Source organism: Dunckerocampus dactyliophorus, chromosome 18 (assembly GCF_027744805.1).
Source record: "Dunckerocampus dactyliophorus isolate RoL2022-P2 chromosome 18, RoL_Ddac_1.1, whole genome shotgun sequence".
NCBI classification, from domain to species: domain Eukaryota; kingdom Metazoa; phylum Chordata; class Actinopteri; order Syngnathiformes; family Syngnathidae; genus Dunckerocampus; species Dunckerocampus dactyliophorus.
In genome coordinates, this window is record NC_072836.1 from 10,952,357 (window position 1) to 11,096,535 (window position 144,179).

The 144,179-nt window shown below is 42.2% G+C and overlaps 2 protein-coding genes across 5 annotated transcripts in view; both read right to left on the reverse strand.

The window, feature by feature from the left end:
- LOC129171573 (fascin-2-like) overlaps window positions 1–7,374 on the reverse strand; it is an 18,873-nt gene extending 11,499 nt beyond the window's left edge. The window contains exons 1-2 of one of the 2 annotated variants that reach the window (XM_054760361.1): window positions 6,164–7,374; window positions 1,456–1,612 (exon numbers count right to left, since the gene is read on the reverse strand). In XM_054760361.1, the coding sequence (XP_054616336.1) occupies window positions 1,456–1,612; window positions 6,164–6,986 (980 nt within the window). In that variant the 5' untranslated portion in view covers window positions 6,987–7,374. The remainder of the gene's footprint in view (window positions 1–1,455; window positions 1,613–6,163) is intronic. The other variant, XM_054760362.1, reaches the window with a different exon arrangement.
- A 35,142-nt stretch (window positions 7,375–42,516) lies between these two features.
- LOC129170742 (BAH and coiled-coil domain-containing protein 1) lies at window positions 42,517–116,362 on the reverse strand. 3 transcript variants are annotated; one of them, XM_054758665.1, is made up of 29 exons: window positions 116,116–116,362; window positions 113,920–114,257; window positions 78,361–78,543; window positions 62,593–62,718; window positions 60,110–62,431; window positions 59,546–59,633; window positions 59,253–59,452; window positions 58,995–59,156; window positions 58,608–58,873; window positions 58,190–58,535; window positions 56,503–57,396; window positions 54,605–54,774; window positions 54,371–54,507; window positions 54,175–54,288; window positions 51,606–51,720; window positions 51,180–51,408; window positions 50,940–51,095; window positions 50,239–50,409; window positions 49,852–50,138; window positions 49,270–49,341; window positions 49,033–49,171; window positions 48,835–48,949; window positions 47,198–47,273; window positions 46,581–46,689; window positions 46,393–46,506; window positions 46,161–46,307; window positions 44,838–46,072; window positions 44,530–44,766; window positions 42,517–44,444 (listed from the first exon to the last, which is right to left on the reverse strand). In XM_054758665.1, the coding sequence occupies exons 2-29, from the start codon at window positions 114,089–114,091 to the stop codon at window positions 44,235–44,237; spliced, it is 8,592 nt and encodes a 2,863-aa protein (XP_054614640.1). In that variant the 5' UTR covers window positions 114,092–114,257; window positions 116,116–116,362; the 3' UTR covers window positions 42,517–44,234. The 3 variants fall into 3 exon arrangements, with proteins under 3 accessions (XP_054614640.1, XP_054614639.1, XP_054614641.1); XM_054758664.1 differs by having other exon boundaries at window positions 51,180–51,405; window positions 59,546–59,663; XM_054758666.1 differs by having other exon boundaries at window positions 59,546–59,663.
- Between the last annotated feature and the right edge of the window lie 27,817 nt (window positions 116,363–144,179).

The window sequence follows — 144,179 nt, forward strand, 5'->3', positions numbered from 1 at the left end:
TGTTCCAATGCAGTGCATCGAAAACGTAAAATGTCCAAAGTCCTTTGAAATGGCACCGAATAGCTGAAGTCAAATACTATTTCATTTCCAACTGTTTTTTTTTCCTCCCTAATTTTCTTCCCCAGCTTTGACGTTCCCCAGATTGCTTGACATCAGGACTCTGTCCTCTATACTGGGTATACTGTTCTATCCCAGCTGACTTAGGACAAAAGGTGGACTACACCCCAGACTCGGGCCTCATGAGTGCTTTAAGTACACTGAAAAAATGAAATGAAATAAAAAAAATTGTTATTCTTTTTTATTTTTGTATTTTCTAAAAGGACATCATTTCCACATCATAAAATCAGGATTCAGTGTTTGTTATTTAAGATTCTGTATTAATATGTATTTAAACATATAAAATAAAGGATTGTATAGTAACTGCAACAATGATTATTACAATTCTACTATTAATCTATCTTTTAAAATATGGTCCCCTGTTTTGAAAATGCAAGCAAATTTAAAAAAAAAAAAATCAAAGCTCAGGCTTGAACCTGCAAATGCTGCTTCCCAGAATGCTTTGCTGGACTGCTGTGTCAATAGTTAATAGTATGTGTTTAATGCTATGTAATTTGTTTGTCATTCCATACTAGTATTGCTAGTTACCCTGTGTTTATTTACTTCTTTACTATCTATTCTCTTATTTTTATCCAACACCATGACTATTGTTAGTGTTCTGCGTCGCTGTCCCCCCTTCCATGCTGACTGTTGTGTGTGACAGTGAACAATGGTGTTCTTTAGCTAGACTACTTTTCTTCACTAGGTCTGTGGCTGTGCTGGAGCCTATCCCAGCTGTCCTAGAATGAGAGATGGGGTACACCCTGTGTCATTATTAATCTTAAAGATAGATGGTTGCAATCAGAAATGAATGTTATTCGTTTTATAGTTCAAATAAAAGGGGAAACCAGCACATATAAATTTGATGTGCTAGAGAATACATGCACATAAGAGTTACTCAGTATTTCTAATCACTAAAAATGAAAATTGCAAAAAAAAATCAAATAGACCTTACTTTATTTTGTCATATAAGAAAACATTATATTACAAAATTGTAATATAACATTTATTGATCAATTCTGGTTAGATTTTATGTGATAAAAGCAAAGGGATTTACTTGATTTACACTGGTAAAGTTGAATTAGAATATCATCCTGAAAAAGTTATGAGGATTTTTTTAAGTAAATGTTAATAGTTTTTCATTCAGTGTAGGAACGAATCCAACCCCAGATGAACTCACATCATCTACAGTATATGTGAACCACTGCACCCCCACGGGCACTCTTGTAATCACTTTGGATTTTTGTCTTGGTCGCCCATGTGCGGTCAATTCATCTGTGCTGGCTCAATGTTCTTTCTTCTCATCTACTTAGATTCTAGTATTTATGTCTGAAAAGGACCTCTGGACGTGCTACTCACACTTCTGATGCAGTTGACTGAATCTCTCCGTGGGTCACGAGTGTCCAGTAGGACCCCCCGTTGGTTCTGAACATGGACTTTTTGCTCTTCTTGTCAATCTCCATCTGGAACGTCTCCATGTCCGTCTCCACATCCTGATTGGCTGAAATACTCACGCCTGCAATGGAGACAGACTAAATTGGTCAGTTTGTCTCTGTTTTGTAGGGAATAGGCATTGCGTTGTCGTCGCCTTTCGTCCTTTCTTCCCATTCAGTCCCCCATCTTCGCGCGTATCTCAGTCAATTGTCAACACATTAGGTTGTAATTTGCTGTGCATAAATGACATTGTGTTACCTTTAGATCGAGGACGAATCAAAATAAATGGAACAGGTCTCGTAGGTCATAAGACCGGAAAACGTGGCTGTTTGCTTATTGATTTTGCAGCTGACAAAGTATTGACGAAGGTCTTCACTCTCACCTCTCTTCGAAACCAAGGTGTTAACATTGACACCATATCTTATCAGAGTGTTGAAGCATGCCACTGGTGCTTTTCAGAAGGGCATCTAATTTGGGAACTTGCCCATCTCCATGTGAACCACCTGTGACATGATGGCTGTTATTGAGACATGGAGAAGGGGTAGGACTCAATGAGATCTTCTTCTTCTAATGTAACCTGTTAAGCATGTCTGAAACAAATAAAAGCATTACCATAATAATTACTGTACAACATCAACTTGAACTTTCCTGTCAGTCGGCCAGTACCCTGGGGGGAGCACCTCACTTGCAGCCAATCCAGTGTTATATACTTAATCCGCATGAATTAGTGCTGTCTGGTTGGGTGTGTCAGGTGGTGGGGAATACACTCGCAGACACGTATAACTGAACCGTGTCTGCTGCAGGTCACATTAGATGCCACAGAAATATCCTCCAACCTCTCTCTTAAGCCTGTTACAACCCTAATCTCCCTGCAGTCACCCCTCCACCCTTCCTGTTCATTCGCTTGCTGTAATTCCCTGAGTGGTGAAATGCAAATCTTCACTGCAGGGCCCACTAAGCAGCTTTCGGTGCACTGTTCTTAAAAACATGAAACGGCTACGAGGCTCGACACACTGCACTTTAAAATGCTATTTCCTCGCCCCACGGATCGGTGTTGTCGAAACACGAACGAGATCTACTACAGTTAAGATGCTCCTCAGCGATGCTTGTCGCAATTGACCTCGCGCAAGAGCGCGTCTTTTCATATTACTTGCGTGAGTAATTTTACAGGACCGAATAGATCACGTCTCCCTGGTTGACGCGAGTTTTATTTGAGGCCCAGCTTTAATTATTTGTCATGGTGAGCTGTGCAGATCCAAACAGGAGAACAGGGAACCATCTCTCAATGGATGACAGTAAAGAGCGAATAGCATCAAGGAGTCATGGTGGTTATTGACCTATAGAGGACGACTAGAGTAATTTTCTTGTCATGTAATCTTAAATGGGGATACAGTTGAAATGCCAAAGCCCATTATGACAATTACCTCCACAGTAGGGCTGATGACCACTCAGGCAGAAGTGCACAAGAGAAACTGAGCTATTTCTCACTTCAACCTACAAATGTTGCTTTTGAATTACTTCATTCACCTGTAAAGCTTCCAAAAAAACCTCATATTTGCTTTACCGCCTGGTTTGCTCTGCCGTCAGCTAACAAAAACTCTTATATTCCAATATACTATACTATGAAACAGCTCAGTGGAAGCGGAGTGCAAAAGTGAATGTGGCAGGACCACTACCCTTAATTACAAAGCATTTAACTACCGGCCATAAAAAGGAATCTTTAACAATGAATGTGGGAGAAAAAGAGCAAGAAAGCGAGAGTTAAGCGTAACAGAGCATATACAAATGGGAGAGCGTTCATAGTGACACATTTTCCTCTTGACCTTTGTACTGTAACTATTAAAGGTATTGCATGGGCTTAGCATTATAATTAATGCAGTGGGCTCTCTATGGTCGAGCACAACTTGTTCCGTAAAGATGGCCGCCCCGTAAGTGTTCCCTTAGGAAGTATCTGTAACTGAATCAATCTTTTCCCTTCATAAAACATTTAACCTTTAACTTTTGCAATGTCAACATCCCACTGTCAGACTGTACAAGTGTAAAAAAAAAAACCTGTTCATGCAAAGACCCAGAAACAATAAATCGCTGTCTTCACCTCGGTGGCGAATGACAACGGAGTAACGCCAAAGTGATGACGTCGAAGATATGCGTTTCTTTAAAAGAACCTTGTCACACAAGTGTAAAAAGAAGTGAACCGATTCAAAACGTCATTTTGATAAGTGAAATGTGTCGTGCGCGATGGCGGTTCGATCGCTTACGTTTTGTACGACTTGGAGCTATTTATCCAAAATTCCAAAGTGTGTTGACTTAGCCACTGTAGTATGTTGCGAAAACGTCCAAGGACTTGCAAAACCACTTTAGTGATTGCAGGATTATTGCTCACAATAAAATAAGACACATTCACCACTTCTGCCGAAGAAAACCAGAAGACACAACACTTTGCTGGTGTGTTTTCGCACGCGTTTGCATCCATTAATTCTCCTTTTAGTTAAGCTTACCTTCACACAGGTAACTGCATGTTTTTACACATTTGTATGTGTTGCGTGTGAGCAATAAACTTAATTCTAAAGAAGCTCCTCGATGTCTTAACTTAACATACACAAACTCAACCTAACATGTGCAGTTCTTCATTGTGATGCATTTTCGGTAGACCCGTGGAAGCACAATTATCAAGACCGTATCGGTTTCCCCAGAAGGCTTGTCTTTCAGGGCGCCAATCAAACCTTGTTTATCTTCGTTATGGTCTATGTTGGACCAGTTTTTAATGCTTGCATCTGCAGTGGATGTACAGTATAGTGAGGGCTTGTGCAAGCCACTAGTGATGTCCGCAATAAAATATATATTCAATAAAATTTACATTAAATATTGAAACATCCAATACCAATTCTTCATGCTCTAAAATTGATACTTTTGAAAATATTGATACTTTTGATACTTCAACATTTTAATTACAACCGGGGCCATATGTAACTTATGAAAAAAGGTTTCATGCTTATAGTAGTTCTTAATCATTATTCATTTATTTACATTTTTTTTAAATTATTTTACCTATTTTTCTTTTTTTATTGTTTAAAATACATATTTCATACCATTTACTTTTGTTTTTTTTCTGTTGCTGTATATTAGCTTGGCTATATTGTAAATCACCCTGCTACCTCAATATACCACAGGGATTAAAATAAATAACTAACTTAAATTAATTGATTGGAATTAACAATTTATTTCATGCATGAATTAAATGTCTTGTGTTCTTTACGCCCGAGGTCACCAAAGTGCAAAGTGGGGTACGTGTACCCCCAGGGGCTCACCAATTGTCAGAGGGGGTACGTGAATAAAAATGAAAACCAATTAGCGCCTAACACTCACAGTTACTAATGCCTCACTGTGCAAGGAGAACGGAGCAGAAAGGAGACAGAGCATGAAGTTGTTCATTGCTCTGTGTGCATGATAGGAACAAATAAGTAGGTTTGATGATTATTTTGTGTATTAAGAGTGTTTCATCTTGAAGATTTCTAATGGTGGTCCAATCCCCACATGGTGCAGCAGTGAAAACCCATCACTGTGAGTGGGAATTCCCCCCGAAAATGAGACTTTATCATTGGCTGTATGTTTTTTTTGTACTTTGGATACTGCTTTGTCATGATTGTTAAACTTTCCCCTGCAATTTGGTGTTAAATTAATTATAGAACCCATTCAAACAGAACAATGCCAACATCAAACTGGAATAAAAGACGTGTACGATGATTACTTATCTATTTATCAGTGCTCATATGAAACTTCATCAAAGTGTGAACTTTAACCAATTATGTTCAATGTTGGGCCTACTGGTTAGCATGTTGGCCACACAGTCAGGGGGTCTGGAAGATCTGGGGTCAAATCTCCGTTGGGCATGTCTGTGTGGAGTTTGCATGTTCTCCCCATGTGTGTGTGGGTTTTTGGTTTCCTCCCACATTCCAAAAACATGCATGTTAGGTTAATTGGCGACTCTAAATTGTCCATAGGTATGAATGTGAGTGTGAATGGTTGTTTGTCTATATGTGCCCTGCGATTGGCTGGCGACCAGTCCACGGTGTACTCCGCCTCTCGCCCGAAGTCAGCTGGGATAGGCTCCAGCATGCCTGCGACTCTAGTGAGGATAAGCGGCATAGAAAATGTTTGGATGGTTGTTCAAAATTTCAAGTTAAGATGAAAAGGTTTATGTTTAGGTGTCCAGGAGTAAAGGTACATGGCTTCAAGTAAAATGTCTGAAGGGGTATACGCTATGATATGAATAGACTACTTTTTAACACATGAGGTGAACGTATCATTGTTGGATCGATATTGCAGATATCAGCGTGAATGTTACTGGGTATCAGATCAGAACCAAAACCATTGGTATCACACATCACTATAAGCCACAGGCATGGCGGGACTGTGGGCTTTTGAATATAAGATATAAGAATGGATACTGCTTCATGTTACTCTATACATGGAGGCCGTTTAATAAAATCACGTTGAGTGTGAACTACTGTATAAACGGAAGACGCAGTTTTTTTATGTTTAGAGTCATGCGCCACCTTATTGCTGCCTCACGTAAGTTTCATTTTTAAATATCGTGTTCCATAAAGAGATGTCAGGTTTTGTGTCGCTTTACCTTGCTTGACGGAGACAAATCTTTTATTGGCCGCTTGAAAAACTACTTGTGGATGACTTTCCTCAAGGTCAAAGAGCTCATCTTTTCCCGGCTTGGAGCAGCGTCCCGAGCGCAGCGTACCCGTCGGACCCACCGGGGTCAGATATTTGCCGTCACAGTCCTTGAAGGCCAGCTTGCCCGATTTCAGCTCGAGGGTGAAGCTGGTGGTGTTGGTGTTCTCCTTCACTAGTTTGCCGTCATTGCTGAGGAAGCGGCTGTCGCAGGTTTTCAGGCTGTACTTGCCGTCTTGGTACACCAAGGTGACTAAAGAGTCCACCCCCCAGGGGATGTTGCTGTCCACGGAGATCTCCCCGTCAGAAGCGGACAGATGGGCATAGCGTTTCCGCGCCACACTGAGCAGACTGGCTTGTGGGTGCAGAGCCAAATGGACGGCCCACAGTTCTTGTTCCGCAATCACCTGGGCAAAGCAGGACAGGTAGTCGGCCGAGCCTCCAAAGTAACGCAAGTAAGGCTCCGACTGCAGCGCCCAGCGACCATCAGACTGGGGAACAATCAGGAACCGGCACTCCGGATCAGGGTTTTCGGCCCCGCATGTGATCTTCCCGTCTTTGTCGGAAGCCAGGTATCGCCCCAGGTGGCTGCGAAGGAACACCACCTGGCCATCGTGCTCGTCGTGTTCCAAGGTCCAGATCTGCTTCTTCTTCATGCTGGTGCCTGAGGCGTTCACCTTGAAGCCGAAGGCCTCCGCCGTTAGGTAGCGGTTTTCATAGTTGATGAGGCCAAACTGGAGCTTCAGAGCTCTGTTAATTCCGTTTGTGGGCATGCTTGACCAAGCCACACGATTAAAAAAAAAGTAAAGAGCTTTAGAACCAAGAATGTAATGAAGCTCGCAAGCTTCAAAAAGGAAGAATAAAACACTCCTTCTTGTGTCTTCAAGTCATAAATAAGCTCCACTTATCTCCGTTGATGGATTGTTTTGTGCTCTTTCCGTCTCCTGTCACTTTCTCTTCCCCGGAGCGGCTGTGCAGACACTTGCTCGCAGTTCCTTAATGAGTTGGGATTAAATCAGCAGGACAAAGCACCTCAATCCAACAAGCCGCTGACGTCACATACTGGTGCACCAACTGCAAATCTCCCCTCCTTGTTCTTCCACCCCAGGACAACACACTTCAAGCACCGTACCTTTCACTTACTTGCATCGCATCGCTCTTTTGTCCTCGTCTTTCATCCGCTTCAGCTCTCTCTCTGACACACTTGAGTGCAGTTCTCCACTTGTTTAGGGTCTTGCTGGCGTTGTCGCTTCTCCAACGCCGCAACCCCTCGGATTATCCTTGCTTAGATCTGCCAGTTAGCAACAGCCTAATTGGGAAATGTCCAGTTAGGAGAAGCGCTTCTCTTGCAACTGTGATCGCCACAGATGCTCTTTTTCGATTGCTTGATATTTTTGCTTCACTGATACGTCTTAAAGACCCAAATGCACAGCACAAAGGTTCCTTTATACGAGTTGCCACAAGCTGTTTCAGCAAAAGCTATACAGCAACATGTGAATGCCAAGTCTTCAGTTTGTGAGCTTAGCCAAGAAGAATTTGCACACATTTGAGCTTTGCCTATTTGCCTTCACTTTGCTTCGCTTTCACCTTGGTGGATTGTCAACTTTATTTGACAAATCCTCCCAAATCCCCTCTCTGCTGTTCTGTCAGCCCAAAGTTGATCATGACGGATGTGACTCCGTGCAGGATGACCTTTGTCACAGTGCACACCAAGGACAGCCTTTGTAAGAGCATTATCAGCCTCTTTTTCCTCTATGCCCGTTCTTCACTGTCTTTACGGTATATACTGTATATCTAAAGTACAAGTTAAAAGTCCCCTGTGATGCAAAAGTGGCTTTTAAATGATGTTCTACCAGCAATATGTGTCCCTTGAGCCTGTTTATGAGAGAAATTGTTTGCTCCAATTTTGAGAGAAGAGGTGCTCAATTTGAAGTTGCAGGTTTTCAAGACTTCACAAAGGAAAAATCTCTTCCTAATGAGGATGACAACACTTCTGGATGAGCCTGTCCATGTATACACTCACTGCTTTGTTAAAACCAGGCTTCGCTACACATCTTAAAATAAAGCCTGGCGCTCTGCCAACTGTCCGTCAATGAGCGGTAAGTTTGATCATTTTGTTTTTCTTCAGCGATTAGACTAACCTAGCGTGATGCTGCATGTATGTGACTGTAATGTTAGCAATGCAGCTTTGTGTCGTCCTGTCCCACTCCTTAATGTTACGTTGTCGTATCTGACATACTGTATGGACGCTATTAAGCTGGACATGTGCAGAGTTATAGTGTGCAGTGGTCACGACCCCACAAATTTGCAGATGTTTTAAATCAAAGCATTATTTCCTCAGTTTATGGGAAAACCCACCCTTTTGTGCTTTTAGTATCCATAATTAGGCCGTTTACATGGCAAAAAAACAACTAATTTAACCAAAATTGGTGATGATTTATAAATATGTGGTAATAAATAATTAAACATCAGCAAAGTACATAACTGCATTGACAAGCAGCACACTGTGGTAAGCTTGAAGTACTCAGCAAGTAGCCAGAGGCAAACCGCAGCTTGCTTGACGAGGTGTTCTTTATCTGCAGTGAATCAGGTCAACATTTACACCCTCACGCAACATAAACCAACAGGAGCTCATGGTGCAACAAAAAAAATCACCCAAGTAACATATAGAATACACACTGTAACTGTACCACTGTGTTTTCTATTATTATAGCCACTATATTTGGTAACACGAGTGTGAAGGTGACTATAGCGGTGTTATTTCATGTACAGAGGGCTCTGATCATGTTAAAAAAACATATTTAGAAGGCTGTAAATAGGTTTTCAGTGCTCCAACTACAATAATATTCCATTTATAAATGAAGAATCCTACTTAGCGGAAATTCACTTACCACGGTTGGGTCTGGAACCAATAAACTGCAATAAACAAGGGTTGACTGAACTGTATATGTACAAAGTAGATGAAATGCACTTAAAACATCCATCCATCCATTTACTATACCGCTTCTCCTCTTTAGGCTTGCGGGGGCATGCTAGAGCCTATCCCAGCTGACTTCGGGTGACAGGCGAGGTACACCCTGGACTGGTCGCCAGCCAATGGCAGGGCACATGTAGACAAACAACCATTCACACTCACATTCATACCTATGGACCATTTAGAGTCACCAATTAACCTAACATGCATGTTTTTGGAATGTGGGAGGAAACCGGAGTACCCGGAGAAAACCCACACACGCACGGGGAGAACATGCAAAACACCACACAAAAATGTCCAGGAGAGAATCGAACCCAAGTCTTTCCAATCTCCAAACTGTTCATGTTTTGGTCAACATGCTAACCACTAGACCACCGTACGACCCTGTACACATTATATAATATAACAATAATAATAGTAAAAGTATTATTATTATTATTATTATTGTTATTATTATTAATAATAATAATAATATACTGTATTAATAATATATACATATCTATCTATCTATCTATCTATCTATCTATCTATCTATCTATCTATCTATCTATCTATCTATCTATCTATCTATCGGTAAAGATAAAATCCCTCCTGTTGTCACTTGGGGGCAGCATTGTACAAATTACACATTTTAGGTAGCCTTCCAAAATGTATACTTGCCATAAAACCAGCTGCAAAATATATGTTTGCAGTTTTGACATGCCTTGCAAAGATGATTGAAAGTGAGGTTGTTTTACAAGATGCGGATGGAGATCAAAGACTTTTGGGGGGTGGTAACATGCAAAATTATTCGATTCTTGTGAAAGGTGCATTGAACCATGAATCTCAGATTGCTAGATTTATATCAAATCGGTAGCAATGGATGTTCTATGATACTTTACTGTAATTCATATCTAGTAAGACTGAATTTTAAGTCTTGAATAAAGAGGGAACACATGACGTTCAAAACGCTTTAGTCTGTAAATGATGGAACTATTCATGTCAGCAGGTGGCAGTGTTGACCAACAAATTCAGAAATAGTGTGCGTTCGCTGCGGGTGTGGGTGGGCTGTCCTCTGCTGTCCGCTGTTCTTAGGTAAACTGATGACAAGTGAAAAAAAACATTTCCTAAGATGAATGTGTTTCATTTTCTCATTCGTCTTCGGGGAATTCCTTTGCTTGGTTAAAAACAAAAACTGGGTTGTTTTTTTTTTTTGCATTAAGAAGCACAGTACAATTTTGTACTGACCACAGATGGACAAGAAACATTGAGAAAGTTGTGGTGGTGCCATATTATCTCCAATGAGGATGACGTTAATGTCCCGCTAATGAGGCCAGTCTTTTCCCTTGTCCTTCTGGTGCCCCCACTTCCTTGCACATCTAGGTTGCCTGGCACTCCAGCAACCTTCCCAGCGATTACCGTTCATCATTTTTACAGTAGTGGTCAGCGGCCATTAGATGCCGGGTTGCCAAATGTGACTCTTTAAAGGTGATATCCCTCCTTGGCTTCAAATTACACTTTTTTTTCACCCCAAAAATACAACACCACCACCACTGGCTAGCATACAGTACATTACCATTAGTGGTTGCAGGGAACAGATTGTACAAAAAATGTATTCTTCACAGTTACAAGCTAAACTGGATGAGATTTGTCGTTTGTCCCGAAAAGGGGGAATGGCCTTAATGGTTGTCAGTCAGTCACAGGTCGTTTGTAAGGCGCATACACGCTGTCAGAGGGCCTGTCTAATTTTTAACACAAAACACGTTTTTATAGTTTTCAAATTATAGTTTTATATGCATAAAGCAATTCTAAATGCATATAAATGGCAAATGAAAGGGATAAATGAACATTTAAGGTTATTTCTACCTTCATTGCAGACGTGACTGTTCCCAAAGACACGATGTGGCAGTGAGATCAATCACCGCCTTCCTGTTTTTAGTCACGTCAAGAATCATAAAAGTAACCTTAAATGTTCATTTATATGTGTTTTTATACATTTAGAATTGTTTTCTGCTTGTAAAACTAGAACTGTAAAACTATAAAAACGTGTTTTGTGTGAACATTTTTGGCTTTCTGTAACGGTTAAATTGGATTTACATTATTTCTTTTGAGAAAAATTACGTCGGTTAACGTCCGTCGGTTAGAGTCGGACCTGCTGGAATGAATTAATGACGCTACCTGAGGTTCCACTCGACTTGGTGCGCACATCGGCGCGGTTCGCTTAGCATTCACGCCGGTATTTTCGTCACAGGACCAACGACTGCGCAGTAAATAACGTATGAATAAAGTAAGGACATGATTGGGCAGCTTTCAGGGCGTATTACATGACAAAATGCCGTCTGCTAGCTTGAATACGCAGGCCCTTCTTTTAACTTTGTTATGCTTACCAGCTCAGATTTCACAAAGAGCTTCTGAAATATACTTTTACAGGGCGCAGTTGTCACACAAACAGAGGAAGAGAGCACAGAGACGGCAATTCCAACCGGTTTCTTACATATTTGTCATTTCTGAATGCTTTTTTTGCTGTAATTTTAACACGGGTCCGTGTTTTTGGTCCGTGTAGTGTTCACAGTTCAAATCAAGTGAGCTGAACCACACCAGAGTTCACTTGCAAGCAGACTGAAAGCCATCTCTCAAGTGGTCTCTCTCCATTCGTTTGATGTACACCACGGTCGGGATGATGGCGTTCACACTTGACCAACAAACGCATAGCAGTCCTATTTAACCAAACCAAACATGACAAGTGTGAACACACCTTAAGCGTCTTTTTCCCCTTTCTACCTTTCTGGAAATAAACCCTCAGTGTTTGCTGTCAAACGCAATGATTGAAGGTGAGGCAAACAGGGTGAAAAAGGCATTGGTCACTTGCAAACACTCACACAGACGTATTACGTACACGCTGTGTATACATGCACTCGCACAAAGCCCAGGTCTCCCCGGAGGGCGTGAGCATGGATTAATGTGCCGAGAACGATTTTTTCATTTATAACTGTCCCGCACCTTTCTCTGATAAGACCATTTTTCAGCCTGCCGTCCATTTAGCACCTTTTCTACGACTTCTAGAGCTCCATTTTAAAGGGCCAGATACCACTTTATTGCTGAGCTATTGGCATGTTGAATGTGACGGGATGGCAGGAGACTGAGGTGCAAATTCTTTAAATAATTACAAAAATCAATGATGCATGTTATGGCATGACATCACGCTCATTACAAACTGTGCATTTGCCAACTTTGATGGCCTCGTTTCCAGGCTGAAGCCAATTAAATATAATAGCTGTTTAGAAATTATTGCATCGGAGAACATAAAAGGAAACATGTTTCCCCAAAATGATTTCATGAAGTCACAGCGGGACAATATAATGGGCACCCCATTGTCCCACATTCAAATGTCCTTTCTTTGCTCTCCTGTGGTCTATTTGTGTACCCTCCTGCTGCCCCCCCCTCTAAAGCCAGCCAGTCCATGAGACGTGTAGTAAAAATAAAACATAAAATGGCAACATTGGCTGGGAATCTCCTTCCTCAGCAGCTTGCCGCTCACTGACCCCATTAATCCAGGTGCTCATTCATCTACGGGATGAACCTTCCTCGGACCGTTAACTGTGTTTGCACGCTCCAATCCCAACCCAGACCAGTCCAAGCACAGCAGTGTCGGCTCTCTCACCGCCGCTCTACCCGCCATAATTGGGACTTTACCAATAAGCCATGCATGCTCTGCCATATAAATGAGCCTTGGTAAATGTCAAGCCTTTTAATTCTCACTTGTAATGGCGCATTTGTCATTTGTTTTTCGAAGCAGCCAAACTTGTTAAACTCCCTCTTTTGCGGCCTCCTCTTCCTTTGCCAGCGAAGGCACAGCAATGGCCACCCAGACAGAAAGTGGCACACCACAAAGTTTTATTTCATACAGTAGACAAGTGGAAAGTATACAATACATTGTTCCATTGTGCCAGATTTGAGCTAATATAACCATCATCTACTGCAGTGGTCCCCAACCCTCTGGCCGCGGCCCGGTACCGGGCCGTGGGTTATTTGGTACCAGGCCACATAGAAAGAAAAAATAATTTCCATTATTTCATTTTTTTTAATGTTTTATTTTGAAAAGTGACTGGATTCACTCTGTTACATCCGTTTCACTTGACGCATGTCCATTGTGCGTGTGCTAACTTTATCTCATGCCGCACAGATAGACTACTACTGTATTTTTACTGTTTTTCTTTCACCTCATATTTGGTGTCAAATGCTGATACTATGTGGGAATGCATAAAGGTAAGTTTTGATGACTTATTGAGTGCTAATGTGCACATTTGTCTCAAGTTAATTCATGCTAGCTTTTACCACACACGTCAAACAGCGATATAATAATCTCTCTGGAAAAACTTGTCTTGAAGTTGAACTGGTGGATGGTGGGTCGGCATTCATTTTGTGCTTTTAATTTGATGTTATTCATGTCTTAGTTTTACACAATACATCATAAATAAGATAAATTAGATCGCTATAATGTACAAACCCCCGCCCCCGGTCCACGGGAGATTTGTGGGAACACAAGCCGGCCTGTGGGTCAAAAAAGGATGGGGACCACTGATCTACTGTAGGTTGTTGTTGTTGTCACTGTTGTAAGTCAAAGAACTTCAAACAATGAATTGTGGAGTGCACTTAACTTTGAATAGAACCACACTACTGTAGTTTAGTTTAGTTTATTTCGTACATGCTTGACTGAGTTGAAGTACATCGCAGGTTTACACATGCACAGTTCAACATTCTCTGAAAAGGAGCAGGAAGAAGCAGAGCTTATTTAATATATATATATATACAGGGTCAGGCAAAATGATATGACACATTTGTAGGTTAAATAAAAGGCAAATAAAGTAAAGAAACAAAAAAGTGTATTTATTTTTGAAAAGTACATATAATGCCATTCTGTTTCGTTATGTTTTAAAAATGAAATCAGTCAAATGGGATCCATTATTGTCCACACACTCAATGCAGATCCAGTAGCTGTGAAGTTGGTAACCCATAACAAGATGGTGTTTCCAGCTGGTACGGGATCATGTCTACCAAGACTGAAGTGCAAACGGAACGCTCGTTGTTGTTGCGTGCAGTCAGGTAGAGATCCCAATATGCAGAGCCAGACACAACCCAGGTAAAAATAATATTTTTAATTTAGTTGAACAGGAACAAAGTAACAACCAAATAGCAAAAACTTCTGAGTCCAAACTGAGGTAGAACGGTGCAACTAAGGTAGTAAAACAAAAGGGCACCGTGGAAAAAGGAAACAACTCACTGATGAGCAGACGGCGTCACAGGAGGCAAGGAGCACGTGGAACAGATTTTGAAAGAACACAGCAATCTTACGGCAAAGAGCACAGGAGCAAACAAACTGGTGTTTCACAGGCAGCATGCAAACCAGTAGTAACAATCCCACGTCCTCCTCCTGCAGCCATGTGGCTTAAGAGCCCTTGATGACCAAGTGGCTACAGGTGTGCCTCGTGGCGCCGCCCACTCAGGGAGTGAAGGGATCTACAAAGAAACACAGGTCAAAGGGTGACAACACAAAAATGAAACAAACCTAACAGTACCCCCCCCTCAACGGACGCCTCCTGGCGGCCTACCAGGCTTGTCAGGGAACCGTTTGTGAAAGTCAGAAATTAGAGAGGGGTCAAGAATAAGCTTACCGCCAATCCAGGAACGTTCCTCTGGACCGTATCCTTCCCACTCTACAAGATATTGGAAACCCCTACCCCTTCTCCGAGAGTTAAGGATCTTGTTAACAGCATAAGCGGGATGGCCGTCGACCAACCTAGGAGGAGGAGGTGACCTGACTGGAGGGCTGAGAGGACTAGTAGAGACTGGCTTGAGACGGGAGACATTGAAAACAGGATGGATATTAAGAGATGCAGGGAGCTGGAGCTTGACTGCGTTAGGGTTGATGACTCGTTCCACTGTGAATGGGCCGATGTATCTAGGGGCCAGTTTCTTGGAAGTAGCTGCCAGAGGGATGTCCTTTGATGATAACCAGACCTTCTCACCGGGTCTATAACTTGGAGCTGGGTTGCGGTGGCGATTCGCTAGACGTTGGTTCCGCTCTGAAGTGCGTCTTAGGGCTGCTCTGGTGTTGCGCCAGGCACGGCGGACACGGCGTAGGTGCTGGAGCACAGAGGGAACGGCCACATTAGATTCCAGGGATGGAAAAGCTGGGGGCTGGTAGCCGTACACAGAATAGAATGGGGAAACACCTGTAGCAGAACTGACCAAGGAATTGTGAGCATATTCCACCCAGGGAAGATGTGTAGCCCATGAAGCAGGTTGTTGGTGGCAGATGCAGCGGAGTACTGTCTCCAGGTCTTGATTGGTTCTCTCTGTCTGTCCGTTTGATTGCGGATGATAGCCCGAAGACATGCTAGTGGTTGCACCTAGGGCTTCACAAAAACACTTCCACACGGCAGAGGTAAACTGAGGGCCCCTGTTGGAAACAATGTCCAAAGGTATGCCATGGGGGCGGAAAACATGGAGGATTAGAAGTTTGGCCGTGTCCAATGCAGATGGGAGTTTGGGGAGGGGAACAAAATGGGCCATCTTGGAGAAACGGTCAACTATAGTAAAGATCACAGAGTTGTTGTCAGAGGGGGGCAGTCCACAAACAAAATCCACTGAAATGTGTGACCAAGGGCGGAGGGGTAATGGGAGTGGGCGGAGAAGTCCAGCCGGAGCCTGGTGGGAAGCCTTACTGCGTGCACACACTGAGCAGGCCGCTACAAACTGCTTCGTGTCCACTCGACAGGACGGCCACCAAAAACGTTGACCAAGCAGGAACAGGGTGCGGTGGAAGCCTGGATGGCAAGCAATCCTGGAACTGTGTGCCCAGGTCAGAACCTCAGAGCGCAGTGTAGGGGTGACGTATAGCAGGCCAGGTGGACACTTCGCTGGGGGGGTAATGTCCTTGAGGGCATCTGTCACTCTGCTCTCAACCTCCCATTGGAGAGCGCCCAGGATCCGGGTCTGCGGAAGGATGGGTTCAGCCTCAGGGATCTCTGAAGAAGGGGAAAAGAGTCTGGAGAGGGCATCCGGTTTACTGTTACGAGAGCCAGGGCGGTATGTAATGGTGAAATTGAACCTAGCTAGAAATAGGGACCACCGTGCCTGGCGAGGGTTAAGTCGTCGTGCGGAGCGGAGGTAGGCTAGGTTTTTGTGGTCAGTAAATACAATGAAAGGGTGGGTGGAGCCCTCCAACCAATGTCTCCACTCCTGTAAGGCTAAGACGACGGCCAACAGTTCCCTATTGCCTATGTCATAATTACTTTCGGCAGGTGAGAGACGGCGTGAAAAGAAGGCACAGGGGCGGAGTTTACGGTCAGTGGAAGAACGTTGTGAGAGCACGGCCCCGACCCCGGAATCTGAGGCATCAACTTCCACAATAAACTGGCGAGAGGGGTCAGGATGGGTGAGGACGTTGGAACTTATAAACAAGGATTTAAGCTTTTTAAATGCCGCGTCTGCCTCTGGGGTCCAGACAAATGAGACTTTAACGGATGTAAGCTTAGTGAGAGGTTCTGCGACTCGACTAAAGTTGCGAATAAATCTACGGTAAAAATTGGCGAAGCCCAGGAACCTCTGCAGCTGCTTCCTTGTTATAGGAGTGGGCCAATCGACCACGGCTTGTATCTTAGCCGGATCAGCCTTGAGTCGCCCCTTCTCCACCATGAACCCCAGGAAAGACGTCGACTCGGAGTGAAAATCACACTTCTCCGCCTTCACAAATAACCGGTTTTCCAGGAGTCGCTGAAGTACTAGTCTAACGTGATGTATGTGTTCATGAAGGGAAGGGGAAAAAATCAGGATGTCGTCCAAGTACACGAACACAAAGCGGCCTAGCATGTCACGTAGCACATCATTGATCAGATTCTGAAACACTCCGGGGGCGTTAGTGAGGCCGAACGGCATAACTAGGTACTCAAAATGCCCCATAGGGGTGTTGAATGCCGTTTTCCACTCGTCCCCCTCTCTAATTCTGACTAGGTGGTACGCGTTCCGAAGGTCCAATTTAGAAAAAATTACAGAGGAGTGAAGTGAGGAGAACGCGGAGTCGATAAGAGGAAGTGGGTATTTATTTTTGATGGTTATGTCATTTAGCGCCCGATAATCAATGCATGGTCTTAATGAACCATCCTTTTTGTCCACAAAGAAAAACCCGGCACCTAGAGGTGAGGAGGAAGGGCGAATGTGTCCGGCTGCAAGGGAGGTGGAGATGTAATTTTCAAGGACTGCGCGTTCAGGATTGGAGATGTTAAACAGTCGGGAGGTGGGTAACTTAGCTCCTGGTAGGAGGTCAACGGCACAGTCATAAGGTCGATGGGGTGGGAGCTCCATAGCCCTGTCCTTACTGAATACCTCCTTGAGGTCATGATATTCCTTCGGAACTTGAGAAAGGTCAATCTGTTCAGTGGGTGAAAAGTGAGCAAAGGGTGCATGAACGGACGCAGAACGGAGGCAGTGGGAATGGCAGTACTGGCTCCAATTGGTAATAGCAAGTCTAGACCAATCAATACAAGGATTGTGAATCTTGAGCCAAGTGAGGCCTAGGACTAGAGGTGCCGAACGAGAAGGTACTACAAAGAATCTCAGCTTCTCAAAATGATTACCGGATACTCTTAGGGTAAGTGTCTCGGTTTGGTGAGTAACGTGAGCCAAAACGCGCCCGTCGAGCGAACGAACCACTTTGGCCTCCTTAAGACAGAACACAGGGATGTTATGCAGGTTAACAAAGTTGTAATCCAAAAAACAGTCATCTGCCCCAGAGTCAACAAGTGCACAGATATTAAGGCAGTTCTCCTCCCAGGCGAGTGTACCTTTCAGTTGAAGGCGCCCTGGCGACGCTTCGACGGTAGACTGGCCCACTGTGAATGCTCCTCCAGTGGAGGTCGGGCGTCCTGCAGGTCGAGCAGGACACTTGGTGATGACATGATCAGCACGGCCGCAGTATAGACAGAGATGCAGGCGCAGCCGGCGTGTCCGCTCGGCCGGAGTAAGACGACCACCTCCCAGTTGCATGGGTTCCTCACTGGGTGCTGGACCAAAGACTGCTGCGCTGGGAACCACATCTGGAGTTGCTGGTTGCAGGATGGAGATGGAAGAAGACTGGGTGCAAGTAGGATTTCGTTGCTCTGCATAGTGCTCTGCCTTGCGCTCATTGATGCGGTCATCGAGCTTAATGGCGAGGGAAATGAGCTGCTCCAGTGACTCAGTCTCATCTTTTGTTACGAGCTCATCCTTTATATTAGAGTTCAAGCTGGCTAGAAAAATATCACAGAGGGCTGTAGTGTTCCAGCCACTCTCTGCTGTGAGAATGCGAAAGTTTATTGAGTGGTCTGCCACGGAAGCCTTGTGCTGGCGTAGAGCCATCAGACGGCTGGCTGCCTGGCGCCTTCTTAAGGGGTGGTCAAACACTTTGCGGAACTCAGAAATGAAGCCAGATAAAGTGTCCCGTAGCTCCGGACGATTCTCTAATATAGCCAGTGCCCACTCAGCAGCTCTCTCCGACAGGAGACTGACCATAAAGGCTACTCTTGCTCGGCAGGTGGGGTAGGTGAAGGGTTGCTGGTCAAATACCAGTTGGCATTGGTGTATGAATTGTTTGCACTTTCCACGGTCGCCAGCGTACCTTGACGGGTGAGGAATTACTGGTTCCTTTAAGCCACTGGCAGAGGAATGAGGAACAGATGGCAGCAGCTGGGGAGGAGTGACTATGCCATCAGCTGGAGCCGACAAGGTGGAGCTTGTTCCCTCGCTGACGAGCCGGTCCACGTTGCTGGAGATGGACTGGAGAAGCGTGGACATATCCCTGATAGCCAAATGATGTTCGCTAATCATACTTCCATGTGCCTTGAGTGCAGCATGCACCGGGTCAGACTCTGCGGGATCTGTTTGCATGGTGGGATTGTTCTGTTGCGTGCAGTCAGGTAGAGATCCCAATATGCAGAGCCAGACACAACCCAGGTAAAAATAATATTTTTAATTTAGTTGAACAGGAACAAAGTAACAACCAAATAGCAAAAACTTCTGAGTCCAAACTGAGGTAGAACGGTGCAACTAAGGTAGTAAAACAAAAGGGCACCGTGGAAAAAGGAAACAACTCACTGATGAGCAGACGGCGTCACAGGAGGCAAGGAGCACGTGGAACAGATTTTGAAAGAACACAGCAATCTTACGGCAAAGAGCACAGGAGCAAACAAACTGGTGTTTCACAGGCAGCATGCAAACCAGTAGTAACAATCCCACGTCCTCCTCCTGCAGCCATGTGGCTTAAGAGCCCTTGATGACCAAGTGGCTACAGGTGTGCCTCGTGGCGCCGCCCACTCAGGGAGTGAAGGGATCTACAAAGAAACACAGGTCAAAGGGTGACAACACAAAAATGAAACAAACCTAACAGTTGTGTTGCAGTTACAGATTCGTTTGTTTTGATAAACGTTTCCACAATGAAAGCGCGATGCTCACCAGTCCAATTCATGGCAGCAACTGAAAAAGAAACGAAAAACAATGGCATTATAAAGAAACAAAGCAAAATGGCATTATATGAAAAAAATGGCATTATATGTACTTTTCGAAAATAGAAACACTTTTTTGTTTCTTTACTTTATTTGCCTTTTATTTAACCCACAAATGTGTCAGATCATTTTGCCTGACCCTGTATGCTGCTGCTCACACATCTGCTCACACATCAGATCTAAACTGGGGGAAAAATGATCTTGAATATCTTTCCTGATAATAAGTGGGTGATGTATTAGTAACAAAATGATGCCACATCATTTGATAGAAATGAAAATGATCACCCTATAGAGGGGGGAAATCAAAGACACCCCAAAAATGAAAGTGAAAAAATGATGCAGCACACTGGTCCATTTTGCTAAAATGTCATTGTAGCAACTCAAAATGATTCTCAGTAGTTTGTGTGGCCCCCACGTGCTTGTACGCATGCCTGACAACGTCGGGGAATGCTCCTAATGAGACTACGGATGGTGTCCGTAGTGTCCTGGGGGATCTCCTCCCAGATCTGGACCAGGGCATCACTGCGGTACCTGGACGCATGGAGGAGATTCCAAGAGACAGGTAGTTACTCCAGGAGAGCTGGACAGGGCCGTAGAAGGTCCTTCAACCCTCAGCAGGATTGGTATCTGCTCCTTTGTGCAAGGAGGAACAGGATGAGCACTGCCAGAGCCCTACAAAATGACCTCCAGCAGGCCACTGGTGTGAATGTTTCTGACCAAACAATCAGAAACAGGCTCCATGAGGGTGGCCTGAGGGCCCGACGTCCTGTAGTGGGCCCTGTGCTCACTGCCCAGCACCGTAGAGCTGGATCGGCATTTTCCATAGACCACCAGAATTGGCAACTACACCACTGGGGCCCTGTGCTCTTCACTGATGAGAGCAAGTTCAACCTGAGCACATGCGACAGACGTGAAAGGGTCTGGAGATGCCGTGGAGAACGTTATGGTGCCTGCAACATCATTCAGCATGACCGGTTTGGTGGTGGGTCAGTGACCTGAAACACCAGCAAAAGTTCAAAAAGACTTTGAAACTCATCTCTTATGCAGCGTGAGTGGAAGCTAGCGGGGTTAGCTTTGTTTGGTTTAGTTAGAGCATGCTCGTGTGGTTGTGTGTGTGTGTGTGCACGACTGTGAATGAGTGTGTTTACACCGTGTTGTGTTTCGCTTGTTAATGCAAGCGAGCGTTTTAGGATGCCCGCTTACATCGTCTAAGTTCTGAGTGAAATAAGGACAAAAGCCACGGGAGCAGGACTCACTTTTATATCCGCACGCCCAAGCTTATTTCACTTAAAGGGATAGTTCGGATTTTTTGACATGAGGTTGTATGACATCCCCATCAGCAGCGTAGAGCATCAACAATGTCTTACCCCACACTTAATCCCATGAGCCGAGTTCTGGGCGGATTTCGGTGATGAGGAAGTCACTGTTGATGCGCTACACTGCTGATGGGGATGTCATACAACTTCAAGTCAAAAGATCCGATCTATCCCTTTAACAGTGAAGAGACAATCATGCAACATTTTGTCTAATTGTGCAAACAAAATGTAAAAAAAAAAAGCTTACATTAATAAGGAAGTTTGAATTGCATCGCTGACTACGTCTTTGTCGCAAAAACGACCATTAAAACTGGTTGGATTTTGGACATTCTTGATTTTGTAGCAGGTTTCTGAAATGCTGGGTAAAATTGTCTAATGATGTATTGAATCAACTTACCAACATAACTTTCCGCCTACACACAGCCCCTGGCCAATAGCACTCACCATAAATACACTGGAAAATGTACAATTAAACCACGTGATTGCTACAGGCTGATCTCACTCATGGCAGCATAAAACCCTGATTGGAGCATCTCTCTTTGTGCTTGCAAACCAACAGGAGGCGCCAAATAACTTCTCTACCAAGCGAGTAAGCGCTATTTTTCCTGTCTTGCTCTGTCTCACACACACACACACACACACACACGCACACGCACCCACACACACACACACACACACACACACACACACGCACCAGTGACTTGGAGAGATGCAGCTCTGGAAAACGGTGGCTCAAAGGTTGTTAGCAAGTTAGCAAATAACAGAGAAGTTATGATATGAATTTTAAGACAACCATCAATATAATTGTGTGGGTATTTTTGTCTTAAACACCTAATGACAAGACTTTGAGCGTAGTGCTTAACGATTGATGGTACAATCATGATTTAAATATGAGAAAATATCCAGCATTGGAATATATAGCATTGTGTTAAATTGTTGTAGTTCATGCGCACATGGTTCCATCTTCCATTACACAGATATGAAGTATTGTACGTGTATTTCTCCACAATTTATTGCACAGTCACTGTACCATATTGTTGTTGACACAATATTGCAATATCATATTGTCAACTAGCAAGAATGTAGCTCAACTTCCTCAACATCTCTGCTGGTTACAGCCAAGTACTGCCCTCTAGTTTACATCATCTTCTTTACGTCACAATTGACAATGGACAGGATTCAATGAATCGATTAGCATGAATCACATTTTAGATGGTTGGCGCTACCACGCCGTGTACAGACGTGGCGAAGTTAGGAGGACAAGAGAGCTGATGTTAGCGTCACCCTTTGGAGAGAATGCTTCTGACCGCCGGGCTTAATACGAGTCTTCAGCTTCGGCCTTTCTGACAATCGCCTCTCTGTGTCCAGCAAGGAAAATGATGGAGTAAATCACGTCGACGAGTGTGCATGTAAAAATAAAAAAGTGTTTTGCCTAAGTGTCTGCTCCAAGGCGCAGGCATTATGCATGCATTACAAAGTAATTTATGTGCGAACACACACGGTATACCTCAGCGTCCACAACGTCCACTCAAGCACGCAAGCACTGCCGAACGTACTATTTGCGCTGCATTTTCCCTCCCTCACGTTTTACTGCATTCCCACATGAAAACATTGTAAAAGTGAGTGATTTACACGCGCACAAGTGAATGAATACAGTGGGCTGGTGATTCAGTCTTTGCACTGGAGGCCACCACCCCGCCTGTTGTGATTTGAAAGCTTCAGCTGGTCTCAGGTTCTGTCCGACAGGGTCATAAGGGCACGTTTGTTTAGAATCCCCGCAAAATCGGTTGGAACAATAGCCAGCGGGAAACCTTACACAGTCCTTGATGTGTAGATGTGTGGAAACACTATAAATCCCCTAAAAGTGTGTGTTCATAATAATGACTATGTAACATCATATAACATGCAACTACGCCCTGTAGGGACTGTGACCACTACAAAGACTAACAATCCTAAACGTTTTGGTCGGACTCGTGCGGGCCGAGTAATTGATACACCCATAAAATTGTCTATTTTTAACATACGGCTCACTCCCGCCTCCTGCTAGATTTCAGGTCAACATTTTCAATAAAAGTTACTGTTGTAATTATTAAATTTGATTCAACTCCAGAACGTTCCCCTTCTCTCTTCAGTTGCTATTGTTCACTCACGACACAATCCAGGTGTAAGCCTCTCAGCCCTAAATACGCCTCACAGGCTTATTAAATGCACTTCAAGTATAAAATAAATAGGTACTCACCACTAATGAATGACTGTGGATGCGAGTGCTTTGCTGCGTTCAAGGACTCAACGAAATCTCTACGTTGATGAAAACATTATACTGTAAGTGAAGCCTAAAGACATAAACATGTAAAAATGGTGGGCTTTCTAGCAGTTCAGGTACATTTTATCTGTATTATCACATATTTGTTTGTTGTGAATATGTTGTGAGCTGTGAATATTCCTTGAGTTGATTCTCTGGAAAACACTTGCCATTGCGTTTTGGCGAATCACGTACTCAACCCCAACAAAGAGCTATAAAAGGATCAAGACAGCGTCGGAGGGGACGGCTTTGTGACTTTGCAGAAGCATACTCCAAACTTTAGTATGATTACAATGGAATGTTCCAGGACACTTCTTACCAAAGAAAAATAGAAAAATAGAAATAGTCTGTTCCATAGTGGCCATCATAAGACCTGTATTAACTGTTAAGGCATTTTTTTCAATTTAAATTAGGGCTGTCAGTGGATTATTTAATCGCAATTAATCACATGCTGTCCATAGTAACGTGTAAAATCAACACATTGTACAACAATTAAACATTAGTAGAGTAAACTGTCCATCACTCAAATTTCATTCAAGCAAATAATCTCACGAAATATAATTGTGACTGACATTACAAATAAAGGTTTGCAAAAACAACCCCCAACTAAGTGAAATCAAAACAGGGTGTAAAAAAACAGAAAAGCACTCGGAGAGGGCAGACTTTCGCCAAGCGCCATAGTCCCCCCCATATTGTGATTTACACCCTAGGTATTAGTCCTACATTTATTTTATCTACATATTTTGATTGTTAATTACTAGCAATGCTAACATGCTAATGTTAGCGTGCTAACACCTCGTATGATAGTGCTAAGTCTTTATATAAGTGACCACCTATGAAAATGGCTAAAATGCTACTATGGTAATGTTAACATGCTAGCAATGCTAACACTAGCATGCTAACACCTATCATGATAGTGCTAAGTGTTTCTATATACTGTATGTCAACCGATGAAAATAGCTAAAAATGCTAGTAAGATAACGTTAGCATGCTAGCAGTGCTAACATGCTAACATTAGCATACTAACACCTAGCATGATAGCGGAATGTACCAGGAAGGCTAAATGTCCCGAATGAGTTGAGAATTTTGACTTTGTAACAGTTGAGAAATGTGGAAGTAGTCAGAACTCTTTAGATCAAAGGCATTTTGCATTCCGGAAAAAAAAATGTGGCTAATAGCATGAATGTTCTGACTTTGTTGAATGAATTGATGTTGGAATGAGGTGAATCGGTTGAGAAACATGATAGTAGGTAATAGCAGTTTTACGAAAAAACGTGAATTTTGGGAAAATTTTGAATTTTCACCCCCAAAATTTTATCGGTTCTTCCATATCCTGTTTCCGACAATTCCTGAAAATTTCATCCAAATCCATTAAGAACTTTTCAAGTTATTTCGAACACAAACAGGCAAACAGATAAACACCGGCAAAAACATGACCTTAACTGCTGTGCTTGCGGAGGTACAAAATATAGATAGCTTACAAAAAACTGTTCAAGGACAGTCAGTCGTTTACAGAAGTAGGACTGCACCCATATGCTGTAGTGCAGTCAGGCTTTAGCTTATACTTCACTTCCAAACACTCTTTTACAGAGAAATACATAGACACACACACATTCTACACTCTTTTACACACACTTTATCATACTTTTCTTAGTCTGACGACTTCAACGGTGTGGAAGTATGACACTGCGGGTCTTTCAACATGCAACTTTTATTCTGTCATCTTTGACAAACATATCAGTTCAAGAACAAACGCTAATAGATAATAATAATAACGCTAATAAATTCCCTTTACTGCTGTCTCATTGAGCGCTGTGTGTGTTCTCGCTCACTTCGTCTTTGTCACATTGACACAAGCACCCCAAATAGCTGCCCTCGGCTATGCCTGCCGGTAACTAGCAACTCGTAACCCAAATTTTAGCTTGCAGTTCAAATAAAAAAATCAGGCAAGAGACGGCTCGCATGTAAAAAACACTCCTCAGGTGGGACACTCGTATGCCGAGGCAGCACTGTATAGATGACAATAAAAAATACCCACAGTGCTCCGGTACCTTCTCTCTTCTATCTGGCATTTGAGACTCAACATACTCCAGTCACAACTCAACTCACAGTGACAGTAGATACAAATAACCGGTCTTTTCGAGAGAACCATCTGCCAGGGCTTTAAAGCTAAACTTACCATTTAAATACCCTTTTCTTTGTCCATTTCTGCTCAATATTTGTTCCCGATTGTGCCTCAGCGTTAGCTGCCACACTGCTAGGTTTCCTCAAACTACGGGACAAGCCGAGGGTCAAACAGGACATGGGCACGTTAAATGCGTGTCAAAAAAAACAGTACAGTTAAAGGAACTTTTCCTTAACCTGTTAGTAACGTGGTAACTTTGACAGCCCTAATTTAAATCAATATTTTTGCTAAGCTTTGTGGCATACTTTTCCCGGCAAATTGGCTACGTATTTCAACATTCGAGGTTATTCTTGGTGCTTCATGTCGATAAAAGCATCTAGCATGTGTAATAACGGCAGAAGAAATCAGACAGAATGATCCCAACTCTGCCGAGCTGCCTGTCTCCGTGAACAAATACGCAGTTATTTGCCATTTGGCCCAACACTCAGACATGGTCCCCTCAAGCGTACGGCCGTTGGTTGTCAAACAAATCGGACGCGTTTGTTTCTCCAGGGGAAAATCTTCATCGAGCAGCTGGGGACATGTCTCCGTCCCCCTGTTGTGTCTCATTCCTAACTGTGGGTAGTGTTTACAACAAGAAGTGGGCTGGCATCAATTCACTTGGCATTGGTGACTAGTGACTTGGCTGCCGCTGGAAGCGCAACATCATTCACAGTGTCTGCTTAATTCATGAGCTACTGGGAGACATCCTTATCGTAATAGTGAGCGTTTTTGTTGATTATTTCCATCCGTTTTTGATTACATCCTGGCAGAGCAAAGGCCATCGGACAATTGAGCTGTAATTCCTATATTTGTTAATGGGCCCCCTGGCTGGAAGTTTATTCTGCAGGTTGGCAGAGACTCTCATGAATGCCGCTTCGACATATTGGTGTCATATAACAAATATGGCTGCCTGTGTGTGTGTGTGTGTGTGCACCCTCTTGCATTTGAACCCGTATCACGAAAGCGCTTTGTTTGCCCAGCTGTGTCGTCAGGCACTGTAAAACACTGGATATCGCTATTTGAATGGTGCAATGTGCACCCTTTGGCCCACGAGATGGAGGCTACACGATCCGAATAGTGCTAACTTCTGCATAAGCACTCCGATGGCTCTCTGTGAAAGTGCTAAGCCTGCCGGGCCCCTCCACCCCGTTTGTACCGGATAAGCTTTTATTTCCTTGGGCATGCACCACCTGTCAGCAAGAAACACAAGTGCGTATGGATTTGTGTGTGTTTACACTTGGACGTTACAAGCGTGTCAAAAGCTTTGACCAGCGGTTCAAGTCGAAGCCATGTGTTGTTCAACTGAAAAGCAGTTGCACCGTCTTTTAAGGCACTGTTGGACAAGGTAATTGTATTCCGAAAGCAGTAGCCGCCTGTGTATGACTAGCATTTTTGCTGTAGATCCTGAAAAAACAGCAGGGTGCTCCTGTCAGGAGTGTTTTGGGCATTTTCTGCATTCTTATGAGCGTGAACATGCAATGTTCCCAAGGGGGCTACCTGATCCTATTACATTATCCGATGCACATCAAAAGGGTTAAAAGCTGTCTGCCTCTGTAGTCATTAAGCCCTCTCTTAGCCACGGTAAATCAGCACCGGGTTGGCAGCAGCTGCTCTGATCACCTATTAAAACTTCCATAATGTGCCGTGCGTTGTAGTGGGCCCTGCAAGGTGGCCACTGAACTACAGATAAAGGCCAGCTTGGGCGTCTGATAGGGTTCCTGTGGTCAGGATATTGAAGGAAGTCAAGAGATGATAGAAAAGCCTTGTAAGTAATGATCTTGAACCGGGCAAAATGGATGCTTTACTGTGGAAGTATTTATACCTCGAGGCAGCAGGACTTAAAATGTTAGCAACTCTGTAGGAATACAGTTTAATCTTAAGTTTAGCTTCAGCATTTTTCTATGTATTCATTTAATTAATAAGATCCTTAACAAAAGTACCTTTAGTACCAATGGTCACTGATTTCCACTTATGTATGCTTTACCAAGCTACTTATCTCTGGTCTGAATTAGTTCATTTTCTAAACTTCTGGTTCAGTTGTTTTTCAAACCAAAGTTACTTCACAACAAACCACTGGACGGCTATTTTATTCTGTCAGTGGGCGGGCACAAGAATGTAAACATGTCAGTAAAATACAGTAGAACCCCGTTGTTTGTGGGGGTTGCTTTCTGAGACCACCTGCAAATGGCGATAAACCGTGAGTAATTGAGATGCCCATTAAAATGTCTATTTTTGACACTCTAATCAAGCCTGGGCTGTGCTGCTGTGTCTAGGCCAGGGGTCGGCAACCAGCTGCTCCGGAGCCACGTGCTGCTCGTCAGCCTCCATGTTGCGACTCCCTTCGCAATGCTTGAATGTTTTTTTAACAACCGAGTGGGGAAAATGAAAAAAGTAAGAAGTATATGACTTTTGACCATGGTCATGGCCATTCACGGTCTTACAGAGTTCTCACTGGTGATTTGACGAGGAAGGGACAGGAAGCTGGTGTGTGCCTACCTGCATTCATAGAGACATGACAAAGATGTCTTCCCCCCCCCATGGTAGGCTAACCATTGGTATACAGTATTCCCCCCAAAAGAAACATCTAAGAAGAAAATAGAGTTTTTAATTCTGCACGGACAGATTCCTTTGTGTTCTCTGCCAACGATGCTGGCTTACTCGTGTGTTTGATATGTGGTGTCATAACTAACACCCTTATTCCAAAAAGTATCAATTTATTTCATACTAAACCTATGTGTAACAGTGGTCATCCCTGGAGTACAGCCTTCCAAACGGCTCAAACCAGCGACCACATAGAGTAAGTCCAATGAATGATTAATTGGAGGTTAATTGGAGCAGTGTTAGCCAGCAAGCTAAAAGAAAGAGGTTCACTTTTCTTGAGGTATAACCAACATACTATTACAAACCCACTAGTTGGCATCCGCTACACATGCCCACTGCACTTCTGGTTGTTGTATTCTGTTGTAACAGGTGAGTTTCGGAAAGATTATAACTTTTAAAAGTTTAGAAGCTGTTCTGTTTTGTAGTGCCAATTTTTCTTTACTGGGCAAAATGGCTCTTTTGATAGTAAAGGTTGCCGATCCCTGGCCTAGGCACTGTGTACGTGACATCAATGTGCTAGAGATTGACATTTACACAAATCACTAGGGGGTCATCAGGTGAAATAACTACCTCACTCATGGTGCAACCGAAAATAACACATGTGAAACACACTATGTAACTGCACAACACGGACTATGCGTGTATCTAAATAAACACGTACACAGTAATATACAGTGTATATAGAAAACAATACTAGCACATAAGAGCGGGATTTCCCACAAATAAAACAATTATGTTGTGATTTAAAAAAAAAAAACGCAAATATGCGGGACTTCACTGTAATCAAGCAGATTCTTAAATACACTAGAGTGTTGCTGTTATTGGAGGGTGTTTTGACTAGCGTTTTTGGAAGTACGTCTTAAAACAGGAGAGACAAAGTACTAAAATGATCATAGTCACAGTCTGGAGATTGGGAAGATCTGGGTTTGATTCTCGCTTGGGCATTTCATGCGTGGAGTTTGCATGTTCTTCCCGTGCGTGGGTTTTCTCCGGGGACTCTGGTTTCCTCCCACATTCCAAAAACATGCATGTTAGGTTAATTGGCGACTCTAAATTGTCCATAGGTATGAATGTGAGTGTGAATGGTTGTTTGTCTATATGTGCCCTGCGATTGACTGGCGACCAGTCCAGGGTGTCCCCCAAAGTCAGCTGGGATAGGCTCCAGCATGCCCCCTGTTACCCTAATGAGGAGAAGTGGCTTAGACGATAGAAAATGGATAGATGGATCTTGAAAGACAAGGTAGCAATCCACGGTTTGAACATGAGTAGGTTTCTCATTTCATTCTCTGCAGCCCACATTGGTTTAGTTTACAGCACAGGACTTGACCACAGGCTTCCTTTTTGTACACATTTGGTGAATGGACATCGTGTGGAAGTCAATGGCCAGGCAAGCTCGTTGGTCAACAGTATGCACTCAGGAAGCCCTGTCTCCATGGAGACACAAACAGGGTATGAGACTGCCCTCAGGTGAATTCACTGTGTGGCTCCGCCGACTCAATTGGTCCATTTAGGTTTCATTTTCTTTCTTGTCCGCATCTTTTTTTTAAACTCTTTTTCTTTGCCTTTGACCCCCCTCCCTCCCCACTGTGCAGCCGCAGGCTCTGTAACATGGCTTTTCCTTCTCTGTCTTTCTTCTGTCCCACTGACAGGTTGGCATTGCTTGAATAGGCGAGGATATAAAATGCAGTCGGCTGTGGTAACTGTTATTACTGGGGATGGTTTGGAATCGGCCTCTGGCAAGGTTGCAGAGGTGCGTGTCAGCTGATCTCATAGTGTGTCCCCATGCATGCTGTGTTTATGTTATGCCTTTTTTGTCCTCACTTCTCATTGGCACTTTGTCTTCTCAACTCTCTCTCTATGGAAGACACTATACATTTATATTTGTACACTTCATCCTTGTTTGGATTTTAGCCTCAGTACATTTGTTTGAAGAAACAGAACCATGTCTAAAAATGTCTGATCAAAGCCTGGCTTAGTGGCCTGGGGACTTTGGCTTAATAGGTTGTCCAATTGCCAGTCATGAGGCTTATGAGCACCTCCTAACTCAGTTGATGGTATATTTTTAAAAGTAGTAAAAGGAGCATCTAGTGAGTAACATGAATGATGCTTATTTTGGCAACTGGTGGAATTTAGTTGAAAGTTGTTATTTTTTAACCCACATCATCAAGCGTGCATGTACTAGTATACCTGTTTATGTCTTTAAAGCCTCGTTTACACTTGCATGCATTTTGTCCTCACAGGAATACGTATTTTTGCCTGCCAAAATCAATAATTATGCTTACTTTCTTACGTTCATATGCTTCTTTCGGTCTCTGCTCTGCCGCTCGAGCGTTGTATCCGAGTAGACTCCTTCTACGCCTTCATTTCAAGTCTGGTCCCTAACCAAACTTGGTTTCTAGGGCTGTACACCCCTTGCCCCCCGAGTTAAGAAGAATTGGGACACCACTTGATTCTCCTGAATGTGCAAAACCTAAGGGTATGGGGTAAGATTGGGGTTAAGGGGTAGAATTTGGATGCAGCCTTACCTTTCTTCATGCGGGACACATGCGGGCGTCATGCGGGACACAGCGAGACCAAATAATGCCATGACTGCTTCGCCGATGGCGGAAGTGATGGTGACAATATATACCCATGTGGGAAAAATGCACGTCACGTGTACTATTGTCATGCACCAGATGTAAAAAGTAAATTAGGGCTGGACGATATATCGATATTATTAAGATATCGATATTTACTTTAAGCACAATATCAAAAACAAGCTTATTGTTCATATCGATATAGGCTGGATTTGCACTGTATCTGCCTCATCTCTCTGCACTGTGTGAGCTTCTGCTCCGCTCCCTCCTTGCATGCGTGAGGAGGGAGGAGGAGTGGAGCAGAAGCCCGGCGGCTCAGTCTTTGACGAAAAGGGGGGACCCGATATCGTCTGCGGTGGAAGAATTAGTCTGCAACGAAAAAGCAGTGGCTCAGTAATCTGGGGGTACTTCGAATTCAGAGCATGAAAAAATCTTTTTCACCACCTTAAAACTTGGCACAAACTCCAATACGAGGGATGTGTGAAGCTGCGTGCTGGCTGCACAACTCCTGCCACAACACAAATCTCACTTCTTTTTCCTCCACTTCATGTGTTCCTCATGAAGTGGTATTATGTGCTATTATGATGAGGTGTCCTATCACATTGCTAAGCTATGGTCCCCGTTCCAGCAGTGGAAAAAAACCTGCTGAAAATGATGGACACGCAATGTCCAGCGAGCTTCACACACAAATGTACGAGGACGTTAGACAGACAGTTGCTAAGCCTGATGCAATTGACAGGTTGGTGTTCCCGCCACAAAATAAAGACATGCTTGTGTCTTCTAAAAATGTTTACCTAAAAAATACTACAGTTCAATTTGAAGTATTTTGGAGTTGCTGATATTTAAAAAGTTTCTCTCAAACCGGGCACTCCTTCATATAGCTGAGGATTTGAGCATAGCTAAAGGTTTAAAGATCATATTTGACTTTTTCTATATTTATTTCAAAAGAGAATGGCCTACTTTATTTTAGATACGTTTTTTTCATGTGCATCATGCATGAAGCTTTAAAATTTCAAAAAAACATCCTTATGTTGAGTATTTATTTTAATAAAACAACTTGACACACATTTTGCTTTGATTTTGTCTAAACTCACTTTGCGGAAAAAATATCGGGATATATATCGTATAATTTTTGTGTGATTTTATTGTCAGCACATTCAACTATGTAAAGAACAAAATATTTAATCGGAATATTTCATTCATTCAGATCTAGGCTGTGTAATTTTAGTGTTCACGTTATTTTTTTGAGCAGTGTATATCGGGATATGAGTTTTGGTCCATATTGCCCAGCCCTAGTGTAAATAAGTAAATAAGCTGTGCAGGAGCGTGGTCGTTTTGTGCCAATATGCACCATTTTCGGTCACGAATTGCATGCCAACTGCGTAATTTATGCATAAACAGAATGCAAACTAGTCTTCATGCTTTTCAGGCATGCCATAAATAAATTAACAAATGACATGGATCCCATGAAGACATACATACATACGTACATACATACGTACATACATACGTACATACATACATACATACATACATACATACATCACACTCAATTCGATTGTGTGAGGCTACCCCAAGCTAAGGACGTTCATGTAAGATTCTGGTAGTATATATCAAGAAATTAAGAAAAATGTCAACACATTTGCATGCAACGTTACCGAAAGGGTGGAAAACAATATTTCTTCTAGGTTTGTGTGAAATTTCTGATATTACTAGTTAGGGATTGGCATTTAACCGAATTTATATGATCAATTTGAATAATAACAATCAATCCATCCGTCCATCTATTTTCTATACTGTTTCTCCTCATTAGGGTTGGGGGGGTATCCCAAGCCTATCCCAGCTGACTTGGAGCGACAGGCGGTGTACACCCTGGACCGGTCGACAGCTAATAATCAATTAATCAATGATTATTTTTTTTAAACACAGTATAATATTTAAGTGGATAGGAGAATCTCTCTCGAAATGTTCTGAACTCCTGGGTGCATTTGTTTCACCAATAAATGAAGAAAAATATCAAAACAAGTTTGAGATGAGCATTTACTACATTTTTATGATCAACCATTAGGGAACTCAGTAAGCAATTTATAAATTATTGTTATTTCTTTTTAATAGAATGTGTAATTGGGTGAGAAAACAGTGCCCCGAATGTTGTGAACTCCTGTTTCAATGCCTATTTATGAGCGGAATAACGCAAAGTTGCACCAGATTCTCAAATCCGCTGCAACTCAAACAACAGCACCCTTGCTGGTCGTGCACCACTTTTTGAGTCACAGTCTTTAAGATTTCTGTATTTTTTACCAAGAAATTAAAGAAAATGTTTCTTATCACAGAATGTTACTAAAAGTCTGGGGATAATGTTCCTGGACATGAACCTTTTTCAAGATATGCACCAAAATTAAATTGTTCTTCTGGATCTGAGTGAAATTTCCGATATTAACAGTTAGGGATGAACATTTGATTCATTTTCAAGGGCAATTATGGGGGAAATGTATACATTTTTATTGTTTAATGTTTTATTGGATGAGAGAATCGCTCCCTGACTCCTGTTTTGATGCCAGTGGTTATCTCGACCAGAATGGCGCTAGTCAAAACTAGATGAAGTTGCAGCTGGGCAGCGCATTCCATGTTGACTATTTAGGCTTCAAGATGTGATCAATCAACAATAACCATCAATCCCATGTTCTTCATGATCAGTTAAGCAATTATCATTCCCATACTTCCAGGCATGGCCACGAGGGAGTCTTAAAACCTGTGATGTTAGCGGAGGTTATCATTTCCTTCATGACGAGCAGTAATGCTTATGCAAGCCCATTTTTCTATCTATATGCTGTGCTAAATGTTGTGTTTACCATCAAACTGTACGAGAATGCACGATACCAGTTAGTCACATGCGTTTACATGGAGCAACTTATAGTACTAAGTCTGAAAAGCCCTTATCTTACTGGCTGGGTCAAGTCGGTGGCTATCGTCTAGTGATTTATGAATCATCTCCTGTCCTTGCAGCCACCTCGGCTCGCAGCAGTCCACAGCGGCTGCCTGGGGCTGTGAGGTGGGCTTTTGCCGAGGTCCCCCCAGTCTCCTGAGTCAGTACCAGCTGTGCTCGCCAGCCGGAAAAACAAAACTAAACTGTATACCCAATTTGTTAATGATTTGGCTAAACACCCTAAAGTTACAGTACATGTTTTGTCAGATCTTTGGGTTTAATAACAGCCAACTTTTGGTGTATTTGTCTGAAAAATAATAGCATTGGCAAAACAGCAGGGGTGCATGTTTTGACACATTTTCACCCTTTTGTGTGCAGCAGTTCAGTTCAGGAATTGGAAGGTTTATACAGCTATCCTCTTTATCCAGAAGTCACTCTAGCATTGCAGGACACTATAAGCTTCATGGCAACAATTTTGCATCCACGCCAGCAAAAGGCAGGCAATCATCGTGGCGGGGAGTCGCGATAGCTGTCGACTAGAGGCTTGTGTGTGTGTGTGGGGTGTGTGTGTGTGTGGCAGGGATTTTTTTGTGGGTTGAAGCGTCCTACTCTCGCTATAATGGAACAGCTGTTTGGAGCATGGCGCACCAGAGCGAGTGAGCGCAGAGTAAATAGCAGAGAAGAGCAATGTAAACAGAGATGGGATGGCGAGAGCTGCTTCCCTGCTTTCCTGAAGGGGGTGGGGACTCGTCAGGGTTGGGGGTTGTCAACAGGAGAATGCATAAAAGACTGGATGGTATGGGAAAAAGGTGCAGTAGTAATTGGTCACACCACCAAGGGATGGAACATTTTAGTACACAACATTAGGCTGGATTTACACTGCAGGCCCAATTCCCATTTATTGCCTGTAGTGCTGATTTAGTGCCTATTGTGTTTTTTGTTTGTTTTTGTTTTGCATGTAATTTAGAGTGCCCCATATTTGATGTGTTTACTGAACGTAGCCCTGTTTGTGTCTGTTGTTTTGTTATTGTTGTCACAATTGTTGTTGCTGCTGTTGTCCTTGTCTCTGTCTTTTTTTGTCCCCCTCTTATCCCCGCACCCCTCCCTGTTTTCTTTTGTCTTCTTCTCTATCCCCTCCTGCTCCAGTCTGGCGGCTCCAAATTTGCATAATAACAAAACATCAAAGTCAAATAAATTCTGTATATAACGGGAAGTGTATCTCGCCTGCACGGTGGTCTAGTGGTTAGCATGTTAGCAATCAACCTGGGTTTGATTTCTGTGTGGAGTTTGCATGTTCTCCCCGTGCGTGTGTGGGTTTTCTCCGGGTACTCCGGTTTCCTCCCACATTCCAAAAACATGCATGTTAGGTTAATTGGTGACTCTAAATGGTCCATAGGTATGAATGTGAGTGTGAATGGTTGTTTGTCTATATGTGCCCTGCGATTGGCTGGCGACCAGTCCAGGGTGTACCTCGCCTGTCGCCCCAAGTCAGCTGGGATACCCCCGCGACCCTAATGAGGAGAAGCGGCATAGAAAATGGATGGATGGATGGGAAGTGTATCTCATTGTCAACACGGATCTCTTCCATGCATGAGGCGTGTTATGAAGCAGATGATCGCCATTGCTTGAAAGTTGGCGCTCAGCCAAATGCAAATGAGCGTCAGTAGAACCACTCGGTGATTAATGGTGCAGACAAGCCAGAACATCTACGTACGTGGGTTGATCTGACAAATCTTAAGTCAAATTTATCAAATGTAGAATTACTAGAGCTTCTGCTTGGACATCAAAAAGGAGCAAGCAGCGGTTCAACTCTGATGGAAAAAACAGCCACACGTCACTCGCTGACGCTGTGAACAGCGAGGTAGGTTGGACCGCAAGGTGTGTGTGCCACTTCCATATTAGTGTATAATCATTCACAGTAGCAATGCCATAGCACACAGTCTGATTGGCTTCTGGCTGCCCTGTTCTCACGATACAGCTTTTCTCCAAACGAGAAATCTCTTCACCATTTATTCTTGCAAGATCTCGTGTGCCGGGATCTTGCGACACCCCTAAAATTGACTCCTTTTTACCTGTTTTCTTCACAGTGTTCCTGCCATCCGCTTGTTTTTGTTGTTTCTTGCCAATACTTCCACATGCCAATTACATCACATCAGGGGTAGGGAACCTAAGGCTCGGGAGCCAGATGTGGCTCTTTTGATGACTGCATCTGGCTCTCAGACATTTAACACCATAAAATGTGTTTATTTTAATTTGTTTTCCTGACATTTTAAAGTAAAACATCACAGAAATCACAGTGTTAAAAATAACATTAAAAATATGCCTTCTAATGCATTTTAATTCATCCATTTGATTTTCTAGCGCAATGCCAGCCGTCCTTCCCATGTTTTCCGTGTCAGACACCAAAACTTGATTATTATGGGGGTTGTTCCTCCTTTAATCAAATAGTCGGCGAGCTAATTGAGCAGAGACAACCCTTTTGACGAAAAAGGAAAAGAAAGAAAGATACGGAGTAGGGCGCAAAACCATGCAGTCATTTATTTATTATTGGTTAGCTTCAATATAACAACATTATTAAAAAGAATAAAGGTTCCCGATCCCTGCATCACATCAAGGGAGAGAATTTTGAGCGCACACACACACACACACACACACTAATACACACCAGGCGGTGCGTCCCCTGCTTCACGATTAAACAACCTAAAAAGTCAATTTATATGGAAGTACTTAACTTGCTGAGGCCCTGCAACGCCTGAACACTAGTTTGATGTCAGCAATGTAAATCAATATATCAGTTAACTGATTATTCTTCATATAATACTAAAACCTCACTGCTTTTACCAAACATTTTTCATTATTCATGAGATATATACAGAGCGTTTGCAGCTGCCCGACCCCTTTTTATGGCAATAGCTATAACTTTACTCAGCCATTACTGTCTTATATTAGAGTACCGAGATAAGAACTGTGTGGCTGTTGGCATCGTATAGTTTTTATAACGAGATTGAATTGTACATATTACATCAAACCTAGACTTTAATAGGTAGTAGAGGCCAAGTGGCCCAAGCATAAATTATCTTCTCTTTGAGCATAACAAGAAATAGAGAAATGGACTCTAGTGGAAATTCTGAAGTCAAACTGTACACATTTCAAATCAATTATTGCCGTACAAAGTGGTGGCAGTTCAGTTATTCCCTTCCAGGGTCAAACTATCGCCTTCATTTACTCTTTCATTAACTGCACAGGCTACAATTTCAGTTATACAGCCATACAGGTGTAAAGATCAGTTAACTAAGGTAACAACAATGACATATGGGCCCATAAGTACCCATAAACATGGCAAACACAAATGCAAGTTTATATGCAGTTCATATTATGTTTGTATATTTCTACTATAGTCAAATTATTATTGATTTAGCCATATTTTATATTTTATTTTTATATTTTAGGAGCCAATATACCAATAGCCAAGGTACCAATACTCTCAGCAGCTCTTCCCTCAACCTAATTTAGGCCACAGCTTGTGTAATGAATGAACATGTGATGCTTCGCTTACTGTGATGCCACTGGATGCATTTTAAACATAAACACTGTGCAAAATAAGATAAATACTGCAATATTCAATGGAACTTGTAGAAAAAGTGGCATATTTCAACATTTAGTCTCAACAAAGGTAAAAAAATAATGGCCAATTAAAGGCTCCTTGCTTCCCCTGGAATAACTATTGCGTTCATTATGAATTTAAGCTATTTTTTGGAGACCCTTATTTTGTTAGAGGCTGTCTGACAGGATGTAAGGCACAGCGCTGCGTGCTAATAAAAAGTGCCTCCCGAACTTTATGGCTGGCGTCTTTTTGTCGTGTTGAGCTTGAGCAAGACCCTCGGTTAAACACATATACAGTCCCGATCAAAGTCTTTACATTTTCCACTGTTGGAGGTTCTAAGTAGAGCTTTAAAATGCAAAAAGAAGAATCTTAAATTAGGTAAAAAAATAACATTTGGAGTTAGCAATTTATTGCAAACAACCATTAAACTGAAACAGGCTGTTCATCAGCTGATTCAAAGTTTAAGACCATAGCTAACAAAAAAAAACTCATCTAAAATAGAAATAAAATGTTCAAAAAAGGACTCAGTAATGAGTAGCTGCGCCATTCTGGCTAATCGCCTCAAAAATTGGTTTGGGCATGCTTGATGCCAGTGTTTCCAGGAGGCTAGTGGGAATGTTGCTCCAGGTGGTGAAGACGGCTTCACGGAAGGCATCCACTGTCTGGAAATGATGTCCATTTTTGTAAACTTCCCTCGCCGTCCGTCCCCAAATGTTTTCAGCTGGATTTAGATCAGAGAAACACTCAGGATGGTCCAAACGAGTGAGGTTATTCCGCTGGAAGAAGTCCTTTGCCAGGCGAGCATTGTGAGTCATTACCACACAGACGAGACGGCTTTCGGTTATGAGGGATGCCCCCCGCAACATCGCCACATAGCCAGCTGCCATTTGACGCCCCTGCACAACCTGAAGCGCCATTGTTCCATATATATATATATATATATATATATATACAGTATATATATATATATGGGGAGTTAATACTGTTAATGCTCACTGAGCTGTATGAATGAAAGTTGTTTTCCATTTTGCACCAAATGACCGTTTTGTATGTTCTCAAGTGCTTACAATCTGTTTAGTAGGTTGATTGCATAGTTGCTGTTTAATTAATACGCTTAACAATGAATAAGCTTCCATGCCCTTTCAGAAAGGGCAGTCAGTGCTTGATTGATATGTTTTTCCTGCTGGGAGAGCCAGCACCTTGTTAAGACCCACAGCCTTACCTCAACTTTGCTTCTCCAACCCCCTCTTTTAACCCTTGTACACACACACACACACTAATGCACACCAGGCTGTATGTCCCCTGCTCAACCTCAACCCCCTCACAGTCAGAGGCCAGGCAGGGTCAAGCAGAGGGCGAGACATTTATGAGGTGCAGATATTTCTGCAGGAAAGTATTCCTCTTGTTGACACTGAGCAACGCATGCTGGATGCTGAGCAAGCTGATCCAGGGGGGAGGCAGTAAAAAAACACTGGTATGTTACGATAGGTAACTGTTTAGTGGCCTTATGGCAACCTTAGCGTTCCCATGAACATTAGCCGTGTCTTCTCCAGCCCACATTTTCCACATTAGATCCCAGACTATTCTTATCGTGTCTGTGCATCTCAAAGCACAGGGTGCCTAATGAGGCAAGCCCTTCTCAAAACAGGAATGTTAACCTCATCATCAGCCACTTTTAACCCTGCGCTAATCTCCTGTGATGCGGCGCGTCCCTCCCTGGCCCCGTATGTTGCTGAGACAGCAAAGGGGGCCGTGACTCGGACACGGGGCAGTGGCCACAGTCAACACAGAAGAGGTTGTGGTAGCAAACAGGTCGTGTTTGTGTTCACTGGGCTGTTGTTGGAGATGACTGATGTCCCCATTAACCCCTCTCTGAGCATTAGGAGGATGGGGGATGTTTGGTGGTGGTGGCACTGGTGCTCCATGCAAGACAAAAACACCCGTGGACCCGCAGAGAAAGTCATTGACCCATATTGTTTCTCCTTCAGGCCCTGTCACCCATTCTATTAACAGAGATAAGCATTGACAAAGCTGATGAGGATGTATGCAAATGGACAGATGGCTAACACAGATATATTATGGTGTGCTATTTTAAGTGCTTTTGAGTCTATGCACCTTGATGCCAAATAGAGGCATTTTTGGTGTAGCATTAGTTGTGCTCCACTAGAGAGCACCCTCTGTTTAAAACTGCTTTATGTCTTAGGCTGCATTCACACTTTTGTGGTTCAGTACTCTGGTCTGAACCAAAAATGAAAAAAAGACGCACTTTTTCGTGGTTCGCTGAGTGTTCACGCTGGCGTTTTTGTCATGGGACCAAAGGCTGTACAGCTTTCATGACATATTATGTGACATCATTCAAATATTTCTAACCCAAATGTCCTCGGTTGGGTTGGTAATTTTCATACGCTGCAATATTTACCCGCTTAGGTTTCACAAAAAGCTTCTAAAATGTACTTTTTAATGAGCGCAGTTGTCACACAGGGGATAGCAGGATTACTATTACAACAACACATCATCAGTAAGGTAAAACTACCGGTCACACAATGGCCTCGCATTAATATTTGATCTCAGCCTCACCGCACCAGGGTTCACTTGCAAGCGAGACTCATGTCTCAAACAGTTTCGGTCTGCTTTTGGAGGACACCAGGATTTGGATGATCGTATTCACACTTGACCAAACGCAGACCTGCCAACATGTATGCATTTTTTGTACTTCGCGTGCGTTTTGACCCTTGAATACGTTTGAAGTCTTTGCTGCTGTCCAGGTACGCATTTTGTTGGGTTTCGCCGGTTTCACTTTCAAGTTCTGGCTCTGAAACGTGGATAATGCTCGTAGTGTAACAAGGTAAATAGTCCACGAGAGTTGTGATTGGATCACATCACACGCTCGACCCTGACAAAAAGCTAAAACCAGGGGAGACCACAGTGCGAACATTTGTGGTCCGTGGCTTAATTTTTTACAACAACAACAAAAAAAACCACAGTAAAAATAGGGCAAAAGGCATTATGTCATGAGACAAAGCTGAAATGTTTAAACAGTGGTGTGAAGAAGTTTTTGTCCCTTCCTGATTTCTTTTTTTTTTTGCATTTTGTCACACTTAAATGTTTCAGATCATCAAACTAATTTAATTATCAGTCAACGACAACACAAATGAACACAAAATGCAGTTTTCCAATGAAATTATTAAAGGAGAAAAAATATCCAAACCTACATGGCCCTGTGTCAAAAAGTGATTGCCCCCCCGTTAAAACATATCTTTATTGTGGTTTATCACGCCTGAGTTCAAGTGGAAAAGGTTATAAAGTCATTTCTAAAGCTTTGGGACTCCAGTGAACCACAGTGAGAGCAATTATCCACAAATGGCAAAAACATGGAACAGTGGTCAACCTTCTCATGAGTGGCTGGCCAATCAAAATTAACCCAAGAGCGCAACAACGACTCATCCAAGAGGTCACAAAAGACTATACAACAACATCCAAAGAGCTGCAGGCCTCACTTGCCTCAGTTAGGGTCAGTGTTCATGACTCCACCATCAGAAAGACACTGGCCTGCATGGCAGAGTTCCAAGACGAAAACCACTGCTGAACAAAAAGAGTCTCAATTTTGCCAGGAAACATGATCCCCAAGACCTTTGGGAAAATACTCTGCAGTCTGACGAGACAAAAGTTTAAGTTTTGGCAGGTTTGTGTCCCATTACATCTGCTGTAAAGGTAACGCCGCATTTCAGAAAAAGAACATCATACCAACAGTAAAACATGGTGGTGGTAGTGTGATGGTCTGGGGCTGTTTTGCTGCTTCAGGACCTGGAAGACTTGCTGTGATAAATGGAACCCTAAATTCTGCTGTCTACCAAAAAATCCTGAAGGAGAATGTCCGGCCATCTGTTCATGACCTCAAGCTGAAACCAACTGGGGTTCTGCAGCAGGACAATGATCCAAAACACACCAGCAAGTCCACCTCTGAATGGCTGAAGAAAAACAAAATGAAGACTTTGGAGTGGCCTAGTCAAAGTCCTGACCTAAATCCTACTGAGATTAGGGTTGCAACTAACCATTATTTTAATAACCGATTAATTAGTCGATTATTTTTTGATTAATCGATGAATCGGACAAAAAAAACCCCACATTTTAACTTTCCGCCTCTTTATTCAAAAATAGAAGATTTGAACTGACAGCAATTAAGTGCACAAACACCAGGTTTCCGCTTGAATATTCTGTTAAAATAATGGTAATAAAAAATCAAAATGTTTGTCAAATAGCTTCAGTAAAACAATAAATGTACACAAAAATACACAAAAAATGTTGTTAGTCGATTAATCTGAATCTTGTTCCAATTAATGGAGTTATCGGTTAGGCCATAGATGGACCAAATGAATACGAAGCGAAACACCCACAGTTTATGGTTGGGTCCGCAACATATCAGAAAAGAACCAAAAATGCCCATCACTGTTTTCCACAGTCAAAGCTGAGTGTGAATATCTTGTTTTGGCTAAAACACAAAGATAATAGCTCTGCTTTGATGGATGACTAAGGAAAATAAAAAAATATTCACACCAAGAGGCTGAAATCAGAGGATATTTACATATTTAAATAAAAAAACAATTAATTACCAAAATAATACCACTGTATTAAGAACTAACACACAGCTTTATCTTTAAATATCTTATCACTTTTTACTAAATGTTTTTACAAATATCCCCCCATCCTTTAATTGTCATAATGCAGGTCAATTGGGAGTGCTCATAAAATATCTTTAAGGTTTGCACGTCTCCAAACGAACCCTTACTAATGGAGAAAACACACCAGAGTTCCTTTTAATTGAATCAAACATGACTAGTATGAATGCACACTTAATGCCAAGGCTATTATTTGGACTTACCGTCATACATACAGGAGTTTTTTCCCCCCAAATATAATTACATGGGAAAAAAAATATATTTCCTGAAGCTTGGTGCGTGCTCTCTACCCTGACTCATGAGAATCCCCCTCTACTGTATCTCTGAATCAGGCAGCATCATATTTACAGAGCTTGGCAGTTAAAACCCACAAGGCTTTATCTGATGCTGTGACAGATCTGTCTATTTACCATGGAACTCCAAACTCACATAAATGTAGCTCAGCCAGAGACACTTACATCTAAAGATTTACCGTGACAAATAGAAGAACTTGGCAGGGGAGAAGGAGAGAGGTCTTTTTGCATGCGAGGGTTCTCCAAATGACTCTAAGTAGACTGAAATTAGAAGTTCTCTCAAAGGTGTTGGAATAACAGAGCCAGGACAGAGGTTTATGGACGAGAACAATCCAGTGTTTTTTTTATTTCTTTTCACTGTTTGGTCTCTATAAGACCGCTTTTTTTTTTTATTTAAGAAATGCAAAATGCGACATCACACCAATTAAAAACAATGTCACATTCTCATAAAGCGCTCCTTGCTTTGAACAAACAGCAACGTTGACAGATAAAAATAAATAAGAGTGTATTGGCAAACAAAATAAACCTTTTGTGAACACAAAATAGTCAGGATTGCATATAAAACAAGACTAAAGTAGACAAAAATGTACTTGGCACAAATTAAATAAAATGTAAATCATTTTCAGATTGAACGAACTCCAAAGTCCATTGCTTTGTGAATCTGATTGTCCTTCACAGTTAGTATTGAGTATGTGCATGTACTGTACAAAATAGATGATGCAACTGAAATAGACAACATATTTTTAATGCTCTTACTTTGTCAGTACCTCAATGTTTCATTCTGGTGGGCTTTTTGATGCTTATTTTTGCACTAGACAAAACGTGTGCAAGAAGCAGCCATTGTCACGATGCACAGCCAATACACATAGTGGAGAAGTATTTCCATAAGTTACCAGTGATTTCAGATTCTAATTCAATACAGGTTCTTTTTCATATGTTAAATTCAAATAAAGTTACTCAAGCCACTTTGGTATGTTTTTAGGTTGCGTTAAGTTATGCATTTGCGGGCGCAATGGGTGCAAAATATCCTCAATAAAAGACCCGGTCTTGTTCTCAATTGATTTGCGTGGGCACCATTATCGAGGACTCTCATCACGCACAAATATGTCAATAGGGTATATTCATTTTATCAGCCTTAAATTAGTTTTCATACTGTATGTGATTGCAGTCCACCGGGATCTGCCTTATAAACCAACTGAGAAGTACATAAATAATACAAAAATGATAGGTTAAAATAAAAAAAATCCCAAGTAACAGAACGTATACGAAAAAGCCACTTGACCTTTTTTTTTTTTTTTTAACAGGATGACTCCATATCTCTCAGAGAGCGAGTCTTGCCCTGTTATAGACTAAATCCTTCTCTCTTTGTCTGTGCTCTGTCTGTCTTTCTGTCTCAGCAGGGCATTTGCAGTGCAATGCTAACATCTTCAATCATGATTTCCCAAAGCAAAGGAAAGAAAACCAACAAAAAACAATCTATACACATATAAAAATAAATCAATCGCAAAACATGGAAAGATACATCTCATATATATACAATATACTCCTGTATAAAATAGCTTTTATGTACATATAGACAACAGACAACAATACGATAATCCATCTGTACAATGTACACCTGAACAGTGAAGACAGGTGAGAGGTACTGAAGTGTATGGCTTGGTTTTGGAACAATTTCAAATCTTTACAGACATCAACTTTACACGTTTCCCTGGAATGACGAAGGCCCGGGTCTCGCTTGTCACTTCTTCGTTCAGGTTAGGCTACCTTTTAGAAAATTGGTCCTCAGAGACCATTTAGCCTTGTGGCTTGTGGCCCTCTTCAATGCACTATCAGCTCTGTTTTGATGATAGAAGCAGTGTCGTATGTGTCAATCATGTGATACAACCAATGTAACACGAGTTAGTGAAGGCTGCGATGCACAAGAAGACCCAATGTTCAGCCACGTGTCTTGAAAAAACCAGTATAGGAATCTCCGTCTCTTCCAGCAAGGTTAGACACCAATAGTCTCCAGTGTGTAAGCCAAAAAGTAAGGAGAAATTGTTCAGTAGTTTCCTCATAGTAGAGGTTCAGCACATGATCGAAACCCCTTCAGTACTGACCAGCTGACCAGAAGTGGGGTCATATGTACCAGCCAGGTAGTACAGGTCTGGTGAGGTACTGTTCGGCTTCTGATTGCGAGTCAGACTCTCATACTCCTCCCGGCTCACCACCTGGCACTTATGAGAGATTGTCTGGACATCGTTTTCATCCTCGTGACACGACTGGTACAAGGCATGCTGGACAGGATAAAGGGCAAGACCAAAAAGGATTCTGGTTAGTTGCGTCACAATGGTCACAGGAAAAACCCTCATTTCTGCTTACCTTGCCATCTCGATGCCTCTTCCCCAGCTTTGTCTCTTCAGGGTGGTAGAACCATTTGACTTTGACCACCATGCTCGAGGTCCAGGATTCCCAGAAGTTCTCAATTTTACCAATGTACGGTAGGTTTGGGCGTCCTGCTGAGAGGAACACGGCACAGTCTCCTACTTTCATGGCTTCTTTTCCTCTCACAATGGCCTTGTAGAAAAGCTTCTTGGCCTTCCCCTTTAGGCCTCGCCTCTGCGGAAAACCAGACACCTTCAGAAAAATCTAGGCTCTAGACAGCCTGGATATAGGTTTAATATTCTCACCTGTGTAGGGTTGCCAGACCACCTCCACATCTGGCGTCCTGCAAGGAATGTGGATATCTTGGGTCTCAGAATACATGAGTTGTCCTCTGGGAGAATCCTAGGTTTTTTCAGAAATTCTCTAGATGATTTAGAGATCGAACACTCTTTCCTCTTCAGCGATTTACTGTTGGACATATGACTGTCAGCAGATCCTTTGGTATTGGAAACAGCCAAAGCTTTGGCCACAAACGAATGATGCCTTGAAGAAGTGGAGGATTCACTGGATTGAAGAAGCCCCCGCTGAGACGACAGGCAACTCTGTAGCATCAGTGTAGAACGTTCCTCATCCTCAGAGCTGTAGGAGGAGTCATTGTCAGAGGAAGAAAGGCTGGAGCTAGAGATGGAGCCTGATGAAGAGGAACTAGATGAACCAGAAGAGGAGGATGACACGGGGAGATGGGAGAGGAAATGGCCGGCAGTCCGTAGTCCTCCTGAAGCTAACGCGAGTGCAGCCCTTTTCCTCTCCTCCTCTTCTTCCTCTTCCTCATCCATGTCAGAGTAGGAGCTATGACACTCTCGGTGCGAGCTGAACCCCAAGTCTCCATATTCGCCTAGACGCAACGAAGGCGAAGGCTTTTTTTGGGGTGTGGTTCCTTTCAGGAGAAGTTCTACTTTTGAGTTGCCGCCCTTTTTGTTGTCTTTAACCAAAAGGACCGGATGTGAGTACGCTTCCGTCTTGGGCATTGCAATCACACTGGAAGATCCACCTCGCAGCAACAGAGCTTTGCTGTTCTTGGTCTTTGGGGATGTTACTCCTTCATGATCTAACTTGACCAGAAACTCTTGTCCGGACTTCCTGCCCCTCGGCATTGCCAGCTCATCTGGTCTATGCCTTGGTCCATAAAGCCCACTTTTAGGCGCAACAGATAAATCTGGACCTGTCCCCATGGACTTGGTACAGAAGGAGGAGTAGCCATTTGCAATACTGCGAAAGGAGTCCACCTCAAAGGAGCTACTGCTGAAAAGCCCTTTGGATGGGGCGGACACAAGCGGTTGGACCTGAGTCAAAGCAAATGAGTCATCCTCCTTCAATCTCAAGGCCTTTCTTGGTGTCCCATTAAGCTGAAATAGATTGTGGGACGTCCTCTTCCTGGTGCTGGTCAATGAAGACCAGGCCGCAAAAAGGGAAGAATTTTTATTGCAGCTTTCAGCCAGCTGCTGTTGTTTTTGTTTTTTCCCAGAACCCTTTGGTCTCCCTAGAGAAAGAAATGCATTACTGGATCATGTGTACTAAAACTGCGCAACTTGATGTCATCCAACGTGAGATATAAATGTTGGAAATACCTGGTCTTCTTTTTGGGAGAGTTAAAGGTTGGTTGTTTTTGACGGCACTGAGAGTGTTGAGTTTGTCACTGGAGGTATGATTGAAGCTGGGGCTTTTCTTGACTGTTGTCCCACTGGATACCGGCACAGCAGGAGATGTCTCCTCGCCTTGGAAATGACCAATTGGATTAAATTATTAGCATTTATTTACAGATAAAGTGCCACCGAAAGTGCCTAATTAGGAAACACCCACAGTGAATTTGATATCCTGGCGGCAGGAGGCGGATGTTTGGTACAGAAATCTTCCCTCTGTCTCCATCGTCAAACTCTACCATTACTCCTGGCTTGGCCTCATCAGTGGAAGTCCCTGCAAGAGATATAACAATTAAACTCATCAGCGAGTGAAGATCCACAGGATATTTAGGGAGCTTGATGCCTCACCTCTGTGAACATAGCCTGGGTACAAGCAGCGTGAGCGTTCACTCCAGTAAGCACACACCCTGGTTCCATCGTTTAGCATAGCCTCTGACTCAGGGCGTACATCCAGGACCTGAAATGAAGACATAAAATGTCATTAGGACTGAAGAACAAACACACACATGCTCAAGCCGTGCAAACGCAGCGGAGCCAAGCTGCATGGGCATCCATTGTGCTGCAATGTGCCAGTCGGGCCTGAAAAGAACGGAAGCCTTGATGTCGTAGACCCTGATTTGCTGAGTAGTACCCAAGAAGGCCTCAATAGAGACCTTGTCTGATCGCTGGTTGCCAGATCCTCCTTCCAACAATGGCGGCACCCCTAACATCCGCCACTCACTCGGGGGGCTCATTCAGATTGCTTGCATTTACTGTTGCCATGACACGAGACTCTTTTGACAGGTGAGATGTAAATGTGGGTGTGAGAGCATGGGGAGCGATAAGAAAAAACTGTGGATGATTTCTATTAAAATCTATAACTGAGGTTAACAATCTTGTAGTCAAAACGTGTCTTTTCTCAGAGGCAAATATGCTTCAGCTTAAGGGCACAAACGGACTGGACTTTTTTTTGTAGAAGTACTTACAGCTTCCCGTAGTAGTTGGTCCAATGAATAGATCTTTGCACGGTTTCCTCTTTCTCCGTCAATTGTAACGCTAAAACTAGAAACAGAAGGATATGATCAAACTGTGGACTTTGTTGCTGTAATTGTTTTTAATGCACAAATCTGTACTATATATACTACTATATATACATGTATTTGTAATCAGATTTCCTGGTACAGAACATTGAGTGTTCCCATACGGAGCACATTATATCTCATGCATCGACTCCATAAACAAATACATTATAGCGGTAATGCCAGGGAGAAGCCATAACTTGAAAACCCTCTTGCGTTGTTAAAGTCTCCTGTTTGGGAACACTTCGCCTTCCCGGTGAAATACGTAAACGGACATAGCCATGTGGATGAGACGAAAGCCTTGTGCTGGAGGAACAGGGCTACAAGCTACAATCTACAAAGCATACAGTGCTACACATCCTTATCATTGCTACTCCTTTTTGGACATGTTGAATTACAAATATGTGAAGTACTTCAATGTAACATTGTATACATGTTTGAAATCAATTAAAACCATGATCAATACCTAACTATTAATGCTGCACATCAGGTAATAAAAAAAACCTTTAATTTCCTAAAAATCAAATCATAATTCAGACTGTTCAAACTGTTACTGTTGCACAAGCCTGCATCGTGGCACTAAAAACCGGGATGTCCAAAGTGCAGTCGGGGTGGCATTTGCGAGCCACGGCTTGTTTTTATTGGCCCACGGCACATTGTAATAATGACAAAATATAAATAAAATTATTAAATAACTATAATAAATCAAATTAAAGAGAAAAACAGCAAACAGCACCCCTTTTATCAACTATAATGTAAACAATAACATGTTTTAAAAGGGACTGTATGCGGCAGGTTCCTCCAGCTGCCAAGAGGGCGGAACATTCAAACATACTGCTAGCATTATATCCCGCCTTTTCCTGCTTTATGTACACAAACGTAACACATGCACGCGCATGAGTTATCGTTGTCAGCTAATGATAGCAATTTGGCAAAGTTTGGCAACTGACGTTAGCTTTTATCGTAACAACAAGCAGACTGAAAATTGTTGACCGCCTCTCTTGAGGCTGCGTTTGTGTGTGTGTGTGTGTTTGCGCCACGGACATATACGTACGTAAATACGTATCAAAACGAAAATGTACAAAATTACAATTTCTATGCAGTTTTATTCGTAATTGTGAAAAATGTTAGACATTGTGTTCCCTTCAAACCACTGAGTAACATATACTACTCTACGGTGGAGTTTTTGGCTCTAAAAAATTTAATTTGAAAGGAGTTGCATAGAGTCCCTTTAATATATAATGTACATATTTTAATTATTTTTTTAATTGGAAAATTTTTTGTTTTGGATTACCTGTCAGCATTTGTTAATGTTTTGCTTGAAATCATGAAAGCTGTTTGCACAAAAGGTAAAACGTTTTATGTTTTGCATTTTGTTGCCTTACTGTACTGAGAATGAACCAAACTGTGACTTTAAAACTGAGGTATGTACCAAACCATGAATGAGGTGTACAGTTACACCCCGATCAAATAACGTACATGATAGTATCCTATGATAATTCCCTGGTATAAATCAAAAACCCATTGGTTGTGTATCGGCTTACATATCTGGGAGCTCCATTGTGTGCAGCCTGGCAGCATACAGTAGTTCATCCTCCTTAGAGACCAGTATCTTCAGTCCATCTGTTAACAGCTCTTTGGTCAAGACACAATTTGGAACTGCAAAAAAAATGAAAATAATCGCAATCACTATTTTAGCATTTATAAAAATGTTTCAAACATAAGATCTTGCATCTTTTTACCTTCAGGACTCTTTGTGCATGAATCACCGTTCGCCTCCTCCTCCTCCTCTTCTTCCTCGGAGAAGCTGCTACCATCCATCTGAAAGCCCTCATCAGCCGCAAAACTCTCGAGCAGTCGACTAACCGCTCGACCCTTTGGCTGTGGATCATGAAAGAAAAATCCAAGAATTAATTTAAAACGTAAAAAAAATTAGATGGCTACTCTCTGAATTGAGTGCTTTTTTTAAAATGCCCTACCTGTTGGTCCTTGGCTCTTCTGCCTCTGCTGCCTTCCTCACTCTTTGGAAATGGCGCCCAGCCATTTCGCTGCTAATGGACACGATAAGGGGGTATAAGCATTCAGGCTAAGGCCAAAAAGTGTGATGAATATCATGAACACATTCATTTGTGTTGTGTAATTATCTCAAGGGGAAGGCAACTCAATTTCTGCTCACTGCTAACTCCTAATACTTGATATGGATTAACACCAAAAATCAATGCAGTGTTATTCGCAAAAGTCCAAATGATACTATACTAAGACTTTGGAAAGATTCGTGTTTCTCATCATAACAACAGAAGTTAAAAATATAATTTGGAAATATAATATATAATTATGTAAAATACATAAATATAATTTTTCCCTGAATGTGTTGATGTCACTCCTCCACAAAAATCACCTAATGTCAGGATGACAGCATATCATGACCAAAGAATTGGAGAATAATATGAAACCTAACCTTTGTGGTTGTCACTAAATCTGTGATGGACATTTTTATGTTCCTTTCTGCTCGTAAATGTAATATAATCATAGACATCATTGCACAAATATTTCTTGCTAACCTTAATGGCTCCTCTCAACATGGTGCTTTTGCGTGTCGCCCTCTTTAACCTCTCGCTCGTTGTTGGAAAGATGGGTAGTCCCTTGCTACGCCGGAAACGATTGCCTCTGTTGCCGTGGCTTCCCCATCGAGGCTCCTTGATTTTGGATGTGCACGCTCTCCTAATAGCTTGATCTGCACGGATCTGATCCTCGTGCTGGCTTTTGCCTGCATTGGCCAGAACTGACCTACAGGGGTTCTTCTTCCTTACTTTGACCTCGCCTTCTGCGCCAGGAAGACTATGGGAGCCTGCGCGGGTTCAATTAGAGAGACAGACTTGTTAGCAAGCCAGGAGAAGAAACACAAAACAGATGCTTCTCGTGACTTATAAATCACCAGTCAGCCTTACCATAAAGCTCCTGTCTCTGTTTTTTGTTCCTGGCTTTCTGATTTGCCTCAAGTTTTACAATGGAAGAAGGACTCGGACCTGTCATGGTACAGCTGGGAGTCACATCTCTGCAATGTTGGGCTCTTGGGTCTTGACCTTCATCACTATCATTGCTGCCTTCCTCTTCTTCTCCTGAGGGAAGATGAAATACAGCATGAGATGTTTAATAAACTTACTGGTCTTATCAAATGCATTGCTAACTAGTCTCGCCAGCATTTCACAAACACCTCATTAGCATTCAAATAAATAGTTCATAGAAATGATGTATGAAGTGTTTTGCCTTCACGGTATTTCCTGGTGTGAACCCACATGCTCCAGAGCCGGAATACGGGGGTGGGAAAATAGTGGTGGTTGTGTGTGTGTGTGCGTGTGTGTGCGTGTGTTTGTCACATTGCTCCCCTTGAGCCAGTCTCTGAGACTCCAGGGCTGTCAAAGCCTTTCACAGGCAAGTGTCCACAGCTGCACATGTAGCACACATCAACCAACAAGGCTGATCACCGAGGTGTCAAATAGTCCATGCACACCTTTCCAGACACATCTGGTTGCTTTCAAAGTGATTTTGTATTTGTAGTTTAAGCGGCACTGCATGTCTTACAGGGGTACACGATCCAATGCATTAGAAGTCCTTGTCATGTTATGGGACCCCATTCAGAAAACTTTACCTTGTTCTGAGGAGTCACTCTCAGGATTGGAAGTCTCTCCCAATGACTCCTGTCTCTGACTATGGACAGCCCTTGGCCCCATCTTACTCTCATGAGTGGAATCCTCTCCTCCTTTCTTTGCCCAGCTCTCCTGGGGGCCACTGTCCACACTGGCTGCTGAGAGAATTGGACAATCCTGAGATCTATCATAGCTAAAACCTAGGTCAACATTTAAGGCTCAAGTAACAGCTAAACATGTACCTGTGTCGCTGTGTCCCCCGGAGTCTCGCCTGAACTCCGTTTTCCTGGCGCCCTGGTTTCTGTGTCCGTGCTTTGAGTTGCAGGGTGAGACCTCCTTTTCTCTGTAGCGCGTCCCTGAGAGATTCTTTTTAGCCTGGCTCTTCTGTTTGAGCTGTGCCACGTCAGTGGCCAGCTTGGAACCCAGCGCGCTTTGAGGATCACCTTTTCTGCAACCTTGCGCTTTAATCTGCTACAACACAACAAAAGGGACAGTGAGACCCAGTTAAAGCTAATGCATCAGAGAATAATGTCTATCAGTGGGTCGGAATATTAACTTATGAGGTTTTGACTCATGTGGGTTGTACCTAATTAGAGACAAAGTCACATTTCAAACACACCATCTTTAATGTGTCGTAGTAAAAGGATGGTGGACAAGGGGATCCTGACCTGTGTCCCGCTGGCTTGCTCAAAGACTCGACTGGACAGCCTCTTCTTCCTTTTCTGGTTTTCTCCACCCCCTCCCAGCTCCTCAGGCGCTAGAGAATGCCCGGCCACCATCATCCTGGCAGTCAAAACAAGGGCAATGAATTCATTAGCGAAGAATGGCAATGGTGGTTTGAAAGGAGAGAGGGGGACATCACAAGGAAAACAGTTGAGTCACCTCCCTGTGGGATCTAATAACTCTGATACATAGCATAGCACAAAAGTGGAAGGAAAGAAGCCCAATGTCTGGAAAAAGTGGGGAACTAACTAAGGAATTATTTGAAGGGAGATCAGCACAAGGGAGTGTCATGCAGCATGCAAAATAGCACAGATTTGGTTGGAGTGGTTGGAAGTCGTTGCATTTATATGCAGCTCTATTGTTCTAAAACAAAAATCACAGCTCTCCAGTTGTATTTCCATACACCGAGCAGCATCGCAGGCCTTCTACTTCAAATGCCCTTGACTATCCCCCTGGAAGCCTGCCCATGGACCACACTGACATAAGCCAGGCCATGCTCAAACAAAAGATTAACTTTCCCTCTGCTAGTGTGTGCACAGCCCATGGAATCAGTCACATTTAACAAGCAGACAAGGTGTGAACAGAACAAATGCAGTTTTTTCAAGTCTATACCATTTCCTGGAGCCTACTCCAACTGACTTAGGAAAGGCAGACGACACCCTTGACGGGTTGGAAGTATGGGAATCAATCCCACTACACTCAGCTGCTTGTTTGGAACTTGTAGTGTTGATGGAAAAAAAAATGCAAATGACTGAATGAAGTAGTTCCACTTCATCGTAAGTTTTGATGAGCCGATGTGCATGCGTTCTTTCTTCTTCTATAGTTTGGTGTGTCACGTAATTCCATCTGTGACAATTTTATGCATTTTTTTTCCGTCCATCATCTCCAAAAATAGCTTTGCCTGGTGTATTACATTATTTCCATCCAGTGATCCGTTCCCGTCTGGATGCAACTATTTACTAATCCGGTGCAGTGTGGACGCAAATTTTTGTTCAACTCGCCAAAAAAAAAAGAAATCCCAGGAACCTTTCCGTGTGGACAGGGCCTGACAAGGGAGTCCCAGAGGTAGCAGTAAAGTGTGACTGGTCTGCAAGAAGAATCATAGCTGGCGAACATAACGCTGCTGATTTGAGCCGATGACGAAAGAAAACATTTTTGAAAGCATGCAACAGTTTTGTAGCTCGGTCATACCACAGTGACATAGTTTGTATCATCCCCAAAATATCAATCCAGAATTGTTTGCCTTTGTAAGGACTATGGTAATCTAGCCAATAACAGCATACATGCTATACAATAACAAACAATATCTGCATAAATGCTTACAAGCTCACATCCACATACAAATCTTATGTACAGATCTTATATGGCCAGTGTAACAAGGGTTGTAATACAACCCCTTTATAACCCCTTTAAGTTGCCAAACAGAAACCATTTTCTGTTTTATGATACGCATAGATAGCCAGAAAACAAAAACATACATAATAATACTACTACTACTAATAATAAATATGAAATATCTAACATGCATCATGATGACTGCAACCCCTTCACATGCCCCATGGCAGCTATACAATATGCAGTACACTATGCTGCAGGGCCTCGCACCCCTCTACCCTTTCATTCGGGTTGTCATTGTCACCCAGCATCAGCGTCCCCACTCGGATCAGCCCTGGCCTGGCGATAGGTGGGGGAGCGTAGGGGGTACGTGGTTAAAAGAAGAGTGGAGGTGACATTGCAGAAGGGCAGCTGAGAGCAATGCCCTCAAAACAAAAACAAAGATGAGCGCCACAAGGTGACACGTCCAACCTTCTCTAAAACAAGGCATCTATCTTTTGCATTTGTAGACATTGTATTAAACCACCAGAGCTGAGCACAAAGACTTCATAACCATCATGTTATCCTTTGGGGGCCCATGTTTGATCCCTTAGGGGCTTATATGACAGTGATGTGTCACATTCCTTCTGCGGGGGAACAGATTACTAGGGAATTCACAGTACTCTAATTACATCCTCTGCCTTTCACCACCCCTCTCAAAGTCAGCTTCAGTATTCCTCCACCAACCGAGACCCAACCACTAACACTTTAAGTCCCGGATGTTTATAATTATTAGTTTAGTTTAAAACCAAATTAATTTGTAGGTATGCGTTGTCCTTACATACATAAATATCCTGTAAATATATGCATGTAAGCACAGCTGACACAGTCGTGTTGTTAAGAATTAACTCAGGGATTAGTCTTGAATGGTTGAGGTGCGCTCTGCCTGTTTAACACCAGTCAGTAATGCCATGCTTTGGCACACTGGACACCTAAAATCAGTTTTGTTTGACTACTGTGAGCGCACTGACTTTTTCTAAAATTAACATCATCGTTCTTCTTGCCAGTTATTAATGATGACCACTACCTTGCATAATAGAAATGAACAAAACGTCACAAGGGAAAGTTACCACAAATGCATAATTAAGTGATGGCAGACATAAACAAATGCATGCAGTGCAGTGTGAGTGCAGCCCTTACTTGACTTTTCTTTGGCCCTCGGACGACACCGAGCTCATAGTGAGCATAGTGGGCTTCCTCTTCCTCGGCCGCCCTGGGCCTCTTCGTGCCGGGCTACGAGGCGTTTCCTCTTTTCTGTATGAACATGAACTCGCATGCTGAAAAAGCGGAACTGTTGTGTTATAAAACAATGCCCTTAAAGGCAGATGACACTCACTGATGGTCGTGTTTTCTCTGCAGCTTAGCCAACTCCCTCTGCTTCTCCTTGTAATGACGCTGAAGCTCGGCCAGCTTCACACGCATCTCAAGCTCTGGAGCATCCATTGTTTCCATGCTACCTTTCGCTTGGCACACCTGGTAGGTGATTGTTTGTATTTTTAACAACTTGTTCCAGTATGTTCGTTTTGGGCGGGTATTAACCAGTGCACACCAATGAAAATACCATTTTTACCGGTTCATTTCGAGGTGTCCAGCTGCATTTCCGACGCAAATTGAAGGTCTTACGCGCTGGGAATTGTCGACCTGAACACACACCGCCGCCTTCCCGTGAGCTTGTCTCCAGCGATCGGGCCGCAGCCAGCGTTGCAAGGCTGTGGAGGTCAAACATCAGCGATTCTTCCTCTGTTGTGGAAGAAAAGATTCATGTCTGTGAGGAAACTGATCGTTTGGAACCCAAACTCAGACAAAGAGCGGTCAGTTGTCGTCTATTTTAGCATGTCTGAAGCTGTGATGACTCATGATTGGCCATTTTCATTACTGCCAACACACTTGTTTGCCTTTTTACGTTGACAGTTGAATAACTGTCAATTTCCCCAATAAAATGTGGATTTTGCATCCACTTTCCTTCTCTTGTCACTCATCATGGCCATTGCACCTGTGGTTATGGTTTAGTTCACTTCAAACGTACGTAACAGTGTTGCATTAAAGTCCCGTTTACACTTGCACAATTCAACATGTCCTAAAAAGAGAAGAAAGAAGCAGTCCATGTAATCTCACGTGTTGCATTCACTGACACTATTTACCTCAGCTCGGACTACACTAGCTGTGTGCTATTACAGAAAAAAATACACACGGACTGGAGGTTCTACACCCTTGCAGTAAATTATTTTAACGCTTCTTTAAAATCTGTGCACTTGAAGGGCACCCCTGCATATTTATGGAGGTAATAAATGACAAAAAACATAAAAGGATATTGTACCCGCACTCCTGAGATGCTGGCCATCTGGACCCAGCGTTAAACTGAATATTTGGTATTGTCAAAGAGAGAGGATCAGAGCATCACATCTTGCATGAAATTTTAAAAGACGAGTGAATTGTCTTGTTTCCTCTCGTTTTGATCCAAACTATCGCTGAGACTTTGAAATGACATGTGCCACTTCCCAAAGCTGTCAACGGCATTTGCATCACAAGCAAAGCACATCACTGAATCCGTGGAAATCAGTTGATGAAACCACAGAAGCCCCTTTTGGGAGATGTTAAATGTATTTGGATGCCGTGGTAAACACAACGCATCCTTTTGCATGAATGAAAGAAAAGCACTAGCGCAAAACAAGGAAGCTTTTAAGGGCACTTTAAAAACAATGGGTTCTAATTAGCAAAAGCAATGCTCCACGGTGCTGAAAACATTGACTGCGGTGTTTGGGGAAGTGGCGAGCCAATCGTTGCCTTTGTTTTACTGTAAAGCGTGTTCCCCATGTTGTAACAACAATCTGCTGTTAATTCATATTAGATACCTGCCTTGTGGGTACAAACAAGTCCATGTTATGTAACCCACTACAGTTTTTTTTCCACAAGGCCTTGTTTGAAGGGTAATTTAAGGTAAGGGGCTAAGCCCGGGTTAGCATTCGACCCAAACAAAGCGATGTAATGGTTAGGGGTCAAGTCAGAAAATCGATGTAATGTCATCTGAAGCTTGCCCTGTGTTCGCAATTGTGACTCAAATAACAGCTTGATAGAGAAACAGTTCCCCAGGGAAAACAAAGGGGAATAAGGGAGGTGAACACCCTCCATGCCAGTGTTCAACTCTGTCCTACTACTTTCGTCTCTCTCTCCAGAGGCCTTTGCATCGTGAGCGCATCCTTTTAGGAAATGAAAAAATGCCTTTAGCACAGCAAAGAAAAGGAACAGAAAGCAGACATGCAGAGGATTTCTCTGGGGAGATTTCACCATGAGGCTCTAGAGATGAAGAAGAGAAGACTCTTGGAGGGAGCACAGAGCGATGGAGGCTAGCCCTGAGGGGGAAGTGGGAGTTGGTCTCGGTGGACACACCCAGGAAACGAGGAGTATATGACACAAGAGAACAGCATTCTACTGATTGGTGTGTATATTCTCAGACACATGGTTTCTTACCTTGGCTTTCCCCACAGTTGTGCCTTTTCTGTTGTAACTCCAGGTCAGCCACTTCACTCAGAAGCTCCATACCCTGACAGGGGTTGGGCAGTGATGAGCTAACTGATGGGGTGCTGAAAGGAAACAAAGGAAATGGGGGTACATCCGTGCAGAAAGCTGCAGCGATGAGCAGCTCAAGGCTCCAGTAGCATGGCACAAGAGGTTTCTGCGATTCAGCGACAGTCAATTCACTTTGGACGGACACTGATGCATGTGACACCAAATCCAACGAGGCATCATGAGCGGCCATCTTGCTGTCCACTTCAGGGGACTGCTCCTCATGGACCACAGGAGTGGCAGGGTTAAGCTCACCCAAGGTGGCCTGATCTGCTGACACGGTGACCTTTGGAACATGCTCTACCTGGCTCTCCTCACCAACAGGTTCATCCTCTTCATCTTCCAAAGTGATGACAGCCTCTGCCCTTTCAGGCTCATCTGTAGCGAGGGGAGCTGGACAGGATGCAGCCTCGCACACTGGGCTGTCAGCAGGGGGGCAAACAAGTACCTCTTCCTCCGCAGTCCCCTGCTCCGCCAACTCTTTTTCTTGTGATACATAGCTGGCTGCTGTCCCCAATGATGCCTCCACCTCTTCCCTCTCGTCCAGGACTCGTTTGACAATGCTCCCCTCATCTTCCTGCTCCACTTCCTTGGGTGCAAGTGGCTCAGAGAGAGGCCTAACCACCACTTGGCAGTCTAGCCCCTCCCCTAGGCCAGAGAGGGACTGGGGGGCATGTTCGGAAGGCTCAGCTTGGATGGCTTCCAGGTCGGCTGGCTCTGCAAGCTGAATATCCTGAGGAGACGGTCCACCCCTGTAGCCAAGTGTGATTGCAGAATAGGTGTATCCAGGAGGCAGGTCTTTGGAATAAAAGATATGCAGTTTGTTAGTGAACAGAACGGACCAAGGAAGAATTAAATGTTGGTGTGGATCCACTTTTCTGGTGTCTTTGGGTTTGACAAGATGTTTCAAAGCCAGGTAAGACTAGGTAAGACTACTGCCAGCAGCCATTTTGCTGCACCTTTTAGTCACTGCATTAATCAAATTCTTGCCAGCATAGCCACCCACGTATCTTACCACGCCACCAGAAGGAAAGAAAAATAATATTTTAAAGTAACATTAATTGAATTAGCCATCAAATGTACCATGAAGTTATTCTCTCTCTTAAAATTCTCTGCCTTCTGGTTGTTCTGCCAGGCTCGGCTTAACATTTGCAATTATCTTTTAAACAGATTTTTGACGGGCCATGTCGTGATGTTGCCTGTAAATCCAGGTGCTTAAAATTCTTGAAAGTGTTTGAATTTTGATTGTGTGTTGTGCTTTTGCAAGGTACTTAACGCTTGTTTAGTTGGTTTTTAAAATAAGGCCTTATTTCACTCCCTTTGTTATTTTGAAAATACATTTTTGTTTGTTTGTAGCATCTACTTTAAGGTGATAAAGTAACATCATTTTTTTATTAAGTGTCTGTGTGCCACCCCGGCTGTAATGTGTTGGAAACTCTTCAAAATACATTTAAAAGTACTTCAAAAGTGTTTGAATTCGACCTTGGTAAAGATAACGAGTGTAGCTCAACGACTGCTGTATATATAAATCTATAAATTGTTTTGACGCTAGATAGTAATGCTTCCATTAAAATGATTGCTTAATGCTCACCAGGTTCCAAAGATTCTGGATAATCTTGCAGGGGCTGACCCTCCCCTCTCTTATCCTGGGTGTCAGACCCTTTGGGCACCTGGGTTGGGGCTGGACTCATGTTAGGAGAGTGGGGGCCTGTAACAGCTGGGCTGGGAGCTGGGCAAGGTGTAGATGGAGTGCTTTTGGGATGTGGACGCATTGAAGGTGACTGGCAACAGGGGGACAAGTGAGCCGTGCAGGCACCAGGGGGCGAGGTGTTTCTCTGGGGAGGGTTGTAAGAGTACGGCTTGGCAGGTTTTGACGCCCTTGATTTTGGGATGAGCTCCCCCAGGTCAACAGAAGGTTCCTCTGCCCGCTTCTGCATCTAAAAAAAAAATAATATGTTGTAGTGGGATTCCACCAATTACGGTATTTAATATTTAGGCCTCTCAGTCACCTGTGCATTGTGGGGGGCTTGGTGTTGCATGTCCATGCCATGCACAGCTTTGTGCTGCTGCTGCTGCTGCTGCTGATGTTGTGTTTGCGGTTGCTGTGACGGGTGGCTTTGGTGCTGATGCTGGAGCTGTTGATGCTGCTGGAGAGCATACAGTTCCTGTTGCCGTAGAAACTGGGATCGGGAGTACACAGTGGGATGCTGCATGTGGGATGCTGGGCCCCGGGCTCCATACACGGGTGGCCAAAGCCCTGGCTGTTCCATCACATCTGATGAGCATGAAACAAAACGGTTATTATAAATACTGTATAAAGACGTTTGCAAAGATACTTTTTGTCTTGGATTTAAGCAGATGTTGTTTCTCCGTTGACTGATCCAAATTGGGCATACCAAGGTGATGGGTTGCAGGATGAGCTGGAGGTTCAGTGGGCAGAACCACCAACTGGGCAGACGGATCCTGAGGCAGGGGCAGAACTGGCTGTAGAGGACCTGGCATTGCTGCAGAGAAACCTGGAGGAAGGTTCTGGTGCAGGGCTGTATGACCTATACCGGCTTTAAAGAGAATATTGCCTTTTAGGTTATATGGCAAAGAAATCACTTTAGTTTTTATAGCATATTGTAAAAAGTACACTACAAATGCTATCCTACCATAAGAATGTCCTGTCATCCAAAGGGACGGGCTTCCAGTTCTTGGCATCCAATGGTGGTGAGCAGAATGTGCAGCAGGGTCTGCTAATTGGCCAGATTGGAGGGAAGTCCCGCCTGGGACCATAAGATGTGAAGTGAGGTCCCCGTGACAGCTGTTTGAGGGATGAATCCTTGAAAACTCCACCCTCTCCTTATTATCTCTGCATGGGGACGCCAGGATAAGGCAAACATGAGAGAACGATAAAACAATGCCGATTTTAACTTGAGGAGTACAAAGACTTGAAGCGGCTTACCTGATGTATGCATCCCTCTCTCTGTCCAAACAAGTCAGACCTATTTGCTCCCCGCTCATCATTTTTCTCTCCTGCTCAGTAGTCGCATCTGAGGGATACATGGCATTGTGGGGTGGTCCTGTGAGACAAACATTAGCTTACAATTAACTAGCTCCAATCAGCCTTTTGCGTCAAGGTTAGGACACATTCCCTTGTGGCTCACCTTTTCTCAAAACAAACCCAGGAGATACTGGGGACACTCGTACTTAATAGCTCCCTTTATTAAATGGCACGGCTTTTCCTTATCTTAATGGTTATACATACAGTATATAGCTTTGCCTTTAAAACTGGGACAATCAGATTGAATCATGCAATACTATTCCTGTAAATCAGCAGCAAGTGAGTTGTGCACACCTGCAATGATGCTATACTTTCATAATTTAGATCCTATACCCAGCCACTGGAGTGCTGCAGTACTTGTAGGAAGCCCAACTACAAGTACATAGGATATTTTTATAACAAGATGTACATTGAACATAACAAAAATGGGGGCAAAGTTTTGTGTTTGAGGTGGTGACCATTTACCTTTTACAGTGGGATGCACCCTGCCATGTCGACTGCTGTGATGACCGTCTGATGAACGACACGAAGGTTCCCTTTGTCTGGCCACGGCCACAGCAATCCCAACGGGCGGCTGCCTCACCTCACTTTCTCCGTGGGCTGCTTCCCCGACATCGCGATGTCGCCCGTTGTAATCAGGGCGCTCGTTGTCATTGGCCGGACCCTTTCTTGACGGTAGAGTTTGCTTGTTAATCTGTAGGGCGCAGCTTCCGCCAGCTGGACCTGATTTCAGGTTCCCCAAGCCACCAAAGGGGGTTTTCTGAGAGAGGAGCTGTGGCTGTTGCTGGTTGCTGTACTTAAGTAAGCTTTTCATGGCACTGCTCTCCCCCCGAGTTGGGCCTTGAGGCTCAGGTTGCTGCTGCTGCTGACTGACTGGAGGTGCAGGCTGAGTAGGCTGATTCATTCTCTGCTGCTGTTGTTGCTGCTGTGAATGTTGCATATTACTGCTTCCTAAATCCATGTAAGACTTTCTTGGCTCCTCCTCAGTTTGTGGCATGTGGTGGTGACCCCTCATGGCCCATTGTGGCACAGGGGGCTGCTGGTGTTGCTGCTGCTGCCCACTGTTGTTGTTGTAACCGTAAGCGGACATGTCCATTTTTCTTTTCATATCCTGCACTGCCCCTTGGTTTAGCTCCCCCGGAGAAGCAGCATCTGGGCCAGGTCGCCCATGCTGCTGGTGGCGAATCCTGGCAACTTTTTGTCCATCTCTCTGCAAGGAGCAGCTACCACCAGGACCACTATGCTGACTCATGTTTTTGTTTCCAAGCGGGGAAGAGTTAGGTGGTGGCCCTGAATGGGAACAGTCTCTGTAAGGAGAGGTGTTGACAGAATGTGGGAGAGAGTGTCCAGTCTTGGGTCCCAGGGGCAACGAGGATCTGAACACGTCCATGTCCACAGTACTGTTTACACACTCAGCACTGCGTGATCGTACAACCTGATGTTGCTTCTGCGGTTGTGGAGGCTGTTGTTGTTGTTGTTGTTGTTGTTGTTGTTGTTGTTGTTGTTGGATCGGTGGAGGAAGCTGGGAGGCTTGGAGATGTTGGTGGTGTGACTGCATCCAGTCTGGAGCCTTCTCTGTTTTTCTGTATTGATGCTGTTGCTGTTGTTGTTGCTGCTGCTGTTGTTTTCTATGCCAACTACTATGGTGTCCCCCACCCCCACCATTTTTGTCCATAACTTTGTCCTTGACATTTCCACCTCCACTGCCTAGCACCTGGCAGTCAGGGTTACCAAGCTGGAATGGCCCTCCGTGTTTGTCCCCGGTGTCTGCTACAGATGGCACAAATGTAGGCCCTGTAACTTTAGGTTCACGTCCTGTATTTGCCGGCCCCCTGTCATGTGAGGCAGGGTTACCGAGAGGGGCAGGAGGGGGGGGACAGAAGAAGTCCGGGTGGTGGTGAGCGTGGTGGGAAGGATGTGGATGGTGCGGGTGGCTTGGGTGAAGCTGGAGGCAGTGGAAGCCTCCTGGGTGAGCATGTGTATGAGGGTGAGTGTGCGGGTGTGGATGGGGGTGTGCCCCTGCGGTAGAAGCCAGTTGTAAGGGTGGGGGTACAGAGTACGACAGAGAATGGTGCAGTGGTGCCTGACCCCTTTCTAGACAGTCCGAGGGTTGTTCACTGATCCGCATCTCCCCACTTACCCCCTCTTTGGTGCAGCGGCTATTCCCACTGGAGCCCATATGTCTGCCATGGTTGCTCCCTCCACCTCCAATAGTTCCCAAGGGTGTCCCCTCCCCTCCACAGCTGGACATAGATGTCTTAGGCACCGACACGTTTCCTGTCTCTCCATTTTGCATCTTGCCATTGTGCAAGCAAGCACTTAAAGGCTTGCCCATTATTTGTGAATCCTTGCTGTATTCCATAGGAAGGGATGCCTTGTGCCTTTCCAGAGCCCGGCTGTTGACCTCCTCCAGGGGCAGAGAGTGCTGTGGATAGTGTGGGTGCTGCTGATGGGAGTGGGAGTGGTGGTGGTGGTGGTGATGTGTGGGCAGGGCAGACTGGTGGCTGTGGTGCTGCTGTTGCTGCTGCTGCTGCTGCTGATGCTGCTGCTGTCTTTCCTTTGCCTCATGTTTGCTACTAGACCTCTCCTTTTCTTTGACAGGACCCACTCCTCTCTCCACAGTTCCCTCTTTAAGGCTCTTATGGAGACTTATTCCACCACCTGGATCTCTTTCTCGGCTGCAAGGCCCCTGGGAGAGTCCTGAAACTGCCCTGGACATTGACGGCAGACTGTGATTGGTTGAGATGAGAGGTGGCTGTGATGGTAGACCTCGAATGTAGAAGTTCTCTGAGTAAAAGAGAAAGAAAAGAAATCAAATAAGAAAAGGCTCTCATTATAATGCCCCTGGGCATTCCTTTCATAAATACCCAATAAGATCGTCCCTTGTTTTCTAACTTCAATTTATGTCTTTCTGCTGTCTGATTAATATCCAATCATCTGTGCCTCACCTTTTTGGGTGTCATAGAAACGGTGTTGGCCGTAGAGAACGCCGCTGTTGGCATGGTGATCCAAGTGGCTCATGGGAAGAAAAGTGTGGGCCAAACTCCCTGAGAATCGAGGATACCCTGCAGCAGCTAAAACAAGAAGAGATGGAGATGAACTGACAAGACAGGGCAATAACATGCAGTTTTTCCACTACATAATCCTTTAGGTCTAATGCAGATGGTGGTGTTCATACGCAAATAAGTCAGGGGTCTCGGCTTGTCTTGTTTGCCTTTCTCGCCTGAATTTATAATGCAGACAATACAAGATAAGCTCAGGCTTGAGGATGAGTGTAATGTCTCTCTAACATATGGCTATTTGTCTTTGTTCTCCCAGAAATGTCGTTAGGTTTCAAGTCTCTGTTTACTATTGTGATGAAGCCACTGGCCTGCCCTTTAGTGACCTTAAAAGCCATCGATTGGATCCCTGTATTATATCGACGTGCTCCTTTAGCATTGTTGTGCCTTTAAAGCTATACATTTGCAATCCACAAACGTGACATCAAGGCAACCGGGCTTCTTTTGGTTGTTGGTCGTTTTAACTTTAATCCAAATGGTAAATAACAAGCCTATTGTCTTCAGATAAATGAATGGCCCATTGATACTACCATTACAATAAATTAGGGCATTTTTCATCAGAAATTTGGTGGATTACCATAACCTGGACAACCGGGACTATACACAGACACAGTCATGGCTAGCAATATTGCCAAAGAGAAGGCACAGCTTGAAAAACGTTTAACCATTTAAGATTACCTTTACCTTCATTGAAGACATGATTCATGATGTGACTGAAAACAGGAAGGTCGTGGTGGTTCACTTCAACGAAGGTAAAAGTAACCTTAAATGTTCATTCACCTCTTTCCTTTGTCATTCATATGCATTTACAATTGTTTTATGATTGTAAATGTGTAATTGTTAATCTACAAAAACATGTTTTGTGTTCAAATTTTTGAGAGGCAACCGTTGAAGACATCATAGACTTCCGGTTGTGGTTGCCATTCTGTTTAGCTAGCTAATAGGATGCTAACAAGGATCAAAGTTTGTACATTAAGAACACAGTTGGGCTTACGCAGTGTATTAATAACATGACAAGATGTGTGCCATATTGTAAGATGACCGGAGAATGAACAGAAACGGAGGCAAAATTGTAGTATAAATTCACAAGATGCTAACATGCTAATCGGGACGGATGCTCACCAAGGTTCTACTGTATATTATTTTTATTATTATTTTTAATATTTGTATTCTTCTTTGTGAATTTTATTTATTGGAGTATTACCTGCTCATAATTTGCATTTTTTTTGTTGCATTTTAAAAATCGTGAAAGTGTTTTGCATTTTCCCCCTTATTATACCTCGCCATGATAGAAAAAAATAGCCTTCAGACATTTCAATGACCGTTAAAGCCTTCTCACTGTGTCTTCTTTCCCTTGTCTTTGCACCTGCCTCACCCTCCAGCCTCCTTTTAAGCCACAACTCACAGGTACGCTAGAGGAGGAAAGGCTGGACAGGGAGGGAAACATGGTTGTACAAGCTAAATGAAAGACAGATGTATTTGTGTTGGCAAGTGTGTGGCCTGATCCTGGAAAGCACAGATGCAGTTCACTTGGCTCAATGTGTGTGTATGTGTGTGTGTGTGTGTGCTCCCCCCCCCCCGCCCCAGTAGTGTTAGATGTCTCATTTTTTTGCTTGTGGAACAATGGCGACAGTGCCTGTGCCGGCTCTGAGAGGAGTGTTGTGGTGGGCTAAAATGACCTCCAGTCTCCGTGCAGCCTTGCATCTTTATTAATGAAATGCACAGAGAGGGCAAACAGGCCTACAATAACACAGGAGGAGATGCTTTCTGTGGAGGGTAACACGGTGATAATTGCACACGGCGCCCTCACCAATTTATTTTTTTACCTCTCTCACTCTTTTCCCACATCCCTCATTTGTCTTTTTTTGTATCTTTGCTGTCATGATTAATAAGCAAGCACATTTATGCCAATTCATCTACAAGGGAAGGAGGGGGAATCCTTTTGTTGAAGAGAGAGCTGTTTGGCAAGTCTTTATCCAACCCAGAGAGAGGCTTTTTTTTGGTGTGACGACTGATGGCGTAATCCCTTTTCACAGCGTGGTCTGGCTGTGCCCGATAATGCCAGCCCGCTCAATTTCAGCATGCCCTCCACTGGGGCGGCAAGAAGGGAGGAGGTGGGGGGGACCTGCCGGGCACGGCGTAGCCCATTCAGCCATTAATCCGGTCCAGGACAAGGGAAGATGCTGCTGCTGCTGCTGCTGCTGCTCTTGCTGCAGGCGACGCAAGAACAGTGTTAGCACTGTCTGCTGACTGCACAGTGGCTTCCGCGCTCTTTCTCTCCTTCCACAATAAGCAAGTCAGCAGCGACAGAGGGGATTTCTCTAAGCGTATACGGGCAGAACTAACCTATCCCTGGGAGGGGATCTCAGGATGTTCTATAGGTATTTCTCACAGCTCGGTGGCTTCAGAGGAACCTAACGACAAGAAGGACAAGAAAGGGCACTATATACAGCGCAAAATTTGGGGCTATGCTTGCATAACAGAGGAATCTACTTTGTATTGTTGTTGGGCCTCCAATTTGTTCATATTTTGAAACGTATCCCTTTTAAGAAATAAATGGACTATAAATAATTCCACAATCAATTTCAAAATAGTTTTAATACGTTTAATTCCCATACGAGTGCAACTGTGAGTCAGAGCACTATTTCTACCTCTTGAGCAGCATTACTGACTTTGCTGGGGTATTTTGTTAGATTTTTGTCGACTGATTGCCGGTACAATATGTCGACGCAGCTTTCCCATTTAATGCTAAGTCATATCATATTTTTCCTCTTGAATTGAGTTGCCGAATCAAACTGTCGGTATCGTAAAACCTTACAAGTTTACTGTACAAGTAATGTTTAGCCCGAATTCCTAGCTGTCAGTGTAAAAATAAGTCAACCTCTCTTAATATTAAGACTAATCACAATAAAATAACTGTAATGATAATGGAACAACGGGTGTCACAAGGGGTGTCACAAGTTCTTGCCAGATTAAACCGTGACAGAAAAAAGACTGTCTCACGACAATAAATAAATACAGTGTTCCCTCCCTCTATCGCAGTTCACCTTTGGAGGAGTCGCTGTGTCGCGGAATTTTTGTAGTCCTTTTTTTTTTTTTTTTTTACAGAGTATGAACGCTGTTAACGCCTTTAAGAAGAATTGCATTGTGGGAAGTCGAGTGTCTCCTTCTCCCCTCTCTCGTCTGTCTGCACCGCCCATTGTTTTCTGCGTCCTGATTAGCTGTAGACCATTGTCAATCAATCTCCTTTGAACCGCCCTGCTGTGTCTTCTGTGACATCGCTACCTTGTTTGCTAGCTTGTAAATTAATCTTCGGTTTGAAGGAGGAGGACCGCAACAGGAGTACTGCAGTATATGTTTTAACAAGGATACAAAATTGCTACAGTACAGCGGAACCGGGCACAGTGACAGGAGTGAAATATGCGTCAGTGTTTTAATAATTTTTTGTGTCCGACCTGCAGGTTGATAAAGGCGAACACCTCTTGTCAGTCATACAGTCTCTGACTCTGTGGAGGCAGGCGGGGCCGCTTGCACAGCAAACAGCAAACACACAGCAAACGAGTGGAGCTTCGTGAGGAGCAATTCAAGGTAACGTGAGGGAAAAAGATGCTTGGAAAGGCAAATGTCACAGCGCCAGTGTGGGAATATCAATATTGACCAAGGTGAGCCCATTAACAGGAACGATCCAGAATGCCGAATTTATTCAAATGCAGCAACAAACTTATCCACCTCACACAAATCCAACCGACCCAGTATCCCCATCTGGGGAAAAAAAAACTACATATCGAGATGCAGAGCCTTTGTCCCCATAGTCAACACTCACTGAGACGTTTGGTCGCGAAAGTAAATACAAAAGAACGCCACAAAATTGTGTGCATTCACAAGTCGTCATCACAAAAGAAATGTTGCTCTTTAATACAGTTGAAAAGCCAGCATTTGAAGAAATGTTGCAAAAGTTAGGATAGTACGACTTGCCTGTGAGAAAACACGTCACAAACTCCAATTCCACAACTTTACACAGTGAAAGATGACATATTAAAGGACATATTGCATTATTATGATATATTCATTCCTTTTCTATGCCGCTTGTCCTCCCTGAGGTCCCAGGGGTATGCTGGAGCCTATCCAAGCTGACTTCTGGCAAGAGGCGGGGTACACCCTGGACTGGTCGCCAGCCAATCACAGATTATAATATATTATGATTATTTACTATCATAACATCAGTGGTTTATTTGGTCGCAAAAAAAGCTTGACAATAATATAGTTTAGCATCAATTTGTGGGACAATAAACATTTCAAAATGCTCCCGCATTTGTCCAGTCATATTTTGTCATTGTACTTTCCGTCTTGTTCTCGTGGACCCAATCTCGTGTATCGTCATGTCTCATGAGTCGGGTGTCTCGTGACACCCCTGGTTGTTAGCATATTTTCTTTTCAATATGGTTGATATTGTTCGCTTACTGATACAGTATATTGTACTGAGCAGTCACTACAATACAATGCTATGGGCACCACTTTCCCATTTAATAATATCGTTTTTCAGTTCTATGGTGATCATTATTCGCCCTAGGCCATTAAATACGCCGGCATGCTTAAGACAATTGCTGTTGCATTGCGTAGAGGAGGAATATACAAAGCGGCGGAAGAGCAAGTGGGGAGGAGGAACAGGCTGGATCCGCCTGTCAGGTCGGCTAATTGAGAAAAAGTGACAGAAGCATGAAGACACAGAAAGGGAGGAGAGAAGATGAAACGTGTTTGGAGGAGGAGGGGCAGCATGGCGGCGCATCTCCTCAGGTTTGACTAATTGAAAGGAAAGGATGCAGGACTGCACATGAGAGAGCGAGAGAGAGAGAAGGGGGGGCGGCATTTAAAGAGGCAGGAGATGTGTGCGAGGGGGTTTAAATGCTACAAAAGGGAGAGCTAGCAAGCTGAAAGATGGACAAGTGAAGATAGGCTTGGAAAGGCGTAACAAATGCAAGTGGATTAGGCAGGTGCGTGGAGGCAGTTTGTGTACCGTATATCTGAAGAGGAGTGTGCGGTGCTCTGGTTAGTTCTGGCATAAACAAACAGGTCATATGGACCACATCCAGCTATGTCTTTTGTCTTTGTCCATTTTTTCTTGATTAATTGAAAAGCACATTTATTGATTTGTTTGTTTTTTTTGTCCCACCATCACATTCTGCCACCATACACATTTTACATTTCCACATGAAAGTGTAAGTAAAAACATAAAATAGCACTTCTACACTTGAATTAGGGTGGAAAAATGTGTTGAATAAGTCATTGCATTATGTAAGAATTTCATTGCGTCGTACAACTACTTGTTTTACTGTGCATATGACAATAAAACTCTTGAATCTTGAATCTTGAATCTAGAAACAGTGGCAAACTTGAAAAAGAAATTGAATGTGAAACTCATGCTGTGACTTTAAATGTCATTTTTCTCTGTTCTTTCTCATAATTATTCCGATTTTCTTTCTTTTTTAATCACAGTGGATGTTTTTCATAACAGATTTGAATATAACAACCTCTTTTTATAATGGTGTTTTCAATGATTTCATTCGGAAGCTTCAGTAACATTATATTATTCCGCGACTTTCCTCCCATTTTTGAGGACCTTAACATGCATGAAAACTCACCAAAATTTGGAAGTGTGTCAAAAAAATTTGGTATTTCAGGGGTTACGGACACAAACATCCGAAACTCACTCAGTAGTGAAATTTTGAAAAAATTAGCCACTGCCAAAGGTTTCATGGTTTGTCACAAAATTTGGTGGAGGTTCCAAAACAAACAGGTTGCAGACATTTTGGTTTTCGGCTGCAATTTTGAGTGAAAAAACACTTTGACCAAATGAGCCCAAATGAAAATCTATGGACACTGACAGCTGGGTGATTAGATATTGTAGTGATGTTACGGGAGGTGCCGGGGCTTCAAAGTGTGCGTCGAGTAATGGAGTGGGCGCTTCCACGAAGTGTGTACCGAGGCTTGATTCACTGGGGGGAGGGGCCGGAAATGATGACGTCCGAAGATCGGGAAGTGGTTCAGAATTTGGCGCGATGTTTGACAGCAATATAAACCCCTCAGGCTTAGACATTAAAATGCTGTTTTTTGTGGAGAGTCATTTGAGAGTCAGCCATATGAGCGCTTGGATAGTGTTTGATAGTTTGGAGAGTTTGGTTAACGTTAGTTTGGAGAGTTCAGAGAGAAGATCTAAGATTACATATAGGTATTAAGAGGATGGATCCTCCGTGCCATGTGAAAGGATATTTTCAAAGGCCGGAGAAGTCGTGTCAAAGAAGAGGAATCGCCTGAAACCAAAAATAGTTGAGAAACTATTATTTTTTAATAAAAATCAATAAAATCTCCCCTGTTCTGTACATCATTGTCCAAGTTACACAAGCCTGCATCTTAAGTGCCCTCGTCCTAGTTCCAAAAGCACTTTCACTGTCCTCTGCTTGCATAAGCCCATGCCAGGTGACATAAAACCATGATGAAACAAGCCATATCACATGATACCGGAAGCATTTATGGACAAGAAAACTTTCACAATTTGTATATTACAATTTATATATTTTATCATACACTTTGTCGATTAATTATTTGGTCATACAATTTTTGTAATACATAGTCATTTCGGTTTTCTTTCTTCTCGTGGTTAGCATGTTGGCCACACAGTCAGGAGATCGGGAAGATCTGGGTTCAAATCTCCGTTGGGCATGTCTGTGTGGAGTTTGCATGTTCTCCCCGTGCGTGGGTTTTCTCCGGGTACTCCGGTTTCCTCCCACACTCCAAAAACATGCATGTTAGGTTAATTGGCGACTCTAAATTGTCCATAGGTATGAATGTGAGTGTGAATGATTGTTTGTCGATATGTGCCCTGCCATTGGCTGGCGACCAGTCCAGGGTGTACCCCGCCTCTCACCCGAAGTCAGCCGGGATAGGCTCCAGCATACCCGCAATCCGAGTGAGGATAGGCGGCATAGAAAATGTATGGATGGTCATAGTCATTTCCAAGAGCCAAAACAGATGTCAGAATTCAATGCATCACACATGAAGATACAGCTGCCTGTAATTGTGGGGGTGTCGTGTGCACATGAAGCTTCAAGAAATGCACCTTTTCTTCAACCAATTGACTGAAATGGTTCAAAGCCTGATGAGGCTTCCTCTCATATAATATATTGCATCTCAATATAATATATTGCAGACCATTCTAGCCTAAAATGTTCTGCAATATATTATATTGCAATATATTATATTATATTTATATTGGTCCAAAGATGTGGGTGGGGCATGGCAACAAATTTTGATGCTTTGATTCTAATTTTGCTTTGAACTTGGAATTGTTAATTCGACTCCAAAGGCTCAGATATTTTAGGATTATCATAGTTGGTACATATGATCAAGACAAGACCTTGAAGCTGTGCACTTCCTGAAATTGTACTCATCCAGCGGCAACTGGAAATGTCACTGAAAAAAAATTGTGACATACATTAGCCTTCTCCTCCTAGGGGATTTTTCATACCAACACCAAATTCAGGGCAAGTATGTAAGACATGCTGACTGCAGATGGTCATATCTCATCGAAACTTATACAGCAAATGGGAATCCAAGCCAAACAATATAGTGCACCTCCCAAATGAGACCACCCCAAATTGACTGGCGAGGGCCCCCTTTAAATTTTTTATAAAATTCCACCCATTTCACAGATCTTCATGCAATTTGGTGGAGACGTTGATCATGAAAGGATGCACAATAAAGTCTCAAGAACCCATGTTGGAAAAATTTTTTGGGGGTTTTCAGCGTCAATTTTGGGTGAAAACCAGGGGTTGTATTTTGATGAACTAGTCCTAGGGACATTGACCAAGTGAGCCCAAATGAAAATACAAAGACACTAGACGGGGCGATGATGAATTACAAAGAATTTTAGCCTATGCTATAGAATGTGGGCGGAGCCTTAGAGACTCACCAAGCAACACAAAAGTCAAATAACTTCATTCCACAAGGTCAGACTTCTACAATAACTGGTGTGTATGATGGAAATGACACTCTGAAGAGGTCCATATGTCAATTAGTAAAAGTGCCTCCTTCTGGTGACAGCAAGTGACCCCAAAACACAAGCCTTATAGAAAAGGCCATTCCTTAATTTAGTTAATTTATTGAATCACTTTCTCATTTATACAGGGCACATTAAACAACGTGATGTTAGGAAGCATGATGTTTCATCACACTTTATGGGTGGAGCCCAGCGAAGACTGCTCCTAGCCATTACCTAACAGTCATTACTTCACATCATCAAAAATCATTCAGAACTGACATGAGGCTTAAGGGTCGGGGCCTGATCATGAATGACTACATGTTGATATGGACTCCAATGGTGCAACCAACTGGTGGAAATGTCTAAGCGTTGGAACTACTTTCCACATGGTCCGATCGTCCCGGAATTGTTTTTGTTGGGTTAGGGCATCGGACAAGACAAGACCACATGGCTACCTTGGCACCAGTGTCGCCCCTTCCTGGTGGAAAATTATAACTTTTATAATTATCTTCCACATGGTCTGATTGTTACAACATTTTTTGTGGTAGGTTAGTTCGACCTCCAGTCCGTGATGTGTGTAGGCATCAACTCATATGGTGCCCCCTACTGGATAAATAGTATGCATGTGAAAATTGTGCTTGAGACGCCCCAATTTCTTTCAGACTTGGGATACTGGCGTCGAGTCCTGCATCCCCCGTTCCCGCCGACTCCATGAACCCTGTGTTCGAGGGCTAGGACCCGTTCAGCGCTCCTCACAGCTTTAATTTTCATAGATTTTTTTTTTGTAGGAACTGAAAATATGCAATATTTTCCAAAAATGAGGTGCAAAGTGGTACATTTGGGATGATAATAATAATAATAATAATAATAATAATAACAATAATAATATAAAAGCAAATCCTGCCCAAGTTTCATGAGCTTGGTCTTAAAATGGACTGGTCTTCACTGGTCTTGGATGGGTTCCAGCATACCCCCACGACCCAAATGAGGATAAGCGGCATAGAAAATGGATGGATGAAGATCTCTCCCTGAATACTCTGAAGTTCTGTTTCCATGCCAGTGTTGTTTTGAGCAGAATAATGCTCCCCAAAAAAGCTGTGCCATTGCTGTGGTTGGCGTGGATGTAACTCAACTAGTTGAGACTGAAATGAGATTGAAAAAGAACACTACAGACTTTGTTTGGGGGGGATCAAACGCCTAAGATATGAGAACAAGAAGTGGGAACACTTGCAATGAATCAAGTGGTGCCGAGGTGCCGGTGATATGAATGATTTTCGGCAAACTCACAGAGCTCAAACTGGGCTGCTTTTGCCATTTTCCTTATTTATGTACTTCACAACCACAACAAAGCAGTTGTCACAGTTCGCCAGCATATTTTATCGTCCGCTCAGCCCCGCCAGCCAACTTATGATTGGCACAGACGTCCTGTTGGAGGAACTGCGACCAGAAAAGATAAAGTTTATGTCATGTGTGTGTTCCATCTTGAATCACAAATTGGCCGAAATTCAAGTGAGACTCAACGCCTGTTGGCCATTTTTCTAGCGGGCCTAAGCAACCCACGTGCAGACATGAAAATAATTAATAATTTTATGCACATTGGGTCCATATTTCAAACACACAACTTTTCCACCCTTTATAACTTTTTATTTATTTATACTTTAATCTTCTTGTGGCTCATCGGGGGTGCCATTCTGACTCTTGGCTGTTTAATAAGCAGACAGTCAAAAATATTGGAGTTTAAAACATTTTTCTCAAGCACATCTGCACTTAATGGAATCCTTTCACGTCTCAAAATTTCATGTACCGCATTGGCCTGAATATAAGATGACCTTTTACAATTGCATTTTTTAAAATAATATTTTCACCAACCGGTAGATTGGGGTAAATATGTTATATAATATTTGATTTTGTTTGATGACTCCTTAAAATTAGCATAATAACCCCTCTTTTGTTAACTTGCTAACAATCTTTGAGACCATTTTTTTTTTTACAACTCTGCAGGGGCCTCATCTCTATAAATGTGCGTGGTAATCTGACTTAAAGTCTCCATACGCCAGAAACCCAAAATGTGTGTACGCACAAACATATTCAGACCTATAAAAAGTGGCGTACGCACACATTCATGCAATTTGTAGGTTTATAGATTCCACCTTGAGAAGTGTGCGTACTGGGGGTGCAACAATACGTGTATCTGTATGGAACCGTTCACATGTGTACCGAACCGTGGCCCCGGTATCGAACAAAACGCAGTTTTATATTTATTTTATCAACTTCTGACAGCTTTCTGTGCTGAAAGCAAAGTGTATCCGCGATCGACTACTCTGGCTTAGGTTGCATAATCAAGCACAGAACCACTGAGCTGAAACCATGCTGAAAATGTTGAAATATGACAAAAATGTTGGCAATTTCAATTAATGAAAATTTAAAAAGGTAAGGTAATTTATTTTTTTGTATCGAAAAAGTAACAAAAGTAACACAAACGTGTCACACCGGACCAAACTGTGAATTTTGTGTATTGTTGCACCCCGAGTGCGTACATAACTCCGCCTCAGGTTACGCCCCTTTCCACGCCTCCACTTCACCAAGGAAGGTGAATGCAAAGTAACTCATAAATGTGGCGTCCATATTTAAAGAGCCTCGATTGCATTGGAATCACGACTGGTGAGAAGACGACAGGGATGAAGAAGTGGACTTTCATGAAAATGGAGGTGGAAATACCGCATAAAGTGTCATATATGGAAGATGCACAGTTGGCGTGAGCACGTTACATTTTTCCTAATTGATACCACATTTTAGATGAATATAAGCTTAATCACATTTTAGATGAATATAAGCTTAGCAACATCTGTTCAATTTAAAGGTGAACGCAAAGACTCAAAACGGGTTATGTTGAAAATGAATTGCTGTAATTCCAGACGGATATTGAAAAAATGTTTAACTTGATGACATTACTACCATCAAAATATTAGGTATTTAATGATTTTATGAGGAACTAGTGTTGTGTGTTCAAAGCACAACAAAATAAAACTGCAAGAAAATTGTAAGTTTACGCCCACGGCCCTGACACTGTCCACACAAATAAAGGCCGTGGTAAATGAATGTTGCTATTGATGACATACTTGACATATGCAACGAAAAACTGTCTTATTTTTAAAAAACTTTCCAAAGGACATCTGAGCTCTGTGTCTCGTAAACCTAGAACCTACAGAAGTATTTGACTGACAACTTGATGTTTGTAATTAATATTAATCTAACACGTAATATCCATCCATCCATCCATTTTCTATACCGCTTCTCCTCATTAGGGTCGTGGGGGTATACTGGAGCCTATCTCAGCTGACTTCGGGCGAGAGGCGGGGTACATCCTGGACTGGTCGCCAGCCAATCGCAGGGCACATATAGACAAACAACCAGTCCCCCCCCCCCAATTGTAGATCTAAATGCCGTCAAGTGCTCAACAGATTTACTCTGCCAGGGAGAAGTGTGATATACAATTCCCCTGTTATACAGAATTTATTTGACTTTGATGCTTGTTATTAAGGAAATTTGGAGCGACCGGACCGGAGCAGGAGGGGACAGAGAAGAAGAGAAAAGAAAACGGGGAGGGGGGACAAAAAGGGGGACAAGAGGGGGACAAAAAAAAAAGAGAGACAAGAGACAAGGACAACAGCAGCAACAGCAACAATTGTGACAACAAGAACAGAACAACAGAAACATACAGAATGACAACAGCAAATAAATGTCTGTGACAACTATAAAGACGAACAAGGACATAAGGACAAAGAACAAAATAATATCAACAACCACAATGACAATACTGCATTGAGACAATCACACATATTAGTAGTCATGAAATGATGAACTATGATAGTGATCACAATGACAATACTGCATTGAAACAGTCACACATAATCCAAACAACCATTAACACTCACATTCATACCTATGGACAATCTGCAGTCACCAATTAACCTAACATGCATGTTTTTGGAATGTGGGAGGAAATCGGAGTACCCGGAGAAAACCCACGCACGCACGGGGAGAACATGCAAACTCCACACAGAGATGCCCAAGGGGAGAATCAAACCCAGGTCTTCCCGATCTCCAGACTGTGTGGCCAACGTGCTAACCACACGTAATATCATGATTAAAATAAAACGATGAAATATTCAAGCGCTGCGTTTTTTCATGTACCTTTTAGTCCGGATACTATACACTCGTGTGTAATAGTTTTTATGATAAATGACATACTGTATATCTTATACCGTATATCTGTGTCATATTGTGCAAAATATCAACACTTTCCACAAATGTCTTGAAGTCAATAACGGCGTGATGTTTTCATGCAAGGATGGATAAATGGTCATAGGCTTATGTTATGTATAGGCTTGATGTTTATTTGTAACATATGACCTAAGATAACCACTTAAAATGTGTGTCGCCTTTTTGCCATGTCTCTAAAGCAGGGGTCTCAAACTCAATTTCACTGGGGGCCAGTGGAGGTAGAGTCTGGGTGAGGCTGGGCCGCATCAAGTATTGGGAGTTGGGCTGGGAATATCAGGTTACCTCACGATACGATACAATTCACAGTACATCCACGTGATAACACCACTGTTATATTCAGTCTTGGTGTTTACTTGCCCCTGTAAGTATGGAAGTAACACTGAGCTTGCCCGGATGTTGCGGGCTGCAGTTACACTACTCTTTGATGTCCAGTCGCGGGCCGCAAGATATGATTTGGTGGGCCACAAATGGCCCATGGGCCACGAGTTTGGGACCCCTGCTCTAAAGAGTGCGTACGCCAGCTACAAAGGTGCCGTGCCAGTGCGCACAATAATGATTGCTGTCCGCAACTTTTCGGCCTCGTTTTGTGCATACGCAAGCTTTATAGATGAGGCTCCAGGTCCCTTGCATTGTGAGTGACAGGAAGAAAAGCTCTGACTCGCTTAGGAAGAAGGTGTTTGGCGCCACCTGTTGGTTTGCATAGATACAACTCTAGGATATACAACAACTGGTCTTTTTCAGACTTTTTTCGAGGAAAAAATGTAGAAACGTTGTATATCTGTGTCAATATGATAATTTACGTCTTTCTTTTTTGTTGATATGCTTTGTGCCACAGAACAAGCCCAAACCGGAGAACCTCACCATCATTTTCGACTCCTAATCTGAGCTCTCATTTGCATAGAAAGACAGTGCAATAAAAAGGAAGAGAACGATCAAGAGAACGTCTCTAAAGTGCCTTCCTTTCTGCTGGTAGGGGTTCTGCCCATACCTGGAGAGAGGAGGCGCCATTGCTGGTAATTGTTCCGCTCGTTTTGACAACTTGCTTTTTATGCAAAACAGGCACACAAAAAAGACAATATGCAATTATCTTGAGGAGAGAACAGCTGAATGTGGTTGATGAACAGTCTGGATTCAATCATACCCTTAGTGCGTTATATGCTATTAAACCGCAATACAGATAATGGCCTCCATTGCCTACTGAGTAATAATCCTACTCATAATCACCTCCATTACTTTTATTAGGCTTGGCATTGTTATCATCACTCTTATTAATATTAGTCTGCTTTTCCACAGGAATCAAATGTCTTGGACAATCAAACTCGTGGAAAGCAACATTGGCGTTCGTTTTGAGAGAAAATGTTTTGCATGGCTGACGTTCGCTTGAAGCGTAACTATAGCATCAGCCCTTTGGCTCAAGATGCCGGTGCAATGGTTTTAATACACACGATGGCATCCAATAAGGCATGATGTCACTTCACTACTGAATAAATAAATACAAGCAACTTCAGACTAATTTGATGAAGTACATTAGAAAGTAGTACAGTGGAACTGCATAAATCTCCAAATAAAATCTGGAAAACCACTTCTATTCTGCTGCATTACTGGAAGAGGCATTATTTCCAGTCTTATTTGGACTTGCTCTGGTTATTTATATTGTGCAACATACCGGCTGTCATTACGTACTTGTAAAAGGAGCGATGACCTTAATTCTTACACACAAATGTTGTGGGTTTGACGTTCGGACTATTTTGGGTCTTTCTATTTTATTTCTGTTTTAAATGTGTTGGCTCTTATTAAAAAAAATGTGGGAACAATGTGTCAACTTCAAAGACTAATTTGTAGAATGACATTAGTAACACTGTGGAACCCCCAACATCTCAAAATTTGCAGGAAAATTAAACCTCACCGGTTGCACAAAAACCCAGAGTTCATCATTTCTGACATCGGAAAATCTCATGCGACTTCAGCAAATCTTGTGTGATTTACTTTTTGTTTTGATGCTGCTGCCATAAAAGGGCACCGGTTATGGCAAAGAGGAACGGTGTGATGATAACCAAAGACACATAAATGGAAGTTACTACGACAAAAAGTAGTACATGCCTCCTGTCTCTGTTCAGACTGCTCAGCACGACATCAATAATAAAAAAACAACAAAATGAATATCACAGTTAACAGTGTTCTTATTTGATGTGAAAAGAGTGACCTCCCAGGAACACACAGTAATCCACCCTCTGCACATCCAGGGTACAAATTATAGGATTTAGTTTTATTATTTTTTTTTTACAGTATAGCAGTTAGCTTCTTTTTAGACTTGTATGTAAGAATGCTAAAACTAAAGGTTATGGTTGTGACAGGTTGACTCCGGAACGGATTATTTACATTTTCATTGCTTCCTTTAAGAAAATGTGTTTAAAATTTGAACATATAGTTGAGTGGACATCGGTTATATTGGATTGTTATCTGATTTTCTTTGCAAAAAAAAAAAAAGGCATTCACTGCGCACGTGTCACATGTGTGCGACCATGTTTTTAAGGAGGGAACACCATCTGAACGCTCTACAATCACAGCAACTTTTTACTTGCCAGAATTTACGGGCCGTGTGCCTCCAGTGACGTTCCAGCTGACGCGCGGCAAGCGTACCGCAAAGATTCCTTGGCTGAACTTTTGACTCTTGTGTCCCCAAGCCAGAAAACTGTGGCACAAGCCTTTCCCTCGCAAACATGATAGGCCTATTTTGGTGCTTAAATAAAAGGGCGGGTGCCTGACGATTACACGATGTGCTTTGATGAAAAGCTAGCCAAAAAATAAACAACAATACCACCCAGCAAAGCCAGCCAGGATTAGAACATCAAACGGGTGGGAGGTCGCAGCGGGGCATGGCCATGTCTTTAAGAGCATACTCACACGTGGTCATTTGGACCATGCTGGACTTGGGTGCCCTCTCCTGGTCCACACCGAGCATTAATGCTTCAGCCGGTTTGCATGTTCCATCACTTCCACGCTGCTATATTACAGCAATTTTCTTGACTTTGTGGATTATTTCCAGTCCTATTTGAGTCAGTCTGATTATGTAGTGCAAGGTGGCAGGTGCAGGTGAGCAAGCGTGCCGTGGGTTTTCACTTTTAGATTATTTTGAGTCGTGTATTTTATTTATATTATGAAATGTGTCGGTTATCATTAATAACTTGCAAGGAGTGACGGCTGTATTGTGCAGGCATTTGCAATCATGTCGGGGCCCTGGCCCACCTCTTCCAATCGTGCCAAAGGAGGGGCAGTGTTCCGTGCTCAGAGCCCATACCCTAGCCAAACGTGCCGAGTCTAAGTGTGCTCTAAGATACCTTCATGCGAATGGGAGAACCAGATTTGCGAGGCGCTGGAATGGGGTCCACCCCGGAAGGAGGGTGAGGAAGGTGAGGAGGGCGGCCGGGAATGATGTGACGGGTGGGAAGGGGGAGAGCCCAGACTACTAGCCAGGAAGGTCCCCATGAAGGAGGCGGAGGAATTTCCCATCAATCCACTTCCTGTGAAGTACAGAGAGAAAACATGCTTAGAAAAAAATAAAGATAACAATGACACATTGATTCAGAAGCGTTTCCGGAGTCATTAAGCTCTAGATTTGAATGCCGCCCTAGAGAGCGGGTGAATGAACGCATGTGTGAGGGAGGGATGAGAGCGCAACACTGTGTGCACTGACAGTAGAGTCCTCGTCCTCTCTGTCTCCCCCCTCACACCATTTCTCCCCATGGACACACAGAGGTCTCATCTCACAGCTGAGCACACACTTTTCCAGGCTCTCTCCCTCTTGCTCTCACACACTTTCTGTTCCCCAGCGCCCTCTCCATCCATTATCCTTTGCTTTCCATCCACCCTCAATCTTCCTCATTGCTCTGTTCCAGTTCTCTCCATCTTCCCATTTCACAGCGGGAATCATGTTTTTTTTTTCCTTGAGTTATATTTAGACGTTTTTCTTGCCTCCTTGGATTTTTATCACAGTGTCCCATCTCTCCAAGCCCAAGTTATGTCATTCTAAAATGGCCCATACCTTACGGTTCCAACTGCCAGTGTCGGGCATCTCTTAAAGCAACGACAGTGGAACCTCGGTTCGCATCCGCCCTGGTTAGCATGATTTTCGGTTAACAAAGAAAATCGATGCCAAAATTTTGCCTCGGGTTGTGTGCATTTTCCAATTAGTGTACAGTGTTGTACAGTACACTAGCGTTTAGTCTCGTCATGTTATTAATACACTGAGTGAGTCCAACTGTGTTCTTTATGTCTTTTTATCATAAAATGTCCTTGTTAGCAGCCTAGCTTGGAAATGGAAACTGGAACCAAACATCTATGATGTCATCAGCGGTTGACGCTCTAGTCAAACACAGTTATGCCACAAGCCCCACTAAAAAATGTTAACACAAAACACATTTGTATAGTTTTACAATTATAGTTTTACATGCAGAAAACTATTTGAAATACATATAAATGACAAATAAAAGGGATAAATGAACATTTACGGTTACTTTTACCTTCTTTGAAGACATGATTATTGACAAAGACAGCAATGTGGCAACAAGATCAACATGGACACCACCTTTGTGTTTTTTTTTCTCAAATTCAATAGTGTTTCTCACCTTCTGCATCAAATGCTGGTACTTGCAACTTTCCTTGGCTCTATTGTGGGTTACTTTGTAGCCATAATCACAAAAAAAGCAGAGGCTTGAATTGAATTGAATTGACGAAATGACTCATAGCAAAACACAAAGGTGGTGTTCGCTTGATCTGATTACCTTATTATTTTTTTACGGGAAAAGTGGATTCGGTTAGGGTATGTTTCGGTTTGAGTCGGACCGTCTGGAACGGATTAATGACGCTAACTAAGGTTCTACTTTATTTAGCTTAAGACTGAAATTACAAATGGGGTTTCCTCCCTGGGACTCAAACAATTACATCACATTACATCAACATGTTCAGTTATGCACAACGCCCCCGACCATTTGTTCTCAAAATGCTTTAGAAGACATGCTAGCAAGCATGTAGTACAGATACCCTAAAAGTTTTATAATCATTAGTCAAATGATCAATGACTAATGGGCTTTTCTGGTCGAGGGGCAATTGCATTTTGCTTGATGGCGGCCAAGTTTTCAATCAATCTTGCTTAAATTTTACAGACACGTGCTTGTGAGTACCCAAAGGTGCGTGATGTTTTTTGCGGTGATTCAGCAAAACACCCGAATGTTACAGTTGGTATCTTGTAGAGCGCACTGAGCGCTGTGAGAACATTTTCAAATAAATCCGACTTATAGGGGTCAAACTTTGTTGTCTAATAACAGCTCCCCATATGGTGTATTTGTCAGAAAAATAATAGCAAAGGTAACACAGTAGGATGCATGTCTTGACCAATACTAGCATAGAAGATAACTGCTTTTACCATGACCCATTTAGGGACCCGGCCTTAAGTTTCGGAAACCATGTTTTTTAGTTTCATTTTTTGGTGAGGAAAAAGTAACAATTCTTGGGATTGTTGCTCTGAAAAAACTTCCAGATAAGGCTTGATGCTAATTTTTAATCAGAGGGCGCCACAACAATTGTATTAACACGGGTGCAATCAGGATAATGCTGCATTGCAGTTTGTTTTTATCTCCTCTGCATCTTCTGCTTGTTCTACATTGTTATTTTTTCAGAGGCTTTGATGGGGGTTTTTTGGGGGGGGGAATGATTATGTAAACTTGCAAACTAGCTCAACGTTACCAAAAAAAGACTTATTTGCTATAACATATTGCTATGGGTAAAAAATGTAGGCCACATGGCTATTAACAATGGCCATTGTGTGCCTGTTCCTTCCTGACTTCCCTTGTTCTCCACTATAATGATTGTACCAGCACAGCAGTCTGTCCCTGGCTACTGTGTGCTTAACAAGACTATATGATGAGTAATTGACCGTTTGTAACCACGCTGTACATGGATGAGACTTGGGGCCTGATTGTCGATTATGCATTGCTAGGCAAGCCAGAGAAAACACACACATTAACAGTAGCTTAAATTGCATTGGCATTACCGCACTAGTGCCCTGTATGCACAGCCCCACCTAAGTCACACTTCCACATTGGTCACTCTGTGTCAATAATGTTACTGTAATGTTCTGTGAGACACACAAACACGAGACTTGATCACCGGAAAAATAAGATTCTATTGCAGGTTTGAATTATTTCACAACAGACACACAAAGCTGTAATAAAAATCCAGAATAAAACCACGGGCTATTGTTGCTGCCGTAACCCACTTCAAACTCAATCTCAACTCTGAACCCCCAACATCACTTCCTGTTTGCCCGCCACTCAGCTCCCCTAGGGAACACATTTGTAGCATCACACAAGCACTTATTTATGTCGCAAATGGCTTATTTACTCTACCTACTACACTGGGTAATACAAACATTTCATGTCTAGAGGGTTCTAATAATGTTAAAAATGTATTTAGAAGCTCGTCAACTGGTTTTCTTTGCTCTAAGTAGGAAAATATTTGATTTATAAATAAGGAATCCTACTTCACTGAAATTCATTTATCACAATCAAGCCTGAAGCCAATTAACCGTGATGAACGAGGGATTACTGTACTGTATTGTTTTTTGTTGGTTATTGCTACCATGTTTATTGTTTTTGAAGTACAGTTAGTTCCTAGACTGTGATGTGGCTATTATACGTAAATTGTACCAAAATTAACTCTTTAGACACAGAAAATATGAAATACATATAAAATACTGTCATCAAAATATTAAATACAATAATTAAATCAAACAGTAATATAACCCTCCCCATATTGGGAGGAGGAAGTGTCATGAGATCAATGAGACCTCTACGCTGCTTATGCTATTATTGCTGTCCATTTCATAGGAGCAGATCCTTTCACATGTTCAAGAATACCATCTTTATCCTTCATGATGGTAGCCACGTTTCAGCAGCTTGGACCAGGCATGAAGCCAATATTGACATCTCCACTTTACTTTTACATGCTGCCACCAGACGAGTCTACCTCACTGTCTTAGGAGTCATATTGGAGACTAAATTTAAATATGTAGTTACCAAAAAGAACAAAAGTGACTGTCTGTCCTCTCAGTGTAGCGATGTTCTCTTTTTCTTTTTGTACAGTATTCATCATTTTTGCCCCTGCGTGCATAACCGCAGCAAAACAGCAAAACTCTTAACGCTGTAAACAGAGGAACACCTGGATAGGCAAATAGACCACATTGGTAGTGAAGCAATATTGTTATCTATATCTTTGGAAGCAGCCCCATCTACCAGGGTTTGTTTGCCTTTTCGCTCGCTCAAAGGGCAAAATGCGGTAGTTTCCCAGTGAAAATGGGAGGGTTGACAGGCATGACAATATCCCATATTTGCCTGAGTCTGTGTGAAAGCCAAAAGTAGCTTAATATCAGATTTTGCAGGATGTAAAAGAGTCTATTGTGATTCGGTCTGCTGACACACTGCAGTGTCCTTTGCTTTTCTGGTTTCTACCTTATCGCCTCCATCTCTAGTGCCACCTCAAATCACCCATGTGCCTGCGGTACAATCCTGTCAGACCTCAGAAGAAGACAGGGACGTGTAGGGGAGGGGTTGAGGACAGTGGGGGATGGATTAAGGCTAGCATGGTTGCCAGGCAGGCACGCATCCAGCCCCCATCATTCAGACACCCAGAACTTCCTGGTATGACGCTGCCATCCACCATATATACACTATCCCGCCCTGGTTTCTGCCTTATTTTTTCCCTCCAGGTACCCAAGCCAAGCCTCCTCAGTGCCTGCGGCTCACATAAATCAGCTAATCCTCCTGCATTATTAACAACGTCAGCCCAGTGAGAAAGAAAGGGTTAGAGAGACATTGGGAGTGACAGCAAGGCCTTTTTTGGTGCACAACAAGGGAGCAAGGTGTCTCTGTGAGGAAGACAAGGGAGAAAACATGGAAAGGAGGTGTCTGGATGTCAAGAAAGGAGGAGGAAAAGCAGGACGTGACTCTCTCAAGTAACCCAATCTGGATGGTGACACCCTGTTCTCAAATCTGGACCGCGGTATAGCCCTGACATGTTGAATCCTCATCATGTCACTTAAGTCAGCGTCCTCTGGGATCTGCCCCCTTCTCTGACAGTTTGAAGCTTAATGAATCCGAGGTGTTGGTGAGAAAGTGCAGGTTGTAAAAACTGATCCAAGCTCCCCTTGGTGTGCTGAGGCTGCAGGTTTGTGAGCCAGACAGGAACAGAACAGGTGTAGTAGAGGCCATCAGAACTTCAGTGTGATACTTTCCACATTCGTTTGCTTATTAAGTAGAATTGTGACACCTAGCCACTTCCTCGTAGATGTTCTATTTTTGAGCTCCGATTCTCTTGAGTGGGGCACTTGTATAGGCACTGATTTGGTGCCGATCCCTCACAGCGATGGAGAATAATCCTATTAGAGAATTAAAGCAGAAGGAAACACATGGGCTGTAGAACTCATTCTGAGCCATCCTAAGTCACATGTGCGGTATCTCACAAAAGTGAGTACAGCCCTCACTTTTCAGCAAGTTTTTTATTATATTTTCTCAACTTGGATATACTTTAGAGTACCCAGTGTACAGCTTGTATAGCAGTATAGATTGACTCAACACAGCCATCATTGTCTAAATAGCTGGCAACACAAATGACTACACCTCACAGTGAATAATCAAATTGTGTCCAAAGTGTATTTACTGTAGTGTGAGCACTGCCTTAAACCTGTTGGGCATGGAATTCACTACACATGTTGTTACTGGAATCCTCTTCCAATCCTCCATGATCACTGGCGGATGTGAGGCACCTTCCTCTCCTCCATCTTCCTTCAGCTTGAGGATGGCCCACAGGTGCTCAATTTGGTTCAGGTCTGGAGGAGACATACCAGGCCACTCCATCACCTTCAGCTTCCTCAGCAAGACGCTTAACATCTTGGAAAACTTGTTGGAAAACTTTCACAAGGGAGGGGATGCTCTACTTCAATGAAGTTCCCCAAATCCTGGCAGCACTCCTGCAGCCCCAGACCATGGTGCTACCACCACCATGCTTGACGCCATGCAGGCAAGACACAATCATCTTGGTACTCACTTGTGATGCCATTTAGACAATAATTGCTGTGTGTTGGGTCATTTTCAGTGTATAGTAAGCCTATACTGCTATACAAACTGTACACTGACTACTAATGTATTGTATATCCGGTTTTCATCTGCAGTATTGTCCCTTGTGAAGATATAATTTAAGAAAAATGGTTGCTGAGGGGTGTACAGAATGTCCAAAGCAAACATCTGGAGGAGGCGCTGTTGAATGGATGTACTATGACAATGACAAGGAAGTCCAGTTTGTTCACAACATCACACATATTCATATGGAGCTGGACTGGAGGCCCCCATGGACAGCTCGCAGTGAGCAGCAGGCAGGGAGGATAAAGGCCCAGTTGTCATGGGAACAAAAGAGAACCAGCGCTTCAGGCAAGGAGACTGGATGCTACGCCATTAAACCAGCAGCGGGCTGATGCATTTGGTCACCCTACCTTAAAACCCCACCAAAGACCCTGTGCAGCTCATAGCATGCACACTTTTCTCCTAAAGCCAATCAATCGGAAGGCTGTTTGGGTCACTAATCTTCTCTGATGAGCATTCCTGCCCATTAATGCGACGCCGCATGTTTGCCGTCTTAACAAAGAATTATACAATAATAGGATTTAAAGGGATTCTTGTTAAGTCATGGTAATAAAAAAATATCTGCAACGGTAACAAGCACCCACCTATAAGTTATTATTCTTGTAAATGTTGGAGAAATTTACTTCCTTCACAAACAGGAGCACCTCTAATATGTCTGTATTAAAAACGATCACATCAATTCTTTGTTTCTGAGAAACGATCCAAACCGTTGTCTCCTCTGCAGATGGCCGCCCGAAGGGACCAACTGATGTGTCTTGACAGACGACCAGAGATGTGATGTTGACAAGAGATGATGGGAAAATTGCAGGTGTGACCGCATGGATGATCATCATCGAGCAGCCAAGAGGAGTGATACGAGGTAGAAGAACACACACACACACACACACACACACACACACACACACACACACATGCTACCTTTTCATTGTGAAGACTATGCTCCAATTTACTACAATAGGACCAAAAAAAAAGGACACCCCATGGCTGTCCTAGTGACATTTGTGGCGCTCCTTTTTGGTTGCTTAATTAGTTGCTAAATCCCGCCCGTGCCACTGCAAAGACATTTTGCTTGATGGCGGCCATATTTTTCAACCAATCCTGCTCAGATTTTACACACATGTCCTTGTCAATCCCCTAAAGGTGTGTGCCAAAGTTTGTGGTGATTCGGCTAAAGACTTTTACGTTACAGTGGGTGCTTTGTAGCATGTATTGAGCTGTGTGACAAATTTCAAGTCAATCCAGTTTATGAAGCTTAATAACAGCGCCACTGTGTGGTGTATTTGTCACCAAAATAATAGCACAAGCAATACAGGAGAGGCACATGTTTTGACAAATTTTCACCTTTCGAGTGCAGTGGTTCAGGCTTCAGAAGAGCTTACACAATCAAATACATGCAGTCACATGATTGGCTGTATGTGTGAATTCCAGCAACAACACTTTATTCCCTACCTGCACTCCACAAGGTTTCATAAAAACCCTTATGCATCATACTATCCACTAAGAAAGAAAATGATTAAATCACTGAAAGTCAACAAGAATCTACATTCATGCTTAAACGACAAATCATGCCAGAACAAGTTTCTGTTCGATGTCAGTTTTGTTTTCCCTTTCAAACCATTAAGAATGTACAGACTTGTCATTTCCTAACCGAATGGCTCAACTATTTCAAAACAGATGTTAGTCAAACATTAAGAGTGAAAAATAGCGACTTACCAAGTAAAAACATCACAACGGCTTTGTAAGATTCTCTCAGACCGACAATACTGTGTAATACTCAGCCCCAGACTTGAGACACCTAAGACACAGATTCCTTCATTAACGCTCATGACACTGGATGGAATTAGGCAAACTGCACACATCAGCGCCCCGCACAGACTATGCACACCACCCAAGAGGGCCGCTGACTAACCCAGCATCTACTTCCTCACAATAAAACACAAGGAATTTCAAATGGCTACTACTACTACAGTAGTGGGGGTGGGTTGGAGGATGATTTCCTTCGGAGCAGTCATCTTGAACACATTAACTCAATTGGTGGCCAGATTTATCCTCACAATAGTCACACAAGCTTTACTTTTTGGCATCTTTTCTCAGGGGGGTACCGGTCGTTCAGTGCCTGGAGGTTGGCACTAAACACACTGCTGTCCATTGATTGGTCAACACACAGTCAAACATCTCTTAATTGCAACAACGGGATGTAATAGGACTGTTAGTACACCGTCTCTGTTCATTGGCTCAAGCGTTCCCATGACCCAGATCATAAAAAAATGTTTGGCGGGTTGAAGACAATTAGCAGCCACCCTGTGCCAGATTAGTAAATAGTTGCATCCAAATGGGAACGGATCACTGAGTGAAAACGATGTAATACACAAGGTACACCTATGTGTGGCGCTGTGAACAGACACGCAGACGGAACCACGTGATACACCAGACCATAGAAGAAGAAAGAACGCATGCACATAAGCCCGTCGTCTTCCACTTTCCAAGGCTCGTCTAGACTTACGACAAAGGAATTACATGTGCGTCATTTTGGGGGTATAAGACAAAAAAATACCGGGAGAATGTCAACTGCGCTGAGTTATGACGGTCGAAATAGTCAGATATCATGTTGGCTTGTCGCCAAAGCTCACTTCCGGTCATGTGACGGCGACGGGTCGCTGATGTCATTGCTTTAAGAAAGCAGCGGATTTCTAGTCCATACGGAAACAATGAGCCGGTACTTTCAGTTTTTCCCACTCTGGAAGCTGTTTAAAAAAATACCATTTCAGGTCACCCAGAACGCCGTTTCCGTGTGGATGAGAGGCTGAAACTATAAAATACTTTGCGGTTTTGACCTGAAAACATTTCCGTGTGGATAGCCTCTCAGTCACATGCCAAGAAGACACACTAAATGCCGGATGTTCTCCGTTGTTGTTGTTCTTTGTTTAGTTCATTGCGGAGTTTCGTCCTGTGATGTATGGCTGAAACATCCTGCCTAGACATCTCGTAGTGGAACCGTAAACCAGATCAGCGCAGGACCACTTAGAAACATAAAAACCTCGGGGTTGGATTGAATCAAGAGGACCAAAAATGAATACAGAATGGGAGCAAGACTGGCCAACTTTTTCAGTCGGAGGCTCGTCCTGGAACTGGGCCCAGTGCAGGGGTGGTGGTGTTGTGGGGGAAAAGTGCCAGCAGCACACGCCTCCAACACTCTCCACTCTGCATGCCTGTGGACTGACTTTAGTGGATGTGGTCAGTGTTTGCGGGGGTGGGGAAGGAACAGGAGAAGCAATTGGAAGAAGAATAGATGGGAGAGGAAAGTGGAAAGATCCAGATGGGGATCTTGGACCAAGGGACCAAGGAAAGGTAGTGGCGGTCGGGACTTTCAGGGATGTGTGTGTGTGTCGGCCATTGATAGTGGAGATAAAGGGATGTGGAGATTGTTTTTTCCGCCGAAGCATAATACAAATACAATTACAAGTATGTTTGCAGAGAATGTGAAAAAAGTTAGCACACCCCATGGTAAATGACATTATGTTGCCCCTATGGGTGAAATGCTTTGGAAGACATGCTATTGTTCATGTAATGCAAATATCTTCAAAGTGCTATAATCATTAGACAAATGGTCAATGACTTAAAGCCAATTAGTTGCCAAGTCTCAGCCGTACCCCTGCAAAGACGTTTTGCTTGCTGACTGTCATGTTTTTCAACCAATCTTGCTCAAATTACAAATATGCTCTTGTCGGTCCTCTGAAGGTGCGTACCAAATTTCATGGTGATCCGGCTAAACACCCCTAAGTTTCAGCGGGTGCTTTGTACAGTGCATTGAGCTATGCAACAAATTTCAAGTTAGTCCAATTTATGAAGTTTAATAGGAGCGCCACCATTCATTACAGGCAACACAGTAGGGACGCATGTTTAGCCAAATTTGTAACCTTTTGTGTGCAGCAGTTCAGGAGTAGCTTACACAAGAAAATACACAGTCGTATAAAATTAGGACACAGAATTGTTTATAGAATATGAATGAAAAAAGATAAGATCACGTATGTGCAATAAAATAAATTTAATGAAAATATTCCGCCTCCATTTTACCAGAAAGACCCACACTCACACTGCTCCACTGCATGTGCCATCACTTCATTACACAATGCTGTATTACTGCAACTATGTGGCTGATTTTGAGTCAAATCTGATTATTTCTATTGCGTTAGGTGTAAGGCTGAAATGTAAATCAAAGTTCAGTGAACATGGACAACAGTGGCTGGGGAAAATGGACAAATGGACAAATGGACAAAATATATGGAAATACATTTACAATGTTGTGAAGTGTATTTGCTTTTAAGCCACTGTTGTTAATACAAATAAAAGTTGGTAAAGCATTTGCTAATACCAGATAAGAGGCGATATTATAGGCCGCAAATGCATGTGAACCAGGTGTCAATTCCTTTATTACAAGTCACCGTGCCATTAGAACCTGCTTTTTGAAGGTAAGTGCTATTTCAGCTTGTCTTTGTGTAGAGTGGTGCTCATTCCATGAGAAAATGCATGAAGCAATGCATTGAGTCACTGACCTCAACTGTAGACATTCCATGCTGGGACAGAGGAGGGAGTGGGAGGACAGATTTGAAACAGCAACAGGACGAGACCAGGACAAGGCCCATTACCTCCTTTTTTACACCCACCCGCACTTGTACACTCAACTTCCCACACCCACCACACCGATTTAGTTTAATAGCTCTTGCAAGAAAAGCTGCGCAGGGTAACGGTGCCTTCATGAGAATGTTTATGATGTCACAGGAAGTAGATATTAAAGTAAACCGACGCTCTATACTTTGGTGTGAGCTCATTACACCGTGTTTACTCTCCAAGCACCACCTTATTTCCATTTATTAAACGCCCCTGCACACTAGCTATTAAAGCCAATCTCAGGCGTCTGTCTCTTGGTTAAGATAATATACAAGCCTGACATTTTGCAGGTAGCTTGCTTGGAAGGCTCTCACTTTATTCTTAGCCATTTGTAGAGTGCTGGACTGGTGTGATCCCTCTCCCTTCCTGGCCCCCCGCTGGCCTGAGCGTTTGTGCTTTGCCCCGTTTGCTTGTGCCATCACTTCTATGCTGCTCTATTGCTGAAATTTCAAATTCCCTGACTGTGTGCATTATTTGGAGTTGCTCTGATTCATTCTGTCAGGCAAGGTGGCGGCTTTTGTTAAATACTTGCAAACACAGTCATGGCTGAGCGAGTGGGCCGTGGTTTAAACTTTTGGATTATTTTGAGTCTTTACTAATTTCTATTACGAAATGTAGGGGTTGCCATGAAGAGCTTGCGAGCAGCAATCACATTACAGACATTCTATGACTCGGCTGTGTTGCACGTGCATGGAATCGTGCATGCCCTTGCCCACTTCTTCCAATCGTGCCAAAGGAGGGGAAGTGTGCCGAACATCAGGAAGGATCATAGCAGTCGCATTTGCTAAACATGCTGGATTTTAGGTGTGAAGTGGGCCTATAGGCACGGCACGACCAAGTGTGAGTACGCCCTGAGCATTTGCGTTTTAGCCCCTTTTCTTGTGCCATCACTTCTACACTGCTATATTACTGCAATTTCCTTGACAGTGTGGATTATTTCTAGTCTTATTTTGAGTCATTAGGATTACTTCTATTGTTAAAGGTGGTCGCTGTCACTATTATTATTCTTTCTCTGTCTATTCTTTCTACGTCTTTCTCTGTAGAGTCGTCCCTCGCAATATCACGGTTTGATTATTGTTCCTTCACTCTATTGCGGTTGTTCAAAAATTAATTAATTAATTAATTATTCGTGGTTAACTATGACATATTATTAGTCAAAAAATATTGAAAGACAAAGGTACATATAGCAATCATCAGTAATGTTCCATTATTGAGACATGACATTAGATTGCTGGCACACTGCATGGCGTCAACCACGGCATGTCCGATATGATAGAAGTTAACTAGTTAGCTCGCTAGCTTGCTAATGGTTAAAGCCGTGGCTGTCTCTTGTGTCCCTGCAGTGATCCCGTAGCCTGCGCATTACAGTTATTTCAATAATAATGGTAAAGATTGTATTTAGAAAGTCATAAACAGGTTTTCTATGTTGTAACTATGAAAAATGTTCCATTTATTAATAATGAATCCTACTTCGCACGGTGGCTGAGTGGTTAGCACACAGTCACACAGGCCACACAGTCAGGAGATCGGGAAGATCTGGATTCGAATCTCCGCTGGGCATCTCTGTGTGGAGTTTGCATGTTCTCCCCGTGCGTGTGTGGGTTTTCTCCGGGTACTCCGGTTTCCTCCCACATTCCAAAAACATGCATATTAGGTTAATTGGCGTCTCTAAATTGTCCATAGGTATGAATGTGAGTGCGAATGGCTGTTTGTCTATATGTGCCCTGCGATTGGCTGGCGACCAGTCCAGGGTGTACCCCGCCTGTCGCCCGAAGTCAGCTGGGATAGGCTCCAGCATGCCCCCGCGACCCTAATGAGGAGAAGCGGTATAGAAAATGGATGGATGGAATCGTACTTCAATTCACTTATTGCCGTCGGGTCTGGAGCTAAAACCGCGATAAAAGAGGGATGGCTGTATTTCTATTATGAAATGTTATCATTAAGAAATTGCCAGGGGTGATCACATTACAGTCATTCTGTGAGTCTGCTACGTTGCCTGCATTCATGTGCTACATGTGTGCCAAAGGAGTGGAAGTGTGCTGAACGTGAGCCAAACGTGCCGTGCTTTACCCGTGAAGGACGGTCTTAATATGCAGGGCCTTCTCAAGGAGAGCCATTTGCTGCCTGTCCATACTTTTGTCCAGTGGGCTTGTTAACTGACCTATCATTACACACGATGGTTCCGGGGCCCCGTTCTTCCGTTCCGGGTCGTTATTCCCGAGACATAAAATCGCAGTTATCATAGCAGAGCTCATCCATCGCACTTGCTTCTATGCTAAACATCCGCTTTAACCATTTTTGCTTTCTTTCTTCCCCCACCCCCTGCACACACACCCAAACACAAAGCGACGCCCACAGCTGCACCAGGCCATCTCTCTTTAACAATCCAATCTGTTTTCTTTCCCATGATGTTTCCCATTGGCACAGGGAGGAGAAAATCAGATTTACTCCCCCACAGGGCCCATGCAGTTGCACTGATATGGAAAATGATTTCAGAGCTGCTCAAGCCCATAAACATTATTTTTGGTCTCCCCCTGTTAATGACACATTTCTTCCCAGCATTGTAGTTGCTTGCAGAAGTAGGGGATGAGTGTTTGGAAGAGAGGAAGCGGGGAGGAATGCTCCGGGGATGCACAAACATCAGGGGAGTCCTTCACCCTTCAAACTGCTCACTGACATCCAAGACTTTTCTCACCCTCTTTTTCATCCACAGAAGGCTGTATACACACTCACGCACACACACAAACACACACAGTTAATCAACCATGCAGGAACCTAAATTGTCAAGGCCTTCAAATAAAGCCTCAAAAAAAAGGAATATCCTGAACTCTATGGCGCTGTCAACTGGCGCTGTTTTAAACACACTGCATTTGCCTCCAGGGCTACAATTGTGTCAAACAGACCACGTATATTTTTATTGGTGCGTACAGCAGCGAGTGTGGCAACTCCCCTCTTGAACACAGGGATAAAAATGGGAGCTTGTAGGGTTAAAGTCACAAACACTGTGCCCGAGGCGTATTGTCAACAAGAGAGGCAACAACACATGGAGTCCAAAAACACAAAGACTTTTAATATACTCCAACAGCTCCAATAAAGATACTCCAACGGGCCAATGGCGGGAGCACTAAACCTCCCATTTGGCACCCATTAAATCCCATCTGCAGGGCCGAACAGGAAATGGCCATTTTAGGTCAGAATTAAAACCAAGCGCACACTCCAGACACTGAAATGGTTTTGTCATTGTTCTCTTGTTCCACTGGAAATTTCATTATAAAAGATATATTGAGGACTAATGTCTATACAACTACAAATGCTGTAATCATAGCCGGGGTGTTGATTTACCTGGTTCTGGCATTAATTGGAAGCAGCCAATAATTGGAGAGAGGCTATTATTTCCAAAATTTGAAGACATATTCACATTTTTTACTTTAGTAATGGTTTGGAATGCATGAGAAAGTGGAAATGAAAACAGTTCTCCTTGGCCACATGGTTATTGATTAACAAGCAGCAACAGAACCAACGTCGTAACAGTAAAGAGTAAACTGCTCAGCCAGCAATACCACTGATGACTTCATTGTAAACACCAGTAGATGTGACACAACCAATATTTTAAAGCGCATGCAGAGGCAGAGAAGTATCTGTTGAATGCTGACCATTCATGATACTTCAAATGCAGCCAATGCCATCCTATAATGTTTTTAAAAACGACATCGGGAGGTTGCCTGCAGTCACAGCTCTTAATGTTTTTTGATTCCAGCACTAATTGAAGACCCTGGAGGTTGTGCTTTGGTACACCAGTACAGAAAACGCTGCGGTTAATTGAATAGAGGCGTTAATTGGCACATTTACGGTATGCTTTGGCCTAGTCAGGTGATGCTGACACAAAAAGGCAGTTAAAAACATGTGCTCAGCACTATTTCCCCCAAATGACACCCCTGTTAACTTTTCAACGTAATTGTTTAATTGAGATGTGGTTTGACTGGGCAGATTTTCCCTCCCTGAGGGTGACCATACGGCTCCAGTAATTCATCCTGGCACTGCTTGGCACAGGAGGTGGCTCCCTTTCTCCCTCTCTCGTTTCTCTTTCCGAGCATCCCACCACTGTAGCGATGAGGGGTAATGACGCTGCACAGGAGGCAGTAAAAAAAAAAGTATTTTGTGAGTGTGTTTTAGCAGAGATCGCTCCATACGAGCGCTGCACATATGCTCGTACCACATCAAAGCAGCTCTTTGGGTGGCCTGGCCCCTCTCTGGTAGATGGATCTGCTTTGGGAGCGTGTGGGTGGATGGTACCCTTGCTGCAGTCTAGTAGTGTGTTCTGTCAATCTCGGAAGTCAATTTGCTTGCGTAAGTGTCTTTTCACACAGAAATGCCACAAAATTGTCAGATCAAGACATTCCCATGTGTGTGTGTGTGTGTGTGTTCACGCCACGTCACGGATAATTCAAAAGGCGCTAAAGAGTGACATTGCCTGTAAATGCTGGCATTTTTCTGGCTTCTTTTTCTGGTTGTAGGTGTTCTTTTTAAATTACACAGACTCCAGATCAAAGTATGAAGTCATCCCGGCAATATTTTACCCATGAAGATAGCATCAGAGACTGGAATGCTGTGACATCCGACACTTCTCCTGCTTAGTTATGCTGAACTAAATTGTTGCTGTTTGACAGACAGCACTTTTTTTTCTTCCAACCATGCAATATTCCTCTTTTGGGGGTGGTATCAGAGGCCTGTGTGTAAGGCTATTGCACTATCCCGAGACTGGAGTGGGAAGTTTAACACTTAGGACTCACTTCTTCTGCCCTGTTGTGTTGAAAGCAGTTGTCGCCGTCTGACAAGCATTTCACACCAGACGCTGGCTCTGATGTCATCCTGCAGTCACGCTGTGAAAGTGCACACTGTTGCAGTAACATCACACTTGGATGATTACTGTGTAAAAGGCACAGCCAAATAAACCCCGGCTCTTCTGTGACGTCTCTGGTGCAAGATTCTTGCAAGATCTCGAAGGGAAAAGGCTACAGTCTCCACTAGTGTCATGATGCACAAATAGGCAACCATTTTTATTCATTTGAGTATGCCCACCATCCTCCCTCGTTCACTTTCATTTCTTCTCCCTTTGCTCCATGGAGCCCCATCACTCAATCGCCTTCTCTTCCCTCACCTTTTTCATCATCCCACTATCACTCCCTCTCTTCCCCCTCCTGTTTAACTCCTTTCCTTCCTCAAAACCTTGATGTCTTTTCGTCACTTACTGTAGGTGCTTCAAAGTGTCTTTCTATTCATATTTTTCTCTTGCACTCTTACTTGTGCTGCTCTTGTTTGTCTGTCGGTTCTTTACTAAGGCCTGAGAGGATAATGAACGTCTTGTTTTACGGGGAGTTGCAGGTTCATCCCCCTCTTCCTCCTTCCTTCAGTCAAAACCTGTCATAAATTCAGCATCCAAACTTTATACGTTCAACCAGAGATCAGTGGAATGTCCTGTTTTTTTCTGTCCTCTGCTTTTCCCTTCCTGCCTCCCCTCCATCCTTTGTGACTCCTTCTTGGACATTTGGGAACCCACACTCCTGCACCTCAATTGTCCCCCCTTAATATGATCAAGTCCTGGAGTTACATGTGCAAGAGCAGTTTCCAGCTCTCCATCACAGACAGAACAAAGCAGATAAGAGAGCTGAAAGCCAACAAGCAGCCACCAAGGTCTTGCGGACGCCCTCCATGTAATTTGTTCACATGGTGAACAAAAGAGAAATATTTACCTCTTGTAACATTGGCTTTCTTGTCTTGATAAGCTACAGACAAAAGGAGGAGAGGCGTAGCCAAGGCCATGTGATACACAGAGTTACCCTGAGAAGAGCACTCGTGCACTTCTTTACTCCTGCCTCTGTTGCAAGGCCGTTAGGACAGGATCTGGTAGTTAGTCCCAGTAGCTGATTTCCACTCAAAGCCACATTTGTTCTGCGGTTGACTGACAATCAGTCCAGGTTGTGGTCTGCCTTTAACTGTCATCATTTGAGATAGCCTCCAGCCCCTGCCCCTACCTTGAATAGGGATAGCAATATAAAAATGGACAGTGTTTACCCTTTGTAGCATTGTCTTTTTTTAACTGACAAACTACAGACAAAAGAAGTGAAGGCATAGCCAAGTTATTATAACCATAACCAAATTATATAGTACGTGGAGTTGCCTCGTGACGAGCCCTAGTGCACTTTTCTACACCTTCCATTGTTGCAAAGCCAGTCCTCCAGCAAGCCAATACAGATAACAAGTTCTCTCCCACTGTTGCAGCCTACACTTGAAGTCCATACAAGGTCAGCCAAATCACACAATAAATTCTCTTTTTCTTTTGAAAAAAATGTATCTGTTCAAATTGGATCTGAGTTATGTCGCCGCTTGTGCCAGCACGACATCTGCAGAAACATACTGGAGGAGAGATCGAGTGAAATTATCGGTCTTCTCCATTCCCTTTTTTTTTAAGATAAGAGGTCATCACCGCACGAGGAGCGCGAGTGGACAATTTTAAGCACAGAGAAGGGAGAGGTCTTAAAAAGATGTCCAGCTGGTTAGACTGATTTGGGCTTTAACAGCCAGGAGTTGCAGCATAAAATGGCACAGTCCAAGGTCAACCGAGGAGACAGGAAAAAGAATATCATCGCCTATGTATAGAGTAGTTGCTTGGCTGCACATGTAAGCATTACGATCATCCATCTTTGTAACCAGTAGTCACGCTTACCAGTTTGAAACAGGAGAAAGGAGGGACATCTTGCGGAATCTGCTCTAGCTTCTTGCTTTGATTATCATATGCATTCATTTGTTCCGTATAAACTGGCTGAAAAGATAATACATTGATCTACCACAACAGCAATCTATATTTGGAGCTCTAATTAAATCAACACCACTGTAAACTGTTAACTCTCTTATGACATCCAAGGACTGTAGTGCCTCAAAACCTCAACCTTTTTTTAGTGACAGTATGCTTTATACAGAATGGGAGGAGACAATGTCAACCTGGCGCTTTTCCACTTCCATGGAGGTACTATTAGAATCGTAACATAAGCAGAAGATTTCGCAAGATTTCTGTCATCATGTTGTATTGAAAGCAGTTGTCACAGTGGGATGATGCCATGCATCTTATTATGTCCTTGTCTGATACACTATCATCGTGTGAAAACGCACAAAGTTGCATCAAAATCACATTTCACTGAGGTTCTGTACGAAAGGCACCGTGGAATAAATGCCTCTGATGTGACTATTTTGTTCTCTGTGTGATGGAAGCTTAAAAAGGGTACTATAACTTGCCATGCACCCCTACTGCGTTGCCTGTGCTGTTATTTTAGTGACAAATACACCACACGTTGGTGCTGTGATTAAACCCCAAAGTTTGACCCCATACATCTAATGGACTTGGAATTTCTCACATAGTTCAATGCACTCACTTTTCAGCCAATCCCCAGCAAATCCAGTTCATACCTTTAGGGGACTGGCAAGAAGAAAATGCGTAAAATTTGAGCAAAATTGGTCTTTGCAGTGTTTACGGGGCCGTGGGTGGGACTTTACAACTAATTGTTCATAAGTCATTGACCATTCATCTCATAATTATCAAACTTTGAGGACATCTGTATTACATTTATGCTGGTATTTCCTCTAAAAGATTTTTAACACTACCCATAGTTGCTGCCACAAATGTCATTTACAGCAGTGACTGTATTTAATGGTAATGGTCAAATTTTGAAACAATCTCCCGCATAGGAAATAATGGCAATATAAATAATTTGTTCTGTGGTTACATTTTTGGCATGATAAATCCTGCACTGGCAATTTCTTTACGTTACATCTAAGCATTCTTATCAGTCGTACATTTTGTGTCACAAAAAAATCCAAAGAAAAAGCAAAATTGGCAAATCCTTTGACGCTCAATGAGGTGTTGCGCGGTTCAATTTCGGGTTACTTTGGAAGCATGTTTCTTCCAAAAAACATCAAATTTCCAAATTGTATGGCCTTAGGAGCATTCCACCTTAAAGGACCACTCTACAATATAACTGTGTTTCTACTGCGCATTCAGAGCTTTCAGAAGGTTATCACAATGCCAACATTTCAGGCAGAGGCCATAATGGATGGAAAGGAGGAGAGGGGAATGAAGAATAAAGAGGAGTTTAGGGTGATGAAGAGCATCCACTGACATGTTTTGACACACAAATATATACAATTTGACACATGTACTTGAAGATGGCTTTGAAGCGCGCCACTACTTACTGTGACGCACACTAACATTTGGAACTCTACTTCTACGGAAGCCTCAAAACGATTGGCCCGTCCATCAGCAATGCTGGTTGATTATCCCCAGATTACCGTGAATCTAAACACCTCATTAATATAAAGAACCCACAGTGTGAAAGCGTGAGAAGCCCGTTCTTGGCCTGACTTGCTGATACGACTGTCGCATATTCTTTAAAGCCACCCGGATGCTTTTGTAATGCCATTAGACACATTCCCTTAGTGTGTTGCTTTTTCTTACTGTATTTGTTCTGGCACACTTTTCTATTGAGGGGTCGAGGCTTTGCACTCGGCAGATAAGAGAGCAGTTATGTCAACACTGCGTGCTGTGAAATAGGCCGCCCGGTCGTGTTGACATTCTAGAACAGCGCTTATTTACCCTGACCACAGCCACCATCAAGCCTCTAATCACCACAGGAGCCCCCTCCTGGCTCTCACTGGTACTGCCTTTCTGCTAGGCAAGTGAGACAAATGCCCCCCTCACCCTCCAAATGCTTTAAAGCTGAGCAAATGTTTCTTAACCTCAAGCAGCATGAGTTCCGCGGCCATGTCGGTGGAGAACCAGCATAATGAGGGGACAGGGGGAGCGGGTTAATTGACTTCTTTGGGAAAGATCCTGATTTCTATCAGCAAGCTCCATAATCATCCAAGCCGGGGCTTTCATTAAGCCCCCCTCCCTGATTTATCTCTCTTACCCCCACCTCTTCCTCCCTTCTCCTCTTTCCTCTCTGGCTTTGAAAGAGGTGAAACCTCAACCGCCCCCACCGTGCCCTGAGCAGGCCAGGGGAAGACGAAGGCAGATTTATGGGCAGCACCTGAGTGAGTAAGGTGCACAGAGGCACATAAACACACCATGAGTGCACAATCAGGCACACTAGGCTCCAGACTGCTGCTGACCTCACGCTGACCTCTGTGCGCTAATGTATTGACGAGTAGCTATTAGCGGTACAGCCATATATGGTACACATACAATGTATTGGGACACCAGGCAACGGAGAAAAACATAGTTTGCAGTATGAAGACTTTGGATCATGTCTGTAGGTTTAGTTAGACTACAGACTTTTCTTCTGGCTCTTATCCCAAAGGTGTTTGATGGGGTTGAGGTCAGTGTTATCATCCCAATCGTGCCTTTTGGAGAAGCAGATCCACTCTGCAATTGACTGGTGACAAGTAAAGGTCGTAGTTTCTTTTACTCTCAGTCAGCTGGACAGAAAATTGGTTTCCGAATTGTATGACGATTGTATGCCTCGGTTGCAAAATTGTACAGCTCTCTTTCTTTAACATTCAGATTGGTATGGTACGACTTTTTTCCTGTAAATTTGGATCAGTTTGCAAATGGTACAACTTTTTCCTCACATTTTAGGCCAGTTTCCAAAATGTACAATGTATTTTCTCATAATCTTATTTGGTTGCAAAATTGTTCAACTTTTTTCCAAAAACATTAGGTCACTTTCCAAATTCCAAATTTTCCCCTGAAGATATATATATAGTATATATATATATATATTTTTTTTAATTTACAATGTTTTGACTGGCAACCAGTCCAGGATGTTTGTCTTTTACTGTAATTTACATGAGAGAGGCTCCAGCTATTGCCGCTACCTTGAGCAGGATTAGCACTATGAAAATGGACACAAAACCGAGAGAGGCCTTCTCCAAACTGTTCAAGTCGGAAGCATATAATTGCCCAAAATGGAAATGGAAGTGGTTTAATTTTATTTTGAACATGCATACATCACATGTTACAATTCACAGTTCCACATGTCCAAAACGGAATAGGAAGAAGCAAAGCTTATTTAATCCAACCCCCTTTCCGTTTCACATCAATTGCTAATCTATTTGTTTGTGCACCTGTGTTCAACATGTACAATTGACCAAATTTGAAATAGAAAGCAAATTGAAATACCGTATGAAAATGATAAGGCACAATCACAATGTGTTACAATAGGAGTTAAGGGTTGTGATATATTAATCAATTATGTAAAATGTATAATAAATAATAATAAATATATAATAATTAGTGCAGATAAGTTCATAGCTGACAAAAAATAGTTTGTTGTTGCGTGAGTACTGACAATGCAAGTATTAAAAATGTCGTGGAAAGATGAAAAATTAAGATTCAGGGGGACAAGGGTCTTATCTACAGCCATGACTGTAAATGACATTTGAGGAAAAAGTGTGTGTGGGGCCGTAGGGGTTAGTTGATGAGGGAAAAAACAGATGAGAAGTGACAAATGAGCGATTTCCTACACAAGCCCATAAATCAGTAGACACAGGCAAGGGCAGTATGAGGTCTCCCTCTCAGATTGCTTAATCTCCTCTCACATACCTCAACAACTATATACGTGAGCGCTGGCCGCCATCGTCCAGATGGTGCGCTTGGTATGGTGCTGCTGTTGCTGAATATGGTGGTGGTTGTGGTGTTTGGCCTCGCTGACTGGCACAGAAGCCTGCTAAATCTCTTACATGTCGGTCTTCAAAGCGGCACGTGTGCTCGATTATGTCTTGCTTCTTCTGTCGCGTAAAAAAAAAAGGGGCAGACTGAAAGGCTGCTGGAGGTACGCAAAGCAGAGCGAGACGGGAATGGGTGAAATCAGCTGGTCTCAGCATTCTGGAATCTGGGTTGAGCTTCTGTCGAGGTGACAAAGAGCAATAAGCATTAGCTAAGATAAATTAGGGCTACTTAATTAATTAAATAAGGGTCTGTCTGCAAATTATTTGACTTTTTTCCAAACAATTTGTGTCTGTTTCCGAATTGCATGATATTTTTCCTGAAATTTTGGAAAGACTCCCAAATTGTACAATGTTTGTCCTCAAACTTTAGGTCTGTTGCGAAATTGCATGACTTTTCTCCTGAAGTTTTCAAATTCTATGACTTTTCCTTGAAAATGATGTTGGTTTCCTAATTGTACAACTTTTTTTCCCATGGGTAGTTGTATGGTATTTATTTTCTAAAAATTTGGTTAAGTCTGCAAACTGACTTTTTAAATTTAGGTTTTAGCCGTTTGACCGTGGAGGCTTCAATTGGTCTGTCCGAAACTTGAGCCTCTACACAGGACAGTCTTGAGAGACTAGCGGATTGATTGAGGTCCAAAAGGACTTAGGATCCGCTTTCATCCTGAATGTTCGCCATCTGCTCGGTTGGAAAGAGAACCCACGGTGCCGGAGAAAAGTCTTTCGACTGACAGATGAGACGTAAAAAGTGTGTGCCAGTCGTGTGTGTACTGTAGACTGTAGTGTGTACTTATCGATCCTCAAAGCAGATCTGCTTTCTGAAATGAGATCTGTCGAATGAGGATAACAAAAATGGCCGTAATACGTTAGCCCTCGAAAATAACAGTGGTCTGCTTCACCAGCACTTGACGTTCCATTTGAAAACTGAATATTTGAGACAAGCAGCGCACATAACTGTTCTCTGCGTCCCCCACATGAGCATCTTACCCACCTCCACCCTGTTGTTGTTGTTGGTATTGATCCATTCAGTTTCCATGACTGGCGGTGCTCTTTTACTAAAAACTATGTTCTTCTATCAGCGAGGTAAAAGGCCTTCCTCATCACTAAATAATCTCTGTCATCTAAGTAAATAATCTACAGTAAATCCTCCCTTGTAGAAAGGCTTCGCAAAGGTCTCATATAGTCCCATGGGTAGTCCTTTAAACACTCCCGGCTATCTAAGAGCCATGACTCACCCAGGAAGCAATCAGCTGCAAACAGTGCACAGGATTTTTGCTCCTTCTGACCTCCTGACCTCCAAGAAAAACCCTAAGTCATGCACAAACAGTAGATCGTGCCATCACGTGCAGCTCTCAGTTAAGAAAACCACCTGGGAACAAGTTTAATAAGCAAACAGGGACATGCCAAGCCAAGCAGAAGAACTTTAACACAGATTTTTGATTTTGATTTTTTTCCACAATCTGGGACTGTCTTTTCCCATAGTGCATCGAGGAAATCGAACTCTTACCACCATGATGCAAGATTTATTGGGTAATATTTAACATGCTTAATTATCATACAGGTGTAAAAAGAAGTTAAACCACCATAAAATACAACCTTACGTAGCGTTTAAGGAGGTGGAAACAGAGGACTTTTTGAAAAATTTTGTTCAGTTTCAGTAGTGTACGACTTTCTCGAAACTTTGGGTTGGTTTGCGAATTGTGCAGCTGTCTGGGTCATCTTCCAATACGACCACACCTTACGAAGAAAACTCTCATTCTTCTCAATTTATCGTTGCCTATCTGTCTAGCACAGAGGGTTGCGTTTTGGTGGTGTTCAGATGAATGACTTTGGAAGAGTTCATTCAGATACAACCCCTGAAAATGCCCTTACATCCCATAAAAACGACATCTACAAAGTATAAGATGCCCGTAATGTCAGGAGTGTTGTCTTCTCTGGCATTGTCAGCATCTTACTGCACCATTCCTCTTTGTTGGATTCATTGAGAGGTGTCAAGCGGCTATGATGTCACGTTATTTACTTAGTTGACGCAGCTGTTGTTAGTTAAGCTGCCCACACAGCCCTGTGGTGAAAAGCCAGACCTTTTGTTTTTCATGGTAAATAGACCGGCTTGGTCGCTTTTAAAAGTCCTAAAACTTTCAATTGCATGTGATATTTTGATTAGCATAACGGATACATCTATAGAATCAGCGTTTGGTAGATTTACTACATCCTCCAAACAGCTGCAGCGTTGGTTGGGAGCGAGTACAACATGCCTCGGGGGGCTGAGGTAGAATTAGGCACCTGCATGAGCGCACTGTCCACCCCCACATGCTTTCCTCCTCTCAGCTGCCGCCTCTCTTTACGCCATCTCCCCAGCACATGTGCATTTCTCTGGATCGCTGTGGGTATGCATTAATGCAACACGTGCCAAACCGACACCAAAACACTAACACACTTTCACATAAAGCTGCAGAGACATTTGCTCGAGCTTGCGCTACAAATAATGCAATCGAGGAACATGCGGGTCGCAGTTACCACACACACACGTACGCCGATGAATGTACGCAGGAAAAACGCACAAAAGCATGGAAAACCGCGCTTGAATGGAAGTTTAATCACAGATCCACATGGCAGCCACCCACACGTGCCCCCCGATTATGCGGTATAACCAAAGGCATCCAGCAGCATTTTCAGCAGCCAAGCAAGGGGCCTCCGTCAGCACATGAGCCAGCATGTAATCACTGGCCAACCTCACGGCAATTAGAAGTGGTTCTAATTCTTCACTGGAATAATTGCCTTCCACCGCTGCTAATAGTTTACTTTCCCCCCCAACAGCTGACAGACCGGAGCCCGGCTTCCCCAACACACACACGTAGTCCAATGCAGCTGTAGCTCGTCTGTCAGCATTTGAGATCAAGATGGATCCTGGGAATTGTCCTCGGTCGTGTCCCACTTGTGCCACATCAATCCCACAACTCTTGGCTGTGTATAACCGCCCTCCCCCACTCACCTTCAGGGAGTGGAAGAAATCTTCCGTTTTTACTAAATAACAGAAACAATTGTAGACGTGTGTGTGAAAAGAGGATGGTCGAAATTTTAGCTAATGAAGACTGCTCAAGTCGACGTAGCATTGCCGACTATACTCGCCTGTCACTGACCCCACCCCCACCGCCATTAATCAGAGGCTCTCCTCAGCGTCAACACAATGCCGCTATCATTGTGGCCGTTGTGCTACACCTTGGCTAGACAGGGCGCCTTTATCTCTGTGTAAGCTAATTAATTTACCTGCCACAGCTCAGAATATTGCAAAGTACCGACAGTGGGCGGAATGCAAGCACCCATTTCCATTGTGCGGCGGTTTATGTGCTTAGATGGGGGATGGGACGCCATTCTCAGGTTGCATCCATCAGTTTTCACCAGGATTTGGAACGGTAAAGTCCCATCTGGCTTGTGTTCCTATACCACAGGTTGTGTAGGCGGCTACATAAATGGAACGATATCGCAGCAGAGCGACACAGTGCAATAAATTCAACAAAGACGGGGAGCATTAGACTGTTTCATGTTGATATTACCCATACAAGACAAGAAGACACAAAAACAATGTTGCAATCACAGTGTTTCTATAATTGTAGTGTATTACCACAATGAAGCTGTTATTTCGGTACCCTTTGCAATGTCTGGCAATTGCTCCTATAAAGCAAATGTACAGTCATGTCAAATTTGTGTGGGTTGTGGCCAAAATTATTTGGAAGACATGCTATACAGATATCCTCAAAATGTTACAATCGTTAGATAAATGGTCAATGGCTTATGGCCAATTAGTTGCTACGTTCGCCCCTGCCCCTGCAATGGCATTTGTGCTTGTCAGTCCCCTAAAGGTGTGTACCAAATTTGGTGGTGATTTAGCTAAACACTGTTAAAGTTACAGTGGGTATTTTGTTGAGCGTATTGAACTGTCAGAGAAATTTCAAGTCAATCCAATTTATGAGGGCCAAACTTTCAGATTAACGCAGAGCCACAGTGTGGTGTATTTGTCCGAAAAATAATAGCACAGGCAACACAGTAGGGATACATGTTGAATTTTCCTTCATGTTGTGTTTATTAGAGCTCTTTCACTCAGCATCCATACATACATTATGATCAATAAGATGTCTTCATTGGTTTATTGTGCTGGTTAGCGAGTTGTTGATGTGTTTTACATCAACGACAACTGATTGAGACCAGAGAAAGCGACCTATAAGTGGTCAAAACGTGCAGATGGCAGACTCCTACCACCAGTTATTCATGATATGCGACGTTGTGCTACGTAAATGAACAGAAATTCAAACTCATTCATGCAAGGGCACATGCCCATTTGTCATATAAGATATAATAAATGATAACCACCACCTTGCATAATAGATATAAATAGTACGACAAGAAATAAGCCACAAATTCAGGTTATTTGCAGTAGTAGAGTGTTGTATGATGATGGCACACTTGAATGGACCGAAGCCTGAATGCTGCTGAACAGTTTGAGTGCAGGCCAGCGGGGGAAAAGGCCCGCTATGGGTGCATGGCAGAGTGAAATCCCAGCGTCCCAACCCTACCCCCCAGGTAACCAGAGCCCCTCAGCTGGATATCATCCCGCCAAGGTTGAGGATTAACTCCTGTACTGTCTCTTTAACGCTAGATACGTTTTATACAAGTCTAATCCCTGGCGTCAACTCTCTCCTCCTTTTGTTTTGACTTGGCCTTGATGGACGGAGTCCACGAAGCGAGGCCGCGGGGCACAAGGTGAAGAAATTAGTCTTTTTTTTTTTTTTACAGTGGATAAACGTATTACCCGGGCTAATGGGGAGCAATACATCGCCTCGCTTCTCGTAAATTTGCACATTGATGTTACACGAGGACAAGAGGGCTTACGATGCAGGGCACCCCCCTTTTCCACTCCCACTCTGCGCGCCTGCAGACTGTAGCTGCTGCGCGGAGGCCATGAGATAACCACTTACCATTGTGAGAAAAGACTGTCGGAGCGTTGTTTTTTTCTCTATATCTGTCTAAAAAAAAAAGCTTCAGCAGCGGTTGCCGAAATAGTGCTGGCTCTATAATTAGATGTAAACAGTCAAACCAGACTCTCAAGATCGCACTGTCCCACTGGCCTCAAGGCCTCCTGGGACACAAGATGTGTGACAACTATTTGTGTGTATTTGCTCGCCATGCACCAGTGGGTGGATGACAGCATGTGACAATGCTCATCTCTCTCGTCTGTAGTCTGTCTGTCTCTCTGTCCTCCTTGTGCAAACACACTCACCCCACGTCCACCAGGAGGTAGGTCAGTGGCTGTGCACGGCGAGCTGAAAGAGCTAATGTTATGTATGCAGCAGCCGGGCAGACAAATACACATCTGTTGCTGAGTAGTCAGTCATTTGCCCCACATCCTCAGGACATGCACTGCATCACCACAGAGTAGCCCAGTGGACAACTACAACAAAAAGGCAGCTGTGGGTTCAAGGACTTGTTTGAGGGTGCTGACAAAAATCAACAATGCAGACATGAAAGAATGTGGGGGTACAACAAGACATTGGGCAGAAAAAGCAGAAAAAGTGAAGACCAAGACACAGCAACAAGTCCCCTTTGGATTGTGACAGCTGGTTGGAGGGTCCCAGGAGACTTATTAAAATGGAATTCCTGATTCTAAGCTTTGTTTTCTCACGAATGGCTTGACACATCCTTGAGAGGCATACTGCATGTATATTTAATGGCATAATCTCTGCATATGTTTAGAGGGAGCTGCACACCTCATTGTTTCGGTACAATGTCACTGACGCCCCCTTGTCCTGCAGTTTAGTGAATCATGGCGCATTACAGTCGTGCCTCGCCAGTCTGCGGTTGAGCATCGCTCCCTCTTTTTCAAAAATTAATTAATTTGTAAGTGATCACTGTGTCGTTGTTGAATACAGCTTATTATTAGTGAAAAATATGCATATTTAAGCAAATTTTAGGTATTGTTGGCCTAAAGTAAGCATTTCCAGGCATAAAAATGGCAAAATGAACTAGATACAAATATAGATTATTTTAAATTGTGGTATGTAGTATTCTATACTGGTCACTAGGTGTCAGTAATATTACTGTAATGTTCGGTGAGACGCAATCAGATCATCAGACTTGATCGCTGGTTTGATCAACAGGCTTTTATTGCAGATTTGAATGATCTCACAACAGGCACAATAGTTCCTAATAAAAAATCTCCAATCAAAACACGGGCTACTGTTCGCCCTTGACCCAAACTAAACTAAAACTCAACTCTGTGCCCCACTTCCTGTCCACCACTCACTGCGCTCCCCCTAGCACCGGATCACATTTACACAACACACACCAGTAGTCTCATTTATGTCTTAAATTGACTACATTCTGTTACTATGTCAGTGTAAAGGTGACTATAAGGGTGTTAGTTCATGTATAGAGTGCTCTAATAATGCTAAAAAAAACATTCATGTTAAAAATTATTGTCTTGCGGTGGTCATAAACAGATTTTCTATGCTTTAACTACGAAAATATAAATGATAAATTTGTGGAAATTCACTTATCACAGTTGGATCTGGAACCAATTAACCAAGATACTTGAATGTACTCGAACTGGATAGAGTAATGGGGCATAGTTTAGCTATTAAAATATATACAGCTTGAACTGCCTTCATTAGAGCATGCACAGACCTCCGCCAAGGCCAAAAAATCTTCATTTGGATCACTAACAACATTCGTACTACATTTTCTTACATGCTCTGTTAAAGGTCCGCTATTGTGATGTTTAGAGAACAAGCAACAAATGTGAGAAAAATCTATCATATACCTCACTTGTTTGCTCCGCTTTTGACAGAAGATGCGATCAAGGTTTTCATCATGAAGGAAAAAACATGGACATGATACCATGGACATAATACTTAGGTAGATGAGCCTGTCCCGTATATACGACCACCACTTCGCAGATGTCAGCTCTGTAAAAAAAAAAAAAAAGGCTTCGCTACACATCTTAAAACAATGGTCGACTCCGTCAGTCAGCTACAGACATGGGAGCTGTAAGTTTGATCATTTTTCTTCATCAAATAGGCAAACCTAGTATGATGCTGTGTGACTGTCGACCTGGCAATTTCCCCAACGTTGGAGACAATATCAGAATCCACTTTAAAAATAAATAATCGGCCCATCATAGCTGTAGCATCGCTCCGCCCACTAGTTATTAATGATAACCGCCACTTTGCATGGCTCAAAATAAGCCCCAAATTCAGAAAAAAATACAGCGTTGTATCATGAAGTGATGGTCACAGGTATACTGTGCTGTTCCGAAGCCCAAATCCTGTGGACCATTGTGAATGCAGGCCAGAACCAAACCAGCATCTCCAAAATCACTTGTCCCACGCCCAACCCCGCTACCAAGTTCTGCGGATAACGGCTAAGTCGGTTTGGCTTAATCCTGCAAACAAACAAACAAACACGGCACAAGGAGAAAGCACTGCACAAACGTATGAACAACTGCTGAGATGAATCCTATGTATGCAATAAAAAAAAGGAAGAACATTGCTGGCCTCTAGACAAGCTCCATTAAGAGCAGGAATCCTTACTGGAATCCTTGCAGCACATCCAGCAGAGAAAGACTGAGACGTTAGAGGGTTAACAATGCACCTGTCTGGGCCTCCAAACCAACCACAGGGTGCCTGGCTCTAGTCAGGGTGTCCTGGAGAGCGTATACACACACACATACACACGCGCACATGCGTGCAAACCCTACGTATTGTCACTGGCCACAAATCTGCCGACAACAATGGGGTAACGGCTTTTTTTTTTTTGTTCTTGTCCCTGAGCGATTACAATAATACATTTGAAATTAAAAAACAAGTAATCTGGATTTTCTGCATGAGCCGTTAATAATGTCCAACAGCTGTCACACACTGGACACTAGCACAGGGGGACAAAAACAACAAAAAAAAGAGCAAAAAGATCCAAACCAAAAGAAGCAGTAGTTTAAAATCTGTCTATTCAATCTGCTGCAATATATTTTCAGCTCTTTTCTGGTTTAGTTTTGGTGGTCATGGGAAGTGAACAAATACTTTCAGGGCCTGGCTGGATTCTTCTCACTTCCTTACGCCGAGCACAGAAATAGAGCGGTGCAGGTTATGAAATCCCGCGCCTTGAAAGCTGATACAAGAGGCTACTAGCCTGTCCGCCGTTCTCGTCCGTGGCTCTCCTTTGTGTTTTTGTGTGGCGTGCACGCCCCGTGCTTCAGGCAAGGGCTTTTGTGGCACCGAGCCACGCGGTGTAGTGTAGTGCGGGTGGGTGGCGCACTGTTTGAAGTGCCGTCTCTGAGGCAGCGTGGCCACTCACGGGCCAAAATCCTCTCGCTTTTCACCCGCTCATGCTCCAGCTTTTACTTTGTGGAGGCAGATTTTCCCATGAGTTAATGGACAAGAAACAAAGGAGACGATCTGTATAATTTACGCAAGACCAACATTCTCACTGCAGATTTTTCTGTGTAAATTTAAGATGTTATTTTTTAAGGAGGGGAAGTGTTTGAACCAAAGACCCGATAATTTCAATCTGATTAAAAGGTGCAGATCCAAGATTTGTTTTTTATTTGTTACGCACTCAACTCTTATTCCAGAAAATGATAATAATTTTTATATACAAATATATATGATATATATGATTATATAATTATTTTTTAATGTATTAAAAATAATGGCAGCATAATGATTAGATTTTGGATTCATTCTGGACTGTTCAATACTTATTCAATACTTACAGATTGATAATTGTGTCTCCAGAAAACCATAAATTATTGTATTTATACATACAGTACATTTTGTATTTTGAAATTATAGAATATATTACATATTATAGAATGATATCTCAGTTATATATAGTGCCCTTTTATTTTTACTATATAAGTATTTGATTATTACTATTCACCAATTGGCTGGGAAGTTGCATTTCTCTATAATTCGTGGTGTTGCATCTATTTAATTTTAAGTGAGTAAATGTAGTTCCACACCCTGTAAAGGGATTAATTATTGCCATTTTCCTTAATCTATCAGTGACTAATACATGAATGCTAATGACAGAATCTGTCAGGCATAAGCAGGAATAGTTTAACAATTTGATCCAAATTAGGAATGTTTAGCCTTGGTGGAGGTCTGCGCTCTACAGACGTTCTCGTAGTGCCCATTGTAACTTGTTCAGGTCACCCATTGGGGAGCATCAGGAGATGGTCAAGGTGTTATTTCGGTCTTCACTTTATGGACGTGTGAACTATGTCATCTTGCAGCAATCCCCAAATCAACTTCTCTCCTCGTTGTAGTTGGAATCACTTTGGGATTCTGGAAAGAATTTTTGGCCTGAAACCCACATTCTGTCAGCGTACTTCCCCTGCAGCTGCTTGGGGGATACAAATAGCATATTTAATGTACATTTACAAGGTGTCCCATAGAAGTGAGTGAGTGGCATTGTAGAGAGACTCATCATTCATCTTGAAAAGACTATCACCATCCAACACGCTGAGCTGGGACGTAAATGGTTTTTGGAGGGAGGGGAGGGATGCTGTTGGAGTGTGCAGCACATGCTTGGCGCCGGGATTGCTCACTTTATTATTATCATTACTACCTCTGTAATGCATGAAAAGCCCGAGGTGAGGAGAGTGTTTCGATCATTGTTAGTAGTTTATTCAGCTTGCTGTGTGTGGCTGTGCAATGTGCATTACTGCCATCTACGGGACTGGGGTGCAACGGTATCGCCCGCAACGTCACGATTTGGTGATTTTCTGACCTGATGGACGTCTACTGACTGCTGTTGGTGTTGTTTAAGTTACTGAACTCAAAGTTTTTGTTGTCCCATAGTTTGAATGGAGTTTTAAACGTTGGCAGTTTTACTCGCAGAAACACTGAAACTTTTCCTGCAGCAATATGCATGGCATGCCAGGACATGGCATGGAATGGCATGGCATGGCATGGGCATAATATTTTTTAAACCACCATAATTACAAATAAATTATGGCAGTAACCTACTAATAATGTGATTTTCTAAAATGTGTATTTTTGAGAATGAGTTCATCTCTGGTTTTGTAATGTTTCCCATGGCAACCGCTGTAATATGAATGCCATGCCAGCAGATGGCGATGGCCCTTTTTTCAAGAAATAATATGTAAACACGTGTCCTCACAGGCAAAACGTTGTATATTAGACGGGAACAATAACTCCATCGTTTAATAAAGTCGTCCATCTTTGACTGTTTTCCCTGCAGCAATAACCGCGTACAAAAACATCATCATTTTTGTTTAAAAAAAAAAAGGCTTGTGTAAATCGTTATTCGGGGTATGGAGATATTTTTTAATTGCGTTTTTGAAACGTTTCACCTTTGTTTTGTAAATGTTTGCCAAATCCTGCACTGCTATTTGCATGCCAGGCCAGTAGATGGCGATGGCATGGCTCTCTGTGGAAACACTGCATGCAACTGGACGAAAAGTTTAGACTTTTTGAGTTCAAGATAAACAAAAACTTTTGGCAGGTTTTTCTCATAAGAATGCTGCTGTTTGCACTTAAAAACAGTCGAGTGCAAACTAGTGATGTGCGATACCACTGATTGTGTTTCCAATCCGATACTGAGTCAAATCCAGGCTGGCACCGTTGATACCAATCCAACACCGATACTTTGTGCAAATTCGCCTAATGTGTCTGGTCAGTTTTAAAAAGTAGTGTATTTCATGTCATAGCATAAAGAATACATTGAAATAATTGATTAATAAATGCATTATAAATAGAAATAAATTCTACATTTAAATAAATTAATAACTTTGTAATTAATGTATGTTATTTATTTATTTATTTTAAACCCTGAAATATATTGAGTTAGCAGGGTGATTTACAATAGCCAAGCTAACAAAATCATCTAAAATATGTAACAATTTTATTTTAAACACTAAAAAAGAAAATAAGTAAAATAACAAAACCATTCAAGTAAGTGATTAATTATTAAGAACTACTATGAGAATGACAACTTTATTCACAGTTCACATGGTACAGTTTACGATCGGTCGTCGTTTCAACAGACAAACATTTCAGACAAACGTTACCTTAAATGGCTGAAGTATCAAAAGTAGCGATATTTTAATTTGAGAATCCATTTTTGAGCATGAAGAGCTGGTATCTAGTATTTCCGTATCGATCCACACATCACTAGTGTAAACAATATAGTAACCTCCAGAAAAGGGGAATGTTTTTTGTTGACAAATTTCAGTGTCCCTCACTTTAATATGCATGCCAGACAAATAGCTGGCGATGGTGCCTGGTAAGGAAACATCACTCCTTGGACAAAAAAAGGATTTTTCTCTGCGTATTTACAATATGAAAAGACTTTCTTAGAGAAGCACAAATGCTACTACATTGCTGTGTTCCAATGTTATTCTTTGCATGTGATGGACTGAACATTTAACAAGCTAGCCATTTTCAGCGTTTACATGGAAACTAACGCTTTTGCTTCCAGACACCTCCCCTTTCAGACCTGCTTTCAAGGCCAAATGTGTGTCATCCCATACAAACTACTCCTAAGAAGACTACCTTGTTTCAAACAACCTTCACCCACTGACTTGATTCTTTTTCAAGGCCCTGCTCATAAGCGGCCCTTTGCTAATCCTACCACACACCTGTGTTTGTCTTTGAAGCGTCCTCTTAACATCCACAGACCCACGGGATCTTTCAGCAATGAGACGTTCAATAAAAGTCCCTGTAAAGTTATTTATTCCCCCTGGAGTAAAAAAAGGGAGAGAGAAAGACAGAGACAGAGATGGCAGACAGCCATGCTAACCTTTGAAGGGGGAAGCTGCCCGGACTTCCAGCTATAGGACATAAAAAGTGGGAGAATGACAGGGACATCCTACAAGAGAACAATAAAGGGGGTGGACGGGACTGTTTTTTATCTTTTAACAGCAGCCGTAAAACACACAAAGCTGGGGCGTGCAACAATGGTCTGGGGTATAAGGGAAGGTGGTTGGAGTCCAAAGTAGCAGGAAAACCAGCACTTCCCAGACATCAGGGTATTCCTGCTGCAAGAGGGGACAACTTGTGGAAAGGGAAGCGAGGGTAGATGCAAAGGAAGTGGAACTAAAGCGTGCAAGATGACACACATATGACCTTTGGAGTGTTTAGAGAAGATCCTGAACCCCCCCCGGCCCCCCAACCCCACAGCCTCACCCCTGCTCGTACAGCTGCTTTCACACGAGCACACCTCAGGCCGGAGCGCGGCGATTGGAACAATATGGCTGAAAGATGAGCCCCCCCCACCGTCATAAAGGCCGGCAGTAAAGACCGCTCCAGTGTAAGTCTGCTGCTTTGACACTGTCCCTGCGTCCCCGTGTCGGCATCCCGCCCTCATAGTGAAGCTGTGAACTGTCCCCTCAAGTCAACAGCAGATAGCGTTACTGCTTCGACAACCTTGTCAATGGACTCTCTGTATTAAGGTGCATTAAGTGACTTTACAGCTCGCTGTCTGATTCTATCAGTGAGCACAAACCCCAAATTTATGGCGCCACCTATGGGTTGTGCTCAGAATGCTTTGGAGGACAGATAGCATACAAGTACTGTAATATTGGTCAATTTGTGAACATTTAACATTAATGAATTAGTAGTAAGTTACATTATTCCATATTACACTATTTGCTTTGTCAACTACAACACAAAGCTATGATGTGATGTTTTCTTCGAATACTGTAGCTTAGCACATATCAATCTGCAGGGTACATTGGATTGGTTTAAGTGTAGCGAAGACGATCAAAGTGGCTCCCCGCATCCTTTGATTTTTTTTTTGCATGCTGCCCTCGATGGAAAAAAGTTTGGACACCCCTGCGTTAGACAAATGGTCAATGACTTATGGCTGATTGGTTGCTAATCGGACGTGCCCCTGAAAAGACGTTTTTCAACCAATCCTGCTCAATTTTTTGGTTTTTTTTGCTAAAATTTTTTACATGTGCTTGTCGGTCCCCGAATGGTGTGAGTAGCAAATTTGGTGGTGGTTCAACTAAACACTCAAAGGTATCGTGGTTGCATGGGGCTGTGTGAGAAATTACAAGCCAATCCAACTAATGGGGTTTCGTAACAGTACCACCATGTGGTGTATTTTTCATAAAAACAATAGCGCAAGCAACACGGTAGGGTGGTCATGTCGTGACAGATTTTCACCTTTTTGTGTGCACCGGTTGATGGGCTGCAAGAGTTGCACCTTGGGGTGTCTTAATTTTTTCACTTGGCTTATACATTTTTGCTATCACTAGTTAAAAATATGTGATTGTGTATCAACTTCTGATGTCATTGTATGACACTTGAAACAGTACAAAAGGAGCAAAATACAGTCCGCTTTAGTATTTTTATACAGAATTTTGCATGATTAGCAGAATCTTCACTCTCGGCTTTTTCTCATTTTGCTCCCCAAAATGCAACAATTAGGCAATTGAAATATTTATATAAATAAATGCAACAAAGATAAATGCACAACAACACTTAGCCCCGATAGTTACATTTAATTCTAATGTCTCCTCATATTTTATTTAGCTGATGTGTGTAATAAATAATACAAACTGCCAACTCTGAATACAATAAAGACATATACCAATAAGTATAAAAACCAAGATTATAATAAAAAGCTAAAATTTTGTCGGTACGTGCGTGCATATACAGTATGTCTATACTGTGTGCTGTGTATATACAGAATATGGTATTGTTTCCAGCTGTTGGGTTATAAATCAGCGGTACAGTGCCACAAAATGTCAATACTCCAAGTTACTTGTCAATGCTGGCGCGTGCACCGTCAACACATTTGCACCCCAACGCTTTGAAGGCCAACACAGAAGGAGGGAGACTCCCCTCCCAAGCCCCCACCCATTGGTGCACTGTCACCCATACAAACCTGCACACTCCCGATTGCATCAATGTGACACTAATCAATGCAACACAAAAGTGACAAAAATCCCATTTCACATTCTAGGTGCAGAGCCTATATGAATACCATGACATTTACAGTACATTTGTTTAAGATGCGGGGGTGCTTCAACTGCAGTTTGCCTGGTGAATAAATTAGGTCAAAATTGTGTAACTAGAAGATAAAAGAAGAAAAAAAATGTCTGATTTATCAGCTGCTGTTTAAGCAGTGAAACTGTCAACAGCCACTCCCTGCAAGCATTCATGAAAAATAATCACAAAAATGATCATCACTTTTGTTCTGCACCAAGTATGAAGAGCAGCTATTATTTTTATTATCGTCCATGTTTTTATATGTATGGTGCAGCAGTGATAGTGAGAGGAACATTTGTTGACCAACCTGAGTGTGGAGCCATTGGTATGTGTGAGGGGTAGTATTTCCCCGGCGGGAAGTGACCGGCGTGCTGCACGGAGCTGTGGCCGGAGGGGGCGATCCGAGAGGTGGCTCTGTGCACCAGGGCGCCTCGCTCTGACAGGAGATGGGCCGGAGCTGCGAAATCCCGTCCTTCCATTCCCAAGAATAATCCGAAATCCGGGTGGAGGCGGGGGGGGGGAGGAAATTAAATGCAGCCCATATATGATGATAATAATAATAATCCTTTCCTTTTCGGATCTATGTGTTGCAATCAGTCGTTTGCAGGCTTGTGCAGCCAAGAGCGTCGATCCGGATCATCTTTTCTAGAAATAAGAGAAAAAGATTTATGCATAAATAATAAAAAGGAAGCATCGTCATTAGATCATCGTCTTTTTTTTCTTTTCGTTCTTTTTTTCTGTTGCAGCCTGTGACAAACAAGCCAGTGGTGATCCTATTGATCAGCCCAGCTCCTGCATGTATCCCACGGACAAGCCTCACTCCTCACTCCACTGCACGGTCCGAGCTTGCGGCTTTCCTCTTTAACACCGCAGCTGTCAGTCACTCCATATGGAATGTTGCTCGGCTTTAAAATAATGCATATTTTCGACACGTCTGTTTGATTGCAGCTCCTCCTATTGTCTCTATTGTTTTTTTTCTGCACATTTTTGCACTATGATCACCCTTACACAAACAGCATTCTATTTGGCCTTGTAGCTAGATGAAAAGAGGACGCATGGCATTTAAATTCGTTGACAATGATGCGTCATCGGTGTCAGTGTGTGTGTGTGTGTGTGTGTGTGTAGGTGTGTGTGCATTAATGCACTCTCACCACATGACCTATTTCATGAAATTATATTAGTATTATCGGACACTTTCTCCCTGCCAAAATATTACAATATAGATCTAATGCATGTACTATTATGATTAAAATGGGTGTAATTTTTTGTCTTTACAGAAAAAAACAGCAATAAATCGGAATTTTGGACTTGCACACAGCAGGTAGGCAATATTGCTTTTAACTGAATATAAACGCAAATATTAATTTATGCATTTCTTTGTCATTTACGGCTATTTTCACCAACCCACCCCCTCCACAGAACGCCATGCATGACACACACAGCCACAATGTGTGTGTGTGTTGTACGTGTGCAGCTTTCTTTCATGCACAACAATAAAATCTCCCACCTGGTAGAAAACGTGATCACGTGCAGTTTAGTGTGCTACTGTTCCTTCACATCAGTGTTATATAGGGTAAGAGTAGGAAAAACAAAGCTACTGACAGCTGAGATTGTAAGGACGAGGAGGGAGAAGGAGGAGGGGGGGACTCCTTCGAGGCGAATGGCCGCCCGTCAGCTGCCTTTGTCTCGGCTTTGCAGGCAGCCATTACCCCGCCATTCTGGTGCATTCACCGTGTCGTTTATAATAATAACTATAATTTAATGCATCTAAACAAAGCGAAAAAGACGCCTAGCAAAGAAAATACACAACGTTCGTGATTTGACCCACAGTGGTTTCATTTTGCCTTAAATGTGCACATTCAAAATCGTCGAATGCGTTTAAAATAAACGATTCACGCCCCCTGTCCCGTAATTCTAATTTATTAAATTAATTTCCGTCAAATTCGGTCAAAACGAGAGCAGAAAATAGTCGATAATAAATAAAATTGTGCTTCAAACGCTCGGATCGTGCTGCGGAAACAGGCGAGCCTTCGTGACGAAGACGGCCGGGAGGGAGTGCACCTCGGCCGGGGAGAGTCAGCAGCGTGACTGGGTCTTCTCCTCGGCTCCCCCATCATAGCACAGCCAAATCACAAAACCAATCTGTATTTCTACAAATGTATATTTAAACGCTTCGAAGTTAGAATGAACCGCATAAATTAAATTGTTACAATTTAAAAACAAACAGTAGATAATTAAATACTGCCGCCAAATATCAAAAATGTAAATTTGAACGAATCATGGAATAGATTTCCCCTCTTTGCATGAATTCATATTTTCCATGTGAAGCCCACACATCCTCTTTATTTTTTATAGCAATAATACACATTTCAAATACAACATTTAAACTATTATTGTTATTGTTATTTTTGTTATTTAATATTATAAGGCAACTGGTGTGTTTTTACATTATTATTCAATGCATGTAAGGTACAATAAACAATAATATAAAACGGCTACTTACTGGCATGTTAAATCCTTGCATGAGAATGAATTAAAAGAGGAGAAAACACTGCAAGTGGAGGTGCAAGGAAGAGTGCGACGCCCATTTAAAGAGTGTAAATGCTCAAATGGAGTGACTGGCTGTGTGAGCTCCTACAGTATCTCCATGAGAGCTGCCTCATAGTCGAGATGCAGCCGGACTGACGCTTCCGGCCTGGCTCGATCGCGCCTCCGACCTTCCAGCAGCGGTTTTTCTCTCCCGGTGCAACTGCGAGCATCGCGCCCGCTCGGAGAGTAAACACGTCTTCCCATTGGTGGGATACCCGCATGATAATGAGCTCCTGCTCCCCAACTCGGGAACAAGACGGCTTGTGATTGGCGGGTAATGCAGACCAATGGTGCGTTTACTGGCCTCTAGACAGAAGAGAGACGCGGCAGATTTAAAGCACTGGATGCTTTTGTAATCCCTCACAATGGAGCGTCATGCAGAAGACTCCAGTGCACCACGCCTGATTTTTAAAGCTCAAGTTTCCTTTCTACCGTCTAACACTCCTCGGTTCCAGAATATTGGACTTTTTCTGCAAAACGAGCAGACACAAACAAAAGGACCATTTGCACTAGACTGTTTTTAACTGACAACCATTTGTTTACCCAAGAGCAGCATCTCAGAGCCTGAAAAGGCAGACATTTTACAATATCTGATATACTTTGTAAATTATAGCATCACCTTTTCAACACAAATGTTGAAGACGGTATTGTGCATCCATGCGTAAGTGGTCAGTGTGGGTGTAAACAAAAGTATGACTGCGTTCACACTGCAGGGTATGATGCTCAATGTGGTTGTTCACACCACCAAAAAAAGGGGACCTGTTAATGTGAACGCAAAGCGTCCAGGAAGTGACGTGCATGCGCAAAAACACAACGTCACATGCATTTATGCCCGTGTGTTTATGGCAGTAAAGATACCTGCACCGTGTGTACTGTGCTCTCCTGAACACGTTTGTGGCAATTTCAAAGATTTTGTGCAACCGGAGTCAATATTTTCTTAAACAAATGATTCTGTGTAGGAGATTAAAAAGAAAGAGGGCAAGAATTTGGTCTATGGCAGTTTGTGGAGGACTTGCTGCGACATCTGTTCCGAGGAGCGTGTGGGTGGCAGCAATGGTGGGACATTGCCGTGAGCCGCTACACTGACACTTTTTAAAAATAATTTTTGCCTACATCGGTGAGTTCCATCGCCTAAGTCTCTCATACGGTAAACCACACCTTTCGATGATGTGTAGGTCGGTTATATGTGACCTGGCCATTCAGACTGCGGTAGATCAAATACATACAGTATCAGATTTACAGTATATCTACATACGAACGAGTCCTGAGTTGCATTTGAAAAAATCTGAAAAAAACAGATACAGCGAAAAATCAGAATTGACCTGCAGTTTGAACGTAGCCATGACACAGTCAACACGACAATGGCGGAACACAGTGCTGCTGAAGCCTTCAAACTTATAGTGCTTCTCCAGCTAAGTGTACGTTTATAAACATCGACATACAGTATGCACTAGTAAAAAGGCAAAAGGCATATTTCATCCAGCAGGACAATGTGACATCACCAACTACTGGCCTGGCATGCATATTACAGCATGTATCTTTATCTGTGTCTTTTTTAAAGAACGCAAAAAACTACTACTACTACTTCCTGGTTCAGGACATGTTCCGCAACTTAACCCCAGCTACAAGCAAGGGATTTACTGTTTTTTCATCCCCGTGGGGTCCAAACGTTCTGTAGCGTTAAAAGAACTGTGCGCATAAAAACACATTCACCAGTTTTGGAATAGCAACATCAGAATGACTGTGCCTTCCGATGCCAGCACACCAATACAGCGGCATACTGTATTCAGTGTACATTTACGCCTTATACGTGCCTTTTTTTACAGTATTATGTTTAAAATCAACAGGCTCATGCCTGTTGATGCCAGAAGAGGCTTTAAGTGTCTGTACACACACCTACAGTATATCCTGATCCTTACCAAAATGCGTTATCCTGATTTTTACACCTTCTAAGGTAGTTTCAAAACTATAATAGAGGTGGGACTTTTCCTGCCAGGACCGTGGTGTGGAATTTACACACCTGACACTCAGTTCTCCGGCCCTGTTGTGTTCAAAGCTATTGGTCGACAAGTTTTTTATACAGCACACAGTTCTGTGTAAAACACGCAGGCGTATAACAGTTGTATTTGTGATGTGGCAATTTTTGCGGTATCGCTGTGTGAAACAGACTATCGATTCCTGTAGTCGCACCTTTATTTGGATCTTCACCAAAATGTGTTTTCCTGGAAGCTAAATGACAAAGACAGTGGCGGTGGCGGTAATGTTGCAGACGCCTAACATCCAATCAAATTGCGCTTATGTCACCCTCATCAACTAGTGGGCATGTTTGTATTGCATCTGGCGATAGCTTTGCGTTACGGTGATCCTTCATTTATCGCAGTTAATTGGTTCCAGACCTAGCAGTGATAAGTGAATTTCTGCAAAGCAGGAGTCTTTGTTTGTAAATGAAATATTCTCGGAGTTACAGTAGAGCATAGAAAACCTGTTCACAACCTTCTAAATACAATTTTTAACATTATTAGAGGCCTCTAGACATGAACTAACAGCTATATAGTCACTTTTACACTTGCATTACCCAATATAGTAGATATAACAAGAGTAAATATGCCATTTAATACGTAAATAAGACTCGTGCTCATGTGTGTTGCTATAAAAATGTGTTCCACAGGGAGCTGACTGGTGGGCGGACATGAAGTGACTTTAGGGGTTCAAAGATTAATTTTAGCTTTGCGTGGGTTACTGCAGAAACAGTGTCTGTGTTTTTATTAGGGATTATTGTGCCTGTTCTGAGATAATTCAAACCTGCAATAAAAGCCTGTTGTTCCGGCGATGAAGTCTGGCCATTGTGAGTCTCACCAAACATTACAGTAACATTGCTGACACCCAGTAACTAGTGTAGAATACTACGTCAACGTCTTTGAATGCATCTTCTGAATGCCCTGTATTTGTATTTGAGTTGATGTAGCCATTTGTATGTTTGAAAATGCTTACCATATTTTCCAGACTATAAATTGCACTTTTTTCATGGTTTGGCTGGTCCTGTGACTTATACTCCGGAGTGACTTATATGTTTTTTTTCCACACTGACGCCCACGAGAGGGCGTCCTAGGCTTGTGTTCCAGTATCTGCTACTCCCATCACTCCTGTGCCACTGAAAGTTTACAATGTAAACATCAATTTATAAACACAACTGAGAAAGACGGAACACAAATGCATCCCCCCCACCCCAAAAAAAATCATATTCTGCAGATTACAAGCTGCTAGTAAACTAGTTATGTTATGTTGTTTAGGCTATAGTTGTCTGAGTAACTGTTAATATGTTACGTTAACATACCACCTACTCACGTTATGTTAACAGACGCCAATTTGGCCTGTTGTTCTCCATTCTATTGTTTTTACTATAACTTACCTTTCAAGATGAAATGTCTGTTCTTGGTCTCTGATTTTATAAAATAATTTTCCCCCCAAAATGTGATTTATATTATTTATTTCGAGTACGACTAAAATATGTTTTTTTCTTCTTCACTGTCCATTTTTGGCTGGTGCGACTTATACTCCAGAGTGATTTATAGTCCGTAAAAACCGATAATTAAAACAAAAAATAAGTAACATTTGCTTAAATGTGCATATGTCTTGACAAATAGGCCGTATTCAAGGACGAAACAGCATGATTCATTAATTAATATACAGTATTTTTTTAAAAACCTCATAGAGTGAAGCCACAGAATTGGAAATGCGAAGTGGCGAGGGACGACTGTAGTGTGATGCAACAGTCCACAGTTCATTTCAAGTGACAGCATCTTTCAGCATTAACACTCACACTTTTTTTTAAGGGAATGTAGTCTGCAGCGGGTCTCGAACGTGCGACAAAACAGTCCCTAAGGCCAAGACTGAACTAGTGCTCCAATTAATGACTACTATTACAGCAACATAGCTTTGTGTTGTGTTTACATCCCATTGCACACGACTTTTATAGAGGATGCTGACAATTGCAGTCAGTTTAAAAGCAGCATTTACTGCGGCTGGGTAGCAATCACTGTTACGTAAAGCGAGCAAAACCAGGTGCAGTTCCTTCTATTTAAAACAATCTTTTACTTATCTTGAAAACAACAAGGTGGAAAAAAGTGTTTTGGGCTATGTATGACATACTATACATTGTAGCTTTAAGTCAGCCAACGTAAGCACAGAGGGGAGTCAAAATAAACATCATTTACAAATTTGTGCTATTTAACTAACGATATAAAAATATTAGGTGATACATTTTCAGCCCTCTCTTAAAACATCATTCCCACCCCAAATTTCCTACAATTTAGCACATTAAAAAAGCTAACATTTACCAGGTTGTCTAAAACGTATTTCCTTTTTGTGGGCCATTGGAGACTTTGTAATAACATTTTTCTTACGGCCCCAACACCCCCCCTGCAACTGTACAATGAATCACACACGTTTTATTAGACTGGATGCAGATTATTGCATGCTGCTGAATATTTACAAATGAAGCCCTTGTGTGTGCACGCTCCTGATTGGCTGGAAGGCCGCCAGAGTATTGTCAGTCACTGAGTGTAAACAAGGCTGTGATTGGCTGATGGCCAGTCCGCATTGGACTGCCTGGAAAAAAAGGCAATAACTGTCCATGCGGTTTCAAGGCGTCCCCGGTTTAGATGATGAAAGGGGATAAGAGGAGGCGGTGTCAAGGCGCCCCCCTTAAAGGCGGACCCCCGTTGGCCCTGAAGCCAAATGAGTCAAGCGTGAATCAAAGGGAATACTGCAGAGAGAGGGGGGAATTATAGGTTGGATATTAGGAATAATGGAGGTTTTCTTGCAGACAATTTGGAAAGGAAAGGAAACAATTGTAGAGCGGATTGTCCCATCAATGAAGCTTTTTTTTTTCAAATGAAGACAATGTGCATGGATGCCTTTCTGCATGTTAGCGTGCGGCTGCATGAGGTTTGTCGCAGTGGGCTCTTGCGGTAGAATGACTTCCCCCCATCCCCCCCTTTCCTCCTTCAGTAATTTCCTCCGAGTAAATAATTTGACTTTAGCATATTTGCGGTTTGGGATGAGGCTGTAAAGTGTTTGCACGGCTGCTGATGGATGTTCAAAGACGATGCAGAGGACATATGCTGCAGCCAGAATACTGCGTGTGCGCGTTTGTGTGTGTGCCATTATTTGCTGCATGCATCATCGACCTTGTAGGCATTTAAACCAACCTCCTAATGTTTTTGGATGGGTTCCTATAGCATATGTAGTCAGAACATGTATTTATATAAATTTGACTGACTACCTTATATTGTTGTTGCATTTGCATTTCCCCTCAATAGTGCATTCAAATTTCAGTGTTTATGATCAAAAGCACACATTTTACATGCAATCAAATGCACACATTCAGTCAAATTTTAAATTACATATTTAGATTACTCATATGTACTAGTAAAACATTCCACATTTATTTCATTTTTTTCATATGTATTGCATTTGTTTTAGTCTTTGTGACACTGTCAATGGCCCTTCTAAATATCCTGATACAAATACACACTGTAATTCATTTATTCCGATGCACACATTTCCAATTTTATCCTAACTACAAATACAACACTGCAAAACTCTAAACATTTTACTTTAATTATGGGTGCAACATTACATTGAAAAAAATATTCTTCTATTTGTGTAAATTGATGTAACCTTGACATGTGCAGGAATTGTATTAATCTAATTATAGTTCAGTGTGAAAAAATAAAACTAAATACAGAGATCAGTAGCATAACACACACACACACACACACACACATTCTCAAAAAAAAAAAAAAGACCAGTTTTTCAGGAGGATTGTCCTTGCTCACTGAAGCGCTGGTGATTGACAGCTCCTGCTCCAGGCCACATCTACAGGACAAGGCTTGCTGATATTAAAACTGACAAACTCTTTTACACGTTTTTATGCCGTTGCATCATCTAAATTACTCAATTCCACTGCAAATATACAATAAATACTATTCTAAGATTATCAAGTGGGAAATCTTTCTCACAATATTGTTACCAAATTGTATTTTTCAAGTGTTTTGATTGATTGATTATACATACAATCGTCAAATAAACTGCACGCATCTTGGCTGTGTTGACAATGGACAGCACACCCTACAAGCATGTGGATGCCTTAAAAAATCAATAAGATAATATAATATACATTTGTCCTTTTTTGTTCTTCTCCTGTTGACATTTATCTACAATGCTATAGATCTTATCATTAAAACGAGCTGGCCCACATTCCTTCAACTGTCCTCCCTAACCCCGAGAACCTGACGTCATTTTTCTTTCCATTCAAAGCCCCCATTCTCATTTGTCTCCTCGCGGGCCGAAAGACGGTGATCTTGTCAACAGGTTCTTCCTTTTGACACGAGCTGCATTTTAATTCCTGTAGGGGGCAAAAAGAGGGATTCCCAAAGACAAAACGTATCAGTGTGTGGTGTCCGTTTCAAGGTGACGCAGTCCTGCTAACATCCAAGGTTTTAAAGACAGAGTACAAGCAATACCATGTAAACAGTGTTAGCCATAATTGGCTAACTGTTAGCTCCTCACTGTTTGTCGGGTCATGCTTTTTTGTTTCACACGAGTAAATCCCTCACATTTCAGCATTTTATTACAGTATATCTTGTCAAAGGGAAATACTATTAAATTAAAACTGGATATACTTTAGAGTAGTCAGTGTACAGCAGTACAGATTTTCTGTGCACTGAAAATAAGACACATGTCCATCATGGTCTAAATAGCTGGCAACACAAGTGAGTACATGTAACAGTGAACATGTCCAAATTGTACACCATTGTTTTCCAGCATTGCCTTAATCCTCTTGGGCATTGACTTCACCAGAGCTGTACATGTTGTTACTGGAATCTTCTTCCACTCCTTCATGATGACATGACTGGTGGAGCCGGTGGATGTTAGTTAAACATCTTGCATTCCTCCACCTTCCTTCCTTCTGCTTGACGATGCCCTACAGGTGCTCAATAGGGTGCAGGTCTGGAGGAGACATACTTGGCCAATCCATCACCTTCAGGTTCGTCAGAAAGGCACTTGTCATCTTGGAGGTGCGCTTGAGATCGCAATCATGTTGGAAAACTGTTTACCAAGAGAGGGATCCTGCTCTCCTTCACAATGTCAAATTGCATGATGGAATTTGTTTCCCCTCAGTGAACCGCAGCTCCCTCCAGAGCTGGTAGCACTCATACATGCTAATAAAATTATGCTGTACTGTTTGCAAGACACTGTTATGTAGCTATTTAGACAATAATGGCTGTGTGTGTGTCATTTTCAGTGCACAGTACATCTATACTGCTATGCAAGCTGTACACTGACTACTCTAAAGTATGTCATTTCTATTACATACATACGGTAAGAAAAATAAAGTGGACTCGTGTTTGTGATTTTCACAAATGTTATTCTGCATAACATGTCAGAATATAACCTTTTCTCATGAATTAAAAAAAAAAATTATCCACGGTGTCACTTCATGACAGTGAGATTGATGCCTGTTGCCTCAAACGGCATCACACAGCAAGTCATAATGTTCCCTGATGAAGAAGTCTTATGACCACGAAGTCCACACTCCCGCTGAGGGCATCACAAGCAACAAGCACAACATTGTACCTCCGCCGTTTAACTCACCGTCCAACTTGTTAGCCCACATCTGCAGCGAGGGGGTGCTAGGGGACGCTGTGTGGGGCGGGGTGGGGGATTTAGCAGGATGCGCCTGTGGTCATGTGACCAGGAGGACTCTGGCCATTAAAAAGCCCTTCTTTGATAGAAGAAAAGGCGGTTTGTTCTGGGACGGAATTCTCAAGCCGCCCCAGCTGCAGGTTTAGGAAGCAATGCACAAGCAGCGCTACTCTCCAGACACAGACCTGATATCTCCCCCAATCCTCGCCTGTCGCACTTTGCCCTTCACCCTGCAGTCATTTCACACAACTCTTTGCTTTTATATCTCGCTCCTCTCACCACACCCTAAAATGCATGTTAAGCCTGATTTATTAGTATTTTCTGATTCTCTTGCAGTGCGAGAAATAATAAAGAAAACTAAGAACCGCAGGATTTTCCTTGGCAGTGAGAAGGTTCAAATGAAGGAATTTATTTATTTTATCAGTGTGTACACAGCCATACAGTATATTAAGCATGCTGAGATGCTTAAAAAAGAATGCTCAGCAACAGGCTGTCGTTTTTTCAATGTATCAATATCTGGCATTCATTTTTACAATGTACAGTGCTTCCAGACCCAACCATGATAAGTGAAATTCTGCAAAGTAGGATTCCTTATTTATAAATGTAATATCGTCATAGTTAGACCATAGAAAATCTGTCAACGTCCTTCTAAATACAGTTTTTAACATTATTTAGAGCCCTCTAGACATGTAACAACACCCCTATGGTCACCTTTACACTCCTATTACCTAATATCGGAGCTATAATAACAGAAAATAAGCCATATTAGACATAAAAAAAGCATAACATAGACACACACGTTAGTATTGGGAGAGTTCCTTGTTGTTTTTTCTGGACAGCGTACTTCCTGCGGTGGCTATTGTCTCATCAGTGTAATGTAATGGTGGCTGAATGACACCACTCAGGATGGCTGTTCAACACTTCCTAGTTCTCTTTTTCTATGGACTTATTTCCTAATAGCTAGCTCTAACCCGCGCTCGGAACATCACCGCCCTCTGTAACCCACACTCTCAACAGCAGCTCAGGGCTGTGCAATACGCCCGTCGCTACAGTAATATTTTTGAGTGACCAGTGTAGAATTCTACATATCACGTCTTTCAATGCGTCTTCTGAATGCCTTGTATTTGTATTTTTGTTCATTTAGCCATTGTTAGGCTTGAAAATGCTTAATTGAGAACAAGAATACATACAATTTGCTTAAATATATATTTTTTTTACTCATAATAGGCTATATTCAACCATGAAGCGATATTTTATTAATTTATTTATTTTGAAAAAACGTGATAGAGTGAAGCCGTGACGACTGTTCAGTGTTTCTGGCAGTTTTTTACTCCTATGTTTATTTATTTATGCATTTATTCAAATAAACTTATCAATTCATATTATCTTAATGTGTTTTATTTTCTATTTTTTACTAATTATTTGTATTTAGTCAACACACAGTTCATGGATAATGAACTGCCAAATTTCATAACATAAACAAGTGGAATTGGAGGAGGATATCGATCCGGATACAAGCTTCTTTTCGCATATCAGAAACGACTGCTGTTACTATGCAAAGGGACAATACAATAACAACCTTCATATTGGCAACAAGTCGTCAATCATTCACATGAACAGCAGAAGTACGTATGCAAATTATAACAATATCAGACAATACTTGAGTCAATTTAAGGAACCCTTCAAAATAATCGCAATCTCAGACAGAAACAACATGTCATTTGCTATTGATAACATTTTAGAATGCATAACCATTGAAATTACTAAAGAAAAAAGCAAAACATTTATTAATAAGTTGTATTTATAGAACACCCAAGTCAAGTATTGAAATATCCGAATATTTACAGACATCGGCCAAAAAATAATCTTTGTATGTGGAGATTTCAATATTGATCTTCTGAATTCAAATAAGCAAAACATAATAAATGAATAAATTTATAGATACAATGCACAGTTTAAGTCTATATCCTAAAAGCATCAGACTTAATAGAATTACAGGTCATTGCGCAATGTTCATTGATAATATATTCACCAATGATTTTGATAACAACACAACATGTGGGCTGCTAATTAATGATAGAATTCAGTGATTCCCAATCGGCCGCACAGAAAGAAAAAATAATTTCCATGATGTTTTATTTTGAAAAGTGGACGAATTCTCTCTGTTACATCCGTCTCACTTGACGCATGTCCATTGTGCGTGTGCTAACTACTTCATGCCGCACAAATAGACTACTGCTGTATTTTTACCATTTTTCTTTCACCTCATATTTGTTGTCAAATGCTGATACTATGTGGGAATGTATAAAGGTAAGTTTTGATGACTTATTGAGTGCTAATGTGCACATTTGTCTCAAGTTAATTCATGCTAGCACACTGCCTTTTCCCACACACGTCAAACAGCCATGTAATAATCTCTCCGGAAAAACTCCAGGCTTGAACTGGTGGATGGTGGGTCGGCATTCATTTTGTGCTTTTAATGTGATGATGTTCATGTCTTAGTTTTACACAATACATAATAAATAAGATAAATTAGATTGCTATAATGGACGACACCCCCCAATTATTAGACAAGAACAAAAACAACATTAGAGCAACATGGGGCATCCTAAACAGTATGATCAGGAATCGTAAAGGAAGCAGCCTACCCTCATTATTTCATAGAGACAAAAATAGAGACAAAAATATGAACGGTGTAGTTAAAAGGTTCAATAATTACTTACCAAAATTGGAAGAAAAGATCCCAAATTTTTTGTCAGAAGAAGATAGGAATGAAACTATAGACAGAAATCCCAGTTCTTCACTAACGTGACAAAAAAATCATCAATATTGTTAATCAATGTAAAGCAAACACATCAACTGACTGTAACGGAGTAGGAATAAAAACGCTAAAAAGAGGATGAACTCTTTCACTGCCAAATACGTCTATTGCCGTCTTTTGCTTTTTTTCGCGGAAGCTACAGATTAAAGTCTTGTTCATCTTGTGTGTGAATTTCTGACGTGTAGGCAATGTATTCCTGTCCCAGTAGGGGGCAACAGTTCTCCCTTCCACCAACCGGCAGCGACATATTGTCTATGAAGAAGACGGATTGTGGGTTGAGAGAGGAAAATGGCGAAACGCATGCAGAAATCGAGCGGAGACAACAAATACAGGTAGCTAACACTGTCACAGAGCTTGTCTGGCGGTGGATCTGCCTTTAGTAGTGACGCGATCGCGAAAGATAGAGGTGACGTGGGTGATGTAGGTGACGTAGACACAAATGCAGTTGACAATGGCAGCTGAAGCAACAAGCTAGTGGTTAGCGTTGCTGAGCCATGTGGCACGACACCGGAGCCAGACACCGGAAGCAGTTCAGAGTCAGGTGACTCAGAACCCGACCCTGATTCTTCTGACGAGTGGCTGTCGTCTGGATGGGTCAGCAGCAGGGATTCATCCCCACATCCAGCAGACCCCACCGTCACTCTGCTTGAATTTGCCTCTCTGCAGAACAAGCTCGTTTTCTCAGGTTTTTGGTCACGTTCTACCGCCAATATCTAAAGACCCAAAAGGCTAGAAGCAAACTTTTTTTCTGATGAAAGAAGAGAGTCTAAAGTTTCTTTAGATAGTTTCAATGTTTACGTAGTCCTAAAACTCAATATTCTGTGGGTCTTGAAAGTTCAGCAAAAATTCCTCAAAAACTCTGGCAGTATGGAGCTCTCTGCTCTGAACATGGCTGGCAGTCAATGAGTTAATGAGATCGCAGACCTCCTGACTGGTGAATTCCCAAACAAAATGAAGACAGCTAAAGTAGTTCCAATTTTTAAAAATGGAGGCAAACATCAATTCACAAACTATCGACCAGTTTCCTTACTACCACAATTTTCAAAAATCATTGAAAAGTTATTTAACAACAGGTTGGACAAATGTATTAATAAGAATGAATTACATGCAGACAGCCAATACGGATACAGAACTAAAATTTCAACTTTCATGGCACTAATCAAAATCACTGATGAAATTACAAACGCTATAGACCGTAGAAATTGCGCAGCTGCAGTATTTATGGATTTGACGAAAGCCTTTGATACAATTAATCACAATATCCTAATTACAAAATTAAAAAGATATGGAATCAGAGGATTAGCTTTGAACTGGGTAAAAGACTGTTACCTAGCAGACAGGAGGCAATACGTGAAGCTCAGAGAATATGCAAGCTTAAATACAGTATATCATGCGGCGTACCCCAGGGGTCAATACTTGGACCAAAACTGTTCAATCTATATATAAACAACATCTGTAAAGTCACAAAAGACCTAAAGCTAGTATTTTTTTGCAGATGATAGAACCGCATTCTGATCTGGAGATAGCACACAAGAACTGATCAAAAAAATCACAGAGGAATTAACTATACTAAAGAGATGGTTTGGTAAAAACGGGCTATCCCTGAAAGTAAGCAAAACTAAAATAATGCTATTTGGTAAGTGTTAAAAGGATACACATGCGCAAATACAAATTGACGGCCTGGACATTGACAGGGTAAATGAAAATAGATGATAATATGAAGAGGAAATCTCACATTAAAAATATACAACATAAAGTTCCAAGAAATACCCCAATATTGAATAAAGCAAAATTTGCCCTAGATCAAAAATCGCTCCATACTCTCTATTGCTCTCTAGTATTACCATGTCTAACTTATTGTGTGGCGATATGGGGTAATAACTATAAAAATACACTTCTCTCACTAGCCGTGCTACAAAAAAGGTCAGTTAGGATGATCCATAACGCCGCTTCTAGAGAACATACAAGCACTTTATTCCGAAAATCACAATTATTAAAATTTGCTGATATGGTAAACTTTAAATTCTTCTCAGCAAGCGAGGATAAATATGATCTTAGGGAAAAATTAAACCGAAAACACTTCTGTGCACGGGCAACACTACAAACCGTCAGCATTTCTGTGTGTGGAATCAAGTTGTGGACGGATTGAGTAAGGAACTCAAACAATGCAATAAATAGGGCGATTTCAAGAAACAGTACAAGCAGTTGGTGTTTATAAATAATGTTCATATAATAATCATACAATAGGCAAGCAGTACATTTGGAATAGAGGAGGTAAACAAAGTGATGTGAAACGGATGAGGGGTAGGATTAAATAAGCGTTGCTTCTTCCTTCTCCTTTTTGGACATGCGGAACAGTGAATTGTGTTACGTGATGAGCTCCAGGATAATTTGTGTGCGTGTTGAAGATGAATTAAACCATTACCATTTATGTATCTATCTATTTTTTGTATTTATTTTTATAGCACTTATTTTTTTCTCTCCGTATTAGAAATTGGCAACATGTTGAGTGTTCCATCAGAAAATGATGAGATATTGAGAAGGGGTACGATGACTGTAAATACACTCTGCTTCCCCCTACTCCTTTTCGGACATGTTGAATTGTGCAAGTGTAAACGTGATGTTCCTCAATGTAACTTTATTAAGCATTCTTCAAAAGAAATAAAACCACAAGCATATCTACAGTAAGAAGGATGGTGTTCGGCAGACAAAGCTGCTTCAACTCTGTAAAGGAAAAAAACAAAAACCCAAATGGGATTCTTGGATTCAGATGTTGCGGCACAGCAGGCTAAAGCCTCCGAGGAGAACGCTTGGCTTATAAAGGCCAAGTTAAAAAAGCTCCCTGCGCTGCGGTTTATGTACAGTGACAAGCATGTACACAAGTTACAGCATGCAAACATGCCAAAGCTTCAGAAGACAAAGCAACTTCAGCTAATAAAGGCTAATAAAGCAACAGATGTGTTGATGTGACATGTATGTGCTTTGGTCCAATGAAAAATGGCCTCTGTTAACCCCCTTGAACACTGTTTTCTTGCTCAAGCCCCCATATGGCAAACAGATTCATTAATAATCCCTCATTTATATGACTCAACCAACAATAGGAGCCTTTTAAATGGATCTGTGTTGCCATGAATGTTCAAAGTAGACCCAAGAAAAGAGTTGTGGAGAGATCCACTGCGGTGGTCCATCACAGTGCTGCTTATAATAATTGATTAATAAAGCTGACGACAAAGCAAGAGAGTTTATGTTACGGCACAAGCTCTCAAGTCCAAGCCTGAGGTCATAGGAAGCAAAATTTGACCTACATTTTTGGGAACACATGCCTCACAGGTCGCCATCATGCGAGCAATCAATGATTAGAACAGGTTTTGCTTTTTCTTTGGCTTGTTGCCAAAGATGTCTTATTTTTTTGCATGTTTCTCACACTTAAATTTCAGTTCATCATGTATCAGATCATCCATCAAATTTAAATATTGGTCAATGACCACACAACTGAAGACAAAATGCATTTTTAAATGAAATGTTTTATGATTAAGGGAGAAAGAAAATACAAACCTACATGGCCCTGTGAAAAGTGATTGAAAGATAACTGAGATTAATTGGGATTCCTCAGTCTGGAGAAGGTTCTAAAGTCATTTCTAAAGCTTTGGGACTCCAGCGAACCACAGTGAGAGTCATTATCCACAAATGGGTGAAAACATGGAACAGTGGTGAACCTTCCCAGGAGTGGCCGGCCAACCAAAATTACCCCAAGAGCGCAGTGACGACTCATCCAAGAGGTCACAAAAGACCCCACAACAACATCCAAGGCGAAAACCACTGCTGAGCAAAAAGAACACTAAGCCTTGTCTTAATTTCCCCAGAGAACATCTTGATGGAATGGAACCATGAATTCTGCTGTCTACCAAAAAATCCTGAAGGAGAATGTCCGGCCATCTGTTGGTGACCTCAAGCTGAAACCAACTTGGGTTCTGCAGCAGGACAATGATCCAAAACACCCCAGCAAGTCCACCTCTGAATGGCTGAAGAAAAACAAAATGAAGACTTTGGAGTGTCTTAGTCAAGTCCTGACCTGAATCCTTTTGAGATGCTGTGGCATGACCTTAAAAAGATGCTTCATGCTGGAAAACCCTCCAAGGTGGCTGACTTACAACAATTCTGCAAAATTCCTCCACAGCGCTGTAAGAGACTCATTGCAAGTTATCACAAACGCTTGATTGCAGTTGTTGCTGCTAAGGGTGGCTCAACCAGTTATTAGGTTTTGGGGGGCAATCACTTTTTCACACAGGACCATGTAGGTTTGGATTTTTTTCTCCCTTAATAATAAAAAGTTTCATTTAAAAACTGAATTTTGTGTTCTGTTGTGTTGTCATTGACTAACATTTAAATTTGTTTGATGATCAGAAACATTTAAGTGTGACAAACACGCAAAAAAATAAGAAATCAGGAAGGGGGAAAACACTTTTTCCCACCACCATATAATGACACTGATTGTGTTATGGTTTTTACATTTTACGTTTAACAGTATGTCTATGTACATACTGTATGTGACAGATATGAATGTTAAAATGTTACTTCAAACATTGCCTGTACTGTTAAATAAATAAAATACTTTTGATGTCCACACCTCTGGAACAGGTCACTTTTAGCTGCATTATTTCCAATGGGATAAATGGTTTCAATAGCCAAGAAATGGACAGTCGACAGCTTCTGTTCAACTGTGGTCTTATTGTTTGTGTGAATATACTGTAAGCTCTCTGCACATTCCTGTTACAATGCAGGATTTTTGCGATCTAGAAAGTAAGGCCATATGCTCAATACATTTAGCAACATTTTCAAGGGCTGTGCAGCTTAATAAAAACCAAGAAAAATGAAAAAACAATGCAGCATCGTATGTGCACAGATGATTGCAGAAGACTGAAGGGGATTTTAGAGTTTTAGCAGCCTATGCCAGGAGGACACGACGCACATCCTAGGCCAAAGGACAGAATAATATGTGACAGAGTGAATGGCTGCACATGCTCATTAGTGTCATTAATCACCAGAGACACACCAGCGTAATGATAGAAGGATAAGGGACTTCATAGAGGCTAGGAGAGGGTGGGAAAAGGGGGGGGTAGGAAGTGACAGAGATGAAGGAGTCTTCAAGAATAAGAACATTTGGAAAATATATCTAGCTTTTTGGAATCATCCATTTTGGCCAGTCACTGAAAGAACAGTGTAATTAATAGCAGCTTTAATTGACACAAGTCTATGAAGGGGGGGGGGGAGGAAATAGGAGCTGAATCAGCTCCTGTGTGTGTGTGTGTTGGGGTGGGGGCAAAGAAACCTCTGTGGGCATGTGTGACATTTTCTCACAGACGTCCGATTGTGATTGTGGCTTCCACTATGGCTGGTCGTTGCCCTCCGTAATGTGCCGCTTAATGGGAGCAGCTGAACCTTGAACCAGATCTTTGCTGCCGTTGCCTCCTCTGCAGCTTGTTTGGTGGGAGCCAGAGACAACCCCCCCCACCCCACACTTCCCTGGAGCATGCAGCCAGCACACAGTGGTGCATGCATAGCCAGGGCAAGGCTGTTTGATCAGCACATATTTTTAATTGGCTTTAGGCACCCTGGAGTGTCAGCCATTGCCATGGAGTCGACTGCAAGTGCACCTTTCCTAATTAAAATCATTACAAATTCCATGCGCATCATAAAGGATTAAATGAGACTTCTGTGTGTGTGTGTGTGTGTGTGTGTGACAACTGGCCGTGTTGATAGCTCACACACCTTAATTGTTCTTCTTTAGTCATAAAAGTGAGGCTGGGCCACTAATCAAATTACATGAAACACACACAGATTAAATTAAACATAAGAAAACTTCTACTTAAGGGAGGGTTTACCTGTGGTTTTATGCCCTTTATTGAATACTTGTGTGTGTGTGTGTGTGTGTGCGTGCATATCAAGTTTAACGAGAGCACTTTGTCTTATTGGGTATAATTGTTGTCAGAGAAGCTGTGGAATTCCACAGAGAATTGTTTTTTGTGTGTTTTGTAAAAGGCACGGAAAACAAATGATCTCCAGAAATGACTGAGAAATAGAAGATGTTTATTAATTGCGACTTTGTCTGTTTCCTTGAGGAAGATGTGTGGATATTTCGCTTCATACGTGAAGATTGAGTCCCCAAAATAAAGGATATTTGCAAATATACATTATTTGACCTAAAAAAAAAAGGATGAACAATGGGGTGATTCTTTGCTCTGCTTTTTGAAGTGAGACTTCACACGGGGCGAAACACAAGATTTGAAATGAAAAGCAGTCTGTGTGAAAGTCATAATGGCCGGCATTAAAATCACATGACAGCGGGGAAAAAGCACGAAGGTTCATGAAGTAAACAACCATGGCAAAAGTGTCATGCCTGATGCACCCTTGAGCTCTTCACCATCCGCTCGCAAATAAGGTGTCAGGACCACATAGAAAAAAATGCATCAAATTGATTTTTAAGGCTTTAATTCAACAGGCAGAAAAAAAAAGGGAAAATAACACAGAGCCCAAAGAACACATCATTCTGTAATCAGAGGCCCTATGTGAGTGACACACGACACACGATACACGCAGGACAGATTTGACATCCAATGTAGCGCTTTAACTTTCCCACTTTTCCAGCTTTCCCTTTCACACAAATATTCCATTCCAATTATTCATTTATATTTAAAAATGCACTATGACTGCTGAGAGTTGCACATCTTGTGTCCAACTAGCTTTAACATTTGTCAGTATATCTATCTTGGTGTTAAAAAGTGTTTGCCACCTTTTATTTTATTTTTTTGCATGTTTGTCACACTAAAATGTCAAATGTAAATGTTAGTCAATGACAACACAACTGAACACAAAATGCAGTTTTTAAATGAAACTTTTTATTATGGCGAAAACAGTGGTGAAGGAGGAGTGGCTGGCCAACCAAAATTACCCCAAGAGTGCAGCGACGACTCATCCAAGAGGTCACAAAAGACCCCACAACATCATCCAAAGAACTGCGGGCCTCACTTGTCTCAGTTAAGGTCAGTGTTCATGACTTCACCATAAGAAAGACACTGGGCAAAAACTTTCCACTGCTGAACAAACAGAACAATCTCAATCATCTTGATGATCCCCGAGACCTTTGGGAAAATACTCTGACAAGACAAAAGTTGAAGTTTTTGGAAGGTGTGTTTCAGAAAAAGAACATCATAACACCAGTAAAATATGGTGGTGGTAGTGTGATGGTCTGGGGCTCTTTTGCTGCTTCAGGACCTGGAAGACTTGCTGTGATAAATGGAACCATGAATTCTGCTGTCTACCAAAAAATCCTGAAGGAGAATGTCCGGCTATCTGTTGGTGACCTCAAGCTGAAACTGAAATTGGGTTCTGCGGCAGGACAGTGATCCAAAACACACCAGCACCACCTCTGAATGGCTGAAGAAAAACAAAACGAAGACTTTGGAGTGACCTGATCTGAATCCTATTGAGATGCTGTGGCATGACCTTAAAAAGGCGCTTCATGCTGGAAAACCCTCCAATGTGGCTGAATTACAACAATTCTGCAAAGACGAGTGGGCCAAAATTCCTCCACAGCGCTGTAAAAGATTCATTGCAAGTTATCGCAAACGCTCGATTGCAGTTGTTGCTGCTAAGGGTGGCCCAACCAGGTATTAGGTTTAGAGGCAATCACTTTTTCACACAGGGCCATGTCGGTTTGGATTTTTTTTCTCCCTTATTAATAAAAACTTTCATTTAAAAAATGCATTTTGTGTTCAGTTGTGTTGTCATTGACTAATATTTACATTTGTTTGATGATCTGAAACATTTAAGTGTGATAAACATGAAAAAAAAAAAAGAAATCACTTTTTCACACCACTGTATATGTACAACCTACACCTTACACCTCCCACGTCTGCAGCTGATTGGCGGATAGTTGGTAGAGCTCCATGCTTAAATGTAAGATGTGTAGTGAAGCCTCTTTTTTATTTACATACTTTATTTTTTTTACACAAAGCTGTCCTCCGTGAAGTGGTGGGTGTATAAACGGGGCGGGTCAGAAATGAGGAAGGAGGTTTTTCCTTTATGAACCTCAAATGCAAGCATTTGAACGCCTCTTCTCTCAAAATTGGAGCAAACAAGTGAGGGAAATTACAGATTTTGCTCACATTTAGTCCTCATAAACAGGCCCAAAGGACACATTAGTGTTAGAACAATCAATTTTGCATGATAGGGGACCTTTAATGCTGCTGCATAATGCCACGTAGCACAAGAGGAGGGAATACAGCGCTTTCTAAAGCAAGAAAAAAAACTATTTTTGGACTCGTATATTTGTGGATCTGGATGACTTAGTTCCTATTGACTTGAATGGATAACAGAACAGAAACGTGGCAGAGGCAACAAAGTGAAAAATGAATCGGGAAGATGGGTTTTGGGTGGTGTGTCTCTCCTCAACAGACGTCGCTTCCTGTCCGGGAAAATCCATTCATCATTTTCACGTCTCTGTGTTACGGCTTACTTTGGCAAAAAAAAAAAAAAAAAAGCCAAAAAGTGTGGCAATGATGACACAGAGGATTGATGAGGTGCAGGCGGTGCAGAGTTTGGAGATGGTCAAAGCAGATGTGGCGTGAGTGGGGCATGGGTGGATCGCGGGAGGGGGCGACGGGAGACGATGAAGGTCATGATGTTCTCCATTGCCCCCATTAACAGTATCCAACTACACTTAAACACTCCATGTGGCCATATACAGTACTTGGGGTCTTTACACAGGCCAGAGGGGCATCAAGGACAGTTTGGAGGACATTTTCTGATCAATGTATAATTTTTTTACAATCTAATTGTGTGAAGTCTGGCCAAATAGAACCCAAACAAATAATACATGTGCTGTAAAAGTTGTTTAGTCATGTTAGCTCTCTTTTGACATGAATCTATGAGGGAAAAAATGTTGTAACTTGATCAAAATGAAAGAAACAGATGCCATTTTAGGCCCATGCTGAGATGTACAGTACTGTTACACACACGCAAACTTACATCGACATGCAGTTAGAACTGGTTCCTGTGTTCTGCTCACAAACAGCATCGTAATTAGATCTATTTGTATGTGTTTCATGTATTTATGGCCGCATGAAAAGTGAAAAGACAACAAAACATGAAAAATGTATGCAGTGTTCCCTCGTTTATCGCCGGGGGGTAGGTTCCTAAAATAGCCCGCAATAAGTGAAGCCCGTGAAGTAGCCAACTTCATTTTTTTACAATGATTTTATATGTTTTAAAACCCCTCACCATACACTTTATACACTTTACTCAGACAGGCAATAACATTTTATCACATTTCTCTCAAAAAAGTTCAAACCTTCGTTTGAATTTTAATGATCAACCTAAAGGTCGGACGCGAGAAATTATTAAGTCGCTCACGCATATTTTTTTCCTGTGACCGTGCCTTTTCGTCCTGGTGCTGTTCCGCTGTACTGTAGCATTTTGGTATCCTTGTTAAAACATATTGCTGAAGTCCTTCGCACCGAAGATTCATTTACAAGCTAGCAAGCAAAAGCAGTCTGGCGATGACACAGGAGACATGCAGGGCGGCACAAAGGAGATTGATTGACAATGGTCTGCAGCCAATCACGACGCAGAAAACAATGGGCGGTGCAGATAGACGAGCGAGGGAAGAGAAACACTCAACTTCCCACAATGCACTTCTTCTTAAAGGGCCAGGCTCGGCCTGTAAGAGCGTACATAGGCTGTAATAAAAGAAAACAAAAGCACTAAAAAGAATTCAGCGAAACAGTGAATCCGCAAAAGGTAAATGTGAACCGCGACAGAGCGAGGGAACACTGTACAATGATCCCTCGTTCATCGCGATTAATTGATTCCTATCAGTGAAGTAGGATTGCTTATTTATAAATGGAATAATTTTGTATTTACAGAACCTTCTAAATACGGTTTTTAACATTATTAGAGCCCTCCCGACATGAAATAACACCCCTATGGTCACCTTTACCTTACACACATTACCTAGGGAAATTGAGTGGTGGGATGGACAGGAAGTGTTCTCAGGGGTTCAGAGTTGGGTTTCAGCTTTGCTTGGGTTACGGCCGCAACAGTAGCCTGTGTTTTTATTAGGGATTTTTATTAGGAATTATTGTGCCTGTTGTGAGATAATTCAAACCTACAATAGAAGCCTGTTGTTCCTGTTGGTCAAGCCCGGTGCTTGTGTGTCTCATCGCACATTACAGTAACATTACTGACACCTACTGACCCGCGCAGAGTACTACACATTATCGTGCTTTTGATTGTGTCCCCTTTAGTTCATTTATGCTTGAAAATGATTTAATTTAGGCAAAAATACATGCAATTTGCTTAAATGTACTTTTGTATAAAAATCATATCATTAGAAAATGGAAGAAGACAGAAGCTTCAAAAAAGGAATTTTCTGTAAAAAGTTTAAATACAAGGCCGCACGGTGGCCTAGTGTTTAGCATGTTGGCTACACAGTCAGGAGATCGGGAAGACATGGGTTCGAATCTCTCTTGGGTACTCCGGTTTCCTCCCACATTCAAAAACATGCATGTTAGCTTAATTGGTGACTCTAAATTGTCCATAGGTATGAATGTGAGTGTGAATGGTTGTTTGTCTATATGTGCCCTGTGATTGGCTGGCGACCAGTCCAGGGTGTACCCCGCCTCTCGCCCAAAGTCAGCTGGGATAAGCAGCATAGAAAATGAATGGATGGAAGTTTAAATACAACAATGTCAAATCAAAATGTTTGGACTGATAGTTCACTGTAATTACCCTTGAATACGATACTACGTCAACACAGTAATACACACAAGACAGTTATCAATACCAACAATATATGATGAAAACTGTGTTATGTATTAAATATTATCATACTGACATTATATCAGACAAACAAAAGTCTAAAAAAGGAAGGTTGTGTTACATTTGTGGTGGTCTTTTACGGTATTTATACATGCAAATGCCATGAAAGAGCTTTTCTTCCTGGCACACACGCACCACACAAACACCAGTGACCTGGACAGATGATAATGCAGATTGGTCATCAAACAACTGTCGAGTAGCTATGAAATATGATTTCCAATGATTCATTTTGTCTTTAATTTAGTGAAATATTTTTCCAAACACGAGTCGTGAAAAACTGGGGCCGTCTTATATTAGGTCGACTTGTCGTCTAACTTCATTCCAGTTTAGGACTTTTTGTTGTTGCCTCATTAGGATTCTGCGAGTCCTTTACACATTTTTAAATTAATGTTTACATGCCAAATCTTTGTAGTCAGAAAATGAGTGATGATAAGTCTCGCTTTTGTTCAGATGTAACAACATTGTTGTGTTGCGTTGTGCGTCTCCCCTAGCTGGCAGCGTCACCGGGCGGACTCTGCAAGGACGAGCTTCTTTCCCGAGTCAGTAGCTGATCAGAACCAGGTGGGTACGGCCGTGCACGTGCTTTCCATTTGTGCAGGATGTAAACGGATTCAATTAGATCCAAATGCACAAATGTGTCTGCCAGGGGGAAGTGGCAGACTTTCAAAGGCCATTAGATTACGGGCGGGATTGAGAATAAAAACTTCACTGGGCTGCGATTGTGCCATTAAATTGGTTGATGTGCGGGTATTGATGTGATCTGACTGCACACACACACACACACACACACACGCACACACGCAGATGATCATTAGCAGCCCCCTTCTTTCCCTCCCTGTCACACACATGTACAGTATAAATGCAACCTCACAAAGCTGCTCTCCCTTCACACATACTGTATTGCTGCAAGCCTCGACTGCATCGCAAGAAAAAAAAAATAAATCAAACAGCACCATCAGTCACAGCTGTTAAGAAGTGCGGACATAAAAGTTAAAGACTTCCAGCAAACTGTCTCCTTATTTTGATTGGCTGCAATAACGCGGCACCAAGTCTTAGTTTGGGCCTCTTAACTAGTAAACATGTGAAATATCGACGCATTTAGGGCGTGTTGAAAGCAAAGCGGTGTAATAGCAGTTTCACACGCAATAAAACAAAAACGTACATTAGGCTCGACAGATGTGTTAGCAACAAAGCATTTACAGCGGTTGTGAGAGGGGGAGGGGCGCTCGTGTTGAAAACAAAAGGACTCAGGAGGCTACTGTACACACGTCACGTTATTGAGCAGTTGGAATATCTCCCAAAAGTCCCCTGTCCAAAATGTGAGAAAATTCGAGGCCGTGTCGTTTAGAGTCCAATTAAATATTCAACATTTAGAAATGCGTATTATTGTCAAACACAAATTATGCGACAGGAGAAGTAGCTGCAAATATGTATTGCATGTTTGGGCGTCTAAAGCAACAATACCACTTGCCCAAGTTGCTGGGGAGGACAGAAAAGCAGCAAAGATAGTGAAACAAAATTTGAGTGTTTGCAAAGCCTGAATGAAATGATCATATGAATAACGGAAAAAACTAACATTTATTATTATATCATTATTATATTATTATATTATTGTTTTTTTGAAATAAATTTACGTTGGTGCGCATGCGACATCATTTATGAGACCCCTGTCATCACCCCCCCAATGCTTAATGAGCTCATTAGGTCAGACAACAGCAGATTGATTGGAAAAAATGGGCTGAGCCGACCTAAGATATATGGAGGTGGTAGGTAATGGAGGAGACAGGAAATAGTCCTCATCGAGAGAAGAAGAGGGACATGCCAGAAATTCACTCACTTGAATGCTGACAAATGTTAGCGCCAGGGCTAAAAATAACTGCTTATTGCTGTACATCACAGGGTATCATAGCAGATACCATGCAAATGTGCCCCCTTGTGGCCGTGAGAAGAATATTCTATGACATCAAGGTAACCTGATTGGAAGCTTTGTGGTCTCACAAAATATACAATACTTTCCTCCCTCCCCAAAAAAACTGTAAAAGCGCACACGTCCGATGATAATTGAATGGAGGGGAAAAAAAGACCTCAACATTGTTGAATGCATTTTACAGTTTTGCATTTGTGAAGCATGAATTACTTTTATTAATTACTAAGGTCATTCCATTATAATTTGTTTTTATTGTTTTTAATTATTATTTATTAGATTTTCTTCAGGTTTTGCAGTGACTCAAACGTGTTTCACAAAAACTTTTTATTTTTTTTAAGAATATTTTATATTCTCCACAGGAAATATAATAACCATAATAATCACAAGTGTTGATGACTTGTACTAATAAAAAAAATTCTTGGCACAAAAACATTGTAATTGCGAGGTCTCCTTTAGAATTATATTAATTAAACATACAATAATAATATTAATAATTAATTAAACATTTATATATATATATGTTTAATTATTTTTTTATTTATAATTAATTATATTATTATTTAATTATATTTTCTCTAGCTTTTCCAAATAAAAATGTTGTGTTTCAGTAACTTTGCAGCTTCAGTATTTGAATTTTATTATATTTGAATTTTTTAAAATGTTTATTTCATTACATTTTTATTTATTTAGCTTTACATCATTTCTATTGTATACAAAAAAATCTGATTTTAATTGGGAAAAAAAACTGGGGGTTGAAGTTAGGAACATATTTCCAACTGCTCATTACAACAATTACAAAAAAAAAGCTGCAGGAATCACAAAGATAAAAAATTGAAAGCCCAAAATTGGAATTATTGCCATGATGAACCTTGACTCATATTGCAGCGTATTGTTGTATTACCTTGAAATTGTTCTATGTGTTCTATGTGAATTGGCAAAGAGTACATTTGGAACACTGGAGGTGAACAGATGTATTGAAATTGATGTGAAACGGATGAAGGGTAGGATTAAATAAGCTTTGCTTCTTCCTACTCCTTTTTGGACATGATGTGATGCGCTCCAGTGTGACTTGTATGAATGAAACCACTACAATTACCAATACTGTTACCATTACCATTGCCATGACTGACTGTCAACAAATATGGCTGCCTATGTTAAAAAACAGATCAAATCAAGCCGCTTTCTCCGGGATCTAGTCGACACGAGAAGTAACGAGGAACACTGTATTACAAGTAGAACAAAGGAGGAGAGCAGTGACACAGTGGAAGCCAGAGCACAAAGAGCGCCAGTGTGTACGGGAGTGTAAACGATGTTATTTGGGCAGACATTTGTTCCCCCTGGGCGAGCTTGATAGGTCATTCTGTCTGAATCACACAGTGGAAGAGAACCCCGCCAGTGGTGGATTTGGGCTGCTTGCGATTCCCTACTGCAGATCGAAAGTGAAAATATGGATGAAAAGCGGCGAGCTGACCCTCTCTCTTCCCACCGCTGGACTCAGCAGATGTGCTCGCAACTCCAGCTGTTGCTATTCGGGGGTTATCGCACCATCTGCTCATGTGGGCTTTTGGAGTATGAGTAAAATGGAGTAACTTTGCTACTTCTCATGCTGATTATCCCGTTACTCTGGGCCAGTGGAGCGTCAACGATCATGTTAGCTCCATAACGGAGCAACCATATTGGGTAACTTACTGTAAGCGGTGTTCACAATGGATCATGCACTGCAGAATTTAACAGAATTTATTCTAATCATTAAGAATGAGGAAGAGTGCTTTGTAGAGTGCTTTGTTAACTCCTACATCCTTCAATTCAACCCTGCAAGGAACCACATTCGGTAACGTTAATGTTAACTCTTTAGCTTAAAAGGAACAATATTTGTTAACTTACATTTAAACTCTTCATCACAGCAGGAACCGTATTTGGCAATTTTAGTGTGAATTCTTCATCGGACAGGGAACCGCATTTGGGAACATCTGATGAAATATCAAGGTGTGAAAATCGTCCTGTGATAGGTTTTAAAAAGCGGTGTTAATAGATAGGTAAGATAACGTAGTTGAAGTCAATTTAAAACATAGTGAATTGAATTGAACATTCCCGAGAATCAAGAGGCTTTTATTTGGTGACTCAGTCGGAGAAGAAAATGATTGTCGTGACACATTTTCTATGAAAAACAAACAAAAAACCCACAAAAATATTCAAACCGAATTGAATTGTTTAAGTCTACGGTGCAAGGAATCATTTTTGATCATTTTACCAAACTATTTAGTATGAATAAGCATAATAAAATATGGGGATAGTATTTAATAATGTAAAGTATGAATAAAAGCAATGCTCTCGTGTTGAAATTTGAATTAAAGTTAGCTTTATTGTGCACGACATGTGTCCAACATGTGGAATGCAAAGACATCCCATTAGGAAAATATGAAGACAAAACAGAATTTTGGCGAAAATGAAGAAAATACTTCAATCCTCAAAAATACCCCAAAAAGCTCCAAAGTTGACAGGTTGTGGGGGGGGGGAGGAAGCCTAGAAAGTGATCTTTTGTGTTATGCTAGCCTGTAAAAGCTGATGAGACATATAAAGCCATAAAGTGTTATGAGAGCCCAGGAGATGGCAGATTAAAAAGTGCAAGGGCAATTTCCAGCTATAATGTGGAAGGCCGTGGCTGATGTACAACTGTGCTCTGCTCCAGCAGCCAAAGAGAATGGCCTGTATTTCAGCAACCTTCATAAAGCCACTCCACCAAAGGGAAGCAGACAATCAATTAATGCCCACCCCCCAGTCATCGCCACCGCAACAATGGCGTGCTGACATGCATTTAAACCTGCCGTGCAAGTCCTGAACTTCATCTTTAGGTGGCAGGAAAATCCTTTTTCTGTCTTTTTTTCCCTCTCCTTTGAATGCCCCTCTGCTTTCTTTGCGTTTATGTGTGCTGAAAGGCAAACTATTGAACGGCGTACACGCAGCAGAGCTCTTTAAAAGCCAATGAAAATAAAGAGAGGGAAATCGTAGGCGCGCTGAAGCAACAGGGAGCAAAGCAACCGGGCAAGACAGAGAAAGCAAAGGAGAGACTTCATAAGGTTCAGCCGCCCTCCCCGCAAATATACGCTGGCCATAAATCCTCCACTTAATGTTCTTTGGGCTCCACTTTTTACGGCTGGCGACAATGGCGGTGAATGAGGGACTATTTTTATTTTATGTTAATCAACACGGCAACTTTCAACACTTGTGGATGACCTCCACTTCCACTAATGGAGGCTGACATTATGCTTTGTTACATCACAGTAGACACACACAGTCGCAAACATTCCAGTCGTTACTATGACTCTTAGAACACACATGTAGCACACATGGACTACGGCATCAGGCGATTGAACAAAACACATTTGCATTCTGGAATTGTTCTGACATAATCCAATAATCATTTCAAGCTTTTAAATGGAGTACTGGGGGCACATTTGTGTGCATTAATGAGTGCAGGGACACATTAAAAGAAAAAAAGCCGTAATCTAACAAGATGAAAGTCATATTTTTTGAGTCGTAATGTAAGGAAGAAAGTCTTTGTGTGTGTGTGGAAAAGGTTGACCTTTTACTTTCACAAATAATGTTAGAAAAATGTGGATAATTTTTATACAAAAATAATTTTTCAAAAAGGTTATAAAACAAGAATGAAGCAAATCTTTTTAAAACCAAAAATTACAAGAACATATATATATATATATATTTAAGTGCCACTCGGAAAACATTTTATTTCAAAGAACAACAGTGGTAATATGAGAAAACAACATTTTTAAATGCAAAGGTCTTTAGATTACAAGGCTAAAATTGCGCTTTAAAAGAGTTATAATATTACCAGAATAAAAATAAATAAAACAAAATAAAAGATCCACAAAACACACAATTTGAAATTAATATTTAGATTTTGTCACGTAAAATAATCACTTTTTACTCATAGTGTCAGAATTTATTCTCATAAAATTATCACTTTTTCTGGCGACATTATGGCTTTATTATCATTAAAATAGGTATGTGTGGTATTATGACCTTACTGTTGTAAAATTATGACTTTTCTTGTAACATCACAACTTTCATATTTAGCAAAAATATGTAAGTTTGTCGTGTAATAGCCTGAAGTCCATGGTTACTGTGCAAGTATGGAAACGTATGGAATTTGATTTTATCCCAGGTCCGTGAAAGCATGCAAAATGGATACTCAATTATGGACAAATATTCATGTTTCCAAGACGGTTTTCTAAAAGATAAAATACTGAATAATTAAACAAAAAAAAGAAATGTACTGTATGTGTCTGTTTTCTAAGGTGCTTGCTAGGCCAGCTAAGATATTTGTGTGAGGGCACACAGTAGGCGGCGCGTCAGCTTTGGGAAGATTGACAAGGTGAATGTCCAGTTCTCTGCTCTTATGCTCCTCCAACCATTTGTATGAGCTACATTACCAAGAGATGATGCCATGGAAATGATATCGTGACACAATGGCATACATATTCAGAAAACAAATGATTAAGTCCATCATTTATTTACAAGGGTTGACGAACTAACAATTATTTTCTTATCCGATTAATCTGAAGCTTGTTGTTTTGATTAATGCAGTAATTGGTTTGGCCCTCGACGGATTTCAATGAAATCA

What these genes read in the sequence shown, in the direction of transcription:
- LOC129170742 (XM_054758666.1), bottom strand. Translation starts at nt 114,091, where the DNA reads ATGGAAGGACGGGATTTCGCAGCTCCGGCCCATCTCCTGTCAGAGCGA. An exon ending in TCCTGCAACCCATCACCTTG is followed by an intron (nt 58,874 to 58,994) that starts GTATGCCCAATT and finishes CATGCTCATCAG; the next exon opens with ATGTGATGGAACAGCCAGGG. An exon ending in GGTCTGGCAACCCTACACAG is followed by an intron (nt 44,767 to 44,837) that starts GTGAGAATATTA and finishes GGTTTTCCGCAG; the next exon opens with AGGCGAGGCCTAAAGGGGAA.